This window comes from Cynara cardunculus, assembly GCF_001531365.2.
Source record: "Cynara cardunculus var. scolymus isolate 2C chromosome LG 1, CcrdV1, whole genome shotgun sequence".
NCBI lineage: Eukaryota > Viridiplantae > Streptophyta > Magnoliopsida > Asterales > Asteraceae > Cynara > Cynara cardunculus.
Window position 1 is genome coordinate 19,901,355 of NC_037528.1, and position 132,993 is coordinate 20,034,347.

General features: G+C 34.9%; 8 protein-coding genes and 2 pseudogenes across 10 annotated transcripts; 5 read left to right on the plus strand and 5 right to left on the minus strand.

Moving 5' to 3' along the window:
- Window positions 1-18,807: 18,807 nt before the first annotated feature.
- On the plus strand, window positions 18,808-19,605 carry LOC112518816 (annotated as a pseudogene).
- An 11,146-nt stretch (window positions 19,606-30,751) lies between these two features.
- Window positions 30,752-53,016, plus strand: LOC112501543 (5'-3' exoribonuclease 4). Of its 2 annotated transcripts, none has more exons than XM_025105200.1 (22): window positions 30,752-31,101; window positions 34,160-34,262; window positions 34,349-34,425; window positions 34,521-34,712; window positions 34,869-34,988; window positions 35,120-35,182; window positions 35,277-35,411; window positions 35,517-35,681; window positions 36,342-36,419; window positions 39,122-39,208; window positions 39,328-39,408; window positions 47,496-47,591; window positions 48,019-48,089; window positions 49,059-49,187; window positions 49,320-49,396; window positions 49,759-49,799; window positions 49,910-49,984; window positions 50,657-50,808; window positions 50,889-50,993; window positions 51,071-51,146; window positions 51,289-51,374; window positions 51,947-53,016. In XM_025105200.1, exons 1-22 carry the CDS (start codon window positions 30,910-30,912, stop codon window positions 52,524-52,526), a joined length of 2,781 nt encoding a protein of 926 aa, XP_024960968.1. In that variant the 5' UTR covers window positions 30,752-30,909; the 3' UTR covers window positions 52,527-53,016. The 2 variants fall into 2 exon arrangements, with proteins under 2 accessions (XP_024960968.1, XP_024960977.1); XM_025105209.1 differs by having other exon boundaries at window positions 34,938-34,988.
- A 3,271-nt stretch (window positions 53,017-56,287) lies between these two features.
- On the minus strand, window positions 56,288-57,193 carry LOC112501837 (rubredoxin). Its single transcript, XM_025105575.1, has one exon. The coding sequence runs from the start codon at window positions 57,042-57,044 to the stop codon at window positions 56,439-56,441; it is 606 nt and encodes a 201-aa protein (XP_024961343.1). The 5' UTR covers window positions 57,045-57,193; the 3' UTR covers window positions 56,288-56,438.
- Window positions 57,194-60,247: 3,054 nt separating this feature from the next.
- Window positions 60,248-62,917, plus strand: LOC112518464 (60S ribosomal protein L4-like). Its single transcript, XM_025126170.1, has 2 exons — window positions 60,248-61,371; window positions 62,579-62,917. The coding sequence occupies exons 1-2, from the start codon at window positions 60,268-60,270 to the stop codon at window positions 62,690-62,692; spliced, it is 1,218 nt and encodes a 405-aa protein (XP_024981938.1). The 5' UTR covers window positions 60,248-60,267; the 3' UTR covers window positions 62,693-62,917.
- Window positions 62,918-64,691: 1,774 nt separating this feature from the next.
- On the minus strand, window positions 64,692-65,893 carry LOC112500685 (trafficking protein particle complex subunit 12-like). The gene has a single exon (XM_025104237.1). The coding sequence runs from the start codon at window positions 65,863-65,865 to the stop codon at window positions 64,783-64,785; it is 1,083 nt and encodes a 360-aa protein (XP_024960005.1). The 5' UTR covers window positions 65,866-65,893; the 3' UTR covers window positions 64,692-64,782.
- A 4,010-nt stretch (window positions 65,894-69,903) lies between these two features.
- LOC112512549 (protein CELLULOSE SYNTHASE INTERACTIVE 1-like) lies at window positions 69,904-82,162 on the minus strand. 2 transcript variants are annotated; one of them, XM_025118581.1, is made up of 7 exons: window positions 82,082-82,162; window positions 79,914-79,984; window positions 76,787-79,820; window positions 73,568-76,112; window positions 72,468-72,922; window positions 71,657-71,773; window positions 69,904-70,385 (listed from the first exon to the last, which is right to left on the minus strand). In XM_025118581.1, the coding sequence occupies exons 3-7, from the start codon at window positions 79,805-79,807 to the stop codon at window positions 70,245-70,247; spliced, it is 6,279 nt and encodes a 2,092-aa protein (XP_024974349.1). In that variant the 5' UTR covers window positions 79,808-79,820; window positions 79,914-79,984; window positions 82,082-82,162; the 3' UTR covers window positions 69,904-70,244. The 2 variants fall into 2 exon arrangements, with proteins under 2 accessions (XP_024974349.1, XP_024974341.1); XM_025118573.1 differs by lacking the exon at window positions 82,082-82,162 and having other exon boundaries at window positions 79,914-80,012.
- A 4,748-nt stretch (window positions 82,163-86,910) lies between these two features.
- Window positions 86,911-98,016, plus strand: LOC112512865 (ribosome biogenesis protein TSR3 homolog). Its single transcript, XM_025119000.1, has 10 exons — window positions 86,911-87,082; window positions 87,185-87,213; window positions 87,327-87,376; window positions 89,278-89,343; window positions 89,517-89,557; window positions 89,990-90,126; window positions 91,755-91,845; window positions 95,440-95,511; window positions 96,892-97,007; window positions 97,678-98,016. Exons 1-10 carry the CDS (start codon window positions 87,006-87,008, stop codon window positions 97,788-97,790), a joined length of 792 nt encoding a protein of 263 aa, XP_024974768.1. The 5' UTR covers window positions 86,911-87,005; the 3' UTR covers window positions 97,791-98,016.
- A 1,872-nt stretch (window positions 98,017-99,888) lies between these two features.
- LOC112503728 lies at window positions 99,889-99,980 on the plus strand (annotated as a pseudogene).
- A 586-nt stretch (window positions 99,981-100,566) lies between these two features.
- Window positions 100,567-103,786, minus strand: LOC112516144 (uncharacterized oxidoreductase SERP2049). Its single transcript, XM_025123167.1, has 3 exons — window positions 103,393-103,786; window positions 101,884-102,043; window positions 100,567-101,053 (listed from the first exon to the last, which is right to left on the minus strand). The coding sequence occupies exons 1-3, from the start codon at window positions 103,730-103,732 to the stop codon at window positions 100,717-100,719; spliced, it is 837 nt and encodes a 278-aa protein (XP_024978935.1). The 5' UTR covers window positions 103,733-103,786; the 3' UTR covers window positions 100,567-100,716.
- Window positions 103,787-105,404: 1,618 nt separating this feature from the next.
- LOC112523492 lies at window positions 105,405-120,122 on the minus strand. Its single transcript, XM_025133118.1, has 7 exons — window positions 119,677-120,122; window positions 118,568-118,653; window positions 115,328-115,474; window positions 115,111-115,219; window positions 110,587-110,710; window positions 107,652-107,922; window positions 105,405-105,758 (listed from the first exon to the last, which is right to left on the minus strand). The coding sequence occupies exons 1-7, from the start codon at window positions 119,798-119,800 to the stop codon at window positions 105,651-105,653; spliced, it is 969 nt and encodes a 322-aa protein (XP_024988886.1). The 5' UTR covers window positions 119,801-120,122; the 3' UTR covers window positions 105,405-105,650.
- Window positions 120,123-132,993: the final 12,871 nt, after the last annotated feature.

The following is a 132,993-nucleotide window of genomic DNA, read 5'->3' on the forward strand; positions in this document are numbered from 1 at the left end:
GGGATGTCGTCCGAGCTTGTTTTCGATGGAACAAAATTTACAGTTGGATCAAGGTCATGACAGTCCCAAGGCAGATGCTAGCCAATATCGTCGTCTTGTTGGTAGAATGCTTTATCTCCAAGCTACCAGGCCAGACATTGCTTATTCAGTCAATATGCTTAGTCAGTTTGTATCTGATCCTCGACAATGTCACATGGATGCTGCAGTTAGAATCCTACGTTACCTAAAGACCACTCCGCGTCAAGGAGTTTTTATACCAAAGAAAGGAGGTCTTGATCTTATAGCCTATTGTGACTCGGATTGGCTTAGATGTGCTTTTACACGACGATCTCTTTCAGGTTACTTGCTACTCCTAGATGGAGCACCCATCTCTTGGAAAACAAAGAAACAAACAGTTGTCTCGAGATCTTCCGCTAAAGCCGAGTATAGGGCTATGGCAACAACTGTTAGTGAAGTTTTGTGGGTTCGTTGGTTACTTGGAATTCTGCAGGCACCTCAAACTAGTGCTACACCTCTTTTCTGTGACAATCAGGCGGCTCGACATATTGCTAATAATCTTGTTTTTCATGAAAGGACCAAACACGTTGAAATGGACCGGTACTTTGTTCGTGAGCGTGTTGAATCACAGGAAATCAAACCTCTCATTGTTGACACGAAAGTACAAGTGGCTGACATCTTCACTAAGGCATTGGGCGCAGATCAATTACGCAAGCTACTTGACAAATTGGGCATTCAAGACTTACATGCTCCAACTTGAGGGGGGAGTAAAGGATTTTGTTGATATTCTTTCATCATCCTTATCTTATTTACCTTTTATTTCTCTTATTTTTTATGTTTCTATCTTCGAGAGTTTTGCTTATTTGATTTAAGATTGTTTCCTTATTTGATTGTAATTAGGATTGTTACTCCTATTTAAAGGACCAAGCTCGTTTAATGAAATTCAAGTTTTCGATCCATAAAAGCTTTTATTCTTTGGGGTAACTCAGCCTCATAGTTTGAAAATTTCCCCCTAGGGCAATTCACAAGAAATGATATGGGATAGGGAAGAATTTAATTGGTGTTCATGAGAAGGCTGTGACAAATGCGAAGAAGTTGAAAAGGCGGTGCAAGAATTGTAAGCAGCTTGCTAGACATGATTCTCGCAATTGTACGGAGTGTGGTCTCAAAGATTGATCATCATCTACCTAGTTTTGGTCTTTTCTGTCATGGAATTGCTTCTTCTTTTTTTCGAGTGTATCATACTTTGACTGAGAAAGATTGGGCGTTTAACTTTTTACCATAAATTATAGTAAAGAGTCATGAATTCTTTTATTATTTTCTTTAATGGTAGCGGGTGAGAAAAGTATATATGAGTATTGTAGGATTTCCATTAATTATGACATTTTCATTTATTATTTACAATGTATGCAGATTTTTGATTTTTTTAGTTTTTTATACAAAAATTATAGTTGTTAAATCCAGTGTTCTTCTATCAAATAAATTAAAATATTAATATAATTGATTAAAATGGTTTTTTTTTTTAATATTTAAAAATCTCACTAATGATATCATATAGATTCATCTGCGGATTATTATTAAACTACCGGTTGGCTACTCCCTTCCCCATGTAAATCTCGATATATTATTCCTCGTTCTAGAACTTTTCTTTGTTAAGCATCCATTTTATCATCTCATTGGTTTACCATGTCTGACGCTCTTTAATTCTTCATCACTTTCCTACAAAGGTCCTGAAGCAACATGCTCGATATCATTCATCAAGATCCTTGTTCGTCATCACACGCGTCTATTGCGCGAGATTCATGACCTCGAGCAACAACTTTGACAATCTCGTCCCAAGAAGGAGATTTCGAGAAGTACGATCGTGCGGCCGAAGACATGATGAATTCCTTCATTGAAAATCAGTCGTTGAAGCATCCCAAATACATTTCCGATGCATGCACTTGTCAGGTTGTTGATGCTTTTCCAATACCTGTGTGTGTGTATATATATATATATCTTCTAGTAGGTTGTAAGTGGGTTCTTCCATGGTCTTGGTTATGATTTTTGGTCATTTTGTCTTGGTTTGGGTTACAAGGTTTTTGTTGATCATGGAAATATTTTCCTTACATAATGTTTATAAGTTTAGCTTGATATGCTTTTGGGGTGTAGGCATATATGTACTAAATCCTTCGGAGATGGTGTTGTCTATAATTTCATTAACATGAATGAATATTATTTTGTTTCATCTTTAAGATTTATTTCTTTTATTTCCATTTGTGTTACTAAATTGTTGTATTTCATGCATGCAGACGCAGTGAATCATCCACTTTTGATAATTTGATGGATTTAAAATGTTTTTAATGAATTAATTGTGTATAAAGTAAGAAAAATTTCTTGGATTAAAAAAAGTAAACAACTTTATCTTGATTTAAATAATTAAGTTTACGGGTAATTAAATTTCAACACACGTGTTTATAGACTAGGCGATTATTAATTTTCCTTACCATTTAAGAATGTTTCATTTTACCGAAACAATGAAACCAAACAAAACTGCTAACCAAACCGGTCAAAAATCAAGTTTCAAATCATCAACCCACTGCACTGCACTGCAAGTTTCATCAAATAAGTCTAAACAAAGAAGACATGAAACTGAATTTCTAGTTAAAAACCCTGAAAAACTTGAAGTCTAGCAAGAACCACTACAAACCTTAAAATCTAGCAAAAAAAAACCGAGGAAAACTTGAAGTCTATCAAAATATCATATGATGTTTATGCATCCTTAATCAACAATACCCTTTGGTCAATTTATGTTCCAATGTTTAGTCGTTCACAACAACTATCATATGCTTAGCGAAGTATTTGAGCTCTAATATTTGCATCAATTGAATGAAACCGATCGACCTCCTTCATCATCTTCTCTTTCAATCGGTTGTTATTGTTCATTATTATCTTTGCCACATACTTCTTCTCCAGTTCGTGCAATTGGTTTTCCTGTCTTTGACCTTCTTCTATGAATCCAGTTTTCCATGTTCGACTTCCGCCCATATAAGTTTCCATGTGGCGCATAAAGATCTGAGTCTTCCATTCCATTTGCATTCTCTTTTGTCCTATTTCATCAACTTCTTGTGAACCAGAATGACCGACTGTTCGCAGTTGCTGCATAAAAAGTCCACATATTATGTTATCAGTTACTTTAGCTCATGTAATATAATTTAAATTCAAATAAGTTACGGTAAATTATTACCCCAACATATTTGTTACATATCCATAGGTTTTATAACTTGCAATGATTTCTTAAACTTAGAGTTCTCTTCGGAAACTCGTACCAACTCAACAACATCTCACAAAAGTTGGGCTATCCTATATTTGTTATAGTGGATCTACATGAACATTTTGTTGGCTTAGAATACATGGTGATCCACCGGTATTCGTATTTGCTCTATTTGGCGTTACCATTTCATTCCAACATCAAGCGTTGAACAAGTTTTCCATTTCGGATTTCAACATGTCCATTTTGCTACATTCTGAAATCTTTCTACAACAGCCTCGCCTCATTTTTCTTTTCTATTTCTCCCTTCATGGAAATCTTTTCATGATTTCTTTAATATAATGGAATAGTATACAGTTAATGAATCCGTCATTCAAGTATACATGAGTTTTAGTATAATGAAATAAACATTACATATATCTTTTGTTTGTTTGGTTTCCTGTGCTGGTGATTCATCACGTTCTATTTCTGCGCGTTCAATATTCCCCATCTCAATTGGTGATACAATGTCGCTTTCGAAGGTAGACGGCCAAATCCTCCCTCTGTCAATTCTGTCGATTCCCTCTTTTTTAGCAAGCTGATATTCCAAACTGATATAGCTGGCTTCAATTCTAGTACATCGACTATGGAGCTGATGGTTGAATCAACATACAGTCTAGAAATTGATTAATTCTTAAACGTTGCAAGGTTAAAAACTGTAGATAATATTTCATATATTCATAGATTAATATACCGGCCTCTGTAACATCTTTTAAGGCCAAGTTTTTGGGTTTTTCATCCATTTCTTCAACCTTCCTTCCCCCTCTCTGCCTTGGTGATTTTGGATCTTTGGAAATGTGTTTGGGATGCTTTTTGGAGCAAATAAAGAAGAGAACCTTGGAGATTGAAGATCCATGATGGGATGCTTCAAGATCTAGATGAGGTAAGTTTCTTGGGGTGTTTTGAGTTCCATTTTGGGGATTTTTGTGGATCTAAAGTTTGTATTCATATTTTGTTTATTTCTAGCCACGGAAAGTGATCTTGAGAAGATATGGGTTCAAAGCTTCACTTTGGGAAACTACAGATGGGTTTGGAAACTAGGTTTAACGTGAGTTCATGTTCCTTGATGAAAACTATGTACATGCCAAAAATGTTCATTTTGAAGTATTAACGTGTTGTACTGATATTTATCGAATATGTGGGTTATTTGGTGACTTTGCATATATGATATAATTGGTTAGTAAATTGTGAAATATGCATGTATTTGGGATATTTGTATATTTTGTTAAATAAATCATAAGAGTGTTCTTTTGGTGATTTATTCCTCTTATGAAATTATATGTGGTTTATACACTTCAGTATTTTGATTTCTATAAATCATTCAAAAACTACAAATGGTTGAGTTGTTGGGCATGTTTTGAGTGTCATTGCGTACTTGGAAATGTTTCCTTGAATTTACGATATGTTTTGAGAATTTAACCAACCTATTAGTCGATAATAAAGATCCTTGTCTTTTGGGCATAAGTTGCATAAACTTTGAATGTATTTTATTTGGTTTATACTGACTTTTATTGAATAATCAATTGAATTGTCGCATTATTGGCTCGGTTTCAACTAAAATGAGCTTTAGGATCATTTGTCCAGTTTTATTTGTTCTATGTTGAGTTTGGGTCATGATGTGCATTTATTGCATTTTTAGTTGAGAATTACATGTTTTGAATGCGTTCATCATTCATCTAGAGTCGTGTAATTTAGACTATAATGCATTGGATCCATAGCCATATGTGTAAGTCGTCTTTTGCCAAACAAGAAGTTTTGATGCTCTTGTTTTAAGCCATAAGGTTTATCCAAGTGAGGAGTTTTGATATTCTCGGCTTGGGCCCTTTTGGTTGTGACAAAAGTGAAGTTTTGAGGTCTATTCTTGATATCTGTGGTTCAGAACAAAGGAGGAGTTTTAATGTCCTCATTTTAGAACCTTTGATTTTAGGCAAATGAGAAATTCTGATGTTCTCATCTTTAACTCGGGTGGAATGACTAAGTAAGGAGTTTTTATGTCGTCATCTTAGCCCCAAAATGGAGTAATTACTAAGACTTGTATGTTAGGGGTGATTTGCTCGTCAACATCTCGATGAGACTTACTTAGTGTCCTGCCACTTGATGGAAACGAGTTTCTCCCGTCACCAAAAAGTGTTATTTCTAGTTAGTGTATTATCCACGTCTTTAATGTTGTTTTACGTATGATGTGTATCCACACTTTATGGTTTTGGCATCTTGGAACATATCCATACTTTGTTGTTTTAGGAATTGAACCTTTTCCATATTTTTTGGATGTCTTGGACAATAGAGTTTTATCCATGTTCAGTATTTGGATTTTAAGTCCTATTCACATTTTTGTGACTATTGGTTGTTAACTTCATGTTAAAAATGAGTGCTTTCGTTACCAAGTTTTAATAATGATGGTTTTTAAGACAAAAGTTGTTTTTATACTAAATATATTTCATTTGGAATTGTGATTCAAGTAACATTTTTTCCCAGTTTTTCTATCTTATATTAAAGATAAAAACTGCTTGAACTCACTTGGAATTCAACCTAACTCTTTTTATTTGTCGGCATATGCATTAGATCCTCGTTTAGGATTGATACTAGTGACACTGTGTTGATTCAAGTGCTAGTAAGAGGCACGTGTAGGATCTAGCTAACTAGTGACGTCTTGCATACTTTGGAGATAGTGAAGGCTAATGAATTTTAGTAACGCCCGTCCTTAAATAGTCTTGTGTAAGGTTTTGGAATATTATGTATTGATGTTAAAACGTAGATTGTTGTAACACCCCCAAAACTCACATTGCATAAAACACATATTTCATTCATAGAATACATGTTCAAGCCCGTAAAAGTCCATGATACAAGAGTCTACAATACAAAATACACAACTCGAAAATTCCAAAATACATGCTCTTGTAATCATAATATCTATTCTCCAAAACATAACCAAAGATGATCTTCATAAAGCTAAGCACAAGGAAAATAATTTACATTTTCCATTTACTATCATTATAATCCGCATTTCCTGCAACACATATTTGAAAACACAAAGTTGAGGGTTAGACCTAGAGGTCTAGTGAGATTCCCTTTTTTCATGTAGTTAAAGGGTGATAAGCACCAAAACAGTTATTCAAATAAAGTCATTTCACATTTTAACATGTAAAACCACATTTTGTTTGGTCCATCGGACCGCTGGTTCCATAGACAAACTTAGAAAATATTTCAACAAACAAGAGGACCAGAGCTCCTTTGGTTCCTCTATCAGAGCTTCTGGTTAAGCCAACCAGAGCTTCTTACTCAAGTAGAGATTCTCAAATAATTCATAAATCAATCTCATAGATAATAAAATAGCTTTTCCATAGATAAAAATACATTTTTGAAAAGATCTTGTATGGCCTGAGCTCTGGTTCTTCTAGCCCGAGCTTCTGGCTCAAATTGCAAAAACTCAACCAGAGCTTTGGGTCCAACATGCGTAGGCCAACTAGAGCTTTTGGTTCAAAATGCAAGACCAACCAGAGCTTCTGGTCCAACCTGCGTAGGCCAACCAGAGCTTCTGGTTTGTCTTACTTTGTAAGAAAACTTTCCAAGCATAAAACTCTTTCTGAAAAACTTCTAAAATATGATTTTGACACAGAGCTCTTATCTATAGATACAGAGTCTTTGGTTCAACTAAAACATTTTAGCCACGATTTGCAAAATTCTTAAATCAATCGTCCAGAAGCCCCTCTGGTTCTATAATGAGGACCAACCAGAGCCCCTCTGGTTCCTTTCAAGGAACAACCAGAGCTTCTCTGGTTTCTCTGTATCCAAACACTTGATATGCCACCCTTATAGCTGAAGGTACAACTCTCCTTGATATGCCACCCTTGTCCCATGATACACCTCTCCTTGATATGCCACCCTTATTTCCTCATCAAAATCTATGGATTAGTTCTAAACGAAGACAGACCGAAGTCACAACCGTCTTGATGAAACATCCTCCATAGTTTTCTCCACAAAATCTATAGATTAATCCCGAACGAAGACAGAACGAAGTCACAACCGTCTTGATGAAATGTTCTCTATATTTCTCAACCGGTAATGGTTTCCAAAATAGCCTTATCATTAAAACCTTCAAACTCAAGAACAATCTGTTCTTTAAATGATTTCTCAAAACATCAAATCCCCTTTAAATCTTCAAAGCAGGATATCAATTCCAAAACTGTTTTAAAGAAGCAATCTCTTCTTTATCTTTCCAAAACAGTTTTCTATACTCAAATTTATAACCATAACACCTTTAAACTGTCAAAAACAGTTTTACCATCTTTTCTTCAAAACCAACATAAAAACTCAGCAGTTTATATAACACCGTACACATATTTCATGTATGCAAGTAACACCGTTTTCACTTATCCATATATTTTTCATGCATTTAATTAAACACATGCACGTCATCATGTAATTCACATATAATCACATAATAGGTTACCTTGACCCAGTTCTGCTGAAAACCCGATTATAACATTATCTCCTCCTCAAAAGAATTTTGTCCTGGAATTCATTTAATCAAATAGGCTCGGGTAACGGGTTCTCATTTCAGATTCTAATTCCCACGTAGCCTCTAAACCCTTGTGAATTTTTCACTAAACTTTCACCAAACTGATCTCTTTATTTCTCAACACCTTGATCTTTTTATCGGTCACTGCCTCTGGTGTTTCAACAAAATTCAACTTATTGTCTAGCTTGATCTCTGGAAGTGGTACTGCTAAGCTTGGATCTGCCAAACACTTGCACAAATTTGACACATGAAAGGTGTTGTGAATCTGACTGAGTTCTTCTGATAATTCCAATTGATAAGCTACCGCCCCAACCCTTTTGCAGATTTTGAACGGTCCAATATACCTTGGACTAAGTTTACCTTTCTTCCCAAACCTCATAACACCCTTCCACGGAGATACCTTTTAACATCACAAAGTCACCTATGTTGAATTCAATCGGCTTTTTTCGTTTGTCGACATAACTTTTCTGTCGATCTTGAGCTGTTTTGATTTACTCGAATCTGTTCAATCTTTATAGATGTCGTTTGCACAATCTCAGGACCTGTCAATTGCTTTTCACTTACCTCATTCCAACACAACGGCATTCGGTATTTTCTTCGATATAGAACTTCATAAGGTGCCGCCTATATGCTGGAGTGATAAATGTTGTTGTAGGAAAATTCTATCAACAGTAAATGTTCCACCCATGATCCCCCGAAGTCGATCACACAAGTTCTCAACATATCTTCGAGGGTCTTTATGGTTCTTTCGCTCTGTCCATCCGTTTGAGGATGACAAGTCGTACTCAACCAGATTTGCGATCCCAAAGATCTTTATAGACTTCCCCAAAATTTTGAAGTAAAGCGATTGTCTCTGTTATAAATGATAGATAATGGGCATAATGGGACCCCGTGTCTGGTCACAACTTCCTTGATGTACATTTGAGCCAATCTTTCCAAAGAATAAGTGTCTTTCATCGGTAGGAAATGTGCAGATTTTGATAGTCGATCCACTATTACCCAAATTGCATCATAACCTTTCGGGGTTCGGGGTAATTTCATGATAAAGTCCATTGTAATGTGATCCCATTTTCAGACTAGAATTTCTAAAGATTGCAGATTTCCACAAGGTTTCTGGTGCTCAATCTTAACTTGTAGACCAGTTAAGCATCGTTCCACATGTTTTGCGATATCTTTCTTTAAACCCGGCCACCAATAAAAAGGTTTCAAATCCTTATACATCTTATTGGTGCCTGGATGGATAGAATAACTAGACTTGTGACTTTCTTTCAGAATGGTTTCCCGTGTATTTCCGTAAACTGGTACCCATATCCGGTTTTGGAAGCACAAAATCTCTTGATCATTCTTTTCCAGGGTAGCAATCATCTTACCTAGTCTCTCTTCTTTTAAATGATCTTCTTTGATAGCCTCTTTTTGGCACCTCTGTATCTCTTTGTGAAGATCTGAAGTTAAATTTATTCTCATTGCTACAGACTTGGCGGTTCCACTTCTTTCTTTTCTGCTTAATGCATCGGTCACCACATTTGTTTTTCCCGGATGATAGAGTATTTCACAGTCATAGTCGTTAACGAGTTCAATCCATTGACGTTGTCTCATATTTAATTCCTTCTGGTTGAACAGGTGTTGCAAACTCTTATGATCGGTGTAAATCTGGCATTTGGTTCCCAAGAGGTAATGTCTCCATTTTTTCAATGCGAAGACTATGGCTGCTAATTCCATATCGTGAGTCGTGTACTGTTTTTCATGATCTTTAAGTTGCCGAGATGCACATGATATAACTTTTCCCCTTTGCATCAAGACGCATCCTAGACCAAGTTTTGACGCATCGCTGTATACTACAAAATCTTCTGTTCCGTCGGGTAAAGTTAATATTGGGGATTTGCAAATGTGGTCCTTTAATAATTGAAAGGCTTTTTGTTGTTCTTCCTCCCACTGAAACTTGACATTCTTCCGAGTTAACTTGGTCAAAGGCACGACTATTTTGGAGAAATCTTGATTAAACTTGCAGTAATAGTCTGTCAATCCCAAGAAACTTCGAACTTCAGATGGTGTCTTTGGTGCTTTCCCATTTTGCAACTGCCTCGATCTTTGATGGATCTACTTGTACACCTTATTCTGATATAACATGCCCCATAAATTGGACTTCCCTCAACCAAAATTCACACTTTGATTGTTTTGCATACAACTTTTCTCTTTTCAAGAGTTCAAGTATCAATCGAAGGTGTTTTGCGTGCTCTTCTTTGGTTTTAGAGTATATGAGAATATCATCGATAAATACAATGACAAATTTATCAAGGTATTCCCTACACACTCGATTCATCAAATCCATAAAAGCTACAGGTGCATTAGTCAAATCGAATGGCATAATCAAAAATTCATGATGTTCGTACCTGGTTCGAAAAGCAGTTTTAGCAACATCTTCCTCTTTGAGTTTCAGTTGATGATACCCTGATCTTAGATCAATTTTCAAGAAGTTACTAGCTCCCACTAGTTGATCAAACAAATCATCAATTCTTAGCAATGGATATTTGTTCTTTATGGTCTATTTATTCAGTTCCCGATAGTCGATACACATAAGCATAGATCCGTCTTTCTTTTTCACAAACAAAACTGGGGCTCCCCATTGTGAAGTACTTGGTCTGATAAATTCTTTGTCCATCAAATCCTTCAATTGTGTAACCAATTCTTTTAACTCTGACGGAGCTAATCGGTATGGTGTTTTGGCTATAGGAGCTGCTCCGAGTATCAAATCAATCCCAAATTCAACAACTCTATCTGGTGGCAATCCAGATAAATCTTCTGGAAAAACTTCAGGATAGTCACTAATAATTGGGATTAATTCTTGCTTACCCTTCTCTTTCTTGGCATCAATTACATAGGCTAGAAATCTCTGGCATCTCTTTTGAATACATTTTCTGGCTTTCATTACTGATAACAGACTGGTACGATATCCTGATGATCACCATGAATAACAATTGTCCCTTTATCTGTCAGTATTATTCTAATCATCTTTTTATCACAAACAATACTGGCTTGATTTTCTGCCACCAATTCATTCCTACTACCCTCAATCATAATAGTGCAGTTATCGAATACATGATTTACAGATATTTGACCATTAGTAGTATCAACTACTAACTTGTCGTCAAGTGGCACAGAATTCATATGAGCATATAGAGCAAATGATGGGGAAACAAACGAGAAGTTTGCTCCCGAATCAAATAACACTTTAGCATAGAGTGAGTTCACAAGAAAAGTACCTATAACTACATCAGGTGTAGTTTCGGCTTCATGTTTGGTCATGTGAAACGATCGACCCCGCGCCCCACCCAATGTTCCTCTACCCAAACTTGGTCTTCCACGACCAGATGATGTATTGATCCTCATAGTTAACTGTGGAGCTTTCAACTGTGGGCAATTTGGCCTAATGTGGTCTAGAGAATTACAATTAAAACACCTCTTTATCGTTAGGCAGTTATTCGACAGATGGCCCGTATCGACACATTTATAACATTTCCTTGGCTCAATCCTACATTCTCCCTGATGAACTTGATGGCATCAGGGACAAGTCCTCTTATTGAACCTCTATACAGATTTCTGGTCAGTTCTATTTTCGTACTTCATGGTTTTCGGTCCTCTGTATCCTATTGCTGAACCTTCCCATTTTCTTTTCCCTAACACCTTCCCTTCTTCTTGTCGATTCTTGTTTCTTTCCGTTACCTCTGCTGCGTCGACAATTAATGCAAAGGTAGCCGGATTCATGGCTATAACAAATTCTCGAATTGATGGTTTCAATCCCCAAAATGTACCTTTATATCTTCCTTGATTCGGAAGAGATGTAGTGTTCTGCGAACCTTGAGTATTCGATGAACTTTTTTGTATATTCCCTTACTGTTCTGTTTCCTTGTTCTAGTTTTAGGAAATTCTCTTCCATTTGTCTAACAACAGCTTTTGGGCAAAACTGCTTCTTGAATCTATTGACAAACTCTGGCCATGTCATAGTCTGTATGATGTCTGTTCTAGCTAAAGATTCCACTTTCCACCAAAATAATGCATTTGACTTTAAAACAGAAACTACAAATTTGAATGTCCGTTTATGCACATCGGATGGTGTTGAACACGGATTCTATCTCTTTGATCCAACACATAGCTTTAATTGGATCTCTTTCTCCCGAGAAGGTTGGTGGTTTACAAGTCAAGAACATCTTGATATCCCCTTCTTTATTATTGACAACCGAGATTGGTGGAATAATCTCAACTCTGCCAGTCTTGTATCTAGCTGGAATCCTCATAATGGAAGCCAAGATTTCTCTTAGCTTTCCCATTTCTTCAGTCATCATATATCTAGTCACATATTCTGGTTGACGTATCTGTTCCTGGTTCATATTCTCAGAATTTGATTCTCCTTGATCTGTATTGACATCTGTCTGGCTAGCTCTGCCTCTAGTCTGTCCTCTGCTTTGGCTTTTGCCTCTGCCTCTGCCTCTGCCTCTGCCCTCAGATGGACCAACAGGGGCAAGAATAGAATAATCATCTTCTTCATTAGGATTGGGGCGGGTGATCCTTTCAGACCTTCTGGATCTACTAGTCATCTGTAAATATCAAAGTTAATAAACACATTTTCACATTCCCAAATATAATGAAGTGTCCAAGTTCATATATGTACTTGTAGATTCAAAATTACATTGGCCAGATGTAACCCGAAAATACCTTACACACTGATATCTTAACTTTATCATATTTATTCCAAAGGTGCTAACTATGTCTGGTACCCTAATATGCAATGAAACAATTTAAGTCTAGGCATTATGCATGTGAATACCTAAATCTCTTAAACTCAGGCTCTGATACCAACTCTGTAACACCCCCAAAACTCACATTGCATAAAACACATATTTCATTCATAAAATACATGTTCAAGCCTACAAAGGTCCATAATACAAGAGTCTACAACACAAAATACATGCTCTTGTAATCATAATATCTATTCTCCAAAACATAACCAAAGATGATCTTCATAAAGCTAAGCATATAGGGAAATAATTAACATTTTCCCTTTTCCTTTATTATCATTATAATCCGCATTTCCTGCAACACATATTTGAAAACAAAAAGTTGAGGGTTAGACCTAGAGGTCTAATGAGATTCTCTTTTTCCATGTAGTTGCAGGGTGATAAGCACCTAAACAACTATTCAAATAAAGTCATTTCACATTTTAACATGTAAAACCACATTCTGTTTGGTCCATCGGACCTCTGGTTCCATAGACAGACTTAGAAAATATTTCAACAAATAAGAGGACCATAGCTCATCTAGTTTCTCTATCAGAGCTTCTGGTTAAGCCAACCAGAGCCTCTTACTCAAGTAGAGATTCTCAGATAATTCATAAATCAATCTCATAGATAATAAAATAGCTTTTTCATAGAGGACCAACCAGAGCCCCTGTGGTTCCTTTCAAGAAACAACCAGAGCTTTTCTGGTTCCTCTGTATCCAAACACTTGATCCAAAACAGTTTATATCCAAAACCAATGTCCATAAGCCAAGTTTTCCCCTTCTCAATAACATCAATACTATCATTTCTAATAAGAACAACATCTCTAAGTCTTCAAATCACAAAGAAGCAAGAACTCAAATTTATTGTAATCTTAAAAGACATAATAGCTAGAGCTATAATAACCACACACAATTTCCACCCTTATATCCAAAGGTACATCTCTCCTTGATATGTCACCCTTATAGCCGAAGGTACACCTCTCCTTGATATGCCACCATTATCCCATGGTATACCTCTCCTTGATATACCACCCTTATTTCCTCATCAAAATCTATGGATTAGTTCTAAACGAAGACATACCGAAGTCACAACCGTCTTGATGAAACATCCTCCATAGTTTTCTCCACAAAATGTATAGATTAATTCTAAACGAAGACAGACCGAAGTCACAACCGTCTTGATGAAATGTCCTCTATAGTTTTCAACCGGGAATGGTTTCCAAAACAGCTTTATCATTAAAACCGTCAAAATCAAGAACAATCTGTTCTTTAAATGATTTCTCAAGACATCAAATCCCTTTAAATCTTCAAAGCAGGATATCAATTCCAAAACTGTTTTGAAGAAGCAATCTCTTCTTTATCTTTCCAAAACAATTTTCTATACTCAAATTTATAACCATAACACCTTTAAACTGTCAAAAACAGTTTTACCATCTTTTTTTCAAAACTAACACAAAAACTCAGCAATTTATATAACAACAAATCTAAAGGTTTTTAGTTACCAAAAACTCATCTTATCAATCAGATTTTGTAGAAATATGTAGGAATTCCGTTAAAAAGAAACACAAATTCTTCAAATTACTTTTGTGCAAATAATCTTTCTCAATAACACTTTCACCGCCACACACACTTTCTTTTCTCTCAAAAATGTGTCTTTCCCAAAAATGAAGATAAGATAAGATCTTATCTTTTTACCTTCTTTATATATACACTTTTAACAAAGGCGGTGATGGGTTTTTATTAAAATAAAATTCTTTGGGCAGTGGAAACTTTATTATAAAATTTCCTTTCTTAACTACGAAGATAGCATATCTTCTTATTTTAATATTAACATCTCATGTAAGCTTCACACCATACACATATTTCATGTATGCACAGTAACACCGTTTTCACTTATTCGCATATTTTTCATGCATTTAATTAAACACATGCACGTCATCATGTAATTCACATATAATCACATAATAGGTTACCTTGACCCAGGTCTGCTGAAAACCCGGTTATAACAATTACCATTGTAGGTAATCAACTGTTGACTTTAGAAAAGGATCTAATTCCTTATTCGTTATATTATTGAAAATTTTAAAATATCGTTCTTCCAGATTTGAGGGTGTTACAAACATGTATGAAAGCATAAGTTTGAGAGATTTATGTATTGATCTAAGATGTCTAGACTCAAAGTAGCATTTTTCTAAGTGAATTAAAGTGAGAAGGTATGATTAGGAACTTTAAGATAGGATATTTTTAGGTCAACAGAGACATTAGCATTGAGAATCATGGCGATGGTAGCAAAGATTTTCATGTATGGTACTTTCATAGTTGCACCTGGCTAGTGTTATTGTGAATGTACAGTTACATTTGTGTGCTTGAATCGCCTTGTAGTGATGATCGATGGGGTAGTGAGTGGTCTCTTCAGTTATAGAGCAGTAACGCATTGATGTTGTTTTGTAGCGTTGTCACCTTGTATGACGGTTAAGTATGTTAATCATTTTTAAACAAGACGATCGTAGGTCAAAATATATTGGTTAAGGTTGAACCATAGGGTGGTTGAATCACCATTATTTTGGGAAGAAATTGCAAGGGTAATCGACTTAGTTGTGGATTATCGCGTTAAGATATTTGAGATTTCCAATGTTGGTCATGTGACTGGTAGACTTGGTGAATGTGGTTCTAAGACTTCAGGTCCTAACCAAATACATGGACAATATTTATTTCTAAAATAAATTGCATAAATTATCCATGCTTTGTCAAAACTCACATAACTGTCATGTTACAAATTTTAGGGAATGTTTTAGCAGGCACAAACATGTAGCTCATGTTTTGAAATGCATGAATTGTTTTGTTGCATAAGATTTGCATACAAATGTATTATTGGAAGTTTGCTTCATGTTATTTTGCCAACATGAGGAAGTGTTGAAAACATACTTTTAGGTAGCTTTAAATTTTGATAACCAAGACGAATCATTCCATGTTTACCCAAAATACATACACAAGCTGTGATACAAATTTGAGAAATGAATTGGTGCATGCGAGTTTTGAGTCATGTTTTAAATGGCAAGGAATTACTTTAGTTCGTATGCTTGTGTACAAGTTTTATTGGGAATTTTTCTTCATACCACTTTGGATGATATTGCAAATTATTGAAAAACATACTGTTAGATAGTTTTAGATTTGAAACTGACGGAAAAGTGTTCCATTTCTTACCCAAAATGCATGTACCTATTTTGTTTACCAGTTTTGAGAGGTAAGTTATTGCATCTGAGAGTTGGGTCAAGTTTTAAAATGCATGAAGCTACTTTACTATATATATATGGTTACATGCAAATTTTATTGGATTTTTATTTTGTGTTGTTTTGTGGCTCACAAGTCAAACTTTGAAATGCACATGCTTTATTGTGTCGTGTTTGTGTATAAAAAAATTTGTATGTGATGATTTTGATAGGGTTCAGTTGTATGGTTTTCCATTAAGTTTTGTACGAATTGTTTTTAACATATAATTGGCATATATATATATATATATATATATATATATTCCATTTTGGTGCTTTCTTCTTGATTTTAGCCAATATTTTAGAACAATGAAAGTATATTGTTATTTGGTTTTAAATTTGAAACCAACATAAATTATTTCATGTTTTAACCAAAGTGCATGCACAGATCATTTTACCAGTTTTACGAAATGAATTGACGCATTCGAGTTTTGGTGGGGAATTTCATTCCGTGTCGTGTTGTGGCTAAAAGAAGAAAATTTTGGAAGCTTGATGTCGTGTAATTTCTCTTTTAAGTTTTGTGCAAACATATTTTGTTGCACACTATTTTAGTGCATGAATTGATTTACATACATGGCGTAAGTAAATGTATGTTGGGACTAAAATGGTTCATTTGATCTGGTTAGTTGTGTGCATCCTTGTTTGTTGTCATTATGACCTTTGGCAACAAAAATACACTTCATTGTTCGATTTTATGAGCATGGCATTTGTGGCTACTTTGCATGATCATCTAGTAGCTGTAGTAATTTTGGGTGTGAGTAAGAGTTGTTAAAAAAATTACCATAGATTGAAACCCTTTTGTAGAAGGATTCATATTTGAGGACTAGAGAAGTACTTGTGAATTGAAGTGACGGATGATCCGACTAGTACTAGTTTTGATTTGCAAGGTTTCAGCTTGAAAAGCTAGCACACGTTTAAATTTTGGGGTATTAGACGTATGAGTCATCCCAGTTATCTAAGCACCGATCTTTCTGTTTCGGTAATCTTCGGGTTGAAGATTTATATGGTTCTTTGCTTTAGTTGAGTTGATTTGACGAATTGTCTGTCTGAGGTCGTGGTGATTATTGGTGGTACACCATTTTTTTTGGACCTACTAAAATTGTGGAATCAACCACTAGAGTGTTCTAGTTATGAGATTCAAGTTCTCATGTTAGGTGTCAACTTTAAAATGATATTGCTAGTCGAAGCAGTGTAAATTAGGAAAGAAGTACTTCTGAGCGTATACATATTTATGGTATGGTCATTTTGTGATCTCAGGATTGGACTTCTGATTTTATGGTCAAGGACCATCAGATTACTTGGGACACTTCAATTTAATTGTAAGAATCATTCGCAAAATATTTGGTGATTGTTGTGAGATTAGATTTTTGGTAATTGATGATTGCAACCATTTTGATTTGTCAAGGATTTTATTCTGAAGTAGTCAATGTTGGAATACACGTACAAGTTGTGTAATTGTGGATTTTGTGATAATCAACTTCCTGTAGAGTGTATCAGTACGTTTTTGGACGAAATGTCAGGCACTCAGGCTAATGGTAAAAATTACTTGATTTAGGATTTTTTTTTGGGAATCCTTCAGTCGAAGTGCATTGTGACGGTTTGGGGTACAGATTTAGAGTTGTGTGGGACCAAACCAAGCTAGTGGTTAGGAATTTCGTCATGGAAAGGATGATAGATCTTTTATAGTTTATAATTCATTTTCATTTTCATTCTCATGATTAAATATTTATTATTATTTTTCATTCCAATGGTTTACAATTCATTTCTATTTTAGTCTCTCATACTTAAAAGTAGTATTAATCTCATGGACGAAAATAAAATGAATTGCAAACCCCAAGGACTAAAACCACAATTTTGAAACCATGAGAACGAAATATGAAATTTGTAACAATATGTGGGGATGAAAAACGTAATTTATTCTAAGATAAATTAATTGTCTATGACATACATGCCTAGTTAATTAGTATAGTAAAATGAATTGCAATATCTGCAATTGACATCACCATTGCTTCAAGAGCGGACCTACATAGAAGAATACGATGACATGGCCCATCGATTCATCATTCCATAGTAAGGGGAAAAGTATGTTTTTGAAGGATGTCATTATATTCTTTTGTTAGGTGTCACTGTATATTTTCTTTAAAATAAAACGTTAGTGTAAGGTGGCGTTTGTTTTTTAAAATGTGTTAAAGTCTGAAGTCTGATTTCACTTCTGATTTATAAGAAGCGGTCCTGCAGTCTAAAATCTGGATTAAGATTGTTTGTTTTTACGTTTGCAATCTGAAATCTGAATCGCTAGTGCAAAAATATAAAAGATAAATAGTTTTTTTTTACAAAAGTATAAAAAATGAATAGTTTTTGCTAATAAATGTCTTCCGGCGCCCAAAATATGAACCATGTGACAGAGGACGGATTAGGATCAAGAGGTATTAAGGGATACATTTACCACTTAAAATTTCAGAGAACATTTAGAGCTTTTAAGCTTTTATTTTCAAAATAAAACAAACGCTCTTAATACCTAAACGTGTGAACGAATCAGACTTCAGAGACATTAAAGGTAATTTTGAAAAAAAACAAACGAGTCCTAAAGACTTTAATGATAGAGATGGTAGAACGTAACATCCCAAAAAGTCAACAATTGAAATCTTACCAAAAATAAAGATTACAGTTGAATATTTATGATTATATATTTAAAAAAAGACGATCGATAACCGTTGCTTGGAGTTCCACTTGTTAAATGTCTCCATCTTGGAAGAAATATCAAAAGCTTGTGGTGCAAACAACGCCCACCTGGAGAATAAGAATCTTTGTAACCAATCAAAATGGAGGTAAAGATTATACAAATACAAGATAACCCATTCTAAACTAAAATCATCTTTATAAACAACTACAATATATTCCTCCATTTTCATTAATCCATCACCACATTTCCTTTCCAAGTTCCATCCAAAGCTTAACAATGGCTGCCTCCACCACCATGTCTCTCTGCTCTCCTTTCGCCGGACAGGCGGTTAAAGCAACTCCAACTGGTTCTGACCTTTTTGGAAATGGCCGTGTTTCCATGAGGAAGACAGCAGCCAAGCAGGTTGCGTCTGCAAGCCCATGGTACGGTCCAGACCGAGTCAAGTACTTGGGCCCATTCTCTGGCGAGGCCCCAAGCTACCTTACCGGCGAATTCCCAGGTGACTACGGCTAGGACACCGCCGGACTTTCTGCAGACCCTGAAACCTTTGCCAAGAACCGTGAACTTGAAGTTATCCACTGCCGATGGGCCATGCTTGGAGCTCTAGGTTGCGTCTTCCCTAAGCTTTTAGCCAGAAATGGTGTCAAGTTCGGTGAGGCGGTCTGGTTCAAGGCTGGAGCCCAGATCTTTAGTGAGGGTGGGCTTGACTACTTGGGCAACCCAAGTTTGGTACATGCCCAAAGCATCTTGGCTATTTGGGCTACACAAGTCATCTTGATGGGTGCGGTTGAGGGTTACAGAATTGCCGGTGGACCTCTTGGTGAGGTTGTGGACCCACTTTATCCAGGTGGTAGTTTCGACCCATTGGGGCTTGCGGATGACCCAGAGGCTTTTGCGGAGTTGAAGGTGAAGGAGATAAAGAATGGTAGGTTAGCCATGTTCTCCATGTTTGGGTTCTTTGTTCAAGCCATTGTGACCGGAAAGGGACCATTAGAGAACTTGGCTGACCACCTTGCCGACCCAGTTGCCAACAACGCTTGGTCCTATGCTACAAATTTTGTCCCCAGAAAGTGAGCAAATTTGTTTGTGAATTAAGTTGTAATTTATACATTAGAGGTTATCTAGATGAAATTTGGTGCAAATTTGTTTGTGAATTAAGTTGTAATTTATATGGTTGTCTTTCGGGTTCAAATGATTATATATAGAGTTTGATGAACGACTAATTAAAGGATTGTTTGGTTGTGACATAATAGACTAAGGGGCTGTTTGTTTTTTTAATTTTTCACTTAATCTCCTCTTATGTCTGAATCGGTCAGACATAAGAACTTTCAGATCGTTTGTTTTTTTTTTCAAATTAAGAGCTGAATTCGTTTGTTTTCCTTTGAATTTTTAAGTGGTAACCCTAGCACTTAAAACCTCTTATTTCTATCGCCTCCTTACGTCGCTTGTCTCAGTTTACAAAAACAAACAGTTTTACTGATTCAGATTTCAGATTTCAGACGTAAAAACAAACAATCTGACTGATTCAGATTTCAGACTTCAGCACCACCTCTTAAAATTCAGAAGTGAATTCAGACTTCAGACTTCAGCACCTCTTAAAAAACAAACGCCACCTAAATATTGTTGTAAGTCATACATGATTGTTCGATTGTAATTTAATGACTCAACTAATAGCTTATTTGATCAGAAAAAAGTGGGTATCATATACATTAATAAACCATCATTTTTTTGCATCCATACTTCTATAACCTTGTGGGAAAAGCCCACCAATTTTATGAAACCCTTGACCAAAACGATTTTTTTCCCTGTTTTGTGGTTTTAACTAAAATACAAAACTACGTTGTTGCTAATGAAGCTATTAATGTGAAAGAAGTCGAAGAAATTAGTCGTTATCTTAATCGACGTTTAATACACACAACTAAAAGGTAAAATAATCATTTATGTCGTTTAGACGGTTTATTCAGAATAAATAACAACTTAGCCTAATTCATAGAGAGAACTAAATTTTTATTGACAGCTTAATGAAAACCAAATGAAAAAACCCTATCAAAAAGCCAAAGTCTAAGGGGCTGTTTACCAAACACTTACTTGGTAAGCACTTACCGGTAAAATTCAATACAATTATCTACTTATCGGGTAAGATTTTAGTCAACAACAACGGCTTTCTATGCAACCATTTACCCGGTAAGAGCTAACTGTGGTAAGAATCATTGTCCTCACTTATCGGGTAAGACTCTCAGTCCTTGCCTCGTTCTTACCGGGTAAGATTTTTGGTCCTTACCATATTCATCTGGTAAGGTAATATAACTTGGTAAGCGCTTACCCAAGTAAGCATTTGGTAAACGGCCCCTTATATTAGCGGTACAAGATCAGAAACCCAAATGTCAACTGGGTTACGTTTCCATTGCTCATTATATTAGCAGTACAAGGAGAAATTTAGGTGAAGTTTCTTGCTAGTATATGAATACCCATTTTTAAACGAAAATTCCTTTTGCCAAAGTTTCTTGCTCGTCGTTTTGTGCCCATGCTCAGATTCAACTATCTAATGAATTATATGAATACCCATTTTTAAACGAAATTCCTTTTGCCAAAGTTTCCTCCTTGTCGTTTTGTGCCTTTTTCTGGCATTATTTCCATTCCCCCTTGACAAAATTTACATAAACAGAACTTGGAATCACCTCTTCTTTTTACCCTTTTTTTTCTATTCATACAACTTCAAATATCACATATCAAGCCCCACCCTACTTCATTTTCAACTCCCTTTTCTCTCTCCCTCTGAAGTTGTTTAAAATTTTGGACACCGGAGGTGAGGAATTCGAAATTTCTTCCCTGTTTTCCATCTGTGCAGGTGAGTGAGGTTGAGGATGGGGAGGGGAGGGGTACTTACGAAGTTGGTGATCTCGAAGTAAAAGTTATGTATAAGTAGATCTATGGCACTAGTATTTCTAGTTGGTTATGAACATATCATCATATAGATTCTCTTTTGAAACCCAAATTTCAGCATACAAAATAGGATCAAGATCAGAAACCCAAAATAGGATCAAGATCAGAAACCCAAATGTCAGCATATGAACATATCATCTTATAAATTCTCTTTTGAAAGGAATCAAATAACCACACACAAGGAGGAGAAATTTAGGTTGCTAGCCCACTAACTAGCCCAGGAATCATGCAGTGACTATCTAAACACCAAAAGCACATCTTTCATCATTATCCATAAACATACCAAATTGCTAACCAATCACGTATGCATAGAATCATCCTCAAAGAAGAAGAAGAAATTTGCAGTTCCAAAATTGACAAGAACTTATAAACTCTTCTTGAAAATTTTGATTATTAAATCAAACTTTAAACCATATTGGGACGGAAACTGGTTGTTTATTCTAGTGATCTCAATTGTTTATGGTGTTTCTTTATCATTTCTTGACTTGGGTACTTTAAAATTTTAGTTATTATTGTCAATATTTTCTGGTTTTTTGTATGTGTTTCTTTTGTCGTGTTGTTATTGAAAACGTTGATGGATAATGAAGACCTTAAAATGTTTGTCTTTTTGACATAGGTATGGAATCGTATGATGAAGCAATGGAACCCAAAAAATCGAGGGTTAGTTGGAAAGAGAATGTAGTAAAAACCTTCTTGGAGTGTTGTCTACAAGAGATGTCCATGAATGGAAAGCGAGGCGGTAACCTTAAGATGCACTCATGGAACAATATAGCGGAAACATTAAAAAGAACTCACAACTTCATTGTCAATCAAAGACAAATGAAGAATCACTATGATTATTTACGAGGGAAATACGTTGTATGGTCTAGACTTACGAATAAAACGGGCAATGTCTATAACCCAACAACCAACACATTCAATCCATCTGAAGAGGAGTGGAAGCCAGAGGCAAAGGTCAATTCTTTTTCTGGTTTTCTAATTTAATTTCCTTATATTTTTCTTTTAGTTATATGTTTTTACTTTTTTTTATATACAGTTGAGTAAATATGCTGACAAGTTGAGGAATGCACCACTACTTTATCCTAATATTTGTATGCAAATTTTTAATGGAGTGGCGGCTACGAGTATGGGGACATGGGGACCTTGGTCTACTTCTCATAACTCTTCGCGTGCTGCTAATGTTTCTAATCCGCCTTTAGTTGTTGATGATCAAGTCTTGGATACCACACAAGCACCTCCTATTTCAGATCAAGCGCCTCCTATTTCAACTCAAGGACCACCTAATTCAACTCAAGGACCATCTAGCTCGACACAAGAATGTTCCTCTCGTTCTCAAACCAGAAAACGAAAAGCTAATCAACCATTGGTAAGGGAAGATGAGTTGGCTCATGTGGTGACACATGTGAAAACCATTTTTGACAAACCATCGGAGGACGGGGATATGGACGCTTGTATGTCAAAATTGGAGAAACTTGGTTGGGAAGATAGCCCGTTATATGACATCACACTTTTCCTTTTTAGCCAAAACATAGATTAGGAGAATTTGGCTACGTTTGAAGGATGAGAGGTGTGAGTCATGGGTTAACTTTACGGCACGCCAACTTAACTTAAAATAAGCATGTGATGTTTGATATTGATGTGGTATTTAGACCGACATGTTTTGTATGGACGAGTTTTTATGTTTTGTATGGACGAGTATGAAACTTTATCACTTTTTGGTGTTTTCTGTATGGACGAGTTTTGGAACTTTAATATGTTCACTTTGATATTATGTCATTCTTTAGTGTTGATTGTTTAACTTGATGTTTTTGTTGTTCTAGTTGTATGTTAAAGATCTATGTCATGTATGAAACATAATACGATGTTTTATGTATTTCGTATTTGCAAGGTTATATGGATCGTAATCAATTAATGATGATTGTGGTGATTGCATACTGGTATTTGAGAAGAAGAGCTGAAGCAAGAATAGAAARGAGAGAAAGAATAAGAGATAACAATTCAAATTTGAYCGGGCATGCGTATACACAAKAACTATTACGTGGGTCTAATACACAATGTCATGAATTGATGCGTCTATCTCGTGATGCTTATATACTATTGTGTAACCATTTTAAACAAAACAATTGGTTGCAATCCAGTAGTCGTATAAGTGTTGAAGAGAAGATGGCAATGTTTCTAACTGTTATTGGTCATAATGAACGTTTTAGAATGGTTAAACGGAGATTTCAACATTCGACACGAACTATTTATATATGTTTTCATGAAGTGCTAAATGGAATGATGGAATTTGCAAGAGAAGTCGTAAGACCAACATCCTTCGATGGAACTTTGAATATGTCAGAGAGAGTCAGAAACCTCAAAGAAATATTTCCGGTATGTTAATTGTTTTGATAAATTGTAAAACATGAGAAGTTCTTATAATATTGTTATATATAATTTATGATTTTCTTACAGGGGGCTATAGGCGCACTAGATGGAACTTTGATACATGCAGTTGTGCCTATAAATCAACAAGCAAGATATAGAGGAAGAGGAAGAGGTGATTGCTTTCAAAATGTTTTGGCAATGTGTGATTTTAATATGATATTCACATATGTTTGGGCTGGATGGGAAGGCATTGCACATGATGCTAGAGTTTTGAGAGAAGTTGCATTGCACATGATTTCCATTTCCTCCACCAAGTATGTATAATCCTTTTTATATTAGTGAAATATTATTATTTTTCTGTCTTCTTTTAACTATACTTGTAAATGCAGATAAGTATTATCTCTGTGATGCTGCATACCCGAATACCCGTGGATTTTTAACTCCATATCGCAATACACGGTACTGGTTAGCTGATTTTCGACGCCGACGTGCGGTAACTAAAGAAGAAAAATTCAACCATGCGCATGCACAACTTAGAAACGTTATCGAACGTGCATATGGCGTCTTGATAGCAAGATTCCCAATTCTGAAGCAAATGACTTGTTATCCTTATCCAAAACAAATAGAGGTAGTAGTTGCTTGCTTTGCAATCCATAATTTTATAAGAAGATGTAATATCCAAGATCAACTGTTTATGCAATATGATGAGAACGTCATGTTTACTGAGGAAGAGCAACATGGAGGAGGCATTGAACAAGAAGTCGTTGAAGTACAATGGGGGGCTTCTCAAGATAATGGATATATGGCTAATCTGGGGGATCAGATTGCGACTCAACTGTTTTCAAATGCTTCAAATTAATTTTTATTGTCTAGGATGAAAAACAAACAATTTCTTTTGTTATTAACGTTTCATATCCCGTTTGTATTTAAGTATGAATGATTATTAATATATTTTTCTATTTAATTTGAAGTATGAAAATTATATTTTGTTGTCTTATTTAACAGTTAACATATGAAAAGAAGTAAAATAATATTATTTTTATTGGTAAACATTTATTTAAAATATGCATTTTGTTTTTTCTCTTCCATTAAACTATTAATAACAAAAATAATCATAATATATAATTACAAATAGGGTTATATTGGTCATTATATATTTGGTAAGTACTTACCAAAAATATTTGGTAAACATTCTTACCCGGGACAACACTTACCGGGATAGCACTTACCCGGGTCAGCACACTTACCCGGACAACACTTGCCCGGTAAGATTTGGTAAACAGCCCCTAAGTTAGGTTTATGAGTACAAGGCCGAGATCAATATGGACTTTGCAATGACTCAAATTTCCCAATTCCAAATCTTTCCATGAATTATTATAAAACATTTATCAAACCAAATGGACCATAAATCTACTAATTGACAACCTATTAATGATTAGTTTTCTTTAATATCTGGTGTATGCTATTGTTGCAAGTATTTGTTACAAACGTTTCTCATCACAAAAATTAGCAATAAGACTTGCACAAATGTTCTAGGTGTTCAAGGGTGGATTTGATTCGTTTAGTGGGGAAAATGTGAACCGAATCGAATGAGGTGGATTACAGATACCTAGGTACTAGGACCGAACCGTAGGTTGAAGCGAGCCGAAATACCCGGATTTATCAATTCAATTCACCGATAATTCAAAACCGAAACCAACTATAAATACCCGGGTTTTTTGGTTTAGGATCAAACGGTTCGGCTCGACTTTTTAACACCCTAGCAAGTCTAGACATGCATGCTTAAAAGTAAGTTACAAGTAATAAACCGGTAATACCAAGTATCGATTCCAAATATTTTACTTCAAAGTAAAATAGAGAAAACACGGATTTCAGATGATGAAGTCTTACGAATTCATTCATAGTAATTCCTTGAGAGATTTACTTTTCCTCAAGTCATGATTATTAATTAAGTCGTACGTACAAATATTGATTTATTTTTTTGTTTAATATGTCTTGTAAACATCATTCCAATCTATTAAGTGTCAAGTGAATGCAAAATCCTCTAAAACATTCACCATTAAAGTTGTGTTTGTTAAATAGTCTTCAAAATATGGGAAGTTATATATAACTTAATAAAGTCTAATTGGATTAGCTCCATAATCAAACTAAGACTAATCGCAAATGAAATATTCGTTCTTTAAAATGCTAAATGGGTAAACTTAAACAAACACAAATGAACAAAAACAACCATCATCAACTACCCATAGCTTCGTTCATATACCATAGCATAACAAAATGTAAAACCGAACAAACTTATGATGGATAAAAAAAGAATTTTACAAACTTAGTTTAATTAATGGTTTTACATGTTATTGTCATTCACTAATGTAAATAAACGAACGAGACCATTATCGATGTTAAAATGAAAATAAACAAACRAACTTAAACACACACAAATGACACAAAAAAACAACTACATTACTCATCGCTTTGTTCATATAAATAACATTACAAAATATAAAACAAAGTAAACTTAGAATGGCTAAAAAAGGAATTCTAAAAACTTAGTTTACATAATGATTGATGTCATAAAAATTTAACTTATCAACCAAAACGATAACCCAAGTGATGTATAACGGTGATTATCACACCCATCTCACATGATTACACAAAAAATTTAACTTATCAACCAAAACGATAACCCAAGTGATGTATAACGGTGATTATCACACCCATCTCACATGATTATCACACCTATATCACATGATTACACCAAAAATTTAACTTAACAACCAAAACGATAACCCAAGTGATGTATAACGGTGATTATCACACCCATATCACATGATNATATACACACACATATATTATATAATATTCAAGTATGTAAATAAAAATACACATATATTGATTGTAATTTCATTTACATAAATGAGTTTATAGATATTTTGATTATATATATTGAATACATACATACATATGTATGTGTGTGTGTTCAATTATTGTTGTGTAAATAACAAATAGGGTCATATGAGATAAACGAATCAAAAAAACAAATATTAGGTGTAAGCAATGGAAATGAATAGTCTAATTAATTTAATGTTTTGATAATAATTACATCAATAAAAAAAACAAAGTTTGTGTTTTTTCTAAAAATTAGTATTGCGATGCCTAAAAATGTATCTTATTGTTGGTGTTTTTTTCTTACAAAATTACAAATTAAGAAACTATAAGAAAACATAAAAAAAATAAAAAATTAAGTGAATCCATAACAAAAGGAAAAATAACCAAAATTCTCACAAAATTCTAAAACCTCAATGGAGACTTCTCTTTAATCCATGTTCCAATGTCTTAGACTTCTCTTTAATCCATACTCCAGTGTCTTATTACATATATTGATAAACTTGTGTATACTCTTCTGCCATAGATGATAGATGAAAAAGAAGAGGAGAGAACGTACCTATAGTTTATAACTCGTACATGGATATGAAGAACACATTAATGAAAAAAACCTAAAGATTGAGGGATTTAGAGAAAAAACCAAGGATTGAATGATTTAAATGTTAGAGTTGAAACATACCAAGAGAAGGGAAGGGTTTTTGAGTTAAATGTGAACATTAATTTGCAAAATTATTAAGAAAAAAAAAATCAAAATGTGGAAAAAAGAGGAAAATATGATCTCTACGTCGAGAAGGTGCCACGTCAGCATATTATGATTATGCTTTATATATATATATATATATATATATATATATATATATTAGGGCCTGTTTACTTGTGGCTTAATGAGCTTACCGGATAAACGGGCTTATTCGCACAGCCATTTGAGGCTGTTTACTTGGAGCTTATTCGCCCAGACARGGGCTTATTCGCACAGACCATTCTAGGCACTTGTCCACRTTAAGCCAACAAAAAAGACATACCTACCCTTGTAAAACTCACGGTCTCTTTTCTCGACAGGTTGCTCCTCCTCCAAAACCCTAATAGGCGATTGTGGTCTGATATTGCTTCCGATTTTGCTGCTCTTATCCAATCTTCTCATCTCCTAAGGTAACTTTTCTCCTATGTTGCTGATATTGCTTCCGATTATGTTCGATTTTGATGCTATTATGTTCGATTCGATCGATTTTGCTGCTCGATTTTGATGCTATTATGTTCGATTCGCTCGGTTTGTATGCTCTGTTCGATTATGGTTTGTATGCTCTGTTTACTTACGGTTTCCTTTTTTCCTTTTCTTTGTATGCTTCGATTTTGTATTTCGATTCTGCTCTGTTCGATTCTTGCTGCTCGATTATTTTTAGGTCTTAGGTCTTATCACATTTGTTCCATACCTGTTCGATTTTTTGCTGTTCGATTCTTGCTGCTCGATTCGGTCTTAGGTCTTAACAAATATTTGGATTTATGAATTTATGTTTTGTTATTTAAATATTTTATTTTTCAGAAATATCATTTGCCTTAAAAAAATGAACAACAATATACTAAACAGCTCATAGTTAATACTCAGGGGTAAATTGGTCATTTCTGTTATTCAGACTGTTGATTCAGATAGAAAAGTAAACAGCAACCTAAATTTATCCAGACAGCCAAATTTATCCAGACAGACAAATTTATCCATACAGGACTTAATAGAAAATTTGGTAAACAGCCCCTTAGATGTTGATCGGTTCGGTTCAATTTTGGTTGGTTCTAGACTACCATCCGAAAACCGACTGATTCAATTTGAATATTGAATCAAGATCCGTCATGGTAGAAAATTGTTTTTCAACCTACTGGATTAAGTTTGTCTTTATTTTATTTTAATATTTGATTGTTTCATTCATACTAACTATTTAAAAGAGGTCTTTTGTACCTATAATCCACAGTTATTTTAAGTGTTTGAAATTAAACTGATTAATGTGAAATTTAAATTTTAATAAATAATATTTAACTATAACTTTGGTATTTAAAAAAGGGCACAATACGTGAAATAACCACTTACTTTTACAAATTTTCTTATTATAACATTCTACTTTATGTTTTTATTATTAGAACAATGTACCTTCAAAATATTTTTTATTAGAGAATCGCATTTTCAAAATTTTACCCATTATAACATTGAGTAACCTTTTAAATTAAATTTACTTATTATACCAGGTTTTTTTGCCACATCATCGTCCACGTAGACTGTCTACATGTATGATAATACTGACATGACATTTTTTATTATAACATTGTACTTTCAAAATTACTTTATTATAACATCACTAATTTCTATTACAACATTGTACTTTTAATTTTAATATTTTTGTCATTTAAACATTGTAAATTTAATTTGATATGCTTACTAAAAATTATAATAAATATTATTTGAGATTATAATATCGTTTTTTTTTTTAATTTTGTTTTTTGACTTATTATAGAAAGCAAAAGACACCCAAATCGATAACTTTTTTTAGCGTTAACATATCTGCAATAATATATCAAACAATATATGAAATTTAATATTTTTACCGTTACTCTCTCTTATAACTCTGCAAACAAATCAAAATAGCTAAACATACAAGCATCACCAATACAATTTAATATCATAACTTTTAGTAAATATATTTGATTAAATTTACAATGTTTGAATGAAAACAATATTAAAATTAAAAGTATAATGTTGTAATAGAAATTGGTGATGTTATAATAAAGTAATTTTGATGGCACAATGTTATAATAAAAAATATCATGTCATCACTATCGTACACGTGGACAGCCTACGTGGACGATGAGGCGACAAAGAAACCTGGTTTAATGAGTAAATTTAATTTAAAATGTTACCCAATGCCCTATTAAAAAACATTTTGAAAGTACATTGCTGTAATAAGAAAAACTGAAGGTATAATGCTATAATAAAAAAAATCTGTAAAAGTAAGTTGCTATTTCATGCATTTCAGACTTTATAAAAAAACTCAAAGTAGATTTTATAAAATAAAAATAAATTTTGTACTGTTAACGATACATAATAGAACTGTTACAAAGTATATACAAATTATAATTCAAATATCGACCCTTAATCGAGCCTAACCAGTTGTAAAGGCGAAAAGCCATGACTAGGCCTAAACACTGGTCTTAAGTATTAAGGCTACATATATTGGGTGGGCCCATCTGAAAGATTTTTAACAACCCAACCCAACCAGTCAGATTTGAAAATTTCAATCTGTTAAAAAACAATGCGAGTTTGGTTGGTTGAGTTGTAACATAACCTCACTACAATAGCATACTTAAACAACCACCGTTAACTAGTACAAATTAATAGACTTTTTGATACATGAGGAATACAAAAAATCAGACCAACACTAAAAATAAAGTTGAAGGTTCATGAAAATAAGAAAGTAAATTTGCAGTTCGAATAATGATATGTTTATGCATAAAGTTTTGGTCTAATGTATAATATACATATATCAATCAAAAAGTGAACAGTTATATTAAATTTAATAAATAGAAGGTATTAGATTTTTCAGGTTGAGTTGAGTTTAAATGACTTTAATAGATTCCAACTCAATAGATACAGTTTGAAGATTTTACAACTCGATTAAGTATCAATTGACTTGCGTTAGTCGGGTTTTTGTGCACCTCTGCTACGTATATTTGGTTTCTTTGTCAAAATATTGGGATTGAAATGGGTCAATCAGACTTGATCGTTTTTTTTTTAATCAAACATGATTTACCTCTTAGCGATTCAGGAGAACCTATTAAGAGGCAAACGAATAGCAGGTTAGTATACAGGTCGGAAAAGTATTTGAATGGGATAGAAATTGTCATTTTCAAAACTTAAGGGGGTTGTATGGGCCATATATGAATCTTGAGGGGGGTGGGGGTTGTCTTCAGTTAACGTGATTCTATGTCGATTAGATTTCATGTTCCGTCAGGATCGGTAAAGCAAACCTACAAATCGGATAACCCAATTTTATCTGACAAAAGTCGGTCAATCAAGTTAGGTTTTGGGCGTTTACACAATTCTTTGTTGATTGGCCTTCTGTTTCTTCAAGAACCCACAATACATACGTACATTGAGCGAGCAGAGCAACACAGACAACTAGCAAAGTTTGAAAAGCAAGATCAATGGGTGTGCCGGCGTTTTACAGGTGGTTGGCTGACCGGTACCCTAAATCAATATCGGACGCCGTGGAGGAAGAAGCTGTCGAGGGAAACGAGGTTGAATTGCTAAGGCCGAACCCTAACAACATCGAGTTTGATAACTTGTACCTGGACATGAATGGGATTATCCACCCCTGTTTTCACCCCGAAGGAAAGGTATATACTTTGTTTTCTTAAATTATTTTGCCCACTTCCGAAAAGAGTAGCTATATCGAGCTCAACCAGTACCTTCCAAATGCAAAATTTGATGGATTTTGTTAAATCTGACTCTACTATTTGCATTTAGTCACAACCAATCCAGTTTGACTTTTCTTTTCGTTTTTCTTTTTGTTTTTTGTTTCTAAGCTCATCTTCTTAACGAGGATGATTGAATGCAATTGTGCTCCATTTGACAGACTGTGTGGAATGTAGTTTGTTTGGTTTTTCAGCTTTTAAGGTTTATACTAGCTTTTGGGGATGACATGATGACTTCTGGTAAAAAAGACGTCATACTTTCTTCTCCAGTTGCAAAAAGATTTTGGTTGCTTCTGTTTTATATAGTCTTATAATAAAAATCTCAAGTAAATAAATGCATAGTACTGAATTTTTTACATCAAGGTGAATAAAATACAGGAGTCATCAAGTTGTTCATATTATGGTACTTTCAGAGCAAGGAATATTTGATGGAAGAGGGACTTCATATACTAACTATAATGTAGATACCAGAGACCAGTGTTTAAGTAGAATACATTAATTGGCAGGATAGGGATCAATAAGATCATGTGCTCCTTTTAAAAGGCTCTAGTTACTTATTTCGGTACATCTATTTGGGATTAACTTTTGGGAAGTGTCAAGGTTTCTTCTCTTTGCATCTTCTGTTTCCTACATGGTTGATGCATATTGTTGGATCACGGCCCATTTGATTCAGCTCTATTATAGTATAGGGACTTGGATGTAGGAACGGCATTATTTTAGATCCATGCTTTAGCAAGAATTGCTTAAGCGATGAGATATTAACATAATTGACTTATACAATAACAAGCCTTTTATCCAAACTAGTTGCATAGGGGCTACCTTTACTTATATGGATATGTTCCCTTTTATGGTCTGTAATGCAAAGAATAAATGGTATGCACTATCAAGCCTAATTTGTGGATCACTTTACCGAAATACAAATGTAGAAAGTCTTTGCACATTTGAGATGTTTGCCATGTTACATGGCTATTTAATTGTCGAACTATTTTTCTTGTGTAAAGTACTCCACTTATCACATGATTTTCTTTGCTGATCGTTTGAAGGATGGACATGAAATGGTTTTGAGAATTTATTGGTCATATAAGGAAAATACAGAATGTTGTACTGTTTGTGAAACATGACTTCCGGAGTTTATTATTACAATTGTAACATAGATCTGCAGATATTAGAAAGGTTGCTGCTGAGTGTTAGCTAGTACTTGTATCCTTTCACTTCCGTGTGCGCTTTTGGAACTTGCAATGAACTTTTGGCCATATGCTAGTGAAGGGTGGGGATGGAGTTAAGCCCACTGCCATTATTATTTTACATAATATATGACATGCATGTAACAGTGAGACACAGACTGAAACTACAAGAAACAATGATACAAGGGTCGTTGATAAACATAAGTTCAACCATAAAAAATGCCACAATATAGCTTACTTCTACTCATGAAAACACCACTTTTGTCAATGGAAAGTAAAAAATGCATAAAAAGAAGAGAAACTACCTACTTCGCTCTCGGCTACAGTTGGGGTTAGGATCATGCTTAGTCTCTGTTTTCCTTTCATTGTTGAGCTAAGATTTACAGTTCCCCCATGATGGCTGTGGGACTGGTGCAGTGTAGGCCTTCTGCCTTCCAAAGGGTGGCATATACCTCTTTTAGGATCTTATTGTTATGTTCATTTGTGTCCGGTGTCTCATATAACTCGCTTAAAATTTTGATTGGGTAGTTGGCTCTGTATAACACCATTCCTTTTGTTTCTTTAGGGATCATTATTATTGTCACCAAAATTTTCCTTACTAAATGATTTAACATTGAATTAGTGTAATTATCTTCAGAGCATTACTCAAAAGATCCTAGGATTCTGCTGTTGCCTAGGTAGTTTACTCTGTACCCAAATTCTTTATTATTTATAATCTTCTTCTACATCACCAAAGTCCTCTCAAAGTTAGGGCCCCTTTGATGCATGGTACTTCACCCAAATTTTTATGTTTTCTACCTAACTTTCACCTAAGACACTCTTTTAGCATATGGGAGTAGCATTATCTGATTTTCTGCTAAAAGATAGGAGTGAGATACTTCATGGTGACTCATTGGTTAGCAGGCTGGACACGCCCTCTTAATATAACATCTTTTCCTAAAGAACAAATTCCAAACTAGACATGTGGCCTGTCCGACATTTAAATTTGGATATATTTCCTCAAAATGGCTGTAAGAGAAGATACGGAACTCCTGAACCGATGCTTTGCGGAAAACAACACTAAAGACTACAAAAGAATCATGCTAGACAAATGGGCCCTGAAAATTTTCGGTGTGACATAATTTCTCCCATCTTTAAGGTTGCTAGACAAAACTCTTGAAGCAGTGAGCTATATACAGTCAATGGCTTATTTTTAAAGGAATGCAAAGTAAAGTTTACTATTTTGGAACATAGTTGTTGTGTATTACAGAAGTTCCTGGTGAGTCTAGAAATTCTCAAGTAGAAGTGAAGTTCTGTTAAAAATTTAACAGGAGTGGCATGTCTCCTCTTAAGCCAAGGTTTTCTATCCTCACTGCTCTTCAACAGTCAGGTTTTCTATAATGTAAGCTAGAAAGGGCAAGTTTTGGTCCCTAGATGTGATGTATATGTTGAAATTGGTCCACGAGTGTGATGTGGGTTAAAAAGAGAGGAATCTGTAAAAATTCTGTTTGGGAGTTGCATGTCTTTATAGCTATTTAGCGAATGATTTACAAGAATTTTAACAAGGTCATGCTAGATATGCCACATAAGGTGTAATGTCTTTCAGTCTTTCTACTCGGTAATTTGCTATTGTGTTACCATTTCTTTTGTGTTTTTTGTGAGAATAGAAATCATTACGTTAAACACTTAGTAGTATAGAACTGCAATGTTGAAGCTTCAAGTGCTAGACCTCCCATTTGTTTCCCTGAGAACGCCAATGCATACCTCTAATTAGTATCTGGAAATTACTGATGACACTTGCACTTCTGGTAATGCAGCCTGGTCCGGCTACATATGACGAAGTATTTAAGTCAATATTTGACTACATTGATCATCTCTTCTCATTGGTGCGGCCTAGAAAAATTCTGTACATGGCAATAGGTAAGTAAAGCTATTAAGTTGCAATATTCTAATCTGTCTTCCAAGTTGAACTAGATATCATCTGCATGCACTTCCAATTTTTGCAGACGGTGTGGCTCCCAGAGCCAAAATGAATCAACAGAGGTCTCGCCGTTTTAGGGCTGCTAAAGATGCCGCTGAAGCAGTGAGCTTTTTTTTTCTTTCTGTTTTTATTCTAGTGGTTGAGCTAATAACTACATTAAGTAATTAACTTAGTTTTGCTTCTTTTTTTCCATTTAGGAAGCTGAAGAGGAGAGGTTGAGAAATGAGTTTGAAGCTCAGGGAGCTGCACTTGCTCCTAAAGAGAAGCTTGAAACATCTGATTCAAATGTCATCACTCCTGGCACTCAGTTTATGTCTGTGCTTTCTGTAGCTCTTCAGTATTTTATACAATGTAGATTGAATCACAATCCTGGTTGGCAGTATACAAAGGTTTATTGAGGATCTTTCACCTTGCAGTTTCTTTTGGAGAATATTATTCCTGTTGGAGTATCCTGTTAAATTTCTTTTCAATATACTTTTCCATTTCTTGTTAGTTTTGTTCTCCCTTAATTTATTTTTGTGGCTGCATTGGGTATTTATTTGAAGGTGATTCTTTCCGACTCGAATGTTCCTGGTGAGGGAGAGCACAAAGTAATGTCGTTTATTCGATTACAGCGTAACCTTCCTGGTTTCAATCCTAACACTCGACACTGCCTCTATGGATTGGTGAGTTGACGAATCCGTTTTACTATCTTGTCCATCTCCTTCATCTGTCATTTTTAGTGTTTCTATCGTAAAGAAGTGCAGTTTATCCCATCTTCCAGCTCGTAACCAAATTATGTGGCTTATTTTGGTAGGATGCAGATCTTATTATGCTGGCTCTAGCCACTCATGAGGTTCACTTCTCAATATTGAGGGAGGTTAGTAAATAATGTAATGTGGATGCTGAAGCTGTCATTTATGATTATTGTTTTATTTCCATGGGGAGTTATTCTAACCTTCTTAGTTGTACAGGTGATCACACTGCCTGGGCAGCAGGAGAAATGTTTTCAATGTGGAAAAGTAGGTCATCTAGCTGCTGAGTGTCATGGTTCTGCTGTGAATGGGAAGGCTTTAAAGGATATCCCAATTCACAAAAAGAAATATCAGGTCAAATTCTGATAGCTTTCTTGTTGACACCTTTACTTTTAAGATGCCAGTTCCATCTGTTTTGCAATTATTGCCTCATCATGTCTTTCGATTTTCTGTCGGCAGTTCCTCAACATCTGGGTGTTGCGAGAATATTTGCAATATGATTTGGAGATTCCGAGTCCTCCTTTTGAGGTCAACCTGGAAAGACTGGTGGATGATTTTGTTTTTCTCTGCTTTTTTGTGGGCAATGACTTTCTTCCACATATGCCAACACTAGAGATTCGAGAGGTATGTGCAGCTGGCAGGGAAGTGATTTGTGATGATATACTGATTATATTCTTTCTATTATGTAAGATGGTTTGATATGAGTGTAAGTTTATAGAGAAATTGAAAATTATAATTGAAAGTGAGTGTGATGATTTAGTTGTACCTTTAGCACTTGCCATTACTTGACCAAAATGCTCGTCATTCATATACAAAATCAAAACCAGGTCATACTTTCTTTCAAGGTGGTGAGTTGTTTTTGTAAAATATGCCTTCCTCTCTGCAACTAACAGGACTGCTTGAAGGTTTTGAGAAAACATGCTCGTTGGTCATTGCCCTTACTACACATAGCCGGTTGTAAATTTATTTTGGTGAATTGGCTATTAGAAACATAACATTATTAAACTTTCCGTACTTAAATTAAAGTTATTGGTAATCTTGTCGTACATTCCTACGGGCTAGTGAATTTACCTTGCTAAAAACTATCTGGCTCCTATCTTAGCTTAATTACCTCTTTTTTTAAAGTATATAATATTTATATACGGCAAATAGAACAAATAAACTCACAAACCCTCCTCATTTTCCTCCATTGCTAAAGGAAGTCTTACTGTCCAGCTGCACTGTTTCTGTGTCATTCTATGTATTGCTAATAGATATGTACTTGTTTCTCTTTTGCTAATCTAGGGTGCCATAAATCTGCTGATGCAAATCTATAGAAGAGAGTTTGCTGCGATGGGTGGTTATCTTACTGACTCGGGAGAGGTAATTGTGCCTTCTTTTGGCAACTTGTTGAAATTATGTTCCTTTGAGTTTGCCATGTTCATTTTTTTTAAAAATCTCGATTATATCCTGTTTATGATGTTGTACCACTATCTTAGGGGGTGTTTGGTTAGAGGTATTAAGCAGTAATCAATGGGAATGAAAATAAAAGGAACTGTTTGGTATTATATAATATAATGGGCTCATTCCTCCAGAAGCCCAAATATTCATTCCAGATTAAACTGGGGGAATGAAAATTCATTCCCATTTTCATTTTCATTGCCAGTTTCATTCCCCAGCATGAACCAAACAGCCCCTTAGTGTTCTTTGTTCTTGTTTTCTTTGACTGGCTGCTGTAAACGAATAGAATTTTTAGTGATCTAGACGGTTCTGTTAGAGTGTTATCTTGTTATATCTTAATTTTTTTAATGTTACAGGTAGTTTAAGTGTCTTGTTTGTACTTGAACTTGCTAATCATAATTGTGTCGGTGGTTGACATAGAACGTGATAGGAAAAGGCATGGGTGGGAATTGGGATGATAAGACCAACATCTTTGAAAGGGAAATACAAACTACCCTTGCAGCTCTCAAAGGATTGGTCATTAGGGCTGAGTTCACACACAAAACAACGATATAATTGTTTTATATTATAATGATGAGAAATTGGATCAGTTTATGTAATAGCATAAAATAATAATAGAAATCTAGACCTAATAGAATCGGAAGGAAGATCTTAGGTAGCTCCTAGCAAGGAAAAAAAGGTAAAATGTAAAGTAACAGAGTGAGATACGTTCTTAATGTTACTAATCACCTTTGATCTTCTTCTTAAATCAATTATAATATAAACAAATGAGCAGGTGTGACCGTTGGCATACTCTTGTATGCTATACAGCAAGCTAATAAAAAAGGTGGTACACGCCCTGCCAAAAAACTTCTGAACATGATAGGAGATACATATCAACACGAGAATGTCTCTTTAAACAGTAGGAAATTAGCCATTGAAGCTCCTGAAGTTCAGGCGTATACAAATAGGAAAATTTTCTTCTCCCCCTCGCAAGTACAAATAATTACATCTGGTGCTTACAGAAGATCAAGGACTGGGTTATTATTTTCCCACAGAGTAGCATATGTTTTGTATGATATGCAATATAACATACACTGAAACCCACAACAACTGGCTATCTTCTCATTGTGATGGAGTTTTGCTTTCTTTCTCTCCATAGACAATGTCATTTTGCTCGGAGGAAGTCTTTTGATGATCTTTTCAACAATATTTTCTTGAATATGAAAATGAGTTCAATTTCCAAAAGTTGGTCTTCATCTGGAGGTACTCTAGAGTGTAGACGATGGAAAAAAAGAGAGAAAAAAATGGTGTAGAACCTGAGAAAAAAAAGGAGTAGGAATATGGACATTGGAAATGGGTTGAACTTGATGTACATTAGTTTCTTACTGATAAAAAAATTAGGATAGTTTTCTTGTTCCCCAAGTTCAGTTAAGAGTTTCTATTGCCTATGTGAAGAGTTGGGTTATCTATAATTCCTTTATTACAGAAGAATATTATTAATGGGGATATTGAAGCATTGCGAGTGATCCGTTGTTTTTGTCCAGTTAACAGTTCCAATTGCACACAGCCTCTTGCGACTCGCTGAAGAATTAGCTGGCTTGTGAAGTTGCCTGCTTTTCTTATTGTTTTTCCTGAAATGTTTGCCAGGTATGGACCCTTCCCATAGTAGGTATGATGGAAAACTCAATAGCCTACCATAGCTCGCTTCACTTTTGTTTGGTCAAGGGTGTTTGAAGGATATTATTGCTTCATATGTGCTAGGTGGGTTGATCTGTTCTGGGGCATGGGATTAGGCAGAAATAAAGGTCTTAGTATTTAAACTTAAAAAGTGGCATCGACCTTGCCTAACACAGTTATCTCATTTTCTAGTAGAGGCGATCATTAGACATCTCCACTCTTAAAGATGTGTGAAGTCTGCACAAATGAAATTTTGTGTGTACACAGTATCCTTTTCAAACACCTACTTCTCATGGAAATGGACAGCTTAATCAAGCTTTCAAAATCTTCTGCTACTACCGAGTTCATCAATTATGTGGTTTAACCAGCTTCTAACTATGGCAAGGACATGGTGATCAAGGATTCACAATAATTGTATATCACCATATCTGCACAAATAAGTAGAAGAATAGTGTGAAACAAGTCTCGAGGGTGATGCTTGTCAATTTTGGATGTTATTTTGGCTAGGCTCATGGGATGGAAGCAGTAGATGTGTTAACAAAATTGGCTGCTAGAAGCCGCTGCGTTAGGTGACTTTGATTTACCATTTCTTTTACATTTAGTAACAATTATACAGCAGAGTTGTGGCTCAGAAGTATAGTGAAGTTATATTTGCAAGTTTATTGTGTACGAGTTCATGAGAACAAGCACATGCTCTAGCATATGTAATGATCTGTAATTGTCATCTCTGCTTGCGATTTATGCTTCTTGAATAATAATTTTTGCTAGCTGGCTTGATTGTAAATGGCTGTAACGATATTCTAGAATCCACATGTTCTAGCATATGTAATGATCTGTAATTGTCATCTCTGCTTGCGATTTATGCTTCTTGGATAATAATTTTTGCTAGCTGGCTTGATTGTAAATGGCTGTAACCATATTCTAGAATCCTTCACTTTGCATGTATACCAACACCTGAATTTCAGGTCTTGCTGGACAGAGTTGAGCATTTTATTCAGGCAGTTGCAGTTCATGAAGACCAAATATTTCAAAAGCGGGCCCGCATACAGAAGGTGAATTGAAAATCTGAACCCGCACCCCTGCACGCGCACACACTCTTATGATGTATTATTTATATTTCTTATACGGGGTATAGTTGATGGTAAAGTTTATGCTGGTTATTTTAATTTAGTCATACGAGTACAATGAAGAGATGAGACGTAAAGCAAGACAAGAGGTTGATGAGGAGCCTCCGGCTCCAGTGGTGGACAAGGTACAATAACTTCTCCACATCTTTTTTCTTTTTTATAAAAATTTCTCTGAAATTGTGATTCTTGTAAATTTGCTTAATGTTCTGTTATGTCTTAAACCATATTCACAAGATGCTTATATGCCTCTAGGAAGACAAACTGTGAAGAAATATAAACATCACAGCTGAGCAGTGTCTTAGTGTTAGAGGGTGTAATTCTGTATAATTGTAAGAAATACTGCCTTATTTAATTTTAGTTAACATAAAAACATGTACATGGGCATGTAGAAGTTAAAAGAAAAACATGAGAAGCAAGTGGGCAAGTTGCTTCACTATAACACAAGAGAAAGGCAGAAGCTGAAAAGCAATTAAAATAGGACATCTGAATAAAGCGTTAGGTGACATCTGTTGCTTTTATGTTTTCTTTTTATCAGAAAACCTTTGTCTGCTAGATTTCTATTCAAGATAAATTCTCATAACTTGTATGAGGTTTTTCAGTCGTAATATGTATATATTCTAGCCATTTATAGTTGAGCTAGGAAAAAACTGTTGGCTTCCCTTTGATTTTTCATATCAAATCAACTTCTATGCTGCGATTCGGCCCAATCAAATTATCTAGTTCGCTAGAATGAAACTCAAAGGAATTGAATCTATTATTAACAACTTCTTTCCAACTTATCTAGTTATGAATTGGGTATAGAACCAATAGGTGACGCTTGGTTAGCGCTTCATATTCTCCCGGAGTTCGCTCCCTGATTATTCGGATGCTTATTTTAATTTACATTTTCTGAATTCTTTATTCAAACGCTTTTTGACAAGCCTTTGCTGCAATACGCTTCCATTTTTAATAAAATTCCTTACCCAGCCCACCTGGAAATCTTGGTTCAGGCTCTTCGCTTATACAAATAACCTCTGGGTTTTTTCAGATTTGGCGAACCGGAACTGAGAAAACCGTCTTTGCTCAATGGAATAAAAAACACTCGCATTTTTGGGGCACAACCAGAATTTTTATTTTACATTTTCCCTTTCACTCGTAGTAAGGGGAAGAAAAAAATTACCCTATTATTTCTATGTACCACATTCCTAACCATAGTATGTAAGCAAATTTTCAATTCAAAAAAATTTGTTGGAACAGCTAAAACTTTTGAGAAATTGCAGCCTTCCAAATAGGAACTGTGGGTCTTGCAGTCAAGCTCCCTTCTGCCTTTGCTGTTTCCATTATTATATAACTAGTTGTCTACCCGCGTAATGCGGCGGAAACGATGAATGCAAATGATTTTGAAGCATGGTAGTTTTGTAAGTAGACTTTAAAACATTAGGATGATAGGATTTGCAATTAGTCTATGCAACTTAATACTTCTTCCAATAAATAAAAGCTATGGTTCCAATTACAACATCAATAAAAAATGTATGATAGTACAAATCGAATAAAACAAACTATAATCTAATTACAACATCAATCCAATATAATCTAATTATGTTAAAAGAGGCAATAGATTGGAGAGCATAAAAACTATAAATTTTCATTAATCATAAGTTGTTTAAATAAGAACATTTACATAGAAAGAATGATAAGCATAGAAGAAGATTTACCCACAACCCAACTCACAACAAAACCATATTTGACTCTATAACAATCCATAACACAAGAGGATGTTCAACCTACATCCACGGCCACATTTTGGATTCTATAGTGAAGAACATCTTCATCATAGACCAAACTTTACATGGAAGACACGATCGGTCTAAAAAAACTGGATGCGTCTGCACTTGAAGAGAAATACAAACATTAGATCTCGCAGTTGCAGAAGAAGGAAGCAAGATTTGAAGGCTATTTACTTTCTTAAATAGTAAACAAACGATACAAATTCTTATATACAAAGTGATGGCTGTAACAGTAAATAAATCATACAAATTCTTATATACAAAGTGATGGTTGTAACAGTAAATAAATCATACAAATTCTTATATACAAATATAATAGTCATAGTGAGATTGATGGGATATTTGATGTAACAGGGTACGTCTATTCCTGGACCTCAATACTACTTCAATTTTCAGATGGTTTATCAAAGATAACCAAAAGTTAATGCACCAAACAAATGACAGAAAGACCAAATTTATCAATGTCGGTTGGTAGCCATAATAAACAAATAACATACTTTCATACCCCAATGTTTAAGTTGCTTTGATGCTCTCCTACAGCCAATGGTATTATTCTTTTTGCTGCAACAAATACACAAGATATTACAAGTAAGGTCACACAAGATATTACAAGTAAGGTCACGGGCCACCCTTTACGAAAGTTAAGGTACAACGTTTATGGTATAATTTTATAAAGTCTGTTTTACCACATCTTGTATATTGAAAATAATTCTTGTCACTAAGAACGTCTTGTCTTGTCAAGGGCATTGAAAAAATCAAACTGCAAGAAAGACAAAAAATATTGTCAAGAACGGTTTAGATACTATGCCATCAAAATTCAAATAAACAATCAAAACTCTTTAAAAAACATGCATGTTGCCTGTTTAGACTTCCAAGTAAAATTGGACWACATTAGATGGAGCCTTTAGAACGTGCCTAGTATCCCGTAAATGACTGTTCAACATCATGCTTCCTTTCTTGGTCTGTCTTGAACTCAATAAGAAAATGAAATATATAAAATAAGCGATAAGCATCAAGAAATATGGACAAACTACAAAGTTAGAAAGATGGAATTGAAGAAAAATACAAACATGGAAAGACAACTAAATCCATTGTATCAGGACATGGGATTGGCCAAAGTTTAATATATGAACAAAAGTGTGCAAAATGTGTATCTCTACAAAATGCAATTCCAAACAATGTGATGTGAATCCAAAGATAGTTGCACTTTTACCTAGCACATTGTATCATTGCATAACAATGTGATCGTTTGCATAACAATGTGATCTTTTTATAAAAGTTGTGCCTCTAAAATTGCCAATTTACTTGATAAAGAAATGTTTTAAGTAATTCGATTAATATTTATTTCAAAAATATACATCGGCTGACTTCGAGAATTAACAATGCAACATTTGATCTTGAAAACACCAATATCCCTTACTCCCTTAATAGCAGTAAAGGGCCGTTTACCAAACACTTACTCGGTAAGTGCTTACTGATAAAATTTTAACACTATTATTTACTTACCGGGTAAAATTTTAATCCACCAAAACGACATCGTATGCAACAATTTACCCGGTAAGCGCTTACTGTGGTAAGAGTCATCGCCCTCAATTTTCAGGTAAGACTCTTGGTTCTCTTCTCGCTCTTACCGGGTAAGATTCTTGGTCTTTACCATATTTAGGCGGTGAGATAATGTTACTTGATAAGCACTTACCCGGGTAATTTGGTAAACGGCCCCTAAGAAAGGATGAATGAAGGTATACATACGTACATATATACATTATACATAAATATATAAACATGAATTTGAAATTGAATTTTGCAGTGGATTATGTACCATCTAAAAGAGTAATATGTATTGATGAAAATCAATAACTTGTCAAACAAAAAGAAACGTAATTTCATCAATAACTTGTCAAATAAAAAGAAATCTAATTTCATCAATAACTTGTCAAACAAAAAGAAATATAATTTCATCAACAGCTTGTCAAAAAAATAGAAATCTAATACTATTAACTTACAGAGAGAAAGGGGAAGATAGGAAAACCTTTGAAGTCTCTTCACAGGCACTATTGAGCTTCTTGTTTCCATTAGGTGTAGATGTCCATACATTATACTTGTTGCACCAGGAGAAGCCATTGCCAGAAGGATTGTTTATGCTTATTCATAGGCATAGTTTTCCCATTTGAAAGGTTATCAATATCTTGAATACACCAACCGTGTTCAAAGTTCAAAAGATAAGATCTAATAACTCATGCAGTAAGTAAAAGTAAAATAAAAACTGATACAACAGACCGTTGGTGCCTTCAAACTGCTTTCTTTCCAAAAGTTACAAAAGAACACCCTTATGGAAACATAACATATCAAAAGATGCATCAGTTCATATATTTACAGTATGTATCTACAAGTTCCAGCATAGAACAGAACCCATAAGCAGAAAGAATACAAGCAACAATACATACATTATCAACAACTCAAGCTAACAAAAGTAAAGGCCACCATTATCAGAAAGAAAGGGACAATTGGTACAAGATCAGTTAGTTGAGAACAGATTCCAGAACATGTACTATAACTTAGAGGAAAGGATTTCATTGCTTTAAAAAACACCCCCTCTTAAAATATACCAAAAACATCATGAAAATTATAAATGAAAACCATTGGGGACAACTGTCAGGATAAAAATAAATAATCATAGTTGGAGATTTAGGGGCCGTTTACCAAACATTTACCCAGTAAGCACTTACCTACCGGTAAGTTTAACACTATCAGTTACTTACCGGATAAAATTTTCGTCCACCAAAACTGTATCGTATGCAACAATTTACCCCGTAAGCGCTTACCGGGTAAGACTTTTGGTCATTGTCTAACTCTTACCGGGTAAGATTTTTGATCCTTAAGATATTCATCCAATAAGGTAAAATAACTTTGTGTTCACTTACCTGAGTAAGCGAACACCAAGAAGCAAAAATAACTTGTGAAACTCTATGCTGCGTGAAATGAAAACGGAAAATGAAGATATAAATGAAGACCAAAAAAATCAGAACATACATCAAGAAGCAAATATAGAGGCCAAACAAATTAGAATACATATCAAGAATGATATGTCCAAGTGTAAGTGAAAAAAGAGACCTTCGGCAACATCATATCCAAGATGATAAGATGAAGATTGTCATCCTCCAACCGTCTCCCTAACAACAACATCACCCTAAACTCTAACTTTGCAAGCAATTGAAAGAAACATGTGGCTTCACACCCAATATGTCCTATATGAAAAATGGAAACTTTAACAGTCAGACCTTAGAATTAGCCCAACCTTCTCCATGGTTAAGATTCCCTATGAGTTGATAAGTAGCCAATTGCAGACCCTAACTGAAACAAAAAACATGTAAAATTGCAACTTTGTCTTGATATTGGAACATCAAATAAAAGAATGTTGAATAATTGTTTCAAAAAGGTATTGAAACCCAAATTAAGCCAATGAAAAATTAACCTTGTTGCCGTGGGTGGGTGGTGGGGTAGTAGCCGTTAGAGCAAACAAGTATGAAACATTTTGGGGTAGGTTTATATTTAAAATAAAGAGGAATATGAAAATAGCAACCAATCGAGAGGCTTGTTCTCTCCAGCTGAAGCTTACAGTTTTGTTACTCCATTCTACAGGCCTCACTCTCTGTTATTCTTTATTTTATACTCTTTTCCCTAACATATTACCTTACTCCACGACCCACTTGTCAATTTACAACTCCCTCCCTCTCTTCTCAGTTTACATTAGTCTCCACGTCCGCCCTTTTCCTTCACCTACTATAAGTAATTCTTATCTGGGACCTATCACAGTAATGTACTTTTTGTTACTCATGTCATGGAATTAAGCTTATTGCTTTTATAGAAGGGAGAACACATACAAAGTTGCCTTAAGGAACCTTAATGAACGAGGGACGCCCTTCAGAATTTTGACTAATCTTTCTTTATTGTTTGAGGAACTATGTTGCTTTTTTAAACGAAGTTATGAATTACAATGGTGGTTCTGTTGGCTTAAGAACTAATCTTGTTGTATGGAATAATGGGTGCACATTGTGTGTCTGATGTCTTTTATTGCTTGTGATTTAGTCAAGTACCTGAGAAACAGAGCTTCTAATGAAAGATGAAGCTTTTATTCTACCGTGTAGATGGTGCAACTCTGAAGTGAAATACTAAAACTGAATGAAATTAAGAATCTCAAAGTAAAAAGCAAACCAATTTTAAACTCTACTTGGAATGAAACCAAAATTGAACTAAATGAAATCTTACAAGGTGATGAAATGTTACTTATTTATATTGATATGACTCAGTCCTATAGAACCATCCACAATAAAATAAAATAAAAACCAATTTGATATGGAGATTCAAAACCAAATTCAAACGAAACTAAATAAAATCTTACCTGGAGATGAAAAGTTACTTCTTCAGATTGATATGGAGATTCAAATCAAATTCAAACCAAAATGCAATAGAATAAATTGGATGTTACCGTATAGTGATGTTGGCATCAATATGTTACCCATCTCTCCTCCATGCTCAAAAGGGGACAATGTTCCTGCATCATTGTTAGAATGAAGAACTTGGTTTTTACATTTCTTGGGACTTCAACCAACAGAACAAAAAGATTACACCATTGAATCAAGCAAAAGATGAAAATGAAAAATCATAAAAGCGAAGATGAAAGATGAAGTCTATAAAGTGAATTTCAGTCTAATATTGAAAAGGAAAAACTCCAACATCTGGTTGCTACATGGGTACAGTTTAAAATTGTTGGAAAATTGTTAAATGCTAAACCTCTCTTTGAGGACTTTTAATAAACACATGATGAGCAACACAATAGCAAAAGAATATAAAAAACATGGAAGGAAAAAGAACAGGATAGTACCAGAGATGAATTAAAGTAAAAAAAAACATACAAAACATCGAACTCTAACACACACAAGTGAAATGAATTGAAGTAAAAAAATATACAACACATCGGCCCCTAATAAACATAAGTGAAATCAAACTGTAAACCACAAGAAAACTCAAAGAACAACAAACCCACCCTAAACCACAAAAGAAATTACCTCGATTCGGATAGTGATGGATCGACATTGGAATAAGGAGCGAATCGGAAGATGAACGATATCAATAAGAACCCTAAACACATTTGTAATCATATTTGAATTCACCGGGAGCTTGAATCGTCATTTTGAGGATCAAATCGTCGCTTTGGAAAGGAAACCATCAACACGTGCGTGTAGGGAAGATAAATAGATATAGCATTGATAAGTTGTATATTATGCATAAACTTGTTGTAATTAAGAGGTTTTAAAAAATTGTGCTTTAAAAAGTGGTACTATATGCAATAATGGTTGTTTTTAAGACTTTATGCAGTAAAAGGCAGTACCAAATGCATTAAATTTTATTTTTAAGACTTTTGTTAAATCTCATTTATAAGATAGTATAGATTTCAAGACCATTATGAAACTGCACAACAGGTTAAGCAAACTCCTAAGGTGCTTCTAAATGGATGGGTCTAACAAGGATAATGTCACAATTGTATAAAAAGAAATTCAAAAGTTTCCCCCAATTGAGCTCAAGGTCTTCCAAAAGTGGAACAGGTGTTTCGCAAAATCTCGCTGGACTTCTGGAAATCTCTTTCAAATCCTCAAACTATATAAATATATTAGCTCAAAGAATTAGAATTTAGAAATAGAAATAGAAATAGAAATTCCCAAGGTACTCTCTTTAATTAAGAATTACGCCACTCCCTTTGGCAGCATCCACTAATTCGGAAAGATGCTTCTTTTTTGCATTTATTAAGATCCTAGATCGTTGCCCCTGAGAAATTAATCAATTCCCTTCTTTGTTTGTCTAATTTGAGGAGAAGGTCCCATTGAGTTCTTAACATCTGGAAATAAATTGCGTCCAATAGGAGTTTCAATAGAAAAACATTGGAAGGAAACAATTTCTTCATTCTTCCACGATACATGTCTGATTTGATATTTATTCTTTAAATGACTAATGCATGAGGGACAAACTTGGTGGATTCAGTTAATGACTTGAACCACTTCTGTAGAATGATGAACTTACCTTTTCTTCATCCAGTATCAATTTCTAAGCATCCTGGTCCGTCATATAATTCAGAATGCAATGTTTTATTTTTTCTTAGAAAGCAATATTTGAATCAAGGAGTAATATAGTTTAATTTGACATGTGCCATACCTATAAAGTATTTTTGGGCCCAAAATAAGGTAAAAGGGTCACAGTTATCACTCACAATTACAAGTATCTGACCTTTTTGCGAAATGTGCTTTAATTGCCGACTGGAGGGTGTACGTAAGGTCTTTTCTTTGTTCAGCAGCATCTTATTCTGCACAATTTTTTGGTTACTTGGTGCTTACTAGTCTAGTTGGATATCAGTTAATACACTGATGCTATGCATTCTAACCGTTTTTTTCCAGGTCAAATTGGGGGAACCTGGGTACAAGGAAAGGTATTATCGCGAGAAGTTAAATGTGTCAGATCCAAAGGAGGTTGAAGAGGTTAAGAGGGAAATGGTGAGTTCCATTTGGTCTCTCCATAAGTCCATTTGAGATGAGGGTTCACAGCTTATAGATGTTGCTGCCATAGTGGCATATGATACAAGATCCAATCGGCTGTTCCCAATTTTTTTATTTGACACGAGAATTTGGGAAGCAATTATAGAAAGTATGAGTTGGATGGAATCCATGGTTTTTTTTTGTTTTGGCACCAGGGGAGGGGGAGGTGGTGAGGTACATAAAATATAAAGGGAAACAAAATAAAGTATTGTACTTGATACACGCCAACCCAAAGAAAAAGTATGCGTTTTCTTATAATTCCGAAAAGAATAATAAATGTACCAATTACCAAGCTGTGCTTGTAGCTTATATCATTTTGTAAACGATAAGTTCCCTTTAATTGTGTACACATTATTGTTCTCCTTATCATAAGTTGCCTATGCAGGTATTGCATTATGTGGAAGGATTATGCTGGGTTTGCCGATATTACTATCAGGGCGTCTGTTCTTGGCTGTGGTACGTAGAACTTGTTTACAAGAAAGCTTTGTATATATTTGATCATAGGGGTTCATATAAACTATGCTTTTATGTGCTTTAAGCCCAGATCGTAGTGATTGGAGTGCATTCTTTAGTGCGTTGACATTACTTTTTGTTATTTATTCTTCTACTTTTTAGTTTGATATGATAATTAGGTAGGTTAATTCGATGATTTTGCTATTATGTTTATAGTATTTGAAGTTTGAAAGTTTTTTATAGAGTTTCTCTAGATATATATCATTTTAGTAGTAGCAATTGTTCCAAATATTTATACCGAGTCATCTTAAACTAAATATTTTATTATGTTGTCAATGCTAATATTTTTAATTCTAGTTTTTGATGTCATGTTTTAAAATGGGTTTGATCATGATGGACCCAGCTGCTTCAATGAAAATGTATGTTGTATATATACTAATGTTTGACAATTGAATGTCATTTATGATATAGAAGAAAACATAGAAATGCTGACAACAAAGAAGATACATGCAGCTTGTAAACTCTAGTTTAAATGTTAATATTCTATTTCTAATGTTAGGTGTTAACTTAAGCGTTGTCGGTTCATCTGTTTTTCCTATTTTAATTTGCAAGACATGGATATAATCATCTGTTAGATAACATGAGATTTCTTCTAAATATTCAAGCGAAGAAAAATACAGCCGCTAATTAACATTACAGATTAGTAGCATCCCTTCTTTCTTACTTTAGAGTTCTAACTTGAATGATTTCCAGCCTACATCCTATGTGGTAATATAGTTTTAGATCATCTTCTTTGTCAATTGACAAACAGGAAAAAGAGCATGGTTGTTTAAGATGAGCAAGTTAGCAACTCAAAAGGGCTTTGCACCTTCTGCCTATAGCTTTGAAATAATTAACCTATGCAGCAACCCAATTTTCATATTCTTGCAGCATCAATGCTTTGCTATGTTAATTATCTGACCTTTGTTTCAGGTATTATCCATATCATTATGCCCCATTTGCCTCTGACCTTAAAGATTTAGCTGATTTGGAAATTACTTTTTTCCTGGGAGAGCCATTTAAACCCTTTGATCAACTTATGGGAACCCTGCCAGCTGCAAGGTATTTTACAAGCATATGTTTTTGGCTTACATTAATCATCTTTTGTCTATCTGACTTACTAGTCTGTGCTCTTACCAAACTAGTTTATGTTATATGTTATTTGCTGATGGTATTGAGTTCTTAATGCTACAGTTCAAGTGCTCTACCTGACAATTACAGAAAACTGATGAATGATCCATCATCACCTATAATCGAGTTCTACCCTCTTGGTAATTTCAATCACTATTAACTTTTAGTCTTCATATCTTAGGTCCTCTATTTAATTGTTTTAAAGGTGTTTCTTTTCTCCACCTTTTTCATATGATCACATTTCTCTTTTTTTCTACTTCTTTGCTCCTCTCACAGTTGAGAATGAGGAGCTGTACTGATTCTTGAAAATATATACATAAAGAATCATTCTTTGTACCATGATAAGTGCAATAAGTATCACTTTGGGGACGTCTGATCTTAGATATGACCTCTCCTTACAAAAAAATTAGATACCCATTTGATCCCATATACATGCCAATGTAGAATGAGAAAAGAAAATTAACCATAAAAGTGACATTGGGCTTTATATGTATATATGTAGATTTTGACATCGACATGAACGGAAAGCGTTTTTCATGGCAGGTAATATTTTGTTTGTCAAACAAACATTGTTCCATTAGAAGAGGTATGCTTTTAATTTAACTGTTTTACCCACTCTGTGACCTCTGTTCTTTTTTTTACCATGAAAACAGGGAGTAGCCAAATTGCCATTCATTGACGAGAAGAAGCTACTCACTGAAACGAGAAAGCTCGAGGACACTTTAACAGTTCGGTATTTTGCTTTCGGTATTTTGCTATATTTCGTCCTTGCATTTGTTATATCTTGTGCATTTCCAAAGTGTATTTGCTGAACTGGAGAACCTTCTAGACATGTACATATTAGGGGATCAAGTTGATGATAAAGCAACACTAAGGGGCTGTTTGGTTGGTTTTTCATTAAGTTCTGTATGGATAAAGTTTTCGGTGTGGATTAATTTGTCTGTATAGATTGAGAAGGTTTTTGTTTGGAAGGGTTTTCTCATAGATGGAATGTTTTTTAATTGAGAATAGCAGGTTTGGAAAAACTTGGCTTTTTGCATAAAGCTCCTTCCTAGAAGCTTACTGAATAAGTCACTACCGAACAGTCATGTATAGCTAACCGAATAAGCTGTGAGTCATATTAAGTTCATTAAGCTGCTAACAAACAGACCCTAAGTTTGTCAAAACTGCATATTAGCGTCTTTGATGGTTTTATTTTATTTTAATCCTATTGGACTAGTTTTCATTGTGTCTTGTTGGCTTGCCAATTGTCGATCCTATTGGACTACCTCCAGAATATTTTGTATCCTAGAGGGTTATTAGCCACTTGAGGCCAATTTGCAGCTCCAAGTGCTCTGCAAAGCAAAAAACTTTTGTTCTCTTTCAAATGCTGGTATTAAGTAAGGATTTTCTTTTTTCAGTTTGAAGAGCAAGCTCGGAATCGTGTTTTGTGTGATTTGTTATACGTATCTCCACGTAATAGATTGGCTCCACAAATTTTCGCGTACTACAACTTTTTCAATCAAATGCACCCTAGTCAACGATCGGCCTGGCCAGTTGACGTGAATGCTAGGTTGGTTATTTCTGTTTCTACATTGTAGTTGTTCTTTTTTACGGATTTGATTTTTCAGCTTTCACCTTGAATTTATGCAGTGATGGAATGAACGGATATTTGTGGTTGAGTGAGAGAAATGGTTGCAGATTGGTTCTTCCTTCCCCTATCAGTGGCTTGGGGGATCTTATGGAAAACCGTGTCTTGTAAGTTCTTTTATTTATTTAAATTGTTACTAGAAAATCTCTTTTTACCTTGATTTAACCAATTTTTTTTTTTGCAGAAACGCTACTTATTTAAATCCACTTCCCCATAGACACATTCCAGAACCTCCGAAAGGCGTAGCCATGCCAAAGAAGGTGTGTGGTGTCAATAGATTTGATGAAAATATGATGATTGTCGAACGTTGTGCTTGTGTTGATAAAACGTTGTACATTGACTTCTAAATGTAAGTGGGATCATTATGAACATTGATTAACCCTTTATACATCATTGCTGCAGATTCTGAAACCTTTTGACGTCAAACCGTTGCCTGTGTTATGGCATGAAGACAATAGTGGTCGCCGCTCACAAGGCAGAGATAGTAGGTAGACGTGCCTGTCTCTCTCTCTCTCACAAACACACACATTGGCCCACAGCTATTGCCACACACGAAAACTCAAGGTTATACTAGAAATGAATGCCCAAGATTAAGGCCATGTTTGGCGACCATAAGCTAGCTTATTGAAAAAGCCCCGTTTGGTTAGTCAATAAGTCCTGGGGTCTTTTTCCACTTTTTCCAATTGTGCCCTTGTATTTTTTGTGATTAATTTTTCAACATGTTTTTTTAGGTCATTTTACATTGTCATCTAGCTCATCAGCTAAAATCTAGCTTATGAGTTAGTTTGAAACATAGCCTAACATTGCATGTTTGCTAATGTACCAATTGATTGGTTATGTAGTCCTAATCATGATCGAACTAGCACGACATTTACGTTCGACTGGGAAAAACATCAGTCGTAACCATAGTTTATGGCATGCTTTATGCACTTAATAAGCTTCTTTCTTGGCCCAAGTCTTGTGAACAAGAATTTATGTATTGTTGTTGCAAAATGCAAACAATCACATAAAAAACCCATGATCTTTTTGTTTTCTAATTTATCACATTGCTCTTATTCAGGCCACAAGTACCGGGGGCAATACATGGAAATGTGTTGGGAGAAGCCGCTCATCGTCTCCTGAAAAACTCACTAAATATCAGATCCAGTGGTTCGTCTTCAGGGTTCTTTGAGCAACCCCAGTACCAAAATGGTCCAGGCAACAACCTGCAACATAGGCCAAGACCAGCTGGACCTTCGGGCCACGGAAGGTATTCTAATGAAGATCCAAACTTTTATCACGGATATCCCAATCCTCGAAGTGTAATGCCTAGACCCAGATTTGGGGTCTCCCCTCCTAATCACATGCAAGCCAATAGACCGAATTCAAACACATATCAAGACCAGTATCAAGACCTCAGAAATGGCATGTCTGCTTTAACCATGGAAAGTGGGACCAGAAACAGACAATTTCCAGTTAGGATGCCACAACTCCAGAACCTGAATAACCATAACCATGGTCCCCTTCCATCTCCACCATCTACATGGATCAATAGACTCCCCATGGGAGCGGATATAGGTCCATGGTCTTACCAAAAACAAGTAAAGAATATTTATACAATCAAGACTAGGGTTTCACAGAATTCTGATCCTGGAGTCTAGGGACCGTTTACCAACACAAACTGGGTATGCGTTGACCGGGTGAAAGTCACCACCCTCACTTAATGGGTAAGATTCTCAGTCAGCAAAATGGTCCAGTAAGATTGTTGGTAAACACCATCATCTTTGACCTGGTAAGCGTCTCTTACCCGGTAAGAGGCAGTAAGTGTTCAGTAAAAAGCCTCTTAAAAGTGATGGTGATTTGTATCTTGGTGTAACCATGTGCTTGATGTAAAAGTATTCAAGAAAGTACCGTTCTCGCTACAGTGGCTTCGTGACAGTGCGAGCTTCAGTAGGTTAGAAACCTTTGAGGCTTGTTTTGTTGTATATTTCTTCGTGTATATGACATGATTAGTGACATTTATTGGAAGGATAGAAAGAAGTGGTTCACTTGGTTCAGCAGCATACCCCCTTAAGTATTCACATGGGGTTGCTGATACAACACTGTAACAACTTGTTTTTATTACCTCATGAAATTTCTTTAGCTTAATTCACTGTTTACAACTGGATTTGTGTAGCTTTTTTCTTAGTAGTTGATCAATGTATCTTAGTCTTCATCTCTTATAACAAACCATATTCACATGTGAATATGGTCTTGAGGGTGTGTTTGGTGTGTAGGACATGGTGATATAAAAACTTCCTTTTATATGTTTGGTGTGATATTAGACTATGATAGTAGGATTGGACCTGAGTGGTGCATAGAGATGCACAGGGTCCGGGCTGTCTGAGGCCTGACAGGAGCCTTCCAAGCCAGTTTTCAGTGAGTGAAAAAAAGGCCCGGTCTTTAAACACGGGCCAGGCTTTGGGCCGATTGGGCTCTTCTTCAGGCTTTTCCAGCGTGGTTTTTTTGACCCGGGATTAGGATCCGCCTTGCCCCCAAAATTTTGGCATGATTGGTAGATGAGGCCTGGCATGAAGCAGGCTTTGGGCTCACCATTCCCGGTCTTTTTGGGCTTGGGCTATATTTGGGCCAGAATTTAGGCTTCGGCTTTTTTGTCTATCTCTATTCTCTAGGGGTACATAAAAGCATTTTTTTTCCCACCAAAATAGGTGGGATGGTAAGAATTAAATAGATGGGACAGGATGTGTACATTACTAAACTACTGACTATCAAATTAAACCCTAAAACCTTTTCAGGATTTTTTCACTCATTTATCAAACTTTTGCTTGTCTAGTCTTGTTCGGTACAAAATATACCCTCAGGGGCTTTTGATTCGATGGAACGATTTTTAGGGATTTAGATTTTGTGGAAGGATTTTGCTTTGAAAGGATTTGGAATGTTTGGTTCATAGGATTTGAAATGGAAATGAATTTCATTATTTATAAATAATTTATTAATTTTTTTGTAAATAATTATAAAAATAATTAAATCATCTTTTTATTAATTGATTATTTCAAAACAAATGTTTTAACATATTTTGAACCATCATTACATACAAATCCTACGAAATCCCATGAAATACAAACCAACCCGAGAGATTTTAAAATCATATGTTTGAGAGATTCCAATAAAATCCAAGATTTTAAATCCTGGAGATACAAAAACCAAACATGGAAAGGGAATGGAATTCAATCCCAAATCCGCTCAAATCCCGCAAACCAAACGTGACCTCAAGGTCTTCTAATGGGTGATTTAGTATTTCGTTTGAAGAGTATCGAGCAGATCCAACACAATTATTCCACGGAAAATGAAGATAGTACCCATCAAGATGTTCGGTGTAGACACTAAAAGGGATATTAAACAACCCAAGCTTCTTATAACAAGTTCCATGAACACCTAATTCATCTCCGTAGAACCTTGTCGTGATAATTCTTTAATTCATGGGTCGTAAGGAGAAACTTATATCACCACAAACAAAGACTAAAGCAGTCTTGTATTCAAAGTTGGTGCTAAAGATTATAAACTGACTTAGGGGCTGTTTACCAAATTTTGTATTAAGTCATGTATGTATAAATTTGTCTGTCTGGATAAATTTATGTTGTTGTTTACTTTTTTATCTGAATCAACAGTTTGAATAACAAAAATGATCAATTTAACCCTTGATGATGAAGTACGTACCGTTTAATAATTGTTAAATAAACCAAAATGGAACCAACTATTTAATCAAGATTCACACAACCCCAAACAACTGTGCTTCTATCCCTACCTCCACCCCCCACCATCACTTTTTTCCAAATCTCACCACTCCCTTCTCTCTCTCCTTTCTTTCTGAAGCAGGAACAACGAAAAAAGCTTCTGAATCTTGAATTCCATCACTGTACTATTGCTGTTACTCTGTGTCGTAAAGTTCGRCAACTGAGGGAGATTTCAAGTAACCCATTCGCGGATTTCAAGTTGTCATGGTGTTTCTTCATCTTTGTGTTGCAGGGGGTTGATTTCTTGGCAAAAAAATTGGGGGTTCTTGATCGTTTCTTTGGGTTAAATCGACAATGTGAGGTGAGTTACTTGAAGATTTCATCTGGGGTTTCTTATTTTGTGATTTTCTTGATGATGGTGGCTGCCATTTCTGAAACAACAAACCAAACAAGACCTCCGTTGTTGCCTTCCGAGAAAGATAATGGAATTAATAAACCAACAAGACCTAAATCAAGACAAGTTTCTTCAAGATACTTGTCTCCTTCGCCTTCGCCTTCAACTTCTTCAAATTCGTCGTCTTTACCCACACCCACACCTTCCAGAAGGTTCCCATCTCCTCTCGTTTTGAGAAATTCGACTATCAATCGGTCGATCGATGGAGGAGAAGAGGGTTCTGTAAACAGTTTGGAGGAGAAGAGATGTGCGATCGATGGAGGAGAAGAGATGTGCGATCGATGGAGGAGAAGGGTAGGGCAGTCTTTTAGCCGGCTTAATCTGGACAAGTTCCTTTCTTCATCTGGGCGAATAAGCCCATTTCTGAGCGATTAAGCCCAAAGTAAACAGCCTAGAAAGTCTGTGCGAATAAGCCCATTTATCCACTAAGCTCATTAAGCCACAAGTAAACAGGCCCTTATTGTACTTCTGACTACAAGATCATGGGTACTCATACCTTGGCAGCATTCCAAGCAACTATATTCTACGTCAAGATGGTATCAAATTGGATTCCGATACACATTGAACACCCTTAACTGTATGCGCTAACCTTACTCTCATATAAGTGCACATTATGATAAATGCCCGTTAATGTAAAGTTTATATATACAACGAGATCGAGGAGGGGTGCACGAATAATGCCATCATTGATAACTTGATCTATGCCCAACAATTCATTCATATCTTGCTCGATTTTAGCCACGATAGGAAACTCTGTAATGTAAATAAGCCATAAATTCATCCCTCTAGATTTTCGTTCCCCCGATTGACCATATATCACTTGAGTTTGTACGCTTCCACTCCATCGAAATTAAGCTAGTATATCTTAGTCAAAAATAGGGTATCCTTCTAATTCTATCCAATCAAAACAAAAAACAAAGGTCGGTACATTCCACTTGAAGGTAGGGTACCGGAGTCTAAGGGGGTAAAATGTATGTAGACCTGACATCTATCATAAATAATAGAGCGATTGTTTTCCAGACGCACCCCCGAATAGTAAAATGTGTGCGAATGTATATAGACATGTCATCTACCAAAGTGCAGAAACAATCCAACCTTTTTGGCTCTTATTTTGTTCAATAAATTCCCATAAGCTTAAACTAACATTTGCAAGTCACAAGCAAATTGGTTTTGTTTGATCAAGAAATCCATGATGAAACAGATTCTTGAATGCAAGAAAGTGAAGATTCACATATGAAGATCAAATCAATCATCAAGAATCCTACCCACATCATCATCTTCACCATCCAAAAACCTCTTATCAATGAATTTTCAGAAATCATGGAAGAAATGGTATACAAATTACAAAAATCCCTTTAAATCTATACCCACCATATTATCTGCTTTCATTGAAGAAAATAACCAGACAAGAACAAGACGAAGAAGAAGAGAAGGCTACCATAGATGAGAATGGCCTTCTGGCCGGAAGTCAAAGTGTTTCCCCCCAATCCGAACTGTTGGTTCTGAGCGAATCCAGCAATCTCCACACTCTTACCCTGAAAGAAGGTCTTGGCGGCACCACACGTCGGACACCTCCAATCCTCCGGCAACTTATCGAACGGCAAACCAGGTGCTATCGGATACGACGGGTCACCGGCGGCCTCGTTGTACAAGTATCCACACGATTTGCATTCGTAGATTCCGGTATTTAGGACGGCGAATTTCTCCTCTAGCCTGCGTTTGTCGAACTCGTCTGTTTGCGGTATGGATTCTATTGAGAATTCCGGTTCTGGTACTGGTTCTGAAACAGGATCCAAAACTGGTTTATCTTCTTTGGAGACATCAATTGATTTTGAAGCGATTTGGAGCTTAGGGTATTTGGGAAGTGGTAAAAGGGTGTAGGGTTTGAAGGGAAAGGTGAGGTGAGGTTTGGATCTGGGAGAAGACGACGATGAACTCATCGATGATGATGGCTGAGTGAGGCGAAATGTTGCTGATGCTGCTGTAGCCATTTCTGGTTCGGATTAATGGATGATGGGAGGAGATGGAGATGCAGATTGAGGAAGAATCAAAAGGGAACCATGGAAGAGGATATGCTGCTAACTGGAAGATTGGATAAGACTGGGTGGTAGTCGTTAACTTGGGGTTGTAGACGTACATCAACCGTTTTCAGAGTTACAAAATGATTAAATAATACTTGTTTAAAAGGAGGAGTATCTTCAAAATTGATACCCAAAATTAAAGGCAGTTTACCAAACACTTATTCGGTAACTATTTAAGGGTAAAATTCAATAATATTATTTATTTATCAGGTAAATTTTAGTTAACAAAAAATGTTTTCTATGCAATAATTTACCCGATAAGAGTTGATCATGGTAAAAGTCATTTCCCTCACTTACTGCGTAAGACTCTCGGTCTTTGCCTTGTTTTTATCGGGTAAGATTTTTAGTCTTTGTCATATTCATCGGGTAAGATAATATAAACGCTTACCCGAATAAGTATTTGGTAAACGGTTCCTAAATGTTAAAATAGAAAAAAATAAATAAAAGGGATTTTAAGAGCTTCTATATTATCTTGTACGTTAAAATGAAGAAAACAAGATAGATTATAGAAATCTCTAAACTTAAAGAAATATTTAAATAGAGAAAAATTATTATTATTAGAAGGATACTCGCGCAATACAACGATATATATTTAGATTTTAATGTTTCGTTCCGTCTTTATAGATGTTATAATACAATTTTTATGTGGTTTAGAGAAAAGAATAATGTTTTTATTTTTCAATAAAAATTAAATTTGAAGATATCATAAAATTTTCAAAAATAAATATATCAATATTAGTATCAAATTAACTATTTAGAAGTTTTTGTTTTTTGTGTAATTTYTTTAATTCAATTTTTCAATTATAATTTAATTTAAGTTTAATAATGAAATAATTTATTTTTGGTTTAATAATATAACATTTTATAAARATAATAAHTAAGTATTCTGTTAGAACTYAATGATTATCCTAATTATATTTTAGATTTTTTATATTTAAAATGATATGTTTATCTGCAGTTAGTTACACAAATTCAAATATGAAGCTTTAATAAATTGTACTTGCGCACAATCTACTTGTAATCTTGAGTTTTAAGTAATATACATTAATAAATAGTACTTATATATAAAAAATTGTTTTTAAAAGTTTTTGTCAAATGCTTTATAATATAGTATAGATACTTTCCCACCAATAATAGGTATTAAAAATAAATGTTTATGATAAATAAATTATATTTTAATAATATAGTTAATATTAGAATTGCGAAAATAGAGTAGTTGTGGAATTTTTTTAAAATTTTGATTTATGAGACCCTATTTTAGAGAAAATATAACATAGCTCTTGGAGTTGAATGTATTTTTTTTTACGGATTTTGACTTTGTAATATTTTGTTTCACATAAAATATAACATAACTATTGGACATGCTTTTAGAATGTCAAATTTTGATTATAAATAATTAAAAATTTATAATTATAAGCGGGTTTTTTCTAATCTTGGGTATTTGGACTAGCTTATGTATTGACTAGTCTTTCGGGCAATCATAAATGACCTATTGGAACTAGCCGTAAGAAGAATGCATGGCATAAATATTTCACTTCTTGGTCTTCGATCCCCTTAGTCACTACAAACGCCCCCGATCAGTGCAATGAGATGTGTCTGTTTATCTATCTCTTGATTCGAAATGGGAGCAGGTTTGAAAAAGGATCTACAATGGATCTCTACGGTTATATAAGTAAGAAAGTTGATTTAATACGAGCTTTTAACTGATAATCAAGGATATGGTTGGTTTAGAGAGGGGAATGAAAATGGAAAATATAATTACGTTATTTTTCTAAAGTATATAATATTTATATATGACAAATAGAACAAATAAACTCACACACCCTCCTCACCTTTGATGAGGTTTGAGACCTTGACCTCCTAAGAGGTCACAGACTCGTATACCGCTAGGCAAAAGACCCTTTAGTACAACTACGTTATTTGGTCGACACTGAAAAATAATTGTCGCATATGTCAAAAACATATATAATAAATAAATTTTGTTTTGTACAACGTTTTCAATAGAGTTGAGGAATAAGTTTTGTTATGTATAATGTTTTCGACATAATCGATGTAATTGTACTAGCAGTTTTATAATATCAATCAGTAAATCTCTCACTTAAATATAACTTGAAAAACATAGTAGAACTGTATAATTCATTCCACTTCAAAATACAATGCAAAATGGTAGGATTTTCTCAACTTCGGCTTGAAGTTCGTGTCACTTACGAAATGGGATACATGATTGTTATTATTTCAAAATTGTTCCATTATGTGTTTCATTTTGTTTAAACTGTTTTAGCCGTACTAATGGTATTTTTAACGTATCTGTAATACTATGCTTGAAAAGTATTATTCTTAATATATGTGTCGGGACACAATTGGTTCGGCTTAGCATAAGTAAGGACTAGTACACATTGCAAGGACCTATTTTCTTGGTCTAGTGCTAGTGTATCATGTCTTCCACACCATATAAGACGATTATAGAGCTCTCGGCTGCTAATCATATATGTAGTATGTACAAACGTGTTTTAGTAACTGCAAATATTTTAATGAAAGCACTTTAACAAGATCATGTATGGTCTATATGCACAATTACAGCATGATTTCAGTATTTCTTTTCAATATTTCTATATGCAATATCATGAATTCACTTAGATGATATAACCAATAAGTGTCATGTAGTTAGAAGGCCAAACAGGTAATAGCACAAGAAATTGGAAGGTTTAGTAGACCGCTAGACAATGCTTTTAAGTTTTTTTTTTTTTTTTTGTATGTTTTAGCCTTTTTTATAATACTGGTTTGGTATGGAACCAGTTAGTTTTCAATTTCAGATATTTGAAAGATTATAAAAAGCTTCGTTACTTATACTTTAAAGTTGATTACCAACAACTCTAACCGGCTCTACACGAAACCTGCCTCCAAGAACACCTATGTAAAAGGGACATTTTTTGGTAAATGGTAATTAACTTTTAAATTTCAATTACAAAATAAATAGGTTATTGAAGAAAAAGATCGAGGCCCATATTAATGTGTATGGGCCGTAGCCAGTAGCCCATTGCCCCAGCCCTAGTTGAGATCAAATATATATGAACTTGCCACTCCAAATCTTGCACAGAAGCCCTAGCTCCCTTTGTTGCTGCAACATTCAGAAATGGCCGCCGCCGCCGCCCGCCCCCTCGTCACCGTCCAACCTCTGGAATCCGATATGGCCACCGACGGTGCTAGTCTTCCCCTCCCTCACGTCATGAAAGCCTCTATTCGTCCTGACATCGTCAACTTTGTTCACTCCAACATCTCCAAGAACTCCCGTCAACCATACGCCGTCTCCAGGAAAGCTGGTCACCAGACATCCGCCGAGTCATGGGGTACAGGACGTGCTGTATCTCGTATCCCCCGTGTTCCTGGTGGCGGTACTCACCGTGCTGGACAAGGAGCTTTCGGTAACATGTGTCGTGGTGGGCGCATGTTCGCACCTACCAGGATCTGGCGCCGATGGCACAGGAAGATCAATGTGAACCAGAAGAGATACGCTGTCGTTTCAGCCATTGCTGCTTCTGCGGTGCCGTCGCTTGTTATGGCCCGTGGTCATCGTATTGAATCGGTTCCTGAGCTTCCATTGGTTGTTAGCGATTCTGCAGAAGGTGTTGAGAAGACTCAGAATGCAATTAAGGTGTTGAAGCAGATCGGAGCTTATGCTGATGCTGAGAAAGCTAAGGATTCAGTCGGCATTCGTCCTGGAAAGGGGAAAATGAGGAACCGTAGGTATATTTCTCGAAAAGGACCGCTGATTGTTTATGGAACTGAAGGTGCAAAGCTTGTGAAGGCATTCAGGAATATCCCTGGAGTCGAAATAGCTAATGTGGAGAGATTGAATCTGCTGAAACTGGCTCCCGGAGGACATCTTGGGAGGTTCATTATTTGGACGAAATCTGCCTTCGAGAAGTTGGATTCGATTTATGGGTCGTTCGAGAAGACAAGTTCGAAGAAGAAGGGTTATGTGTTGCCTAGGGCCAAGATGGCTAATGCTGATTTGGCTCGGATCATCAATTCTGATGAGGTGCAGTCAGTGGTGAAGCCAATTAAGAAGGAAGTGAAGAGGGCTCCGATGAAGAAGAACCCATTGAAGAACTTGAACACCATGCTCAGGTTGAATCCTTATGCCAAGACTGCTAAGAGGATGGCTCTTCTTGCTGAGGAGCAAAGGAAGAAGGCCAAGAAGGAGAAGCTTGATAAGAAGAGGCAGCCCATTTCCAAGGTACACGTGGTCTCCTTCCCTAACCTTAAAGTATGTGTGAACAGATGTTCTTCCATGCTCTTGCTTTTGATGTGTCTTGTTTTGTTATTGGTGTTTTTAGTTGTATTGACTTCAGTTTTTAGGTTAAATGATTCCCTAATGCATTCAATTATATTAATGAAAATCTTGATGATTAGCCATTGTTCTTTTTAAAAGATGGTAATATTATGATGAACAGACTTGTTAATAACCTATTATTGTTTCAATTTCTTTTTGTCTAGAAAAAGGATCAGTCATTGCTTGTTTTTTTTGTTTTTTACTATTTAGTTGAATTGATTGTATTGGGTAGCTTATTTGTATGCTAATGGGGTGTGTTGCAATATATTGTACTAGTTGTTGCTACAATCATGTGTGCTCTTACTACTAAACCTGCAATTGGATGAGACGCATTTGTGTTTTTGGTGGAGATGACTATGAATTCATTTTTGACCACATACTTAAACAAGTCCTCATTGTTCTTGTTGACACCAATGCTAATTCTTACTTTGTTCTTAGTGCTTAGTTTATGCGTTTGAAGTGCATTAGCTCCTCTATATACTGATGCAGTGAAAGGCATCAATTTTTGTGCCTGTGCCTCTTGTGGGGATATTGCTTATACTTTCACTTTGTGTGGGCAAGTTTTAGGCATGTGTAACCCTCAAAGTGGTTGATAGAATTTGGCAGGAACTGAACATGGGATTTTATGCTTCATGAACTAGTGATTGATTGTTAGGTCAATCCCTTTTAGTTCACCAGGATTGTTGTATCTGAAAGTGCTTTTGTATATACTATCAAATGCACGTGTTTCAGTTGAATGTGTTGTATCTGTAACCATGGTTTTTGGTTCAACAAGTACTTGGGTTTGTATTGTGATGATACTTCTTTTTATATGGCTTTGTGAAGACACTGATATCATGTGATATTTCAATTGGGGTAGGCTAAATTGCTAAATGCACAACCACTCACTAATTTCCTCCATACACATTAACATCATGACTATACTTGTGATATTGCTAATTGCACAACTATCCACTAATTTCCTCCTCGATGGTTGTGATATAGTAACATCCCTATTTCTACTATGAAGTTGAATCATATGGGTGCCTGTTTCAATCTATCTGATTGCAGATTGTGACTAGTTGTACTTGTGTATTAACTTTGTTGTTTTGAATTGTTGTGATGTCAACAGGAGGAAGCAGCGAAGATCAAAACCGCTAGCAAAGCATGGTACAAGACCATGATTTCGGATAGTGATTATGCGGAGTTTGATGTATTCACCAAGTGGCTTGGAGTTTCACAGTGATTTTCTGGTATTCCATTGGTTTGTTAAGTTTTAAAAAACGGTCTCGGATAGAAGTTCATACTAAGTACCTTGTGTTTCTTTCTCTTTTTGTGGTTCTGGTAGACATAAATTTTTATCTGTGTTCTATTGCTGGTTTGGTCTGGCATAGAGTTTTGTTATGATTGAGCTTCACTTAAAACATTGCCATATTCTTGTGTTTGTGTTGGTATTATGTTTCCAGTCCTTTTACATCCTGCCTTTAATTCATTAATTAATTATTCAGTGCTTCAACTTAGATGATGAGAAACAGGTTTTTACAACAGACATTAATATTTCAAAAGGATCTTGTTTCTTTCGTTATGTTTTGAGTTGTTAATCCATGACTGTATTTTTGTAAATAGGATATAGGAGGCAAGTTTTATTAGAAGCCTTGTATTCATTGAGAACTCGGAAACAATCGAGACCCATGGTGAATTTTGTAACATTTGTCATGACACATTTTTTGTGGTTTCCTGGTTCTTAAATATCGATGTGTTCTCGAATTTAAGAAGAAAAAGGAAACCAATATGATTTTCATTCATTTTTCTTTCTTTTTCCTCTTAAAATCGAGATTTTTCCCACTCCTTTCCTTTTCTTTCCCTCCCTTTTTCGTTGTAAAAAATGGGCGGAGAACACAACATTTAAGACTTGTTTACGAATGGTGTTAAAGGAACACTTGAACAAATACTAGGTTATGGATTTTATCTAACGATTATATGCCAAAGTTAAAATATACACCGTTGCTGTTATTTGATCAACGAGCGTGTGCTACCGAGATAGAAATATCAACTTCGACTGGTGAGACATACAGTAGACTCGACTAAAAGCAACCGTGGCCCTGTAACTTCAGCAAAGATTGAACTCTAGTAGGGAAAGCCAACTTCAAACCCATCACAAATCAAATGCATAATTTGCATGTCTCAAAAATAAAAAAATACCAACATGCAAAGTCTCAAATTATTCCTATCCTTTTTTTTTAATTAACCTGGATATCCAACCCGTTATGCGAGCCGACTAATCCTAGGACGACCACCTGCTTTGCAGATAGCCCGGAGTCACTGCATTTGAACCTCTGTGGCCACAAGGGGATTTTTATTCCTCTTTGGATTTGAACCTGAGACCTCCAGGTACTTTTGATTTTTGGAGTCAAGCTCAAACCAATCAGGCACCACCCTTGTTATTAAAAGAGTCTTTGAGGAAAGAAATGAGGTTTCAACATATATAGAGGATAATTGATCCAAGTTTAGTAACAATTAGAATGCAAATGCAAGTGAAAGAGTATTTATATACATGAACTCTGAATTACTCTAGACATACATAGTGCTATTAAGCTAACTAAATGTCTTAAAAACTTGAATGACATCCACTTTGCCAATCACTACATGGAAATGGCATGCACAATTTCAACCAATTGTTTCTGAGATGGCATGGGCTAAAAGAAATTGGAGCTCTACAAAAACCTCAGTGAGGCACAAACTCTTCTAAATACCAGTAAGCAATGTGAATGGATCTAAAGCTCTAATGTGCCAGTCACAAATGCTACAAATATACATTTTTGTTCTACCCTCCAATCTTATCTAGCCAAAATCAGCAGATATACCCTATATGCTGGATGTGTGCAAAGTTTTGGGGGCACCATCTTGGTTCACTTTTGTCTAGTTTAGAACTGGTAACATACTAAATTTGATTAAGCAGTTGAGAAGGCAACTATTCTGATGCTGGTTATACAATATAGAACTACAAAGATTAATGCTGTCTATGAATGCATGCTTGGCTGCTGATGAATCTCCAATACAGGAATACCCCATCAGCATATCCCAATGTAAAATAAGATCAAACTTCAAAACTTTCAAAGCATAACTTTCCATCAAAGAAGAGTTCTTAAATGCTAAAAAACAATCAAGATAGGTTGCATGTTAGATGATCGATGCTTCTAAAATAAGATCAAACTTCAAACCTTATAACAATTAAGTTTCCATGTTCTAAAATGCTAAAAACCAATCAAGATAGATTGCATGTTGGATATATGAGTCCTTCTAACAAACATGGTCCCTTGAAAGAACATAGGTACCTCATATTCGAGTACAGGAAGTATCAAAATCATCAGGCGCCACACGAGCAATCCAACTGCCAAGCGTCTTCTTGATATCTGAGTGATTAACATAAGCCAACTCATACATACTACACAAGTTCACCACAAACGTCTCGTTTAAGGCATATGTAGGGATTCTCTCTAAAGCATTCTCCATCACCTTAATAGAATCAGACAAATCACGCATGTACATCAAGCAAAGGGCCTTGTTATTGATAGCAATCACATCCGAAACATCTCTATCAATGCACTTCTGGTACTCCATCACTGCAGACACATAATCTTTCTCAACCAGAAACATCAATGCCTTATTCCTATTCACAAGATTTTGCATCACAATCTCTCCCTTGCCTTCTGTCACAATACCCTCAATCCCATTAAAAGTCCCCCTGGCACCATCAAGATCCCCATATTGCATTTGAATATACCCTAACTTCGTCATCAAAGTTGCTCTAGCAACAGGGGTCAAATCATGGTTAATCAACTCTTTAATCAAATCTAAACATACCTTAAACTCTTTATGACTCAAATGATGACTTATTATCGAATTAATCACCAAACCTTCGCGTTTTCTCCATACTGCACGAGATGCATCCGGTAAATTTTTTGCCAGTTTTTCCCTAATAAACTGCAGTAACATGTAGAATCGATCTAAACTTTCTTGACGTTTGCCTATTCTAGAAGGGAGTTCAGCATACAACCAACGGAGAACAAAAGGGGCCATGGAGCCATGGCGGTTAGGGTAATGATGTGGATAAGCTTCGTACCGGTAAATATCCAGGCCTTTTTCCACCAATTCGAGCTCGGCGACTGCTTCAGAGAAACGGCGGAGCTTGGTTAGAGCTATAGCGTTGTAGGCTAGATAAACGAGATGTTCATGAGGCTTAGATAGGAGAGACCGAGAACGTGCTTGAGCGACTTTGTCCAGAATTGATCGCCATGCGCCACGGCAGGCAAGCTCTTGCAAGGACGATAATTCGTAGCAGAGCTCATCGCACACTTTAAGGAAATCCGCATTGTCACCTTCGCTCATCCCATGACCTTCGGAATGCGGTAAGGACATTGTTCGAGGACAGATCTGAATTGGTGCAGGTGATCGCCTTCGAAGAAGACGGTGGTCCTCGGCGGCGCCGGTGTTCCAAGACGGTGGCTGTAAAATGATTAAAAGTAAAATAAAGAAGAATCAAATATCAGAAAACAGATGAAAATTCAGAAACGGAATCGAGTAAAGGAAAATGTGAAGGAGATCACTTACGAAAACGGTGGAATATGCGTCGTGAGTAGATATCCGGCGAACGTTTGCCGATCGGAGAAGAATGATAGAGTGATCGCCGGGAAAAGTGGCAAGGCTTGGTCAGGCAACGTGTATAACGTGATCCACAACATGCGAATAAATAAATTACATATATAATATAAAAATACCTTCTAATAAAATTGGAGTATTTTAGTGTGTAATTTTCATGAGAAACCCGATTTTATGATATATATATTTTTAATTTCAATTGAGTCCCATTGTGTTATATTTTTCACTTTGATGCATTAGAACCTAAAATCCTTCAAGAATGGAAAGAAAATGAGTATTATACATCTTGTTAGTAGAAGTAATTTGTTGGGTAAGTTTATTTCATGTTTAGGATAATTTTGAGTTCATCTAAGACGTTCAATCATGAGTTGAAGTTGAAAATTGTTATCTTTGACAATTTTTAAAAGTCAAAGTTTAGTGATGAACTTTAAGACATTGAAATCTTCATGAAAATGTTAAAATGTTTGTTATCATTTGTTTCTTGGTATCATTAAGATGTTATTAGATAGAATGTTCCACTCAAACATGTTTTGATGATAGATTAAAGGTTATGTTCAAAACAGTTGACTTTTTTCAAAAAGTCGAACTCTTTTGCTTAATTTTGGAATTGAGTCGTTATATGCAAAATTATGGATTGAAGTTCAGTGGATATAGTTATGATAGGTATATAAAGGTGTTACAATGATTATTTCAATGTTTTTTTATATGTTTTGATGGATTTTCAAAGTTGAAAGAATGTTTGAGTTCGGTTTGATCAAATATATGAAAACCTATGCATTAGTCAGGTTTTAAGTGCAAAAATGAATGTGTGAAGCTTATAAACATATTTTAATGGGTATGATAAGCATGTTTTGGGGGTTAGAATGTGAGTCAAGAGCCGAAGAAATAAGAGCAAGTCATCGGATTAAGTTATTTTGATGCTGGAAATTGTAAAAATTGTATAAAATCACTCCTAACTCGGATTTAGATGTGCAATACCAATCTGGAACTGTTGAGAAGGCTTCTACTTTGATTATGAGGTAATTCGGGCTCTAAATAGGTCAAAAAAGGAGTTTTTGCTGAGCTGTCCGTTATAGACGTAAATAAAAGATTTGTTTCTTTTAAATCCATGTATGAAAAGATTCAAAGTCCATTTTTGAGTGATTATTGATGGTATGTATATTAAGATAAGTAAGTTGTCTAAATCTTTTGTTTAAGATGTTCGTATTGATGTGAGAATCATGTGTGGATTGTTTAGGTAGCACGACGGATAAGCAAGTTGGGCACCGACGAGATTTCAACTAAAATAGGCTAAGGTGAGTTTCAAGTAGATTTTAATTGGGTGCACGTCAAACGTAATTACTTTTACATGATTTATCTTTGTTGGACCTGTTTTGGTGATTGAAGTGGAAAATGGATGATTTTAAATGATGTTACGGAAGGAAGGTATTGATGTTTATACAAAGTGACTTTATACATATTAATTATGCCTTGTTTATTTGATAAAGTATGTAGGAAATACTTTGGTAACTTAGAAAGGTGATATATTTTTTTAAACAAGCATGCTTTTTAACCAAATGAGGAAAATCATTACGTTGTATAAAAGGGGCATGGCGAGTTATTTATTTACTCACTGACATGAGAATGGTAGATCCAGATCTAGATACTTAGGATTACCACCTTTATTGTGTTTGTATTGGGGTCGCTCCCTTTATAGTTAATGTGTTGCTACTATCAGTAATATATTGTAGTACCGTACATGGATATAGCGTCAGATACTCGGCTAATAGGTATAGTGTCAGGTGGACACATTGCACAATGGTAATTAAACCAAAATTAACCTAACGAATAAGTGGACTATTGGGTATTGCTCCTCCACTAATTCAGGTTGTTATGGGTCACCTGTTAGTAGTATTCACATAACTTTATAAATATTGATTGATTGCAAACTTATAATATTTTGGATGAATTTAACATTTGTTTGACATGTCACATCAATCATATGTAAGTTATGCATTTTTGTTTGAAAGTAAAAATTACTTGAAATATTGTATTGTGAAAACTCTTGAATTCACTAGGCATGTAGCCTGATTTGTTTTGTTTGTCGACATGCATCTCAGGAACTGGTTCAAGTGGTTGTACTAGCAACATTCTTGGTTATTATAAGGCTAGCAAGTAAGTTCATTGGATGATGCAATGCTTGAGGCTTTTGGAAGATTAATCTAGTTTGGATGAATGTATTTTTGGGAGAATATGAATGTAGTATTATACCTTGTAAATAGTCGTCTTTATAAAGATTAGTTAGTAATTGTGGCTTTTGTTCAGCCATTTATTTTGCAATCATTACTTTTACAAATGTTTACAAAGAAAGAGGCAAAACATGACTTTTCGAACGGGTCATATACTGAATTTTTTCCAGAAATTTATAATCTAAGTATAAGGTGTTACAGTATTATACTTTGAAAATTTATTCAATATAACAATGGATAACTTGTTACCTTCTAAACCAGTTAATCCTCACTTTTCTTTACTTATATGATTTAAATGAGGTGACAGATGACACATCATTTTGATTATGTGGCATTAATAAAAGAACCACTTTACAAAAAAATTCTCACTTTCTCTCTCGATTATTCATATCTCATCAAGATTAAGGTTTTTCATCTCTCTTTGAGAGCATCTTTGGATGCTGGTTTGAATCCAGTTCGTGACAACCACAAAGTCTTTGATTATAGAATATCTCAGGACCCCGTTGATAAATACGGGTTCTGGACTCGTAAGAATATCGTATATGACTTCGTAATCAATTCCTAGTGAAGTTTGGAAAGCCATAGCTCTTGACATTTTCTATGTTGGTGATTTTTTCAATACATGGAAGCTAGTGAAATTTGCGAATATATATTATATCTAGTTCGTAAATTCATCATAAATAATTTAGGTGCCGTTTACCAAACGCTTATCCGAGTAAGTATTTACCAAGTCACTTTACTTTACCTGATGAATATGGCAAAGACTAAGAATCTTACCCGATAAGAGCGAAGACAAGAATCGAGTCTTACCTGTTAAGTGAGGATGACGACTCTTACCATGGTTAGCGCTTACCGGGATAAATTGTTGCATACGATGCGTTTTAGTGAATAAAATCTTACCTGGTAAGTAAGCGATAGTGTTGAATTTTACCGATAAGTGTTTACCGGGTAAGTGTTTAGGTAAACTGTCCCTTAGTAACAATTTTCATAATGAACTTTAGGTTGTCGTAACTCGGATCGAAACGACTTTTATTTAAATTGCTTATTTTTCTTAAGAATCTACAAACCAGTAAAATCTGGGAAATGTAGATCATCGTAATAAATTCATATAACATGTAAATAATTTCTAAACCATTTTCACAGTGAACTTAGAAAACTCTTGACTCGTAATTTGAATCGAGATAATATATTTGAAGTTGCTTGTTTTTCAAGATCTACATTAGGGCTGTAAACGAACCGGACGAACACGAACAAAGGCTTGTTCATGTTTGTTCATTTAACTTAACCGCACAAACGAACGAACACGAACGGTAAACGAACGAAAATCTTTTTCGTGTTCGTTCGTTTAGAAATCAGGTGTGTTCGTGTTCGTTTATATTCGTTCGTTAACATGCTAAACGAACATAAATAAATATTATTTGAATGATTTATACTTTTTCTGTAACATACATTTTAACATAGTTGTTGAAGCAACAAAATATCTGAGCACTTAACGTATTGCATTTTGCAAAGCGGTTTTAGAAACGATCTGTAAACCCGATTTTAAATAGTTCAAAATATTCATTATGAATTTGAGGATCTCAAAGAATAAAAAGCTACATATATCTTACAGGCAAACAATACAAAGAAGTTGGTTGCAACACGATTACAACAAACGACTATACTGATGTACTCTAACCAAACGTATTCAATATATCTCACTCAAAAGTAGGGTCTCGACTATACTATAAAAGAATCAACTAAATAGTAGTAAACATTATATACTATTTGACATAACGGTTCTTTTAAAATAAAGGAAAAATGTACCGTGGTATTCTTACGATGGAAAGGGATGGCAGCGACTCGAATATGATTTTATTTGTTTTCCTGTACCATGCGAGATTTGAGCTATACACTTGAGCCGGATAAACCTTATTTGTTCGACCATTGAATTTCTATTTCGAGATTCCTGGATGCACCACTTTTGCTTTGTGGCAGCAAAGCGTATTCACCGGCCACTGCCCCCATCATGACCACGCGGTCAATCTGGATGGTCACTTTCCCGAATGACTTCTGCACAAACAAGAATTAAGGGACGATATTTAGTTCACGAATTGAACATTTTTAGAGGGAGTTTCAAATACAAATCATGATCAATGTTTATATTAGGACAATTGAGATATTTATAGGAGATGATCAGAGTTCATTCATAATGATCGAGATACTTATGGAAGATGATAGAGTTCATTCATTATATTTGTTGCTTTAGATTAGGAAACATTTGAGAGATATATATATATATATACATATATATATATATATATATATATATATAGAGAGAGAGAGAGAGAGATAGGTTCATACAAGGATGATACCTATTTAAGAAAGTAGTCAAATTACGTAGAAGATCACATGTGATTTTACATTAATAGCCAAAAAAGTGTGTGGGCGACCCTATGGCCGCATGGCAAGGTCGCATGAATCACATGTGATTCTATACGTGATGACAGTGTAAAATCACAAGTAATTTGGCTATTTTCTTAAATAGGTGTCATTCTCATATGAACCCGACTCTATATAAATTGGTTTGTAGAATTTCCATTTTTATTACCTATATGCTAAATGAAATATTGCATTTTTTCAGACAGATGAAGTACGATTAAAAATACAGACACTTCTGTCTCTATTTGTTTACTAGTTGTTATGTACGGGACATAAACATGTACTTGATGATTACAACCTCCATTAAATTCTACTACTCTCTCGGTCCCAAAACAAATGATATAATTAATATTTTGGGATTTTCAAAATAAATGAAAAACATTTTCTTTTTTAGCAAAGTTCCAATACAAAATTACCTATTTGCCTATTACTAATCATTAGTGCCCAATCATTAAACGATACTCATGACAATGATTTTGATCTACAATTTAGAAATTTTAACTAATACCAGTCAAACACATTTACTAAGGGACCGTTTACAAACTCTTACTCGGGTAAGTGAACACCAAGTCACTTACTAGATGAATATGGTAAGGACTAAAAATCTTACCCGGTAAGAACGAGATAGGGACTAAGAGTCTTACCCGGTAAGTGAGAGTGACGACTCTTATCACAGTAAGAGCTTATCGGGTAAATTGTTGGATACGAGACCGTTTTGGTGGACTAAAATCTTACCCGATAGTGTTTAATTTTACCAATAAGCGCTTACCGGGTAAGTGTTTTGTGTCAAATATTGAATTTATTTTGAGGCAGATAGAGTGATGAAATAAGGTTTTTGAGGTAATTAAAAAAACAAAAACAAAGTGAAAGAGAATATGGTGATGTTGTAAAGATGGACTTACCTTCCCCATCTTGCTTTTATTCTTGCATGAGATTTGTAGCTTCTGGCCTTTCGGAGGACTTTCAAAGGACCACACGAAGTTCTCATCCCACTCGGGATTTGGGCCAGTTGACACAACCTGCAATGATTGAACAAGAAATCAACGAACTTATTAAGCACGTGAATCACATGCATATCCAAAAGAAACGAGATTCCCCAATTTTGTCACTATTAAAGGGTATTTAAGACATCTAGCGACTACCCAGACCGACTCTCTTAATTTACGTGCATCGGAATATTCGCCCCTTCTCCAAAGCGGAGAATAAAAATCACTTTTCCCCTCCCTGTCCCAGAAATCACTTTATTTAATATACAATTTTTAATTCGTCTAATTAGTCTCTCTTCCATAAAGTAATGATTTGTATTCACACGATTGGTGGACACGAAGGGTACATATGTCAGGCGTTAAATGGTGGGCAGAATGGAGACATGGAGTTTAGAGACAGATGATTTGTTTTATGTAGGAATACACATCACCTATCCCCAAACTCCATGTCCCTTTTTTGTCCCACCAACCATGTGAAAACACATTATTACTTTATTTAATACATAATTATTTAATTCATCTATTTATTCTATCCCTTCAATAAAGTAATGGCGTGTATTCACATGATTGGTGGAGATGAAGGGACGGGGAATTGTATCCATGTCTCCTCCATGTCCAACCAATCAATTCCTGGCACGTCATTACTTTATTTAATATACATTTATTTCAAAGTGGAGTGGTGTGAAAGAAAAGAGCTACAGTAATGACAAAAGTACAAGTAGCACACCTTGGTTAGCCTTGAAGGGGTACTGCCAAGTGTAAGCTTGCAATACACACTTGGGTTTCCCACCGACTGTTTCATATCATTCCCACGCTTAATCATTACCGTTAATGTCCCAGGCAAACACTGCAACAAGAATTCAGCCTTGTCATGAAATCGAGGAGGGCCTGACTGTATCAAGTACTGCAACAACGGTATTGCATCAGCAGCCGCAGTCGATTGAGATTTAGAGACTTCAGCCGGGCAAGCTGACCAAGCTTGCCTCAGAAGAAAGAGTGCATCTAGTGCGGCTTCTTGAGTTGCTTCTGAACCAGTCTTCAGGGATGTCACTAGGTGTGGGATGCTCAAGGTTGCAGGTTCTGAGCCTCTCAAACGTGGGAAGTTCCCAAAGAGTGCATTTAGAGCTTTCAAATACCCTTCATTCACTGTTCCATTGGCCCATAAATCCTTTTCAATAGCAGCTGCAAGTTTAAGATAAGAGCATGAAAAAGAGTTGGCTGAAGGGGTATAATTCCAGATATACCAACCACATTGCTCCCTTCGTCCCTAAAATAAGTGTCACCCTTTCAAAAGTGCCTACTTTCTGATTCTACCCTTAATTATGAGATGGAGAAATTCATTACTCCCTCTATTCTTAAGGATAAAATGGGCATTTATCAATTAAAAAGTGTAATAATACACATTTCTAAAACTGAGTGCCTCTTCCATTGTGGACTTTTGTTTTGTGACGGAGGGAGTATACGCATTTAGGTGTTGCCTGATATTAGATTGTAATTAGACAAATACTGTATTATTATTAATGATACAAAAAAAATGTGTAATGAGCTACGTATATGATTTTTGTGTAGTTTTTAAAAGCATGCTTTATTTGGCAAATAATTGAATATACATCCTATTTTTTAACAGAATATTATTTAATAATACATACATTTTTAATCACATGCTAATATGCTATTATGCTATATAAAAAAACAATTGGATGCCAGCATTGGCATACAGCACACCGGATATGAATCACTTAAATTTCACAAGAATTCTAAACTATATGCAGACTTATAGATATCCATTCACAGACCTATTATAACCATGTAGGAGCAAAAACTTACCAGTTATAGCTCTGACTGTTTCACTGGAGGCATACTCTTGGATGGTATTGTTCGAGAAAAGAAGCTTAATAAACATAGCCGCCTGAACCGATGTATTAATATTACTTGAACCAATCATGTCCAGCACGACCTGAACCCCGCCAGCTTCTGCAACTGCTCTTTTATTTGAGCGGCTATACATCACAAGATTCTGCAAAGCACACATAGCAACTACTTTCATTTCTTCGGAAGGTTGATCCTCAAGCAAATTCACCAAAGCACGACAAGCTGCGACAGCATCAGTAGATTGTGCCAGAGTTTCATTCTGGAATAAGTCCCCGAGAGCAAGAGTTGCCAACAATCTTGCCTGTTGAGCTTGAGTTTGTGGATCCAGCAGGTATTGGGATAGTGGTAGGATTGCTGATTTGGTTGCTTTAGTTTCTCTGATCTTTACATTGTTCAATAACACCTCCAGCAATCTTGCAGCATTTTCCTCGCACTGATGGCATCTGAGAAGATCTAAAAGAGCCTCGATTGCACCACTTTCAGCCATTGCTACAGCACTGCTGGAATCATCGCTTTCCAGGACTAGGAGAGCACTGAGTGCACCAATTACAGTGCCTTCTGAGCCTGAACGTAACAACCGTACCAACACTGCAATAGGTACTTCCAGATAGAACTCCGAACTGAACTGCAAAATACTAGATAAAACAGCAGCAGCAGATTCCCACAAAGCATGAGGAAGACCGGGATCAGCTAGCAAAATGACTCTCGATAGTTCACTTACGCCACCCTCTTTTGCGATTTCATTAGGCCAAGCTAGAGAAATGCTAACAAGTGCCTTTAGAGCTCTGTGTTGCAAAATGGGAATACCAGAACCGATAACTCGCATTAATGGACCAATCACTTGTTGTGTCATAGAATCCTTCTGGAAATGTTCTTCCAGAAGCAGATGAGATAAAAGCTCGGCTGATGACTGCTGCACTGCCGTAGCAGGAGAATCTAGTAACAGGATGAGCGGTTCAATGGCTTGGCGTGGAGTTAAGGAATAATCAGCACGGCACTGCTGATGCTCCAGGATATTCACTAGAACCTGCAAAGCACTATGCTGCCCATCGGGTCCAAGCTCGGGCCTTGTTAGCAACAAGAATAGGGGTTCAACCACTTTCGCTGCAGATGGACCTTTTGCTATTGTGGCATTATTTGTCAATATTCGGAGCAATTCTGCAAAAGCAGCACAGAGAAAATCGGGGGCTTCTTGAAGGATACCAAGTACACTTTCAATGACTCCAGCTTTCACCATTTCCATCTTGCAAGAAGGTCTATCTTTTCCCAACTTAACAAGAGCTCCAGAACTTGCTTCATGAAGCATGTAGTTCTGGCCGTGGAGAAGGCCTACAAGAGGAATTATTGCACCTCGTGCAGCAACTACTTCAGCCAAATTCTCATCATCTACAAGTCTTTCCAGTGCATGGACGACAGAATGCTGAGCAGGACTGAACTCGGATACAAGCAGTGAAACTAAAGGCTCGACACAGCGCCCAGCAGTAACAGTACATCTGATTCTTGTGTTTTCAAATAGTACACAACACAACTCAGCAGCATCCCCCTTTAAGTCCATTGAACAATCTGATGAAAGAATTCTACAAAGAACATCAACTGCATTCAACTCAACATCTGCAGCAGTAAGGCCTCTTGATGGATTTTCACCGAGTAGCCTAACTAAAGCAGCAATAGCAGCATGCTGCTCCTTTTCCAAACCAGTATTTAGAATTTCCACCAAGGGCTGAACAGCTTGCCGAGAAGATTCTGCGTTTTTAATGTGATCAGCAGAAAATAGATTCTCCAATGCTTTAGCAGCACTATATCTTGCACGCCTTCCACCCAAACGTAAGACAGCTACAAGCTGACTGACGGCGCCAAATGCAGACTCGTGTCTCCGTATTTCAGCAGTGCTGAATAGGATTCCCAACAGATCAGTAGCGGCTTCCTCAGTAGCATCTTGGGGGCCAAGTGAGAGATATTTTGTTAATGCTTCCAAAGCCCCAGACTCAACCATGGCAATTTTATTTGTCGGACAATCCCTCCCAAGCTGAATTAGAAGACCAAGTGCTAGAAAAGGTGCCCCTGGCCTGTCTGGTATTGGCTTCAGTAGATCAACCAGAGCTGGTATTGCCTTCCTAGAAGTAGCACCAACCCTAATGTCATCAACCCTGAACAACCTCTCAAGAGCAACTTGCTCTGGATAAGGAACCAAAGAAAACTCTTCTGACAACTTCAAAAGATCATGTATATCAGCATCAGCACACCCAAGCAAGGAAATAAGCCCACCTGCAGCCCCTGAGTTAGCAACAGAAAGAAGAGTTCCTCTGCTTCCATTGCAGACTAGACTTGCTGTAGCTTGTGCAGCAAAATATCTATTGGCCGACTCCTCTGACCTCAACAAACTAGCAAGGGCTGGTATGGCTTTCGATGTTGCACTTGTGCGTATAATATCTCTATCTTGAAACAGAATTGCTAATAGTAGTGTGCATACCCAGATGCTATTATCATCATCAATGTCCAACTGCATGAAACACCGGTATGAGACAAGTTACGTACAAGCAGTCAAGTACCAAATCCTTTCCACAGTCAAGAAAGAAGTTATCAATGATTTACTTATATAGATAATGATGGAACATATGTAAGGACGATGAAATTATTGGCTATGTAAACCTCATCCCAAAACACTTTCAAACAAAAAATATGTACCTACCATGATTTACGTTTTACTAATTTTACTACATCTCAACTCCTTTAGACACTTTTAGATTTTCTGATAGTGTCTTACTGGCTATTCCCTCCACTTCAGCCGCTTGAATATTGGTAACTAAATTGCTCATTAACTTGCTTTTTTTAATATGCTACATATTCCTTAATTTACAAGAAATAAAATAAAATAAATAAATAATCTATGTGGAACACCAAAAGTCTGGATTGTGAATCTGTTCTCTTTTTTTTACAGATTGTGTGTTTCAGAAGTGGAAGATGTAAAGCAGATTATAGTGCCTAAACATCTCCCTGAGCAGTTTTACTAGGCAAATAGTAGGCTACTCAATTTGGATATTTTTTACTCATCAAGGGCATCCATATTCAAGTGAGCAGTATTTAATATCACTAGCTATAGCTCGTGGCTGTGACCTTCTCCTATATCATAATCAAGCCAACTTAAACTGAAGGTACACACTTTGAAGTACGTACCTGACTATATGGCAATGGACGTGAGATTCTTCCTGTGAGAATTTCAACAGCTCCTGCCTCCATAATCTCAGTTTTATATTTTTCATCATGACAAGCAATAGCAGACAGTAGCCATATAGAAATACTAGCACCACGTATAACTGATGTACTAGTGCGTTTCTCACCGGCAATTGCTTCTTTGGAACATCTGCAGATACTTATAGAATCCATGTCTTCTGAATGAGAATAATTTGGAGAACTTAACATTAAAACGAGAGATTGAATAAATTGGGAATGCAAATGTGTTTCACGCAGGTCCTCCACCACTCTCTGGATATTTGCTTTCATGGCACAAGCGAGAAGTGCAGTTCCACCAATTTTCACCGTTGCATTTGAGGAATCAATTATCCTTTTGGCAATTGATGAAGTGCAACCATAAGATCCTGTAATCGCATTTCCAAGAACTACACATTGATCCTGGCAAAGCCTAGACAAAACTTCTATTGCCTTATCCTGTAAGAGAGAGGTTGCACCCTTAATGAATGAAACAATGGGGATTATGCCGTCTGGATGTTCAACAAGCACGGACCATGCAGGTTTGATGTGCCCTGGTGATCCTTTTAATCTTGATAAAATAACGAGTGCATCAAGTGCCTCTGACGGGGCAATAGATCCACAATTGCTGGATTCAATGTATGAAATCAAGGCAAGAACTGTTCCGGTCTGATTTACATAGTCAGTTAAGCTAGAATCCGTTTGACGCGAATCAAGAAGCCGAGCAATCGCCGCTGCTGCATGGTTCCTTCTGCTTGCTTTCTCTTCACGCAGAATTCTAGTAGCAGGCATAATAATTTCTTCAGGGGTAACCTTCTCTGGAACTCCACTGTCCAACAGAAGGTTCGCTAAAGCACTTAGTGCCTGTTCTGCAACTTGGAGAGCTGAAGATCTTGCAAGTGTCAGTAATCTAGGCAACATATCCCTGGCAACAACAGCCACGTCATGGTTCTCCCTGATCGACAAAAACATTGCAGCAAGACATCCACAGCATTCTGCCAAAATGCTCTCGGATTCAGAATCTAGAAGTTTCATCACAGATCGAAGAGTTTTAATAGCAATGCTGCTTTCACGCAAATCCTTTCGCAGATTAAAGATTCCAGCAAGAGCCATTGCAGACTTAGCACAAGTCTCTTGATTTGTAGAGCTTAAAATCTTAATCATTGTTTCGGTTGCATCATTAGAGGCACTACCTTCACGCAGTAAATCACTAAGTGGGGCAAGGGAAAGCAGACTTTTTAATGCATCCAAAACATAAACCTTAGATTCAGGAAGATCACTGGTTAATAATGCAGTAAGTTGACTTATAGTTGCTGTATCTGATCTCTGAATTAAATGGTTCAATGTCTTTGCAGCAATCTCCTTCCCGTTGGAGCTTCCATTCTTCAGAAGCCATAACAAAGCAGGAACAGCATCAGCACTCTCAACGCAATTGCGTATATCTTCACTATGATTGCAGAGATTACCAAGAATTGATGCAGAATCTTCCTTTGCTTTCACAGACCCTGTCTCAAGAATTTGAACAAGTGGAGGTATGCCACCAGCAGCTGTGATGGCCCATTTACTGTCATCATTCTCATTGGACAAAAGGCAAAGCAATGCAACAGCACACTCCTGCTGCTGCTCAGATGAAAGTCCAAAAAGAGAAATCAACATCTGAATACCCTCACGACCCTGAAGAGCATGCCACAAATTGCCCTCCTTGCAGAGAATAAGTAGTGATTTTATCAATTCATCCTGAACTTCATTGGTTGCCATTGTGATCAAACCAACCAGCAAATGTTTTGAATCAGAATTGGCAAGTTTGCTTGAGAGAGTGGCATTCCCGTACAAACTGGCAAGAGCTTCTATGGTGCGCTCTTGCACTAGAAATGGTAACTGAGGCTTAAACTGCTTAATTAGTGTCAGCTCAATATCCAGGGGATCTGATTCTCTACTAGTTTCTGCTTTGCTGTCATATATCATAAGAGCAGAAGCCAAAGCTCCTAGCGTATCAGCTACCTGTGAAGGTGAAGTACATGACTCAAGACTTTGACCAAGGCTTGTGATGACATGAGACAATCCACCAGAAATGTTTGCAAGAGCACACATCGCATTCTCCTGTAGAGCTTGGGCATCCTCACCTTGCATAAACTCTTTTGAAGGAGCTATTGTAGCATTAATTAAAGAAGGGATGCCATTAGAACTCGCTATATCCCTCCTTGCTTTTTTGCTCTGAGCTGAAAGAGACTTTAAAGCAGCTGCTGCCTGTGCTCTAGCTGGAGCTTCATTACCAGGTCCTAGTAGCTTAAGGAGTTGTTTTGTAGTCTCAGCAGTCGATATCTTCGAACATACAGATGCATTTTCCGTCATCATACATGCCAGAAGAAAGCAAACATTAGCTTGAGTGCTTGACTGGTCATGCATGAGTAGTTTTACTAGTATATCTTCTCCCCCAGCTTGGATTGTTGCTGACCAAAATCCCTCAGTGCTGCTGCAGAGGTTTCTTAAAGCACCTGTCAGCAAATCATCAACCACATGTCCAGCCTTGAGACCCTTTTCGAGTTGCTCCCAGAGCACTGGCACAACCCCTTCAGTGGCAAAAATTTTGGAGCCAACATGATCCTTGGCATCACCTTCAGAAACAGCATAAATGGTCTTTGCAGCTGTAATTTGCCCTTCTGCTGAACTTGACTTAAGAAGAGCAAGAAGGGGAGGAATGCAACCCCCAAGTAATACTTTGACTCGTAGTTCACTCTCCTTACACATGGAGCCCAAAACAGTCGCCGCTTGCATCTTTACCCCAAGTGACCCAGATCGTAGGAGAGACACCAACACCGGAACTGCCTGAGAATGTGAACCAACAGCACTAAATGCACCTTCACGTGTATTGATCAGCTCTAGTAACTGCCTCAAATTATATTCTTTTTCTTGTGCAGATGATGATTTCTGTCGTAACTGCTCAATGCATTGGGCAACACTTGCTAATGTCCCATCTGGATCTTCCATGCTACTACGCTCTCTAGAGACAGAAGAAACCACTCATCAAACCATCATGAATAGGAAAACAGAACTTCCAAAGCATTTTATGGTCCATCTACATAATTAAACTGACCTCGAGCCCTTTTTTATCAGGGAATGTGGAGTCAGAGGTTCTCTTTCAGCAGTACCATCCCCATTTCTTTCCTGCAATGACATCATGAAATTGTCAACAATTGAATAACATAATAAATCATGGTTGATATGGTGAGTGATGGCAGTAGTGAACCACCAGCACACCTGGGGACCCAGGACCCAAGACCTGCCATGTCATCTGTATAGAACAAAGCCAATCCATGCTATACAATTTGTATGTGTATTTGATTTACTTCAATAGTACATTATTATGACAAAAACGGTTCATTACCACTAAAAAAAGGTATTGTCCCTGAAGTGTATTGAATAACAGGAATGAACCAATGAATTTTGCAAAACTATAATTTCAAATCCATGTAAATTTTTTGTTCAAAGCATGACTAAAGTTCTGCTATCTATAACTAATGCTATAACTCGAACCGAGTACTCCCATTAACTCGTGAAAAATCTCTATCTACTACTTCATCCCATGTTGGGTGACCCTCCCTCTCCTAATGATCTCTTAGTGGTAAAGACATCCTCTTCTTAATGCTGCATTCTGAGGTTTACCTTGGAGATGAAAAAACCTCTTGAGTGTTGGTTTAGCTTCTCCTCAACTTTGTCTCCCAACCATCTCTCGTACATCATCATTTCTAATCCTAACCGTCTATGGTGGCCACAAATTAATCTGAACACTTCCATTTCGGCTTCACACCTAGTGTGTGTACAGAATGTCTCTTAGAACCAAACATTCCATCCTATACTTGCTTACTAGGCTTTGGATCAATTCATGTCATTTGACATCAAACTTCTTTTCTTTACCCTGGTGACATCTATGTGACAACTGGCAAGCATAGTTTTCACAAGAATGCCAGGTATCACGAAGCAAGTGCCTTGTCATGAGTACCGAAGGTGCTGCATCACTAGGGCTTGCAGACTGCCATGATGCTTAGGCAGAGCCAAGGCTCAAGGCAATATCATGACAACCAAGTAATTTATAGATCATAATTTTTCTTTTGTTGAGGTATTATTGTATTAATGGTCTTAATTTACTACTCCAGCTACCCAACATCTATTCTTACCCATGAAATGGCATAACAAGTAAGATTACTTCCACCCTTTTGTAAACTGTATCAAGAAGCCATGATTTTATCATTCTCTATTGTTATGCATGGTAAGACCCCTGTAAAGCTTTGTCAATTTTTCATTTGGAAATGTAAAACAAGGATCTTTTAACTTGAGGAAGCTGAAACTTAATGTATGGCAGCCTACAAGAGGAAGAGATAATAGGGCATGCCAAGGTCGATGTCTGGAACATTATTATTTATTCTTATAGATTTTGAATCTCAAACCTTAACAAGGTAAAACTGTAATCACACTGAGAAGCCAAACACAATATATTATCTTTAAAACTGTTTCCCCGATACCAAGCTCAATAGGCAATCGGTATAAGTTTTAACATAACAGTGGAAGGGAACAAGCATAATTTGGAAACAAGTGGATCCCTTTAGAGGAACATTTTTTATGAGAATAATTTTTTGTACACCATCAATATAATAAATAAGTACACAACCAATTTTAGGAAAAGGTTACAAACATCAATGAATAAATGAAGGAATAGTATATTTGCTTAATTAATTCATGAATGAACAAATGTCTTAACATTTTAGCATTGCTTGTGTAACAAAATTTATGGTTGGCTTACAGAAAATGAACTCTTTTTGGTTGATAAAGAATCCTTTTTAAATTATATATGTACATATCAAGTAATGGACAGCAATCATGGCTGTGCAAACATGCCAACAATAATTCCAAGCAGCTATAATAACTTGCCCTTAACTCATCAAATCAGGAATCACAACTTCCTTGTGGAAATGCAAATCACGAAACAAAGTCCAGTTCACATTGCATTCAACAAAAAGCCTAAGATCTCCGTAAACATATAAATCACATCTACCCGACTACCCTTTAATCATATTTCAACCATTATCATATTAATAAAAGTAAATCCAGCTGGCACTTCGTTACTATGTTTAACCTTGCTATAATGGTCAATCGTAATTAAGGATCTACAACGGATAAATTCACAAAATCTCTTTGCATTTTCACAATAATCTGATCACACACAAAACCCAATCGACTAGATTCACAACTTAAGAGAGTAACTACCAGATGAGTATTGGCAAGACTACTGCCATTGCTGCCGGCAGAATACCTCCGACTGACCTTCGCCGCCAGCTTTCCTGTTATAATTTTATCAGTTCTTTAAATCAGATCTACCTCCAACTCCAAGCCACAGCGCGAAATATTAGATTGCTTCCTGTTAAACACCCAATAACCCATTAACTTTATCACAATTTCACCTAATCATAATACATCTGGCAAACAGAATAGTAGATCAACATTGATGGTCATAATTGAAATACTATTTCGTGATCAACTAACTAAATTCCACGCATACAGGTCAATAGATACTGCATCCAAATGAGCACAAACAGAAATGCAATTAAAGAGTGTAGATACAAGAACAGCAATAAGAATTGGATGAATGCAACGAGTGTATAATGAAATAGTAATGAATCTAACCACTGTGGGAAAGGGAGTCGGGGATAGATTTGTTGTTTCAGTGCATTTGAGGAATTTGGTAGCAGAGTGAAGAAGAAGAAGAAGACGACCAAGGAAAGGGAAGAAAGGGAAGAAAGTGAGAAACGGAGACGAAGAGTACTTAACAAGCATGTGTATCTGAGGGATGACGGTGGGCTGCCAGCCACCGACAGCTCACATCACTCTGGCTATTCGGCTTAGTTTTGGCTTGGCTCACGTTCCGAGCCTGTGTCCAATCTTTGGCAACTCATTATAATTTAGTTAATAGCAACGTAATCGAATTTTAAAATTATCAAACGTGACACAACTCTACCGTTTGTTAAATTAATCATTTTTTATAAATTAATTTAGGATTGTTTGGTATTTGAATTTGAAATAAAAAAGGATTTTTTAAATCCGTCGGTTGTGGATTTTATAAATCAATGGGACTTCCATGAATTTGTTTCGATATCACATTTAGTTGAAGAATCGAGCAACTTGGTTAGGCGACCTACTCTAGGTAATGTGCAAAGTTGTAAGCGGAACTGGAAATCATAGCTGATTTTCAAATCGTGTAGGAAGCTGCTTATGAACATCAAATCGAAAAATTAGACTTCTAGGTTTAATTTATAACTGTTTGTGTTGTTAGAATGTTGAAACATTTATTTAAACCACATTTTGAGATCACTGTGTGACATCTTAAGCGTTGTCTTGGTAATTTTGTTCTACTTCTTACTTCTTAGTTTAGTTTTCTCATATCTGTAACTTTCATCTGATTTGTTCCATATTATCGACCCCCTCTTCCTATCTACGATAATTGTTACATCGCTAATTGAACCACGTGCGTCTACATATTGTTATTTGTGTTTAGTTTACTATTTTCAATATCGTGTTATCGATATACATTGAACATTTTATCGCACCCAAAAACGATATTTTTAAATTGACCACTCCTGGCCTCAAGGAACATTTTGTTTACATTTGGTAAGTCCGAGGCACATGCAAAAAAAATCTAAACGTCACACCTAATTTTTCATTCGACGAATATTCTTCCCTATCAGTTGTTGTCACATCAGTTGTATTTTGCAATTTATCATCATGAAAAGTGATAATGTTTGCAAAATTGTATATTTATTTTTAATACATCTAAGTGGTTGAAAAATGAAACTAAACATACCCATAAAATATCATTTATATGTAGGATATGTGAAGGATAAAATGTACATAGACCGAGACTCCCCACTTTAGCATCTTCAACAGATTCTCCAAAATAAAAAAAAATGAAACTTTTATTTATCTATTTTGTTCTAACAGATTTTCTAAATTGTTTTATAAAATAGAGGAAACAAAAAGAAAAAATCATTAAGTTTAGAAAATTTTATAAACTTAAAGTGAGGAGAGAGATTTGTTTTTATTTTTTTCCACCAATAAAATAAAATAATTATTATTTATATAGTTTTTTCTAAGTATATAAGGATAATAAAATTATATAATATTTTCACACTATAATTAATGTTAAAATCTCTAATATAAATAATATGTTAGACTTGAGTATAATTTTTTTTTAAATATTTTTAACGTTTGTGGGTAAATTGCATAAAAAAGTAATCTACTTTAACTTGATTCATATTTTAGGTAACATACTTTCAAAACTTTCATTTTGACATCTAAGATGTGAAGTTTTAAACATTTAAGTACCCTGATAACCGGTTGAAACATTAACCGGTTATCATGCTGATGTGGCGAGTGATGTGGTATTCAACTCAGTATTATTTGCTGACGTGGTTACTGACATGAATCTTTTTAATCTAAAATTAGTTTTCAACCGGTTACCCGGGTATTTAAATGTTTAAAACTTTAGATCATAGGTATCAAAATAAAAGTTTTGAAAGTACGTTACAATATATAGAGATTAAGTTAAATTATGTTATTTTTTATGCAATTTGTCTTTTTTATTATAAATAAATTTTAGAGAACCGGCCGGAATGGGTTAAGGGGCCGTTTACCAAGCACTTACCCGGTAAGAGTTTATTGGTAAAATTTAACACTATCATTTACTTATTGGGTAATATTTTAGTTCACCAATACGGTATCGTATGCAATAATTTACCCGATAAGCTTATCGTGGTAAGAGTCGTCGCCTTCACTTACAGGGTAAGACTCTTGGTCCATGTCTTGTTCTTACCGGGTAAGATTATTGGTCCTTACATATTCATCCGGCAAGGTAATGTAACTTAGTATTCATTTACCCGAGTAAGCATTTGGTAAACGGCCCCTAAGAGATTTTATATTGATATTTTTTCTGTATACATGAATAATTGAAAAATATTAAAAATACAGTAATATATTTGTGCATTTTACTTATTATATTATATTAGTATACTATAATAAGTAAAATGTACAAAGATATTACTGTATTTTTAATATTTTTCAGTTATTCTAATATACTACAAAATGATCAAAAGATACAACCAAACTTTGTAACCCTGTTCTTTTATATCGAATTCGGTCAAAATTGCAAGAAAATGGATGTTCAATGGTCAAAATATAGAAACGTTACATGTTTAACAAACATGACCGTATTTTTTTATAGTCAAAACATAAAACCTAAACTTGAATAAAAAAAAAAGGTTAATTACATGGAATAACAATCTTTTTTAGGTCAATTTCTACTTTAATCGGTATATTTTTACGTTAAAAGCCAACGTATTTTATTTTTTGTCAATTTCAGATAATTTACTTTTGTCATTTTAAGCAAAGTAATAACCGACTTCAAATTGCGTGTCTCGTGCGTTAATGCATGTTTTCATACTGCATCAATTCGCACAGTTTAAAACTTTTATAACATGATTTTCATTTGTATGTTAACCCGCATTACGATATTTAATTTATGGGTTTGAATTTCAAAAACACAGTTAAACTACATCACTTCACATATTAAATTTTTTATGTTATATATATTTTTACCAAAAAAAAAGATATTTGAGAACTTTAAATTGATGTTACATCCATTAATTTGTAACATATCAAACTTAATCAGGGACGGACCTAAGTGGCACGTGTCATCATATTATTCATCTGTCGAAGAATAAAAAAATTTAGATCATGAAAAGTGCAACCGTATTAATTTGTTGTGTATCACCGTATTTATTTTGAAACTACAATGCGAACAAGTTTTATTTGGTATAGTTGGTTTGCACGGCTCTTATTCCACCTCAGACCCAAGTTCAAATCCTGTTAATGTTATTTTCTTAGTCAAATGGTGCTACCGTTTGAATTTTTTTTCCTATAGTTTTTTTTTCCTTATAGTCAAATGGTGCCATCGTTTAAAAAAATTTATGGGTCTGAACTCAATCCATTAGCTCTCTAGTTTGGAGCATTTTTTGTTTCAAACTTGTTTTAAAAGGGTTTATTATACTTTGTGATGCATTCGAATTAAATTAAATTATGTGTATTGGCTCTTTTGTATTAGTTACTGTTAGAATCACAAATTGTATTCAAGTCCCTGTGCTTTAATTGATTTTTACAGTAGATTTTGTAAGGTTTGTAAGAGTTGAATACATTGAGATCGTATTGTATTCAGAGATAATTGAATGTAATCAAGAGACATCTGACAAATTCAATTCTTCTTGTCATCTTGTGTTCTTGATTTATTGTGACTTGACTCTGATCTATAGTTTCCAACTTTTGACTATAATTATTGTGATTCAATTATTTCAGTAGCCAATAGTACAAATACAATGCATTTTTTTTCCTGTGATTCAAGACATGTGGCTTGGTTGGTTGTTAAAGAAATTCGACATGCCAAGAAGTACTGGATGGTGATGAAGGCGCCCGAGAGGGTATGAAGAATACAAATAACATATGGGGTTTTCAGTTTTGACGAGTATATGAAATAACTAACAATACAACTCTCTTATATTTGCAACTGGTGAGTTGATCTTTACAGTGTTAATGCTTTTAGGTGGTTGGTTTCATTATCATAAAGTTGCTCCAAAACTGGTTTGGTTTCAAGACGTAGAATCTATGTTGAAATAACACAAAACTTGTTTTAATTTAATTTCATCTTCGTCAACAAAGGTTGTGAATCAAAGACGATGATACATATGTAATTGTAATGTGTGAGTTACAATCTATTCGGGGATTGGGATCGTTATGGGCATTAAACTATTAAAATAATTATTTAATAGATTATTGTGTATCTGATTTGTCTCTTACATGATATTTTTATATTAGAAACTAAAGAAGACGGTTGATAAAAAATTGTATTAAACAAGTCATTAATAGAAAAACAATAAATAAATTTATATTTAGTAAATTTTAAATTAAAGATAAATTAAAGAATATTCATCATCGTATCATGATCTATTTTCTTTCCCATAAGTCCTCAATTAAACCCTGTTTTCCCTGTGTGTTCTTTTTGGCGAGCATCATATTCTCGGTATCAAGAAGGCAGCGACCTAAGAAGAGAAGCGGCAGTTTCCACAACAGCCTATCGGTTGAAATCCAAATGGGTCACAACAAGTCTAGAAAGTTCAAGAATCATCATACACAAGGTCAATCTAGTCGAACACATCAACCAAACCGGTAATTTCACTCCAGATTGATTACAAATTTTATGTATTTCAACTGTGGCTCACAAAGGTTCGTTTGATTTTGATTTGGTTTTAATTTTTACATTTTGTTCAGTGAAGATGAATCTCTTCCTGTTGATCCAGGTATACTTTTTTGCGCTTGGAATCCTTTATTGACACGATTTTGAATGTTAGTGTTCATAGAATTTAGTAGTTTTGTGTTTATAGCGTTCGATGCTTGTTTCTTAATGTTGCAGAATCTGAAGAAGAGTCAACAGTGGTACCCAACATTCAGCTAGCCATGTGGGTATGTTCATGTATCTAATTGGAAGTGGTACTACTTTAGTTATAAGTTTTATCTTTGAGAATCAATGTTTGGTTTCGTGATTGTTGCAAGATTCAGGAATCCTTCCTCTTTCTAAAACCCTAAACCTTAAGTTTACGTGTGAAAGAGATTTTTTTGAAGTTGAAAACTGATATAGAAGTTGGGGACCATTTACCAAAATCTTACCGACAAGAATCACCACTCTCACTTACCTTATTGAGGTAACATTTCCCGGCCTTCAAAATGGATGATTGCAAGCGTTTATATTCCGGTAAGCGCTTACCGAGTAAGAGTCATAACCCTCCCTCACCGGGTAAGACTCATGATCCTTGTATTCCCTCTTACCGGGTAAGATTATCGGTCCTTGTTATGTTCACACCCGGTAAGGTAATTGAATTGGTAAGCATTTAGCAAACACCCCTTAGTCTACGAAGAAGATTGATGACTGCATCAAACTTCATAACAAGTACTATGTGTATGTTAACTTTGGTGGAAACTCTTTAACAACAGTTCATGTCAATAGCGCACTTGGGAGTTGGGACTAGGTTTGATATAAGAAGTTAAAGGGCAACTCCTCTTTCCCTTTCATAAAGAGAGTGTGAAATTTAACTTGCATGTTTTATAAACTGTTGCCTCTTGAAGTGTATTTATAAATAACAATTTTTGATACCGGCTATCGAGCTTTAAAATGAGCCAAACCTGAAAAGAATTTTCCAAATTGAGCTTACTTGATGCAACTCAACTACTCAAGATATAGTCAAAAGCCAGATCACTTTTAGGGGCTTAAGTTATATGCGAATGAGTACCAGACTATGCCCTCAATTTCGGTTCTTATGTGTTTCCATGCTCCTTTGAGACCCTGAAAAATGAACAAATTCCTTTTATGAGGAATACATACAAGATTCGTTACTACAAAAAGGATAATGGTAACCCCACCATTAACTACTTCATTTATGAAATTCATAGTAATAGAGGTACATGTCCTACCGAGACAGAATTTGTAACTTGCTATCCTCTWACCTAACAGRCAAAGATTTGCCTCCGTGGAAAGGATGATTCATTCGGATCGACATGCGAGTCCCACTACATTGCATTGCCATAATCCATGTTGTATATTTGAAAAAGGTTGACCTCCTTGCTTCTCTCACGGTACAATCCTCTTCCCGCCGAGCCCCCTTTCTCCTCGGTCCACATAGACAAAATGTAGGACTGGCGCCAACAGTTCATCACGGAAGAAAGGGCTCACTAAGCCGGGATCACTAACTAAAACTAATCTAATATGAATTAAATAGAAAATACTAATATAATGGAAAAGAACTGTCTTTTCTGTATACTTTTCCCGGTTCCGCTGCTACCGCAGGCTTTACGCAATCGATCGGATTATATAGATATCCCTCTAACACAACATAGGTCATCGAAAGGATCTCGGAGACCCACCAAAGCACGAAAGCCAGGATCTTTTAGAAAATGGATTCCTATTCACATTATATTTGAATTCTTCTCACACTCATCAACTGTCATTGTGACATCTTTCAGAAAGCGCACTGTAATTTCTAGACATGCCTCTACCGTAGCCTACTATTTTGTAGACATAGAGTTGCATTTTCACATTTTATCTTCATATGAACCATATCATCAAATTAGAACAGACTTAGCTTTTTTTTCTTTTATCCTGTAGAGTATAGACCATTGAAGTTCATTCTCTTAATATATACTTTTTACACAATCATTTAAAAGAACTGTACTATTTGTGTTTTACAAATTTCTTTCTGCACACAGATTATGTAATGTTTGTAGGTTAGCCAAGGTCCTTGACATTTTTGGATGCTCCCCTAAGAGTGCGAAGTTATGCATCTCATGACTGAGTTGTGTTGTTGTTTCAGGATTTTGGGCAGTGTGATGTTAAAAGGTGTACAGGGCGCAAACTAGCTAGATTTGGGTTTTTGAAAGTAAGTGTTGCAGCAGGATACTTCGATTTATTCACCTAATTTCTCCAAAAAAAGATTTGACTATGTTCATGGTTGTATGGATCTTTAATGTGAGGATGCCTAATATTATATGCCTTCTACACCTGTTATAGTACCTATATTACTTCCGTATGATGTTGAACAATTTTATGCAGGAGCTGCGAGTAGGAAATGGTTTCGGAGGCATTGCTTTAAGGTAACTGATTTTTCTCTCTCTGATTTTTCTGATATGATTGGTGCTCTTATTAATCTAAGCAAGGGTATGTAGGGAAAGTCTTGCATGAAATCTTTTCCTCGCTTTTTAAAGAGTTTGTTTATGTGACTCGACATATCCTAATTTAAACGTCTTTCTTTTTGAAGTATATAATATTTATATACGGCAAATAGAACAAATAAACTCACACTCCTCACCTTTGGTGAGGTTTGAACACCTGACTTCCTAGGAAGCCAAAGACCCACATACCACTAGGCCAAAGGCCCATTGGTAATTTAAACATCTTTACTACAACTGAAACACAACCTTTAAAAATTGTATGTTTCAATCATGACAAACAATTAAATCTAGTTTTTCATGTGTGCTATTTTAGGTGCTTTATTGGTTTGTTTTGATGAATTTTTCTTGTTACAGCCCTGTTGGACAACAGTGCATCTCAAGGGAAGATTCAGACCTGATAAAAAGAAAAGGTTTGGCGGTTGTAGATTGTTCTTGGGCACGGTTGGACGATGTACCTTTTACAAAGCTACGATGTGCTGCTCCCCGTCTATGTAAGAACTTCACACAATCTCACAAGTAGATGCAGTTACTCCACATGTTACCTGCATATCATATTTCTACAATTAACATTAACATAAGAAAAGGAGGTCACTCACTACTACCATTACAACAAAAGCTGCATTGGACTTGCACTTGGTAAACCATAGAATACAAGCAGAACCGGCTATTCAGGATTTTTCTGGTGATAATATGCATTAATCATATTAGCAAAAAAAGGGAAGAACAAAATTCACAGAGAAGTCTTTGGTGTAATCCTAGCCAGGGAAACATCTCTTACCCTGTGTTTTCGAAACCTTTTTTACGAAGAAAAGGAAAGGAAACGGGAGGAAAGTAAAAAAAAACTCGCATTCTTGAAACTCTTTTAGGAGGGGAAGGAAAGGTAAGGGAAAGAATGATAAGTTTCCTCCCAAAACTTTCCTCCCAAATATGGAGGAAAGGGATTGAAAGGAAAGAAAACCCTTAAAAAATCATTAAAATTACAAAACTACTCAATCTTTTATTCTAAAGTATGTATTTTTAAAGGGTATATTAGTAAAAATGGCATCTTTTCTTTCCTTTCTCTCCTGTTTAAGAACATGAAAAATATTTTCTTTCTTTTCCTATCCTTCTTTTCCTTCTCTTTCGAGAACACGAATAAAAAAAATCTTTTCCTTCCATTTCATTTCTTTTCTCTTCTCCCCAAATTCGAGAACACAGCGTTAAGGAGGAATAAGGATCTGAAGAGCTGCTGAGTTGTCACTCTAGTAGGTTTTTGTCTGGATTTAGTTCATTATGAGTGCTTCTAAGTGTAAGCAGTTATGTGATATAGGTGATATAACTTTGGTTTTGAAGAAAGAATCAGCGTTTATGTGTGCTTATATGGAAGAAAGCGTATGAAGGAGGATTGCATGTAATTGAACTATAACAACACTATTTCAGATCTTAATGTTAATTGTTAAATAAGGCATGTATTGTGGGAACATAATATTTTTTAGACAGAGTTAATGCCAGGACAGCCATTGCTTTCCTGACTAATGAATGCTTTGGAAGTGAAGGAAGATAACACCATTTGTGCCAGCAGAAAGCAATCCTTCCAACCACAGAGTTGAGCACAACACTGACTTTAGCGGTTTCTTTCATCACTCTCCTGTCCCTTGCTTAAATTCTTGTTCTGTAAACCGGTCGCTGGTTAATCTGATCGCACCTCGGATACGTAAGAGCTCAGCCCTGGAGAAAATGCATGGTATGGACCAGAGACCCTTGTCTGTTGTTTTGAAAGGTGTGAGGCCTGTTGAGGCACAAGTTTTGGGGTCAACGCGAGTGCTGTGAGATCCATCGGCCACGATGAGGTGCTAGGCAGAAAAGTATTTTTGGCTAATTTTTGATGAGTAAAAATGAGTCTATCACATTAAATGTAAAATCCATCCTGCTCTTAATTTAAGTAAAATTAACTACATCAATAAGGGCATGTTACAAATATATGAAGATACAGTTGAAAATTTTATACGCTAAAATTGGTACATGCTTATTTTATGAAGTATATGAGTATTACTTTTTAAGTCTAAGATGATTTTTCAAGATATTAAACTCAGTATTGTTGCTATCTTTCTTCTAAATTGATAGCTTCGTTGCAATGCAGTACCATGGTTGGTAGCTGCTAATCCAGTAAATTATGGTCGACCCTGCGAGCTATCTTGTGTTGAGGCGTTATCTGCTGGTTTAATTATATGGTAACTACCTCCAATCCCTTTGTAAGTTTGTATGATGCCCATTATCTTGATTAGGCATGAGCTCAAGTAGTAATATCTTATAGGTAGATAAAAGATTCATGATTCCCAGCAGGGATGGAACTAGAGATGCACATGGCCTGGGCCTTCCAAGCCCGTTTTCGATGAGTAAAGAAAAAAATCCCGGGCCGGGCTTTGGGGTTGAAAAGGGGGCCCGATCGGGCTTTTTCAGGCTTAACCGAGCTTCTTAAGGCTTTTCCAGGACAGGCTTTTTCGGACCGGGCTTGCCCCCATCACTATGCCTGGGCTTTTCTGGGCCTGGCCTGGTCTGGGTTCTTTGTGCATCTCTAGGTGGAAGGTGGAACTAGCATGGTGCTTGGTGCCATGGTGTTGCTGGAGACCATGCAATTTTTATGGATTGTTATGATAAATAGAGGTAATTTTGGAAACTACTTTGACGAAGCACGTCTTTAAGAAGCGTGAACCTACAAAAAGAACACACATGCAGCTGTAGCTTGTTTGATTGAGGAGTGTGTTGTACATTTGGAGGAACTCAGGTCCTAGCGAAGGTTTTCTGCTTCATTATTACTAACCTGATTTTTCTCCAAGTGAACCTTTTTAAGAGTAAATCATAGAAAGTGCCCCTAAACTAATTCTCAACCTGCAGTTATTGACCTTTTTTACACTCATAGTCTAAAATCTAAAATCTCTTCAGAAAATAGACTCTTCACATGCCCATACTAAAGCTTAAGTGTCAAGTTGGTGAAGGGTGAAATTTGAAGTGAATGAGTTAGAAGGAACGAATCCTTTGGCTTTTGTTAGGAAGCATCTCGAAAGTTCTGCAATCTATGGTACGAGTGTCCCTATCTTACACCCTTCATATCTTTATTCAAATCTTTATTTTTTTGGGTAAAATTTTATACAAAATAAACATGGGAAAATTGTACCAAAATGGAACCAACTTTCACCTAATTCCTATTTTGGAAACCAACTTTCAAAATCGCCATTTTGGGGAACCAACTTGCACCTGATTCCTATTTTGGGGAACCAACTTTCAAAATCGTCATTTTGGGGAACCAACTTGCACCTGATTCCTATTTTGAGGAACTAACTTGCAAAATAATTATAGAAAAATAACTAAAATTTGTTTTTTTCCCAAAAATTAATGCAATAAAATCTATTTTTCATTTCAAATCTCGTTTTTTTTAATTCAGATATCAAATTGAACATTTAAAAAAAAATCCAAATTACCACAATAAAAATTGTTTTTTACTAATGCAAAAAAAATCAATTTAATAGAAAAAAAAATTTAATTGATGCAATAAAAAATAAATATTAGGAAAAATTGCACCAAAATGAAACCAACTTTCACCTGATGCCTATTAAATTGCATCTATTAATTTTTTATTGCATCAATTAATTTTTTTTTCTATGAAATTGTTTTTTTTGCATTAGTAAAAAACAATTTTTATGGTAATTTGGATTTTTTTTTAAAAATGTTCAATTTGATATATATGAATTAAAAAAACGAGATTTGAAATGAAAAATAGATTTTATTGCATTAATTTTTGGAAAAAAACAAATTTTAGTTATTTTTTTATAATTATTTTGCAAGTTGGTTTCTCAAAATAGGAATCAGGTGCAAGTTGGTTCCCCAAAATGACGATTTTAAAAGTTGGTTCCCCAAAATGACGATTTTAAAAGTTGGTTCCCCAAAATATGAATTAGGTGAAAGTTGGTGCAATTTTCCCAATAAACATTAATCAAAACTCGATATAAATAATAAATATTAGATTTAAACCTCAACATACATAACAAAACTGTACATCTAAATCTAACTCGTTATTTTATTATTACCTAGGTTTCCATCCCAAAGTTTTTCTTTATCTCCAAATGCAGAATCCCACCTAGGCACCCAGTTCCCAGAATCCGCCACCCTTTGCCCTGAGAATGTTTAAAGGAGAATTAAATAACCAACCCCTCAAAATATTCTTTATCCACGAATTGAGAAACTTCAAACCAGTAACCATTTTCTTCATCTCCTAAACCTAGGATACATAAACCACTTGAAAGTTTCTTTATCCACAAACCTAGAATTCCACACTCAAAATTTTAATAACTAAAAATACTTCAACTTTCAAGATAGTAAGAGTATTGGAGAGAGAAAATCAACAAATGAATTATGGGTTAAGAAGGTTTTAATGCCAAAAGAGGGTTGAAATTAAAAAAAAAAAAACACTCTTAGGTCCTGTTTAGCGTGTGGGATTTGATAGGATTGGAATTGGATTTCATTCAAATCCTGTGTTTGGTTTGAAGGACTGCTTGGATTTGATAGGATTGGAATTGGATTTCATTCAAATCCTGTGTTTGGTTTGAAGGACTGCTTGGATTTGAAATCAATGAAATCCCACAAACATGGGATTTAGAAATCGACGGAGGTAGTTGGTATTTTGTGGGATTTTATAGGATTTGTTTTTAATAATGTTTTAAAGTATGTTAAAAACACTTGCTTTGTAATAATCAATTAATAAAAAGGTAATTTAACTATTTTTATAATTATTTATAAAGAATGGAATTCAATTCCATTCCAAATCCTAAAAACCAAACACACCATTAGTTTTGAATGTTAAACGGAACAAAGCATGTCAAGCAAATGTCTATGCTATGTTTTGTTTGTTTGGATGGAAAATTTCTTATGTTCACAACATGGTCTACGATATTCGCTTGTGTCATTTGAGGTTATTTTAGTGGGACAATATAATGTCCATAATAATGATTTAGATGCTGCACGTGATAGATTTACAACATGTATATTAGATGAGTAAAAAACTTGTGCAATAATCATCCACCTTTTTTGTTGTTTTATTTGTTCATATGTACTAAAATATAATTTTATTTTATTTTGATCGATTCGTTTTTAATTTATTGGAGTGAAACCACACATACGTTCTGGTTCCGCCACTGATTCAGAAGACAAACTTGGAGAAGTATTTACTTCCTTTTTGCATAGAGGGATGTTTACTTCAAAAATAACATGAAAGGGCCCAACTTAGCAGCTATGTTAAGGGTTTGTTTGTTAGCAGCTTAACGAGCTTAATGGAACTCACAGCTTATTTGGTCAGCTATACATGACTCTTTGGTAGTGGCTTAATGAAATAGAAAGTGGCTTATTCAGTAAGCTTCTAGGGGGGAGCTTTATGCAGAAAGACAGCTTTTTCCTTAACCCGTCACTCCCAATTAAAAACCACGCTCCTTCCATCTATGAAAAAACCCTTCCGGACAAAAACCTGCCCATTCTATATAAGACAGATTGATCCATATAGACAACTTTATCCATACAGGACTTACGGTAAACCAACCAAACAGCCCCTAAGTGACCATAGTGGATAATAGTTCTAAAAAAAATACAGCAGACTACATAAACAATCATTGTCCTCCCGGGTGGACAGTTTGCATATCATGCTACAGTAATTGTCAGTTCTTTGTTATGAACAGTCTGTTATAATCGCCTGATTTTATGAATCCGCAAGTGCCTATTAACATATTCTTATTACAAAAATTCATGTTTTCTAATGCATGTCTACATGTTCCCATCAGTGGCGAGGTAGAAAATGGTGAGTTGTTGCTAAGCAAGTTCAAGTGGGGCCATGCTTTCTTGTCCCTCAACAGGTATCTTCTGTACCTAAATTATTAAATTATCAATGCTACATTTTACGTTTATTGATTTCATTAGCTTAGTCGAAAGATATAATTCGCGTCTCTATCTCTCTAATATTATCCTGAGTGATTGAGTTCTATAATATTGTACTTGCTTTGAGAAAAATCATTATACTCTCAAAAGGTCTAACAAACTTTGTACTTGGAAAATAATGAAGTTGTTTGTACAACTATTGACCTAAGTTGACTTCATTTAACTCAGCGTGCTGATATGACCAGTGATTCACTTCTGTGATTGTTGTGCATGACCCTTGGTTACAAAATAACCATTTTACTTGCAAAATCCTAAAAAACACCGTATTTGAATATTTTTTTCCCAAATTTTTTTTTTCTGTTGTAACTTTTAGTGCTGATTTATTTTTTAATGCTTACTTTTTAGGTCAAAAGATGGTGCTTGAACTTGTTCCAATCTAATCAAAACGCAACTGAACATCTCATATTAGCATGATCTTGTAGAAAAAATTTGGATTCAAATAAATATTTACAAGGTGGTCATTATTAAAGATAATAGTTTGTATTTATTTGGTAAACAAATCGTCTTTTTTTATTTTCATTAAAGATACCTTATATATTTTAGCGTTCTCAAATAATTTTATTAAACATGTATGAATGTTCAAGAAAAAATGGGTGATTTCTTTGCTATACTCGAACATAATAAATTATGTGTTATCATAGTAATGGTAAGTGCAGGGAGATCATTGATTTGAAAAAACCCATACCATGTTCTTTTGGTTTTTTTTACTAGCATAATGGTTAATTTGAACAGAGTGCCAACTACGAGGCTATTAAAGTCAATCTCTTGTTTCTTAAAATGTCACATCGTTAAGTTGAGTTGATGGAATAACCCGGGCATCAATATTTTCAAGTGCAATATTCTTTGGGGAATTTTTGCAAGTATAATGGTTGTTTTAAAAGCTAGTTCCAAGCACGACGGTTACAAAAGTCGATCACTATATATACCAAGTCTTGATCCCATTGGTTGGCTAGTTGTAAGCAATCAATGGCGAGTTTTAGGTTGTTAGTGTATTGTCTGATTTAGGCCCTGTAAAATGATTCCTCACCCCCCAGGCCCTGATCGTGTGCCAATTAAGTAACTACTGATTTCCCATTAGTAGCATAAAGATAATGATAACTTGACTGTCTGAGTACAAAGACAAGAACTCCCACAGATAGAGAGTTTAAAGTGTTCAAGTGAGGTAAGGTGTTAAAAGTCTAAACCCTAAACCCTAAAATCGACACTTACTTTTGAAAAGATGTGGGAGTTGAGTGAATGCATCTAATTTAAGGCAGTATTTGCCATTACCTCATCGTTGATGAAGTTGTGCAATGCAGGGAGCTTCTAAAGGCATATTCCAAATGTGAGAACAGCGCTGAGGTTATTGCATTTCAAAATTCTTGGCTATCTGAGCAAAGTTCAAAAGTTCCCAAGGTTTTGGCTAAGGAAGAAGGTATTTTCCATATTTGGTCAACTTCTTTTTTAACTTTTTAAGAGAAGGCAACATTCAACAAAGGAAATACTCCCTTCGTTCCGAAATAAGTGCCTGCATTTCTATTTTAGTTTGTCTTAATTGTCCACTTTCAAAAGTAATTGTCTACTTTTTTCGTCCTATCCTTGGTTATGAGATGGAGAAATTCATTACTCTCTCTATTTTTAAGGATAAAATTGTCATTTATCAATTAAAAAAAAGCGTAGTAGTTACACATTTCTGATACCGTGCGCCTTTTTCATCTGGGACATATATTTTGGGACGGAGGGAGTACAAAACAAGTCCTTTCCAAATTTATATTCATCACAGGGAAAAGAAATGTATTCCCTACAAGCCTGTGTGGTCAATTTTCTTGTTTTAATGTGTTAAAAAGAAATGCACCCTAACACTTCAAGAAGATGTCCATTTAAATTTGCAACCTTCATGATAAACCAAACCAAACAGTATTCTTAAACTAGGTGTCGAGTCAAACTTTGTAATGTTCACGAGACAAATAGTAGACCGAGGAAGGGGAAACCATATCATTTCTGGTTCAGTGTCACCCTAAATGGATGCACGCTTGCACACACTTTTCCCTGCTATCTTCATGGCTTTCTCGTGGATGGTGACTTTTAGTCTTTTGTTTTTAAAGGGGAAGGCGATGCATGCCGTAGTGAAGATGAAGGATCAGATGATGGTCTTCCACCGCTTGAACGGAATTTAAACCATATTACTTTGGACGAAAGCGATATCGAAAGCGAGTAATGTGTTACTTGTCGTAATCGTCTCATAAATTACCAGAATATTGATATATAGCTTTTTCTTGGCTCTTATGTTAGAACCCTTTCACATATATGAATAGAACAGTTGGTAATGTTGTTAGGTTGGTTTGAAGTCTTGATCTGCAAGTGCTGATTGACCCTCAATATTTTACTGAATTCTTTATGAAATAGTTTATATGCCCTTTGGGGTAGAGAAATGATTTTCGTACGTCTTATTTCTTCGTACCATACGTTCACATGAGCTGTATTGGTATGTTTAGTTTGGTTTATACCGTAAAGAGTAAGGGTTTATTTGGCAATTGCTGAATGGTTTGGTGTAGAATGATTAAGAGACTCTAATGCTATAGTGCAAAATGAAATATAATTGTTTGGTAATTGTGTACAATGAAATTAGGGCTCTTAATGGTTAAGAGAGATCCATGATGCAAAATCATTCAGAGGGTTTTAGAACCATTAAGAAACAAACTTTTTTTTTGTGCCAAACAAGATTCACCTCTCTTAACGATTCAGAGGTTGCCTCTTAATGAAACTATTAAGAGGTTAACAAACAACTATAAAATGGCTATTATGGTTTACAAAAACATCCAGATTTTGTTCTACCTTTAACATGCATTAAAAATTCGTTTAAATAAAAGACATTTTTGTCATTTTATCAAATTTTTGTCTCGTATTCAATCAAAAATGATTTAAGGAATTTGGTCTTGTGGTTTTTTCTTGAGTAAAAGACAAAAAAAGGCATAATGTTGCTAGAAAGTGTGTTGCAATCACATATGGTGGAGGTGTGGTTGAGGCTGTAGCTCCCGAAAGAAAATGGGGGAAGCTACTTGGTTTGATAGATATTCATTTAAAGGAGGAGAAGAGTAAGGTACAACCATTTATTATCAATACATAAATCTTGAGGACGTTCCTAAGTTAATATTGATTTCAAAGATCAAAGAATTCTCAAATAAATTATGAGTGCATATGAGTCGATCGACAGTTATACAAATTTATTGATGATATATTTACATATGTTGTTGTTCATGAAATGATATATCACAATGACATCGAACCATGCTCAGTCGAAAAATGTCAACAAAGAGCAAATTGGCCTAAATGAAAAGAAGCAATCTAAGAGAATTATATTATTCGATAAATGATCAGGTATTTGGTCTCGTAATGCTAACCCACCAAGTGTAAAACTTGTAGCATATAGATAAATCATTTGCCAAAAAGCGTAATGAGAATAATTAAGTCACAATGTATAGGACTCTTCTTTGGCGCAAGGTTTCTCACAATACCCTGGATCTCCCTGGGATATATTAAATGATTTGGAATCTGTCTGTTTGGTTGGTAAAAAATAGTTTCGAAATTGGAATAAATAAACGATAAATGACCAAAATACCCTTTTTATAACAGTGGTAGTCGGTGGTGGCTCAGAATGGTGGTTCAGATCGGTGATGACTCATATCAATGGTTCAGATTGATTGTGGTCAACGGTGGTGGTCGACGGTGGCTTAGATTAATGGTTCAGATCGATGGTGATCGACAGTGGTTCAGATGGAGATCATATGGGTCCTGTTAAATCAACTAGGGAAGATGAGAATAATTTTGTCTTTTGAGAAAATGGGATGGAATGAAATCGAATTTATTGTCAATTGTGATAAAATGACCAAATCCATGAATGGTGGAATGTGTGGAATTCAATTCTATTCTATTGGTAAACCAAACATCTTAATGAAATTTGGTCAACAAAATTGATCATTCCAATTCCTCCAGATTTCGTTGGAATTCTGTGAAGCAAACAACCCCCTAAGGGTTCTTTTTGTAATAAATAAATTGTACATGAAAACAAAAATAACCCATGAAACACATAACCAGAATTTGTAATTTACTCTTCAAAACTGATAACAATTTTATTTCGAGTATTTGAACTTGTTGAAACCAAGTCTATATATATGTTCATTTTCGAGAAGTTTGATTTGATGGGAGCATATATGAAATGAAATCATAAAGAGTGGGTTTAGTTGGTTTTAAAGTCATCTTGTTCCACACCAACCAGATGGAAAACTTATGTTTGGTTTACATGGCAATTAAATATTGTCCCTTCGGGGACATCCGATAAAATTGGAACGATAACAGAGAAGATTAGTATGGCCCCTCATATACAAATCGAGAAACGGTCTAAATTTTTTTCTACCCTCTTTGCCCTCATCATCTTGGCCAAAACCCTAGTGTCATGTACGATTGTGTTTCCAACTTCACTTTCTTTGTTTATAACTGTGTAAGATTTGCGCTTCAATTTGGGGGATTTTGCAAATTATGGCTGCTGCCAATTAGGGGATTTTGCAAATGTTACATACACATGGAAGTTATTGTAATGAGTCTGGTGAAATTTGAGTAAATTACATTTTTCGTCCCTGTGGCTTATTAAAAATTGCAATTTTTATCCCTGTGGTTTAAAAATTATAGTTTCATCCCTATGATTTATTAAAATTTGCAATTTTCATCTTTATGGTTTAGAAATTACGGTTTTAGTCCCTATAGTTTGTAATTTATAGCTATTTTTGTCTTTTTGATTTACAATTTATTGTTGTTTTTAGTCCCAACTTTTTACAACTTTTGTTTTGGTCCATTGTACTTAAAGGTAGGAATTAGTCCGGACACGAAAAGAGCAATAAATTACAAACCATAAGGACGAAAATCACAATTTTTAAACCTACAAGGACGAAAATCAAAATTATTTCAGGGACAAAAATCATAATTTACTCAATTTTTTATTCTATATGATATTGAATAACTGATTAATTGATCATACTCTCTTATAACACACAGGTTACAGGAATAGAATGTGTATGTGTATGTATATGCATGATGCATGATGCATGATGCATGATGCATGATGCATGTGGTGGAACAAGTTACAGAAACTAACATTTCATAGCTTTCCTTAAAATGAAATCTTTGAGAAAGATAGGCAAATAGTACATGATGGCTGTTATTGTGGAGTAACCCCCCAAAGAGAACCAAGAAGGGGGATCTTCTTTCAGGATGGCAGCTACTGTCTTGTTTGCAAATTCTTCCGACGGCATTGACTTTTGACTTTGTGAAAAATACGCTCGTTCTTTGATTGCAGCTTCGTATTTCTTGTACAATTTCCAGTCCGGCATCCTATTGTAGTTGGCTATAGCCGAATTTCCAATGTTTGATCTCACAGCTCCAGGTGCAACATTAATAACATCGATTCCCAATGGCTTCAGCTCCAACCTATGCCAAATTCATAAGTTGGTAAGTTAACTGCGGAGTTCTGATGGGATCCGGTGCATTAGTGCGGGCATGACCTCACCCAGTTGGTAAGTTGTCATCTTTACAATCTGAGATTTTGTTACATTCTTTCCTGTAAAAGTTATTTCCATCGAGGAGAGAAGGGAGATTTCATCACACACACACACATATATACATACACACACACACACATATATACATACACACACACACACATATATACATACACACACACACACATATATATATATATATATAGAGAGAGAGAGAGAGGAGAAATAGTCAAAGTCTTGCCAATGTGAGACTCTCATAGTAACAACAAATTTATTCTCGGTGTAGTCATATATATATATCATATCATTTTTGTCAAATTATAATCGGATTACCTAACATAAATCATCAATAATGTTTGAGATATCAATTCTCTCTGTCAAATTATTCCTCCTTTTATCTTCTTGTCCTGAACTGACCATCTTAGTTTATTTCATTAAAATTGAACAAAAATGATGTAATTGACATAACTGTGACAGCATAAGCAGCTCATGAATAAATCTCTTTGTTCCAAGTATATGTAAGTTCAAATAAAAGGGTGCCAAGTCCAATGACAGTTGTATCTATTTTGTGGTTCATTATCTTACATTTTGATTATCAATGTGATCAATTAATAGCCTTAGTTCACATCTCAAGTCTGTCAATGGAGAATCTTTGGATTCGTTTCTTTTCTTATTGCGTTGTTTGGGGTGTGGGGGGTGGAAGGCGTAAAAGTAAAGGTTATGGTACTATAAGATATCAGAACAGGTCAAGTAACAAACCTTAATGTATCAGTTAGTGCATGTATAGCTGCTTTGGATGCAGTGTAGACACCTGACCATGGTCCAGGTGCCATAACAGTCACACTTCCAACGTTCACAATCTTTCCCTTCTTCCTTGATGCCATGTGAGGAACAACTGCTTGAATCAACCTCATGGAACCTACATGCATCCCAAGAAAATAAGAGATATATAAAGTAATCAAGATAGTGATCGACGCTGTTTGCAGGCAATGCCTCATAAGATAAATACAGTTAATGAAAAGGTCAAGAATATGAAGTAAAACAGAAAATAAATTATAAACCGAGGATCTTAACAAGGGGAACCCCTGCAACAATGGCATTGTGGCTGACCAATAAATCTCCATGTTAAGAGCGTGGATGAGGTTAGATTCTCTTAGGATCAATTACCTCCTTGGTGCTAACTGCTAACTGCTACTGTCAAATCTTTTGGTTGGTGCAATTTCTGCAGCAGGAGGGAATTCTGCACTTTAAATTCAGTCGTGGTGCTTTCTTTATTAGTAAGATCCGTGTATAAGCTAGAATTCTTGAATAGTCTCCATCAGCTCAAAAGCGTATTCCCCAGTGGGTAGGGCCTATCCCTGTGTGCTAGAGGGAGGACCAGAAAGTTTRTGTTAAGCATATAGTTGGTTCTTGTCTTGTTTAGGCATTCAGGGCCCTCTCTGCCAGCCTGCATAGTGCATAGTGGCAGAGTCACCTTCTTTGGGGTCAGTGAGGAGAAGACAATCCCCCACTCCGGCGGTTTCTTTGTGTTAAGAATGGATACTTCTTGGTCTTTGCCAGGATTCCAACTTGGAGCTCGGTGATCTAGTTGCTTGCCTCTGGGTCAACATTGCTTTTCACAGAATCGAAATCTCTGAGCTTTAGTACTCTTGGAACACCATGTCCCTGGTCTGCAATCATAGCCCTGGTTGCCTAACTTACAGTGGTTGGAATAAAAATTTCCCTGCTAGTCCTACCTCTCTATTCTTCTTATCCAGATGGTTTTAGCACTTGTATATACCATCAGTTTCATAATCATTGTCAGTTTTAGGTTTTTAACTCCTAATTTTTTCTGTTGGTAATTCTTTTACATGGTTAATGTAGTTATGGATCCTTCTTTACAATCCAAACAACCATTTATAGATTCTGGAGCTCAAAATAACTCAATTGATACGCAAAAGTTAAAGGTTCACTTATTAGGATGGAGGGAGTGATTATTGTGAAACGGGACATAGTTGCAATTGTTTCCAGGAATGGTGTTCTATTCAGTGTAAATCTACTACTTAATCTGTTTCGATCTCATCACATCCTTCACAATTTTCGTGAATTTTGGTAATGAACTCCTATCTTTGACTAAATGGAGTACCAAAAACCAGAAGAAATTAAGAACAATCGAAACGTTTGTGTTGAACGTCAAACAGAACTCATAAAACAGAAGAAATAAACGATAGCACTAATATTACTTAAAACATCAAACAGAACTCATAAAACACAAGTACGAGATAATACCGTAAACGTTTGTGTTGAACGTCTGTTCAATCGAAGAAAGAGGCATTTCCGCAAGAGGACCGATACACTGAACACCAGCATTATTAACAACAACATCAATACGCCCAAACTTATCGATTACATTACCGACAACTTCTCGAACGCTCTGATCTGACAGAACATCAAGTTGCTGAAGTAAAAACACATCAGGATCATTGCTTAAATCAGCCATGGAAGAAAGTGTGCGCGCAGTGGCGACAACTAGGCAGTCCCTGGCTGCAAAAGCTCGGGCCAGGGCGTTTCCGATGCCGCCGGAGGAGCATCCTGTAATGATCACCACCTGTTTGTGAAAAGTGTCCATTGAAAATGGCTATAATTGTGGTGACCCAGACGTTCCTTTTGGTAACGCTGAGGCGATAAATTCAATGTAGAGCACACGTTTTAAGAATAGAATAATGGAACAGTCCTTCTTGGATTAAAACCGCTTCCCTTTTATATTTCAAAGGATTAAATATTGAGAATAAGTGATCAGACTTTGGTGCTGTTTGATTCGTTTTCTGTTAAGATTTATATGGATATAGCTGTGTGTATTGATATGGTTGTCTGTATATTAACAGATAAATTGTTGTTCGGTTGTTGTACTGAATAAACAGTCTGAATATCAGAAATGATCATTATACCCTTTAGACCTAATGTCAAAAATGGAGGTTTTTCAGATCTATAATGGTTTCCAATCCAATCCAAATCCAATCCAACCTCTTTAATTTGTTTTCAATCCAAGTACCCAAATCCAATCCAACCTCTTTAATTTCACGACCTCACACTCGGTCCTCAGTCCTCACCTCACTGACTCACCGTCTCACGTTTTCTAGATCTAATCGGACGTCGCTGGTTCAGACATCAACTCAGCAAGCGTGAAGAAGTGACCTTAATTGGTCGCTCACTCAGTCGCTCTCATCTACTCATCGTCTTCTCTGTTTATTTTGATGTTTTACCTTCACTCAGGAAAAAAAACAAACACAGGTGACAGTCGGAGCAGAAGAAAAATACAGATGAGGAGCAGAAAAAAAACACAGTCGCTCTCATCACCTCCAATGGTCACAATACTGAAAACAACCATCGCTACTCGTTGCGCAACTGTAGGATTTGGAAGCAAGGGTTTCAAAGAGAGTTTTTGGCCAAAGTTGCAAACAAGTACATTACAACAATTGTAAGTAGATCATCTAAATGCATCACAGTTATACAAAACCATGTAAGAACATCGTATTTGCATGGTGAATCAAAATATTTTACGGGAATATATGTATGAGACAAATCGATAATTCGATATATTACGAGTTATGACAAAATAATCCTCATTATAATTAATAGTCTCACACATTTCTTTTATAATTTTAAACCAATTACAAACCTATATATATCAAAAGAAACAACTGAGGATATAATAAATCAATTTCATATTGAGTGTAATATTATTGAATTATATTAGTTTAAGATCTAATCATCAACCATTTATCTTCAATATTTATTTAAAAAAATACCGTCATCGCGTAATGCGCGCTTCCAAACACTAGTTAAATTAAAAAGTATACATGATTCACTTTTAACTAAAACCACAAATCGCATTATGCCTAACCGGTTTCATGATTTTGAACTGAACCAAAACAAACCGAACAATTTTGATTTATTGATTCAGTTCGATAGTTTAAATAATTCAACGTTGATTTAACACCATACCGAACAACTTCGATTCAAATTTACATCAGACAAAACTTTACCTTTCCTTTTGAGTACTACAAAAATGAGAATAATGGATGAATGATGGTCCAAACAAGAAAACTAAATATTGTTCTCATATATATCATTGAAAAAAAAAATCCATTTAAAAATGCATATATGAACCCACGTAAATAATCTCTAACGTCAGTTCATATATTCATCTTCAAATATATTTTTTCCCAAATTTCATCAACTATTCACATATGAACCTTCCTTTAACCTTCACTTCTTATCTTCTCGGCTCTCACGATATACTACAACAATTGAACTCTATTTGAAATAGTTATACTCTATACGAACAATCAATCACGACCCAATAACGCTATAATGACATGTACGTGATGCATCAGGAGTTGTACGTTACATTTAGGAAGGAAATGAGAATAAGAAGATGAACACATTACATGTTTTTGAGCAATGCTAATCCAGTTTATCAATAAAAGGTCTGATGGCTAGAAATGGCAGGCAAGATATTCATATCACACCCTGTTATTGTTAAGTCATAGGAGGCCAAGCGTCTTGAGCTGCTGAACGTGCTCGGGGGGCAGAGGTGGCGGTGACCAATCAGATCCAGTTATCTCACCGTCAACATCCTCCACCACGTATTCCTAATAACCAGTTTACATGTAAAGAGGATTAAAGTATAAATGATGAAGAAATCATAGTCATGGTCAGCAGTTGTTTGTCAGGCTCACTTAAATGCTAAAACACACCATAAGAGCTCTGTACGTTTGGTATGTGGGACATGACAGTACAAAAACTTTATTGTCCATGTTTGACGTGACATTAAACTGGGACAAGACAGGACCCAAGTGAGACAAAATGCAGTTTTTTTTCTTTCCCACCAAAATAGGCGGAACAAAATTAGGGAATGGGGCAATATGGTAAATTACTAAATAACCCATGTCTATTAGAACCTAAAACCTTTCATAATTCTTTCTCCCACCTACCTCACTCTTGCCCATCCAATCCTATTTGCATACCAAACGCACCATTACAAATAATATATATAGAGTTGGGTTCCGGTGAGAAGGGAAGTCACAATGAGAAGGGTAAGAAGGGATATCCACCCTTAGATCAATTCTAATTGAAGACCAACATTAATATGATGCACCCAGATGCACTGGATCGATTCTCTTCTAAAGTGCAATTCATGGGTGAGAATGAGATTAGAAGTGATCAATGGTCGAGATCTCTTCTTATGCTTCTCACTTTAACTCTTTTTCTCACACGATCCTTCGTCATATATACACACACACATTACATAAAACCAAGAGTGATTTCTGGATCGCCAAATCTAAAATTCATAAATAAAAGGCATAGTAGTGTCTAGTGTAGCAAAGGTATTTTCAGAAAAGTAAAAATTTTAGCCTCCCACAACTAGTTTGAGAATTAGCCATAAGAAAACAATCTAATAGTGAATCTCACAAGCTAAATGCGATATTGGAGTTGTAAGTTCTAGTCAGAAAGTTGCAAAAACAAATGTGCCCAACTTTCTGCTTGCTATGACAAATAATGGGTCTATTGATTGAGAAGGAACTAGATAATGAGCCATATACCACTGGGGGTTGGAGTCACATGAGAACAATTTTTTTGGTGAAAACGGTTAGAACACAAACCTTCATCCACCCACATTCACAAACCTTCGTTTACCTACTTGTATCACTATGACTGAAACTTTAACAAATTAATGAATGTGAAGATGATTGAAAGTATGTGAAAGTTCGTGAAGGTGAAGGTGAAGGTGAAGGTGAAGATGAAGATCCACCTTTTTTGTTATATAATCAGATGTAAGTACATGAAGGTCACGTTTTCTGTTAGCCGTCAGATAAAAAAACAACTCATCCAAAGGCTCATAAGTGTTCTCATCGTTCTCACCAAGAAACTTGCTCTCACATGATCACAATTCAGATGAGGGAAGTGGGACAATGTTCAGACCTTGGAGCCCATTCCTAACCACTTCCGTTTCGAAAAGGTTTGCTCATGCTGGACGGAGATACCGTGAGAAGGTTGCCCTTAACGCCAGTCATGAAGGATCTCGGCTGGAATGCCAAAAATGTCTAGTATCCAACAAAACTTATGCTCAAAACTCATCTTCCTAAGAGTCATGCTCATTTTCCTTGTACTTGGAGAAATTTTACCAACCTTATCTATAAAAGGCCATCTATTCTAATCTTGTTTAAGCAGAACAGATCTTAAATTCCATCCGAGTTTGGCTTGCTTGCTTAAGATTTGTTATTGTTTTTATCGTATCTTTTTAGTGGGTTCCTTCAAGTGAAGAATGTTGCCCATTTTTTAGTAGTACCCTCTTTACCTCCTATTTCTCTGTACCTTTTTCTGATTTCAGTTCTTAAAACTTACCATACTGACTACTGCAATCTGTTCACCCTCTAATTGTCATGTTATATAATAATAAAGTTCAGAAAAGACTAAAATTGTCAGAACTATGTACTCATTGTTATATTTAAGACCAAAGTAACAGAAGAAATAAGGGATCTCACTTTAGTTAGCATTCTTTTTGCTAATATGTGATAGTGTCGCTGCCATATTCTTTGTCCAACCATTGTAGCCACAAGCACACTGTAGAATATGCCGATGACAGTAAACAGTCCAAGCACGACTAAAGCCATTATGAATATTAACGGTAAGCCAGCTTCACCTGCACCTCCTAAACAACCACATTCACCAGCTGCACTCGCACAACTTTCAAAACAAGTTGTACAGTCGGTCCACATACAAAGAGTACCAGGTAAATGGCAGTCTGCACAAACACTGCAAGAATGATGTGTTCAAACCCGATCTCTGGAAGAATATACGTTACATTCAGAGCAAGATAATTAAACCTCTAGGAAAACATAATCACTTTGCTAACAAAGGGCACTGCTGTATGGATAGCTGTTTTAGTCAACCAGATTCCAGGCAAATGTAAAAGAAAGGTAATACATATTCACGTGTGCATATATAGAGCGTCAGGTTCAAGAGAAAACCGCAAAAAACTGAGGAACACCCTGGTAACCATTCATTTCGACGGTAGGCACATGTGCATACATGTAATTTGTAAGCAATTTGTGAGGTATGCCCATGTGCATAACATGCAAAACGTGCATAAAAACCAAGAACGGCTTCAATTACTTGTATGTACGTGTCCACATGAATGATTACCAGGGTGTTCCTCAAATTTTCATATTTTTGGGGGTTTTCCCTTGGACCTCCCTCCCTCTCTCTCTCTCTCTCTATATATATATATATATATATATATAATATTATAATAATGATCATCCAGGGCAGAGCTTTGTTCTGAATCAAATAGTCATTGGTGCATCTCGAGCCATCAACTTTTGCAATATTAGTGCCTATTAATTGATCCTATGTCGCCCCTCAATAGGTGGAACGCATTACCTTGGAGCACTTATTTTCTTTTTTCTTAATTAGCAATCACCAAATATGTAATTTATCATATGGGCCCATGAAACAAAAAAGGTAAAATACTACTACATCTAAAAATTACAACTGCCACCAGCATAACAGTAGTTCTTGCTTGAAAAGCAACAATTACAATAGATTATGACAAGATAAAGAGGAACTCTCGTCTTCTAATAAAAGTTCATGGGTTTGTACCAAGTACTAAACTATTTTAAAGCTCTTAATTTAGGCTATGCAGATCAACATAAATTGGAGTTTATCTATTTCTTATTTTAGCAGAAGCGAGAATCATCACTGAAGTTAGTGAGAGAGGGAGAGACATTTCGATCCAATGTCATCCCTCAGACCCCTTTGATACCCTAAATGACAATTGCACCCCTTATTGCAACCTCTTTAACTTGCTTCGTGGAAGTGAGCACCGAATTCCCTTTACCCATCTATTACTATACATATATGCTAATATACATATGTATATATATATATATATATATATATAGATGGAGGTTCAAACAAGAACATATTCATTTTATGAAAACGCGAGAAGAACCTTATCACATGTGACAATACACATGAGGGGACCTGAAGGTGGGAGACTGGCCCGCGACTACCAAAGGTTGCCCGCGTCTCTGATTTATTATCACATGTGATGGACTAAAGTATCACATGTGATGGACTATAGTAAAGGGTGTTCTCACATTTTCGTAAAATGAAAGTATTCTTTTTTGAACCCTTCCCTATATATATATATATATATGTGTGTGTATATATATATATATATATATATATATATACATTGCCTTTAATTACCAAAAAGACCAACATACAAACTATTCCAACATACATTCACCAATTAACCCTTCTGCTTACTTCTGTGACCAGATTTTATACGTGACGTGCCATGCTGCACACCTTTTTCTAGTTTCTAATTCCAGATCTTTCAACAAAATTTACAATATAATCAGTGATATGTCAAACCTCATCAAATTTATAAAAAAAAAAAAACCCATCAAAACTAAAAACCCTGTTCCTATGTAAAAGAAGTGGAAAAGCAGAAGAAAGGAAGAAAAGAGAAAAATGTGAGATTAGAATGGTCTCAGGAGAGCTTGTCAAACACATTGTTTCAAATGGTGAAGACAAACTTTGGGTGGCCTGAGAAAGTTGGCGAAGACATCAAGTTCATACCACCCAACTGAAACCATCCCAGGAAGATCATTTGGAACAGTCTCCATCACAGACAGCAAGGTAGAACACCCACCATTCGTTTCGCCTAACCTAACCTTAGAAAGAACCCACTAACCACCAAGGGAAAGCAGATTAAAGGGCTGTCTAAACACTTATCCGGTTAGTGCTTACCAGATCATTTACCTTATCGGATGAACATGGCAAGGACAGAGAATCTTACCCGGTAAGAGCGATGATAAAGATGGAGAGTCTTACCCAGTAAGTGAGGGTGATGACTCTTATCCGGTAAACGCTTACCAAATAAATTTTACATACGATATCATTTTGATGGACTAAATCTTACCCGGTAAAGTAAGTTAGAGTATTGACTCTTAAGCGCTTACCATGTAAGCGTTTGGGTAAACAGCCCCTAGGTCTATTCTCAAGTCCTTTCAACTTCCTTATTTCTGCTTCGTGTTTTTAAAAATATCATTGCTTGTACTTTCCTTCTAGGAGTCCTGCAGCATGAATGGAGGATGCAATTTTGGTGTATCTAGGCATATGTAGACAGCTGACTTTGTGTTCTTTCTGTAATAAATCCTGGATAATTGTTTAAAGGCTTGTAGAAGCATATCGGGCCAGATTTTTTCTATTTTATTTTTAAATTAGCTTATATTCCTTTTTATTGTTCCTATTTATTATAACTAACTGGCATGACAACTGTGTTGTCTGGCTTGTGGCACAGGAATTCCCTCACTAGAGTGTTTAGTCAATATTACAAAGAAAAGTTATCAACACAAAAAACTGTTTTCCGTCAACCAATGACCAATAATATTAATAATGGAAGTTTACCCGGGTTGACAACAACAAAGACACAATTCTCGACAAGGCTGAGCAAGATCATTACGGACTCTCCGATCATAACAAGTTATAAAGCATCCAGATAGGCCAAGTAGCGCAAAAAATAATAGTGCACCTGCAGAATAATATCCATAACATGTGATTAGAAGTAAATCAATTGTAACCTGAACGAGAAAGGGACAAAAAAGATAATCTTATTACTAAGAGAAGGAACCATATACAAAATACATGGCGGGTCTATTAGCTGGGGTATGAACACCAGTAACATATATATATACACACACACACACACATATCCTAGACATCTACACCCTCAAGTTGATGCCTAATTATCAAGTTCAAATCTAATGCAACCACAAAACTTACCATCAAACATGCCCCCAACTTGTTACACATGGAATCAATGCGAGTCATTGATTCTAGGCAGCTCACAAGATGTATAAACCACCTTCTAGCTAACCAAATGACAACCTATTTTGATATGTTTGGTTTGCTCATGCAATTCGGTGCTTGGAAATGTGCACAGTTGATTCATAATTGCATTGCACGGTTTGCACCTCCACTAAAATAGATGAGAATCTCGAAACACCGAAAAGCATCAACTCAAGTCAAAACACATACTGTAAGCGACATGATCTCATACTCAGACTCAAAACTTGGGCGAGAAATATTGTCCTGCTTCCTAGTATTTCAAAAAACAAGATTCACCCAAGGACGACTAGATACTTAACCTTACAATTCCAACTTGACATACAATCTGCATGACTTGCATTAGAGGAACCTCAACTGGGGTGTGTCCTCTTATCAGTATATGAAAAAGAAGCAACTCACTGCACCCTGGAGATGCCTCAAGATTTGAGGCTTAGAATCCCAATTATTAGTACTAGAGGAAGACAAACTAACCACACTCGCGGAAAAAGGCAATTTCAAGCCTGTTAACTGGGAGAGAGTTCAGCTTCCCAATTAGGCTCCCGTACCCTGACCATTCATCTAAATAGTGCTTAAATTCATTGTATCATCACAGGGATGACACAATTCTAGCATCCAAGCACAACTAAAATATAATGGATAGACTTCATCTCGCATATTAAGAAGCACAAGAATGGGTGTTTGTACCAGGTGTGAAATGTATGAGGTGCATGAGTTCTACATCTTCAGAAATCCAAGAATCTAGGCCACACATGTATACATATATAAAATTTTTAAATAAAATACTCGAGTAACTTGAAAAGGAAACATCCTGGAAGTATTTTAACCACCATACTAAAAAAGAATCCGTCAAGTACTTATTTATCAACCTTTGTTAGGACTATATCCTACAAACATATAAACAACAAGCCTATAAAATAGACATTGAACAAAAACTAAGGAAACATACAAGAGAAACATGTAGAGAAATAGGTATACATGAATAAGGAAACAAAGATGGAACTGGAAAAAATATTGGTCATGTTATAACTATTTAGAAATTGGGAGTGTATTCTATACCCATGTGCCGAAGATGTATATGTGAAGTGTTTTGTTTACTTTTTAGACCTGAAAGTATTGGAAAGCTTGAAACAAAAAGTTAAATGACAGAAAATGGGCTGAACCCTCCATAAAAAAAAGTCATGGGACACCCAACCATATCCAACCTACACAATACACATATTGTATCCAAATGGGTTTTATATCTTCAATAAATTGCACGTCCGGTCTGTATGTCGCTGCACCCAAGCCGCACCCATTTCAAATATGACACTCTGAGTCAAGTCTTGGTACTTCATAGCCTTACAGATAGTGACCAGAATACCCATGAATACCCAAATCTATGGTCTGAAATTATCAGTGGATGAAGAACTTCAGTATTGCAAATATCTCGGGGTTATCACCAGTAAATAACAGTAATCATTGACCTAAAACACTGTAACAACCAGCTTATCATGTTGATGTAAAGAAATCACCAAGCAGTGAAAAGGAACAACCAAAATGCCAAATTTTCCTCATGCCAAGGGAACTCCTAAAATCAGACTTGGGGAGTTTTCTTGAGGCCATACAATGACCTCAATGATAGACCCTGAAAGCCTCCTCAGGATAATCGGACCAGGATATTCAACTACGTAAACATCCTCAAACAACATTAAGAAAATATGTTATTGGTATTTGTCAGTGTACTAGGATTTTTGTTTTGTAGATTATTTAGGCTTCTTATGTATTATATAATTATATTCAGTTCATGAGCCGACTATGCATACCCTATATATATGCAGAGTTTTTTCCATTTTCCATCAGTAATAAACATCAATATGAAGCAAGTTTGCATGTGATCTCAGCTAAGGCTCAAAAAAGCAAAACCCTGGCCCACATTAAGCTTTGATGTAAACAACAAGATACTACTGCCACCATCATCAGTTTTTGCAGCATCAACAATAGAGGTTCCTGCCAGCACCGCACCTTGAAGGACCATCAGATCACGTAGAGCCATGTCTGGCATAGTCACATGAGGCTCTTCAGTCTCTCCCGTTGATCATAAATTTTATCTCTAGCGCATTTTTCTCTGTTGAATCAGTAATGGCAAGACCATATTTTGGAGTAGGTTATTACTGTTCCTAGGGATTTGCAACCACACGTTTGGGTCATGCCATCATACTCCCTCCCATCTGAATAGATTGTGGTGCCAACCTAGAGCTTGTTTTCTATGAAGCAGTTATATGGCTCGTCCCTCACTGACACCCCTTTGCCAAAATCATGTGCCAACTGCAAGAACATCCATCAACCCTCCCCAGTTTCAGAGGTTCTGTTCGCTGCTGCCTCTTCATCTGATCAATCGGATCTGACTGGTGATATTTTCTTATCTGTTATTATGTTTGTACCCGATTTGACAAGAGAATTCTGAAAGTCAAGGAACAATATTTGCATATTGCAGAATATTCAGGGCTCATCTGCAAGTTTCAGAAACTGTGGGGTCTATGGCACAATTCTTAGAAACTTCAGGAGCTACTTTGCAAACATCAAAAGATCGCGCTTACCAGTTTGCCATTCAAAGAAAGTACAGGCATTTATGTCATTTTCTGAAAGTTCAGGGGGTTCTATCAAATTTTGTACCACCTGCCTGACTTCATCCAGACTCCTGCAGCTTGTACTCAAACTAATCAGTTATGTTCCACCTCATGCTCCAACTGTGGCCCAGCTCTAATCAGTTCTTGTAATTGGACCTCAGACTCTCGTCACTTGTTTATTTGTTCTAGACCTGCTCTGGTACTGTCTATCTTTTTCGAGATCTTATACTATTTGATACCAGGAACAATGATCAAGAAGTGAAGGGACTCACAAAACTCTAGTTAGTCTTTGCTCAGGATGCCAATAGACATCAATGTATTTTAAACTTGATTGCAAACTTAAGCAATTATGAGTTATTAATATCCTGCTTGCATGCTTATGACCTCCCTTGTACGATTCAATTAGATCAAGTCTTTATAAAAAATAATCTTCAAGTTTTACGTTTCACTTGAAAAGAAGAAAAAAGGTTTAAGAAAAAATCCCATTATTGGACCAAGGACTTCCTAAGCATGTACCCAATGGTAGATTTGCATGTAGTATGGGGCAAATCAGGTACTTATGGGCCGTTTACCAAACACTTACCAGGTAAGCGCTTACCTTAATGGCAAGAGTCATCACCTTCACTTACCTTATCGGGTACCATTCTTGGCCATCAAAATGGATTGTTGGTAAGCGTGTTTTACCCGGTAAGCATTTACATTGTAAGAGTCTCTTCCCTCACGAGGTAAGATTCCCGGTCCTTGCTTTGCCTCTTACCAGGTAAGATTCTTGAACCTTGCCATACTCGGTAAGTAAGCGACACCCGGTAAGCAATTGGTAAACGGCTGCCTAGTGGGAGTATCTTACTCGTAGCATATCCATCACTTTCCTTTGTTATTCTTGATAGTGAAATGCAAATTACTTGATGAATGTCTACTTTGGAGTTCGACAATCTTCTTTAATTGAATGGATAAATCATCATCGTGGTGTCAAAACTGTGAGGCCACCTTAGGAAAAAAGCATGTGCAATCCTAGCTCATTCACATGCAGAATCTAAAAAGCTAGTTAAATTTCAATACTTTTCCCCAATTCTCCTCTCTTTGTTCCCCAGTAGCACTATAGGGCCATTACTGAACATCATCATGCAGGAAGTAACCGCCAGACTGGAGATTCGTAACATGTTGACGAAGACCTCCGAACTGAGGGTTCGGTCAGTATAAGAGACTACTCTGTCTCCTCGGAAGAAGAATAACCCCGCTCTCTAGCCGACTGATCCCGTTGAGCCATAGATCTTGCCGGGATGCTCCCAAGGTTCATCAGGACATCTCATGGTAGCCTGCTCCAATCCCCTTATGGAACTTTTGTTATTGGGTTAGTAACTAAAGGGGAATTAAACACAATGAGAAGGAACGCAGTGCGAAACAAAAACTACAAGTTGTTTAAGAGAAATAAAGAGCATTTAATAGAAAATTTGATATGAATTTATGAAAGTTTTACCACATATGTAGTAGAAGCTGGTTACGCTATCGAAACCCCAAGCAAGACGAAGCCAAAACTTATGATATCCATCAACTAGATACACCAAATATGCCAATAAAGAAATCACCTGCAACAACAAGCAGGAGATGATGGAATAAGAACAATGGGCTGGATAATTCGTTAACACAATCTCCATAAGAGCAAACAATCTAGAAATAGAGAATTCGCCACCTACAAGCTGTACAGAGAGAAAGATAAACAAAATGTCCCTGGTCACAAAGAAACGGAACTTCATGGTTCTCCACTTCCTATCAGCAAGAACATGAACTCTCAAGTGATAGGGAGCCTTGCATGTCGTGCAATGAGCAAATGCAAAACCTTCCTGCATGAAATTGGGAAAAACAGAAATGAACCACAAGTTAACCATGGCAAACATCTAATTGAACTAAATTTCAACCGAAGTCTTAATGAAAAGAAAGCAAATCCTGCATTAACAGCCTATGCTAGTACAGCAGCACTACCGGATAAAGACTAAGGGGCTGTTTGGTTGGTTTTCCGTTAAGTCCTGTATGGATAAAGTTGTTTGTGTATCTGTCTGTATAGATTGGAAGGTTTTTGTATGGGAGGGTTTTTTCATAGACGGAAGAAGCGTGTTTTTTAATTGGGAGGGGCATTTAAGGAAAAAACTTGGCTTTCTTCATAATCTACCATCTAGAAGCTTATTGAATAAGTCACTTTCTATATCATTAAGCTTCTACCAAAGAGTCATATATAGCTGACTGGATAAGTTGCGAGTCTCATTAAGCTGCTAAAAAAAAGACCCTAAAGCAACTAGTCATGGTATTCAATGGGCACATACCAAACATGTTAAACTGCATTCTTACTTAGCAGACTTACTGTATTCTTTCACATGATACGCTCCCAACAACGATCTGATAACCCAAGGGTAAAATTCCAATCAACTAAGAAGCAAATTTGACGGTGTAGCTAAAGCACGACTGTCTAACTAAACTCAGCTGTTGGTGGCTCGTACTAGAGAGCAGTTTTAACAAATTCACTAGTACCCCCCACTAATTGCAAGCTGATTGAGAAACCTTTTCCAGGTGCATCAGCAAACCAATTTGACAAAGCTGGCGAACCAAACGCAAGTGGTGTATGACAAGATCAAAAGATGCACATAAATGGGGAGACTTCCGGAGATTGAATAATAAAATAAGAAATGGAAACATGTCCTGAGGGCATGGCATATTGAAAACAGGATTAGCTTATACTATTCACATCTACTTCAAGTGATATAGTCCAGCAATCAATACTCCCCTATTTATGTTAACAGAATAAGAATGAGTTCCCCTAGTTTATTGTGATTATCTTATTCTATATTTAGATTTCAGACTACTTAGCTTTTAAGATCTCCTAACGTTTACGTTGTATATATCGAGTGATTAACTTTTCCAACCATCATATTTGGGTTTTGTTGCAAATAAACCGTCATTCTTGAGAAAACGCAAAAGAAACAATACACACCTAGTAAGAATGAGCGATTTAGATGCATTGTGGAAATGTAAATGCAGATAAACCATTGTAGTTGGAACTTTTTCTCCAAAATTGCTCATTCTTACAAACAAATAAGTATGTAATAAATGTATATCAAAAGAATTATATGTAAAAACAGCATGCCATTTTTCTCAAAATACATAGTTAGAGAAAAATTGCTTTCAACTCGATATATACAATCGACAATTCAACAGATAATTTATTGTTACTTATACAAGGTTATACCTACACAACGCAAGGGTAAACTGCTAGCTACCCCATACCATGAAACACATGCTAATAACTATTCTACCTAGTAGTGACCTGGCAAGATTTTTAGTTGCACCCTAGAATAGCTTGTTGGTTCCCTGCATACCAACTTTATTCTGGTCCCTTCTATTCTACATCTGTTAAAACCACTCCTAATACAAACAAATTGCTTCCCAGTTATTTATGTCTATGACTGATTTTTAAATGGCCTGACATTTCCCTTGAGTAGCTACTAAACTTGTACAAAAGAATCAAAAAATATAAAATAGGATGAGGAATAAAAGGAGAAAAGTCCGCCAAGTAACATGGATCATCCTGTGTATTGAGTGAAGACTCCATGTAATACCCGTAGAATAAAACAATGATATGATAAGAATGAAAATATAAAAATTATATGAGTTATGTTTTTCAACGACAATTAACAAGTCTTTCAGAATTTTATGCAACACTCCTTGAGGGGTAGGGGAAGTTTCCCCAATAAAAAAGTCAACAAAGCCTGAGGGGTAGGGGCAGTTTCCCCCAATAAAAAAGTTAATGGAGCCTAATAAAAATTGTGGAAAAAAATTCTAACCTTAATTTCTCATATTGTACCCAACCTTTTGACACCACTTGTCCCCAACTTTTTACCTTGAAAGAAATTGATCAATGCTATATTTTATTTTTATGTTTTTTGTTTATTTTATTTTAAATTTCTTAAATATGAGTGTCATTTATGTGTTTATTGTTTGACTTTGTTTCTTATTAATTGTTAGGGTTATTAATTAGAATATTTTGTTTCTTAATATGGGTTTGTTGAAAAATCAATTTACTTTTTGTTAATTGGTAATTGTTAGTTCTCAACATAGAGTTGTATTAAGTTTCTTCACCCAAATGTTCGGTATTTTCAAAGATGTTATGCATGAAAACGTTTTGGCTACATGTGTGGGGTCAAGTACCAGGACGTCGATAGTAGTGAAGAGGCAGGCGAAAATGCATAGAAGCAATTACCATTAAAAAATCAAACAACCAGAAAGGGTGGTTATTAGTGCTCGCATCCTAACCCACCCTTGATGCAATGTTGTCGCTAATGTCTTTCTTAGTTCCCATTTAGTAGGGACCCAAAGTAACTAATCAAAATAAGTACAAGTTGATGTGGATTAAACAATAAAAGTTTCAAGCAACCAATTCCAGAAACATGATCTCATTTTGGTCTTAATTATATCACATGCAAAACAAAGCTACCAAGTTCTTTCCATCCATAATCTCTTAGAGGCAAAGCATCAATAAAAGACCATGGCATAACCTAGTGTCACGGTCCAAGTTCTTCGAGTCTGAATAGAACGTCTAGAGGTTCGCCAGCACAGCAGGCATTTAGAAGAGAAACAGATTTGTCTTAAAAAAAAAAGAGAAATAGTTACTTAATGGGGGCAGACAGACAGGTAAGACAACAGTAGCAACAGATAGTTTTAAATCAACAAGGCCAAAATGTAATATGTGTTTATGTAGCTATTGGTCAAAAAGCATCTTCTGTGGCTCAAGTAGTGACTAATTTCAAAGAAAGGGGCGCGACGGAATATATTTGCTAACCAAGAATGAGCAATTTTCTCAACAGAAGAAATCTAAGTTATTTGTATTACTTTCTCCTTGACGATCACAAATTTACAGAACAAGACACCAAAGATGAAAAGTTTACCCTCACAGCACGCCAGTGATCAAGGCACTCCCGATGAACATACTTTGATGTCCCTCTGCATTTGCAAGGTGCAATAAAATCTCTGCCTGATGGAAAACAGCAGGAAATAAAGATTACCAAGGATTACCAAAAATCACATAAGCAGTTTAGGTAAAAAAATAAAGTTAAAACTGGACCATCTATCACCACTAGAAAACTATGTACGCTTGCAACATATCATAGTAACAATAAGGTAGGAACCCTTCTTTCATTGACCAGCACTAATGCAGTTAAAAATGTACTTTTCAAGTACTCCAAATAACTATTTATTTGCAGAACCCTTGAGCAAATTGAAAAAGTACTCAAATTTGCTTATCTTTATCTTTAGACGCGTTGTTAAAGTAAATGCTAGTTATTGTATACGGGTTGCCTCTTTTGGTGGTTTTCAAAGTATGGAAGCCTGGAACGCTAAAGTTTTAGGACGAGTCAATCGCATTGTACTACTAAAGACTGCCTTAGAAAAGTTAGCATCTCTTTTTGCAGTGTGGAATGCTAGCTATGGGGTCTTCCCTAAAACAGAAGACGAAAAATTGACCAAAATAGCCAATCAGGCCTCCCCTCTTCACTTTATAGCCACCTTTTCATAAATTGACCGAACTAGCCGGAGATTACACAAGTAGCACTTATGCAACTTTGGACAATTTCCCACATAAGACTCATCCCTAAGAATTGGGTGCAGAGTTAATAGAGCGACTCATGAGTGATGGGAATTCAAGGTTATGAGTAGCTGAATCTTTCTAACCTTTTTAATATGTATTATGTTGATTTATTCAACAAAATCAGTCTCAATTTACCGCACCCCCAAAAAGAACTGTTGCCATTGTAAGTAAACACTAGCAACAATGAAACGGAAAAGAGGAATCGCCTGATAAATTTAGTCCTATTGGCAAATGCCATCTAACAAAACCGAATAGTGTTAAAATTGCATCAATCTGACACATTACTTTCCCTTTCGAACCATGAAAGCACACAGACAACAAACTAACACCAAGATAAATTAGGAGAAACTACAAATCAGCCAGAACCTAGAACTAAATTATCAGCAATAAAGATAAATAAACAAGAAGTACCATCAGTTTCAAGACAAATTCGGCACTGAATTTGTTCCCCAGGACCGGCTTCTAAGTCGATCTCGGTGGGTTGAGTGAGGAGAGAAGGTGCAACGAGAGGCGAAGGATCAGCACGATCAGCCATGGAGTTGGAGAGCGGGAGATGAATTTGTGAAGAAGAAGCAAATTTTGAGGTTGGATTTGGTTAGAAAACAGTGGTGACGAAGAAAATGAATCGGCGTGTGTGCAACATTGGCATCAACCCATGAATTTGGATCATCGAACACACAGTTCACACCAAAATTCACTTGGCCACCCAAGAATTGCAAATAATGTTCTTGGTCAACTAACGTATTGGGGTTACACCAACAGAAATTTTTGGCCCTAGTTCTTATGCATGTTTTTGCATAGTTACACGCATATGCACGGGAGAATCAAGATCCAACCAAGATTAGAGTTTTTGAAACAAGAACCGGTCGTCAAAAGCCCTGAATACAATATTGATTTGGGTTTGGGTCAGCCCTCGCAAAACCCGCACAAGAACGTAAGTTAAAAAGATAACGATTTAATGGTTTAAAGTTGTATGAATATAATTTTGTGATTATTGAGAAGTTGTGATTATGAATGTTCAGATTGTAATTCTAATCCAAAGGTTGAGAATTGGTCTTACAGATGTCACGAAAAACCTTTCGACTCACATGATATCAAGTCTAAGTATAATAGTTTGCTAGTTTGCACAAACACTGATACTTATAACAATTGTTAAATGATAATGTTGATTCGAAGTATTTTAAGTGTTATGAAATTGAAAAATTAGAAATTAAAACCCTAGCGACCACCGATGTGATCCACTCTATATTTTAAAGTAAACCTATGGTTTTGGTTTACGAGTTTTGTTGAATATTTTGACTTACGTTCTTGTGTTTTCGGAATAATAGTTTGTGATTCGTTGTTAGTCTAACTTTATCAGTAGTTCATCGTTAAGTATGAGAAACTAATAAATTAAAATTTATATGGACGAAAACATTAATAAATTGTAAATTATAAAGATAATAATTGCAATTTTGAAAATACAAGGATGAAAATAGAAATTTTCAACAAACAAAGGAGACTAAGGGGCCGTTTACTAAACACTTACTTGATAAGTGCTTAACGCATAAATTTCCTCATCGGATGAATATGAGAAGAGCCAAGAATCTTACCGGGTAAGAGCGATGAGAAGGATGGAGAGTCTTACCCGATAAGTGAGGATGACGACTCTTACCCAGGTAAGCGCTTACCTAGTAAATTGTTGCATTCGATATGTTTTGATATACTAAAATCTTACGCATTTATTATAGTGTTGACTTTTATTGGTAAGCGCTTACCGGGTAAGCATTTGGGTAAACGGCCCCTAAGAGCGTAGTTTGCTTTATATTTAACTAGAAGGGTACTCGTGCAATGCAGCAAAATACATCTTCGTTTTAATGTTTCGTTTTATTATGTCCCCTCTCGATGTTATAATACGGTTTTATTGGTTTTGAGAAAAACGATAATGTTTTTCTTTTTGAATAAAATATAAATTTAAAGATATCTTAAAATTTGAAAAAATATATTGATGTTAGTATTAAATTAACTATTTAAAAGTTTTTGTTTTGTTGTGTAATTTCTTTAATTCAAATTTTTTATTATAAATTAGTTTAGGTTTAATAACGAAGTAAATTATTTTTAATTTAATAATTTAATATTTTATAAATATAATAATTAAATATTCTATTATAACACAGTGATCATCTTAATTACATTTTAGATTTTTTATATTTAAATTAAAATATGTATCCAGTATTTGATTATGTTTATCAGCAGTTAGTTACACGAATCAAGCATAGAACTTTAATAAGTTGTACTTATGCATTATTTACTTGTAATATTGAATTTTAAGTAATATACATCAATAAATGGTATTTTATATACAAAAAATGATTTTTAAGAGTTTTTATCAAATACTTTATAATATAGTATAGATGAAACATTTAGGAAAAACAATTAAATTTCAATGCTATTATATGTATAAACTATAAAAAGGGAAAGTTAAAAAAATCCAATGGAATTTTTGATTTTGAGTTATTAAGTCCATGAACAGATTGTTAAATAAATAACAATATGCTAGATTAGAAGTATTAAGAGCATTTTTAACAGCTATTTTATATTTTAAAAATATAAAATAGCTTAACAAAGTCACTATTTCTAAAAAATTACATCAAATTATAATAGGTACTTTATTTAAGAGATTTTAATATTAGTTACATCATTATAATATTCAGTACGCTTAATTATTATTTTTTATTAACTTGGATATCCAACTCGCTATGCGAGTCGACTAATCCCGGAACGACCACCAACTTGGTAGGTAATCCGGATTCATTGCATTTGAACCTTCGTAGGCACAAGAGGATTTTTGTTCCTTCTTGGATTTGAATATGGGACCTCCAGACATTTTTGACCTTTGGAGTCAAGCATAAACCAATCAGGTATCACCCTTGTGGTTTGAAATATTATTTTTCAATACTTCTTGTTTTTTAAGTATATAATATTTATATATAACAAATGCAACAAATAAACTCACACATCGATATTTTTTATTAATGGAAAAGATTTAGGTATTATTTATATCTCTTAAATGTTAGACCATCCACATCCCTGCAATCCATTTACACTTTCAATTGTGCCACATCAGCTTTTGCAATATTAAAATTATTAAAAATATTAAAATTATTAAAAATATTAACATTATTAAAATTATTAAAAATATTAAAATTATTAAAAATATATTAACATTCTTAAAATTATTAACATTAAAAATATATTAACATTATTAAAAATAGTTTATTTAAATAGTTTTGGAGAGGAGGTTGGTGCCACGTGGCTTTCAAGTTGAATTGCAAAATTTGCAATTTGAATCCTACATGGCAGCAAGTGTGCAGCAATTGTCTGACAAAAATGGTTTTGCAATTCAATTTGCAAGCCCCTATGTGCGTGCTCATAAAGATTTTCTTTTTGGAGAAAAAAATTAACAGTTTAAGGATAGTTTATTTTTATTAAACAAAGCATTAATAACGCCTATCATTTTTCAAAGTCTTGATATTAAAAGCATTTTTATCGGTGAAACCAAGTAAGAGGTTGTTTGGTAGTTGCTTAAAAGGTTATTTAGTGCATAATGATTAATTGGTCAAAATAATTAAGAGCCTTTCATGGTATAGTGCAAAATAAAATATAATTGTTTGATAATTGTTTACACTAAAATTAGAGCGTTGAATGGTTAAGAGGGGCGCATGATGCAAAATCATTTGGATGATTTTAAAACCATTAAGAGACAGACTTTTTTTTGTCAAATAAGATTCAGCTCTCAACGACTCAAAGACTGTTTTTTAATAGAATTATTAAAAAATAAACAAATAACCCCTAAGTCATTTTTAGGTCAAATTGTGTATTTTAGTTTTACATTTTTTGATAATTTACTTGTTAAAAAAGTATTGTCAAATAACTTAAGCGAAGTTGTTGAGTTTTTATCGACTTTTTATCATTACAAAAACTAGTGTTTGACACCATGCGTTGCATGGTGACAATAATCTTTTTTTAAATTATTGAAGTTAGCTAAATGAATCGATGATCACATTTATATATTAAACTAATAAGAATCAATGTTACCTTTGATATATGAATCCACCTTATCATTATTGGTTACTCTTTTAATATATATATATAGATTATTTAAATTACAAAAATGAAATCTTTTAACGATTAATGCGGTTGAAAATATTTTAAAATAAATAGAATTTGAAAAAAAAAAGTTTCAACAATAAAATAAGAATGAGAAAATAAAAGATGAATATGAAAATGATTTTTCATTAAACTTGGTTTCTCAAGATTCCATGAGAAATAGTTGTTGTCAACCAAACTCTAAAACAATTGCTAAAAACGTATTGTTGGTTCTATTGGGAAAAAAAAACTTAAGAAAAATGTAGAAGACATTAGTTAAAGAAAACCTCTAAAATCCTAACAAAATTAAGAAGATTTGCATACTCAGATTAATCGTCTCGAATTAAAAAATGGCATGTTGAAGTTTGGTGATGCTACATGAAAATCGTAACAAAAAAACTTTAAAAATCTCAATAAAAGTCAAAAGGAATGCATACACACATTAGTTTTCTCAAAGTATACTTGAAAAAGATAATCATTACAAAAATATGTTTAAATTTGTTGAGGCTACATCATGGTTTGTTATACTTCCAAGATTCTATCATCAGGCGATTAATCGAACCATTGTTGCCATGAAAACTCTAAAAGTGTTGTCAAGAACAAACTCTCCGTTTCATTGAGAAAACTTAGAAAATCATAGAAGAGAAAAGTAAAAAAACAAAATTCTAAAATCCCAACAAAAATAAAAAGGAACGCATACCTTAATTGGTCTTCTCAAAATAAACTTGAAAATAGATTTGTTGAAAAATAACAATTTATGAAATGAAAAACAAATCAAGTGATGGAGATGGAGAAAAATGAAATGAAAAAACAAATCAARTGRTGGAGATGGAGAAAAAGAGATTGAAYGATGAACAATTTATGAAGAAGTGTTAGGGAAAATGAAAAGATTGTGTTAAATGCAAACATAAATGAATAATCAATGTTTATAGAAATTAGAATATGAAATTAAAAAAAGATTGAAGGAGGATGAATGAAAAAAAAGATAAATAAGTTTTCAACCCTTAGGAGAAGCCAAGTCATCAACCTTGGTTTCTCCTTTAATGTATATATAGAATTATAGATTATTCTCTAAAATAAATTAAAAAAATATGTTCTATTAATGAGTTTAATGGTACTCATAATTTATTTGGTCAATTATAAATGATTGTTTGAGAATGTTTTTTTAATATAGAAAAAGAAAAAAGTCTAAAAAAACCCAATGAACTTTAGTGTTTGGAATGATTAAGTCCTTGAATAATTTTTTTGGAACAAATAAGTTCTTGGACATTCCAAAACATATTAAATAACGTATTGGACAATTTTTTAGAACAAATAAATCATTGGACAATTTAAAACATGTTAAATAACTCATTAGACAATTTTTGGAACAAATAAGTTCTTGAACAATCCAAAACATGTTAAATAACTCCTTGGACTATTCTAAAACATATTGGATACATTCTTATGACTTGTACAACTAGTTAAAGTGGTAAAATAGTGACAAAAGTCCGAAAAAAACCCAATGAACATTCATATTTTGAACGATTAAGTTCCTAAATATTTTTTGAACCAAAAAGTATTTATATCTATAAAATTAAACAAATATAACAAAAAAAATACTTATATTTACAAAAAAATAATTATTTTTTCAAAAAAAATCATTATTAAATTTATTTTAATTAAAAATAAAATATATCATATATATGATTTTTTAAATTAAAAAAAGAGATTTAAAAAGATTACTGGTGAAATTTATTTTAATTAAAAATAATATATTTTTACTTTTAATTAAAATAAATTTCATCAATAATCATTTTTTTTCAAAAAATATTTAGGGACTTAATCGTTCAAAATATGAATGTTCATTGGGATTTTTTCGAATTTTTTTCACTATTTTACCACATTAACTAGTTGTACAAGTCATAAGAATGTATCCAACAGGTTTTAGAAAAGTCCAAGGAGTTATTTAACATGTTTTGGATTGTCCAATGACTTATTTGTTCCAAAAAATTATCCAATGAGTTATTTAACATGTTTTAAATTGTCCAAGAAGTTATTTAACATGTTTTCGAATGTCTAAGGACTTATTTGTTCCAAAAAATTGTCCAAGAAATTATTTAACATGTTTTAGAATGTCCAATGACTTATTTGTTCCAAAAAATTGTCCAAATACTTAATCATTCCAAATACTAAAGTCCATTAGGTTTTTTTAGACTTTTCCCTATAGACAATGACTTATTCTGAAAGTTTTTAGGAGAAACTTTATGTAAAAAGTCGTGTTTTTTCTAAACTTGTCTCTCTCAATTCGAAAAATGCTTCTTTCATCCATGAAAAATCATCTCAAGTATAATTTTTTCCGATTTATACAGATAAATTAATTTACACATATAACTTCATTATACATGATTTAATAGAAAACTAACCAACCAGCCCCTAAGGGGCATTTGGTGCACATATTTTGAATGAATATGATGGAATTGTGACGTTGAATTTCATTGACCAAAATTCATTTTCTCGTTTGGTTCGTTTTTTTTTCACAAAAAAAATCTTCAAAATCTTACAAATTTCACAAATAAATAAATTTAACATTTTTTAGAAACTACGTAATATTTTGACCGCCGTCGATCTAAACCACCATCGATCACCGTCATCTGAACTGTCATGGACCACCACCGATCTGAACCACCGGCAAGCACCTCCGATCTGAATCATCGCTGGGCCACAACCTGAACCATCGCCGACCACCGCCTATCTGAACCATTGTCGGGCACCGCTGATATGAACTTGTAGTTTTAGACAAGTTTCTTTTGAAGTATATACCCGCATGCCAAGTATGGTTCGTAACAATCTATCTTTTGGGGCATACGATGATTTTTTTCACCATTTAGGGCGTTAATTTACCTACTAAAATATCACCAACCTCTAACCACCGCCATAGGAACCACCATGGACCACCACCAATTTGCACCACTGCGGACCATCGTGGACCACCAACGATTTGAACCACCGCCAACCACCACCAATCTTAATCACCGTTGATTTGAACCACTGTTGACCATCGTCATCTAAACCACCACCGATCTGAACAACCACGGACCACCACTAATCTGAACCACCATGGACCACCACCTATTTGGACCATTGTCGACCACCATCGATCTAAACCATGGTCGCCCACCGTCGATTTGAACCACCGCCGACCACCAACGAATTACTTATTTTACATGATAAAGAATTAGCTATTGTGAGACAATTTAATTATCGACTTAGTAACGCCGTTTGATTTATGGTTATATTTGGATTGTGTATTTTATCCTGTTTTACACATTAAATAAGTAATTTATTAAAGTATTTTTAATTTTCAAAAAAATAACAGTTCTCAAAAAAACGGAATTTTGATTGTTTACAAATATTTCGTTTTAATTCCAAAGCTACATTATGTGAACCAAACAGACATATTCTAATTTCTTAATGGATTCAATTCTAATGTCTGCCAACTAAACATGTAGTCATACCGGATAACAATCCATTACAATTCCTTCAAAATCAAATTCCTTTAACAAATTTCATTATATCCAAAAACCATTTTGCAAACCAAACCCACATAAGTGATTATTGATCAATTATAAGCCAAAATCTATCGTAAAGTAGGTGAAAATATGAATTCAGATAAGGGTTTGCCCAAAATAGTCCAAAAACACTCTTTTGATGTACACTACGATAAGATGCACCGGATCAATGTTCGTATCAAACACGAATTATGAGGGAATTTGAAATTAAAGATAATTTAGGATCCAGATCATTTCTTACATTTCTCAGCTTAACTATTTTTATGACACAGGTTTCTTGATCACTTGCAATTGTACTTTTTGAACTTATTTATCGACTCTGATTGGGACATTTGGAGCAAATGAGTAGGACCTTTCATAATTTGCAGAACTGTTTTTTTTAATTTTTTAAAAACAAAATTAATGTACAGCAAAATGGCTCAATATTTCTACTATATTATAAAATATATGATAAAAATTATTAAAAACCACTTTTTATGTATTAAGTATTGTTTATTGATGCATATTGCTTAATGTTCAAGATTAAAAATAAATTGTACGTAAATACAATTTATTAAAGCTTCATGTTTGAATTCGTGTAATTAACTGCAGATAAACATAATCAAATACAAGATAAACATTTTATTTTAAATATAAAAAATCTAAAATATAATTAGAATAATCATTGAGTTATAACAAAATACTTAATCATTATTCTCAGAAAAAATTATATTATTAAATCAAAAATAAATTACTTCCTTACTAAATCTAAATTAAATTATAATAAAAATCGGAGTAAAGAAATTAAACAAAAAACAAGAACTTTTAAATAGTTAATTTAATACTCATATTTAAGGGTGAGCATAGGCGGGTACCCGCCCTATTTGACAGGAACCGGAACTGGCTGTTCTTAAGATATTGAAACCGAAACCGGGTAGAGCGGTTCTTGAATTTTTGGAACTGGAACCGCCGGAAACCGGTTCCAGTCCTGGGTACCTGCTTCCTAAAATATTAAAATTTTGTTATTTAGATATAAAAAATAAAACATTGCCAAAACACTGAATAAATAAACAATAATACAAATTATACGGAATAATGGTTACAAATATTGTTTAATTATTACAAACTATAATAGACTAATAGTAAATGTTGAAAGTTTAACGATTACATACTACGAATCTAATTAAACACACAATTTGAAGAAAAAAAAAGACGGTATGTGAGAGGTTTCAAGCCTGAGAGTATGAGTCGATGAGGCGCAAAGACGGGACCAAAAATTTAAACTAAAATTCTAAGCTCTTGACCTAATTTAAATTTAGTATTAAAAAAATTAATTAATTTTTTCTAATTGAAAAATACCGGATACCCGCCGGTTCCGGGTACCCAACGGGTAACAATTCCGAAAATTTGAGAACCGGAACCGGTACCATTCTCAATCGGTTCCGTATTTTAGGAACCGGAACCGGCAGTTCCAAGGCAGTTCTGGTTACACTGCTCAACCCTACTTATATTGATATATTTATTTTTGAAATTTTATGATATCTTCAAATTTATATTTTATTTAAAACCAAAAACATTATTTTTTTTCTCAAAATCACATAAAAACCATATTAAAAACTTTACAGAGACGGAATAAAATGAAACACTAAAATCGAGATATATTTCGCCGCCTTTTTCTTCTAGTTTCTAAAAAATGCATTTGATTTTTCTAAACAATTAAATGCATTATTAAACTTAATTTGACATTTGCAAATACAACGTATCGTTTTTAGACACGCCCAACTTCAATTATTTTTAAAAATTAATTGCATTATTAAACGCGATTTGTGAAAAGAAATTTAATCTTTTAAAGTCTGAAATTTGAATCAATGAAATTATTTGTTTTTGCAAACTGATAAATGTTTGAATTTGTTTAATTATCTGTTTTACCCGTTAAAAACTATAGTGGTGAATTTATATATTAATTTATACAATTTAACATATTTATTCATCATCGTTACGAAATTTACATCTAAATTTATAAAATTAGCATGCATTTTAAATAAAACATGTTATTGACGGTATTTAACACATTTAAATGATATTAAAATACATCAACTGAGAGAGGTGATGATCGATTTGGTCAGGATTGATTAAGGTTAACCAATTGAGAAACGTCGTTGTTGAGGGTTTGAAGAATAATAAGAGGCAAATAAGAGTGTTTTTCTACCTCTTATCAGATAAAAGAACAATAAGACATAAGTGTCTCAGAAAAATTAACGAAAAAAAAACAGTTTGAATAGTCTTATCTCTTAACAAATCAGATATAAGAGACAAATAAAAATTATTTTTAAAAAAACAACAAGACCTAAATATTTTAAAATATTTATTGTATCAAACATACCTTTTAAAATTGTGGGTTTTTGTCTATATTTTTTCAATGTTTGAACTCGAGCTCGATGCTCGTTTATGAGCTCGAGTTCGAGATCAGTTAATTCGTATTTACTCGAGGTCAATAATTTCTATGTTTTGATTATATAATTTGTAAGCATATAAATATGTTTTGACTCGAAAAAGTGGATGCTCGAATGATTCAGTTTGGCTCGACTCATAAAGTTTATCGAGCTTTCGAACGAGTAGAGTCGAACAATGGTGTTACGGAGCTCGACTTGTTAAGTTAAACAAGCTTTATTTTGTGTTCACGATTGACTCAAGCTCGATAATTATTAAGCTCGAACTTGAGATAAACAAGCTAGGGCTCGAGTAGCTCGTTAAAAGCTTGACTCGTTTACACCCTTATTCGTAGGGTTCAATGCTTATATTGTATTTGAACATGTTAATGAGTTTTTTTTTTTATCAAATTTAAATGTATAGCTATACGTATGCAATAATAAGTTGTATAATACAGTAAAAAAATATATATGAATTTACCTGTGATGGTTAAAAAAAACTTGAAATATATATAAAGTCAGGTTCATATGAGACCAGTAACCAAATTAGAAGATAAGAAAATGAATATGGACCACAAAATTGATTAAATAAATTAATCAAAAAATAAATAAATAAATAAATAAGTATATAAAATTAATTTATTTATAAAAAAATCATTTAAGACATTTATTAACTTTATGCTTTTACTATATTTGTGATGTTNGTAGCATTTTGTACGTAAACATAATTGGATAGAAATGGACAAGATAAAATTGGACAAGACAAGATGATAGGACTAAACGGGACATGACTTGACATAACAAGTGTCTGTCTGGTATTTTATTTATAAAAAAATCATTTAAGACATTTATTAACTTTATGCTTTTACTATATTTGTGATGTTAATGATCAATATTAATTTTTTATTTGGAATTTTTATTTTCTCTAAAATAAGCGTTTTTAATTTTTATTTAAACAATATTTTATTTAAGGATGTATTTTTAAAAAAATACAATATTCCGTTTAATCACATGTGATTAACAATTAAATTGATTTTTTTTTTAGAAAAAATTCTAATCACATATAATTTAAAACGTGAAAAAATAGTGATTCAAATTGAATATTGAAAAAAATAAATAATGAAAACAGAATTACATGTAATGTGTAATAAAATACATTTAATATGTATAAGATCACATTACTTCAAAATGTAATTCATGGTCTGTAATACCACATGTAATGTTGTAGATAACTCGTATTTGCAGTTAATGCTATAAAGAAAGGAAGCTACCTAACCTAACCTCAAATCCTAGCTCCAAATGTCAAAAATACCAGGAGGTCACATGTTCAAATCCAAGGACGAATAAAAATCCCCTTGTGGTCACGGATGTTCAAATATGGTGACTCCGAACTATCTGCAAAAGAGGTGGTCGCATTGGGATTAGTCAGCTCGCATAGCAAGTTGGATATTCAGGTTAATAAAAAAAAATTCTAACATTCATACTTACCTAACATTCATGATTTTTCACTTAAATTTACTATGATCAATATCACAAGATATTTTGACGAAAATTAATGATTCTTTTTTGGAAAAAGAAAAACATTGATTAAATGTGGATATTACATGTAATTTTTAATAAACATTATTAAAAAAAACTCTTAAATAAATAGGAATTTAATTAAAAAAAATTATTAAAAATGAATTTGACTGAAGAGATTAACCATTTTAGTCAATTTCTCGTTTTAACTGTGTTTCTCAAAATAAAATTTTAGAAAAATAYGCGCATTTAGTAAAATTTTAATTATTACTTTGGAAATAATTTTATTTAGGTAATTCTGTAAGTATGTTCATTATTGCCATTAATGCAATATTCTATATAAGAAGTCAACTGCCTTATTGTCCCCGACACGACTACGATGGGACTCAACAAAAGCATCTTGTGTTTTATATGTCTTGAATTTCTCGTTTCCAGTACGACATTTGCGTGCTTCTATGTACCTGGATTCATTGTTTCGRTTTCAAATGGCATCCCGAATAGTAATATCATGGTTCACTGTCAGGCAAAAGACACTGATTTTGGCAATCACTATCTGTCTTATACCCAAGAGTTTCATTGGAAATTTTGCATGAACTATTTCCACCACACACTCTACTTTTGTCATGTTTACTGGGGATCGAAAGACCAGGTTTTCGATGTTTTCAATACTACGATGTCATATGATTGCTACTATGATAAAGGGGATCATAACCCATGTGATTGATTAGTTCAAGAAGATGGTTTTTACTTGTATGATTTCAAYAAGGGTTCTTGGGGAAAACARTATGATTGGAGAACGAGCATTGTATGAATGAACTGTATTTCTACTTATCGATATATGAAATACCTATAACTGTTTTTTTATTATATAATATTCATATACAATGAACACTCATGTATATTTCTCACATTTGGTGAGGTTTGAACCTTTGACCTATTGGGAGACCGAGTCWTTGGTAATTCAGGTACCATTGGGCCAATGACCATTTTGTTGTATTTCACAAGKTATTGATTAATTGTTTCAACTTTATGACCATGCGTTGATTATCGAGTTAGCAATTGAGTATTTGATCACGACTTTGTCTTTATATTCATTCAATGATGACTGGGAGTCTGGGATTGATGTTTTATTCTCGTTATATGAAGATGTTGATTACATGAATAAAGGCATAATTCATTATGCCATGCCCATTGATCAGGTAAAACATGAGTCGAAGGACCAACCAGAGTCGGTTGAACCCTTAGTTCATGCTTGTCAGAGAAGTTTTGTTACAGGGTAGATAGGTTGTTTTGCACAAAGTTGAGTTGCCTTTTATGTATAAAGTATTGTTTATTGATGCATATTACTTGAAATTCAATATTGCAAGTTGCATATGCATGAGTACATCTTATTAGAGCTCTATGTTTGATTTCGTGTAACTAATTGCAGATAAATATAATCAATACATGATAAACATCATTTTAAATAYAAAAAATCAATTATATAATTAAGATAATCATTGAGTTCTAACAKAATACTTAATTATTATCTTAAAAAAGTTATTATATTAAACAAAAAATGAATTAGTTCGTTATTAAACTTCAATTAATTTAAAAAAAATTGAATTAAAGAAATTACACAAAAACAATAACTTTCAAATAGTTAATTTGATACTAATATCGAATTATTTTTTTCAAACTTTTATAATATCTTCAAATTTATATTTCATTAAAAAATAAAAATATTTTCTTTTTCTCAAAACCACATAAAATCACATTATAACATCGATAGAGCCAACATATAAACCGAAACATTAAAATTAAAATGTATCACGCTGTATTGCATGAGCATCCTTCTAGTTATTATTTAATGGATTCTATGTCCAAATTCATATATCTTTGAAGATAAGAATAAAAGTAAATTTTGTTTCCATTTCGGTTTTCTAGAAAAATAGAAGTTTTGAATCATGGTTCCAAACGAATGTTCCCAAAAATTAGAAATGAAAGCAGATTTAAGTTCTCTTTTGATGAAATTCGTGCTCATTTAAAGTAGCATTTTGTACGTAAACATAATTGGATAGAAATGGACAAGATAAAATTGGACAAGACAAGATGATAGGACTAAACGGGACATGACTTGACAT

Excerpts from the sequence above, each read along its gene's own strand:
- LOC112501837 (XM_025105575.1), bottom strand. The coding sequence starts at position 57,044 with ATGGCTACAGCAGCATCAGCAACATTTCGCCTCACTCAGCCATCATCA.
- LOC112500685 (XM_025104237.1), bottom strand. The coding sequence starts at position 65,865 with ATGTCCTTACCGCATTCCGAAGGTCATGGGATGAGCGAAGGTGACAAT.
- LOC112512549 (XM_025118573.1), bottom strand. The coding sequence starts at position 79,999 with ATGATGTCATTGCAGGAAAGAAATGGGGATGGTACTGCTGAAAGAGAA. Across the intron at positions 76,113-76,786 it reads GTCCATTGCCATATAGTCAG|TTGGACATTGATGATGATAA; the intron begins GTACGTACTTCA and ends TGTTTCATGCAG. Across the intron at positions 72,923-73,567 it reads AACAGTCAGAGCTATAACTG|CTGCTATTGAAAAGGATTTA; the intron begins GTAAGTTTTTGC and ends TTAAACTTGCAG.
- LOC112523492 (XM_025133118.1), bottom strand. The coding sequence starts at position 119,800 with ATGGCTGATCGTGCTGATCCTTCGCCTCTCGTTGCACCTTCTCTCCTC. Across the intron at positions 118,654-119,676 it reads AATTTGTCTTGAAACTGATG|GCAGAGATTTTATTGCACCT; the intron begins GTACTTCTTGTT and ends GTTTTCCATCAG. Across the intron at positions 115,475-118,567 it reads ATCACTGGCGTGCTGTGAGG|GAAGGTTTTGCATTTGCTCA; the intron begins GTAAACTTTTCA and ends AATTTCATGCAG.
- LOC112518464 (XM_025126170.1), top strand. The coding sequence starts at position 60,268 with ATGGCCGCCGCCGCCGCCCGCCCCCTCGTCACCGTCCAACCTCTGGAA. Across the intron at positions 61,372-62,578 it reads AGAGGCAGCCCATTTCCAAG|GAGGAAGCAGCGAAGATCAA; the intron begins GTACACGTGGTC and ends TGATGTCAACAG.
- LOC112501543 (XM_025105200.1), top strand. The coding sequence starts at position 30,910 with ATGGGTGTGCCGGCGTTTTACAGGTGGTTGGCTGACCGGTACCCTAAA. Across the intron at positions 34,713-34,868 it reads CTGGTTGGCAGTATACAAAG|GTGATTCTTTCCGACTCGAA; the intron begins GTTTATTGAGGA and ends ATTTATTTGAAG. Across the intron at positions 39,409-47,495 it reads CGGCTCCAGTGGTGGACAAG|GTCAAATTGGGGGAACCTGG; the intron begins GTACAATAACTT and ends GTTTTTTTCCAG.
- LOC112512865 (XM_025119000.1), top strand. The coding sequence starts at position 87,006 with ATGGGTCACAACAAGTCTAGAAAGTTCAAGAATCATCATACACAAGGT. Across the intron at positions 87,083-87,184 it reads CGAACACATCAACCAAACCG|TGAAGATGAATCTCTTCCTG; the intron begins GTAATTTCACTC and ends CATTTTGTTCAG. Across the intron at positions 91,846-95,439 it reads TCTGCTGGTTTAATTATATG|TGGCGAGGTAGAAAATGGTG; the intron begins GTAACTACCTCC and ends TGTTCCCATCAG.
- LOC112516144 (XM_025123167.1), bottom strand. The coding sequence starts at position 103,732 with ATGGACACTTTTCACAAACAGGTGGTGATCATTACAGGATGCTCCTCC. Across the intron at positions 102,044-103,392 it reads GTTCAACACAAACGTTTACG|GTTCCATGAGGTTGATTCAA; the intron begins GTATTATCTCGT and ends GGATGCATGTAG. Across the intron at positions 101,054-101,883 it reads GCACTAACTGATACATTAAG|GTTGGAGCTGAAGCCATTGG; the intron begins GTTTGTTACTTG and ends AATTTGGCATAG.